The 144,179-nt window shown below is 41.7% G+C and overlaps 1 protein-coding gene across 5 annotated transcripts; it reads right to left on the bottom strand.

Moving 5' to 3' along the window:
- Nucleotides 1-54,214: 54,214 nt before the first annotated feature.
- On the bottom strand, nt 54,215-132,268 carry SMAD2 (SMAD family member 2). 5 transcript variants are annotated; one of them, XM_035719170.2, is made up of 12 exons: nt 131,968-132,267; nt 131,509-131,592; nt 108,521-108,807; nt 82,116-82,205; nt 80,893-81,086; nt 79,828-79,962; nt 76,948-77,022; nt 67,617-67,670; nt 66,082-66,246; nt 63,256-63,393; nt 62,934-63,078; nt 54,215-59,200 (listed from the first exon to the last, which is right to left on the bottom strand). In XM_035719170.2, the coding sequence occupies exons 3-12, from the start codon at nt 108,754-108,756 to the stop codon at nt 59,077-59,079; spliced, it is 1,356 nt and encodes a 451-aa protein (XP_035575063.1). In that variant the 5' UTR covers nt 108,757-108,807; nt 131,509-131,592; nt 131,968-132,267; the 3' UTR covers nt 54,215-59,076. The 5 variants fall into 5 exon arrangements, with proteins under 5 accessions (XP_035575063.1, XP_025284732.1, XP_025284736.1 ...); XM_025428947.3 differs by having other exon boundaries at nt 66,082-66,294; nt 131,968-132,264; XM_025428951.3 differs by lacking the exon at nt 82,116-82,205 and having other exon boundaries at nt 66,082-66,294; nt 131,968-132,268.
- Between the last annotated feature and the right edge of the window lie 11,911 nt (nt 132,269-144,179).

Raw genomic sequence — 144,179 nt, 5'->3', positions numbered from 1 at the left:
CTCACCCAAGGAGCCCTTCCGGGCAGCAGTCCTCCAGCCAAGCTCTTCTCCAGAAATCAGTGGAGGGGGAGGGAGGAAAGATGAGGCCTGGGGGAGGGGCTGGTTTGAGTTAATGAGCTATGTGCTTGCCTTTCCCTATAATCCACGGTATTTGATGTAGCAGCCAATTTAACTTAGCTGTGGGATAATTTGTCATGAGGTTGTTAGGATAGGGAAGCTCGGGTGGGATGAGGAAGGGTGGGCAAGGCAGGGCCAAAGAACACAAGGACTCTTCCAGCACTACCTAGAAATCCTCCTAGGGGAGGCCGACCCCATGCATCCCAGGCCCAGAAAGAGAAGAGTGGACAGGCCGAGGGTTCCCTGGGGCAGGGCGAGGATAGGACTGGGGAGGGAGGGAAGGGCCCAAACGACCACAGGACAGAGAACCAGGACCAGGTGGGAGGACCTCACCTCTCCCCTGAGGACAGGGCTGTGTCTATGTGACTCTCCAGGGCCTGGGACCCGGGCTGCTTCATACATACTTATTGGATCTATATAATCCGAGGATTGGAAGACTGATTGATTGGGTCCAGGGACTGATGAGTGAGCTCCACACAAATCTTCTCTGCATCTCAGCACATGACAGAACCAGGATGTTCTGGCCTTGTTTCTGTGTCCCTGCCTCATGCTTCCCTGATAGCCAAAAATCAGAGGATGTCAGATTTAGATGGTTCATAGAAGGTAACTCATTTTTTTTAAAGATCTTGTTTTATTTATTTATTCATGAGAGACACACCCAGAGAGAGGCAGAGACACAGGCAGAGGGAGAAGCAGACTCCCTGCAAGGAGCCTGATGTGGGACTCGATCCCAGGATCACAGGATCACAACCTGAGCCGAAGGCAGACGCTCAACCACTGAGCCTCCCAGGGACCCCAGAAGGTAACTCATATTACAGAGAATCTGGGTGACCATAGGTCCCGGTTTGCCCAGACAGCTGTCCCAGTGGAATGGTCCATAATCTTCCCTTCCACTCACAAGACTATCCTTGCTGTGTGGAAAGTCACCTGTACGCTCCCCTGCAGACAAGGAGACAGGTGGTAATGCTGAGGTCCCCTGATGTCCCATGTTCTTCCTGCTAGGCTGAACCACTACCAAGCACCAAGGCCTGGCACTCAAGTCCACAAGATTGGAGGCCCCCTTGGCCACTGGAACCCACATCCTGCAGGAAGTGCCCCCATGACCGCAGCCTGCAGGGACCTGCCCACATCTGACCCTGCCACCCCAGTCCTGGGCACAGCACTGACCTGCTTCTCCACCCAAATGTGCCAGAAGGGAGAGTGTGGGTGGAGGTGTGTGGAAGAGAAGGCTGGCCCAGTAGCAGGGGCCAACAGGCCAGGGTGTGGGATCAATCACTACACATTTTTCTCCTGGGACCTGAAACTCAACCGTGGCTAAAAGCCCCAACTGGGAGATGGGGAAGCCACCCACCTAGATAGGACTGGAATTAAAAGGTAGATTTGGGAGCCCTGGGTGGCTCAGCAGTTGAGTGTCTGCCTTCAACCCAGGGCATGATCCCAGATCCAAGGATCGAGTCCCACATCATGCTCCCCGCAGGGAGCCTGCTTCTCCCTCTGCCTGTGTCTCTGCCTCCCTCTCTGTGTCTCTCATGAATAAATAAATAAAATCTTTTTTTAAAAAATTTTTAATAGATTTGACCATTTGCATCGTGTGGTCCTGAGCAGAGGGGGGCTGCCAGGCCCTCTCTAGTGCATCCTCTAGGCTGCTTTTCCGGTAGCCTGGGGCCCTGACTTGTTTCCATCCTACCACTGCGACCCGCAGACCCGCGGGGGCACACCTGCCAGCCGGCGCACCCATTTTCCTGCCGGGCTGCTTTATGGGAGGCAGCGCCAGACACCAGCTGGAGCGCTGGCTTCTCCGTCCTCCTGCCTTCCCTTCTCGAAAGGTGTGCAGCCCCCTCCTCTACGCACCCCAGCCTCCAGCTCTGGGTAGACCAGCTCCTTTCCCAGGGTCCGCAGCAGCCTGGAGCCCGCCTCTGCACCTGTCCCGCCGGCCACGGCCACTCCCTGGAATGTAGCACCACCTAGTGGCAGCCTGCGGCCTAACCGCGCCACCACTGACATTTGGGGGAGTCCAGGAGCCTTTGGAACATCCACCACCTACAGGCATTACACCAGGCTGGCAGGGTTGCGCCGAGGAGCAAGAAGAAAGACCAAGGCAAACAAACAAAAACCTAAGACCTGCTTCCCGCACCAGCAGGTCCTACTTTGGAGCACGTGCAGGAGTCAGATCAAGGGTCTAAATCCCGGCCAGAGCACTTACTGGCTGTGTCACCCTGGGCATGTTATTATTTAACCTCTCTGTGCCCCAATCTCCTGTTTTGTCACATGGCAATAATAAAAGTGTCTCTCTCAGAGAGATGTCGTAAAGATGAACTGACTTGAAAGATTAAAGCCCTTGGCACAGAGCTTGGCAGAGAGTAAATGAGGTTTTAAATGGACGCTCTTCTTATTGAGCTGATCAAATGATTAATGGAGGCTAAATGTTGTAAGAATTCAGGGGAAGGCCCACCCAGCTATGAACTGGAACCGTGACAGAGAGCTTAACAGAAGAGGTAAGAACTGAGTAGGGCCCTGCAGCAAATGTAGGGCCTGTGAGAAAGTCAGTAAACCTCTCTAGACCTTGTCTTTAGATGAGGGTAAGACAAGTACTTGAAGGTGGAGAACTCAAGCAGATTATCCTCAGGGTAACATCGTTTGGTGATTAACATGGATTCTACACCTACCGTGTACCAGGCTTTGGGACTTCAGAGGCGAGAAGACGTAGTCACGGACCTCAAAATCACAATCTGGCTCAAGTGACAGAGAGAAGAGGTGGTGGACTCTTCCCACCCCAATTCCTACACCAAATGCTGAAGGTAAAGGTCGGGGCCATTTGTGAGGACCGTGTCCTCAGCAGGTAGTATCTCCAAGATGTCCCTCCCGCCCGCCCCCCACCCCCTGCAGCCAGAAGGGTGATCCAAGGGTCAATTGGGCTGTGATCTCATCAGATACTAGCCTGGGGAAACATCCCCTTCTGGACTCCCAGCAGGCATCAACAGAATTCGTCTTCTCACAGCTTACGACTAGGGACCCTTTGTACCTGCTGCCTCTAGGTATTTAGAGGTTTCTTTTCCTTTTTTTAAAAAGATTTTATTTATTTATTCATGAGAGACACAGAGAGAGAGGCAGAAACACAGGCAGAGGGAGAACTAGGCTCCCTGCAGGGAGCCTGATGCAGGACTTGATCTTGAGACCCCAGGATCATGACCTGAGCCAAAGGCAGATGCTCAACCGCCGAGCCACCCAGGCATCCTGAGGTTATTTTCTTTCTTTCTTTCTTTCTTTCTTTCTTTCTTTCTTTCTTTCTTTCTTTCTTTCTTTCTTTTCTTTCTTTCTTTCTTTTTTTTTTTTTTTTTTTTTTAGATTTATTTCTTTGAAAGAGAGAGAACAAGCGACCAGGGGGAGGGGCAGAGGAAAAGAGAGAATCCTGAGGCCAACTTCCCACTGAGTGCGAAGCCTGACCTGGGGCTCAATCCCAAGGCCCTGAGATCATGACCAAGAGTCTTCTACTCAGCCAACTGCCCCATCCAGGTGCCCTGGCACTTAGAAGTCTCTCCCAGCTCCCTGCCACATGGCTCTCTCCATGGACAGTTCATACACGAGTTTTTGCTTCCTCAAGACTAGCAGAGAAGTCTTTCTCTTCTGGTAGCACAGAGTCTTATATAAAATAATAATAATAATCATGGTATAGATCATGGCCTAAATCATGACTTCCCATCATCTCTGCCATAGTCTATCAATTAGAGGCAAGTCACAGGTCCAACCCACCCTCCAGGAGAGGGAACAGTGCAGGAATATGGATCACCATGTATGTCTGCCACAGTAAGCCAGATGGGTGATTGCACTTAAATCAAAGGGCCTTGAACAGGAGAGTCAAGATACTGGTTAGCTCTTGATTTGATTAGATTAAGTATGTTTATTGAAGTTTCTCGGATGACCACTAGACGGCTAGAACCAAGGTATCTAACTTCAAACTAATGGAGGGGTGCAGTGGGTGAGAGTCCTCAGTACAAAAGAAAACAAAAAACAGGGGAAAAAAGAAATGAGGAAAATTGAGAAGTAGCAAATGCAAAATAATATAAATAAATCCACATTTTAACAGTAGTCACAAGTGTAAGTGGATTAACTAACTTGCCAGTGAAAAGATAAAGTTCCCATTACTGAATTTTCAAATCATCTAACTACAAGCTATCTGCAAAAGACATTTTTAAACCCCAAAGAAGCAGAAAGTAAAAGAATGGAAAAAGTAAATATACCATCAAAATAGTATTCCAAAGAAAGGACACTGGATAAATATATCATGATTTGGTCATCGAGTGGGATATCTCGCCCCAGTGAAAATTAGTAAATCACAGCAATGTTGACCAACATGGACAAAGACTATAAAAATGTTGATTTAAAAAAAAAAAAAGCAAATAAATAAATATTTTTTAAAAGTCATAAAAGAATGTGTGCAATATGATGCCACTCAAATAAATTTCAAAAACATTCAAAACTAAATAACATATTATTTGTCATACATACCTATGTGATAAATTATAAAGAAAAAAGGAATAAACCACAATTTTCTCCAGAGATGGGAAAGGGATTTAGGAAGAGTACAAGGAGGTTGCAAAGGAATTGCAATGGAAACCCGGTAATATTTAGAATTGAATAACAATACAAGATAGTACTTGAAAACAATTTATTAAGCCTGATGCACAATAGATGTATATTCACCCTGTTTGTATTTTTATATCTTTTATAAGTTCATGTGTATAAATACTCTCTCCGATGTGTTTAAAATCCAATAACTATTTTAAATTTTTTGAAATCCTGAGAGTTTACTTCTTGACCCAGAGGACAAATACAGCAAAGGGCACCATAAGAAAAGGAATCCTGGGATCCCTGGGTGGCTCAGCGGTTTAGTGCCTGCCTTTGGCCCAGGGCGCGATCCTGGAGACCCGGGATCGAATCCCACGTCGGGCTCCCGGTGCATGGAGCCTGCTTCTCCCTCTGCCTCTCTCTCTCTCTCTCTCTCTCTCTCTCTGTGAGTATCATAAATAAATAAAAAAAAGATAAATAAAGAATAAAAAAAGGGAAAGAATCCTTCCCCTAGGATTGCTGCAAACTTCACACACACCAATTTGTAGCATCCTACAAGGTCCAGTCTCTACCCACAGAGCCCAGGAAAGACATGGGACTGTTCATGGCCATTGCAGCCAGAAGACACTCTTATGCCATGGACTTGAGGCTAGCTCGAGGGATCCTTGTTCTTTCTGTCTTTCCAGGGAACCTGACAGATCTCCACTCCATCCTGGGCATCTCAGAAGTCCTGTCCAGGCGACAAACTTCCCCACAATGCTACATGATACCTTGTGCTTGGGTCACTTTCTCCTTTCATTTACTTTTTTTTTTTTTTTTAACACCTGCCACGTGCCAGACCAAGGGCTGAGTGCCAGGGAGACCAGAATGAAACAGGGCAGACACAGTCCCACCCCCAGATGCCCAGAGCCCGAGTGCGCTGCAGACAAGGAAACGGGCAAATGCAACAGGGAGTATTCAATGCGCTAAGAGTGTGAGCTCTGTGCGTGAGGGGGGAAGATGGGGAAGGTTCCCAAACTCAGAGTGGAGATAGGGATCCTGGTTCAACAAAGCAGCACCCAAGCTGAGAAGGCAGGCAGTCTACAATGCCATCCTCCCATCATCAACCTAACTTCTTTTCAGTGACAGCAGTTCATGGAGCTGTCACCCAAGGATCATATCTTTCCGGGTTCCTACTTTATGGTTGGTCTCAAGACACCCAGTGGGGAGATGACACCCATTGTTTGACACTGTGCTTCTCATACTGGGGCCCTCCTTTGGATTGTCCCTCAGCATGGGAGCAACCCTGCTGAGAGGTGGCCACAGGTGCCCACTCTGTCCTGCCCTGGGCACTTGGCAGGGCGTCTGGCCTGTTGGCTGCTGTGTGACAAGCAGAATTGGAGGAATTAGAAGGTGAGACTCTTGCCTTCCCACCCTGGACTCCCTCCACCAGAAGCACGCTAGACTAGTCCAAACTCTTGAGCCCAGGCAGCCCAACCTGGAGGTGCCAGGAGAGGAGGCCGGGAGGCTGGGAAAGCTGGAGGTGTTCATCTGTAGTGGAGAGACCAGTCCCACAAGTGTCTAGCTGTGTGGTCTTGGGCAAGTCACATCATATCTCTGGCCTCAGTTTCCTCCTCTGTGAATTGGGCATCAACGATGCCTGCCTCTCAGGATGGAAACAGGGTGAAGGAGCTGACTCAAAGAAGCCCACTGAGAGACACAAAGCCACGTCTTTGTTCTCAAGTCTGGTAAGGGACTTGAGCCACCATAGGCCAGAGACTCCTCCCTCCCCAGCCAAAGCCACCCTTGGCACAGCCTCCAACCAGACCAGACCTAGGCTCACTAGTTCCTGTCTCTGGACTCCCATGTGGCCTAGTAGGGGGGCCAGAGGAAGCTGAGTGCAGAATAGGTGGAGAGGACGGGATTGGACCCTTTCCCTGTAACATGTCCAGACAGGAAGTTGGCCCTGGGGTTTTCCCTATTGCCCAAAGGATGCCACACACCCCAGCACCACCAGGTGGCCCCAAGGAACCAGCCACTGCTTATAACTCCACCCAAGGGGCTCCAAGACAACACATTATTTCTAAAGTTCAGAAAAAGCCTGAAGCAGAGGGACCTCAACAGAGAAAAATCCAGGCCAGCCTCCTTAACCTCTTGGAAGCCACAGACCTCTTTAAGAATCAGAGGAAAACTATTGCCCATCTTCCCAGAAAAATGCCCCAGCACATAGACTCAACTGAGGACATAGGAAAAACTTCCCCCTTCTTGGTACCCTGGGGGCCACTCTGTCTTCCAAAGAGAGGGCCCTGAGCAGAGGTAAGACTTCTCCCCCACATTACAAGGTCCAATTACAAGGTTATTTATTTATCCTGCAGTTTTTCCTAGATGACAGCCACGTATATGCCAGGCGCTATTCTAGACACTGGGGATACAACAGTGGCTGTCAAAATGGACTGGTCCCTGTCTTGGAACCTAGTGAGAAAGACACCCTAGAAGGTAATTACCCTCACAATCAATCACAGTTGGGACATGGATCACAAACTACAATGCTATGGGAATATATAAAGGGGGGTCGAAAGGAGAAGAGAGGAAAGAAGAAAGGCTTCTCTGAGGAAGTGATGTTTAAGCCGAGATGGGGGGTGAGTAGGAGGAAGTCAGGTGGAGAGGGGAAGGACAGCACTCAGGCGTAAAGAACAGCAAGAATGAAGGAGGGCGGCCAGTGGAAGCCAGTGAGGTGGTTGGAGCAGTGGCCCTGCAAACATTGTAAGGGGTCTGCCCTGTTTCAGAGGCACCCTCAAGTTTACGACAGGGGTCGGGGACCGTGCAGGAACACTGCCACCTGCTCTTGGAAGAGATGGGCAGATCTGCCCTGTCAAACCACAGAGCAACACCATCTACTTGTGGTGTGCTCTCCAGCATGGGTATTCACTACAAAACTCAGTTGGGTCCTACTATTGAGCACGGCCATGGAACCACAGAATCACAGACCTGGAAAGCCCCAAAGAGGCCCTCTAGAGCAGGGGTTATGATCCCGGCTGCACAACAAAATTACCTGAGACACCTGGGAAAATATTCATGCTCAGACCTTACCTATGCCAGACCAACTAAATCAGAATATCTGGGCATAAGACTCTGCCTTGGGTACTTTGTAAAGCTCCTAGATGATTCCAATGAGCAGCCAGGGAAGAGTATCACCTTTTTTTTTTCCTCATAGATAGCATGACTGAGGCCCAAGTATTTATCTTAGAAATGTGCCCATATTCACATTATACACAAATTGAAAGTGATGAAAGAGAAGCGGTCATAGAAATCTCACATTTAAAACATGGTTGAACTTAGGGAAAAGTGGATCTCACTTTTCCTGAACTAAGCAAGTATTTATAAGGTGGATGCACAAGGATTACGGAGAGCCGCATGCAGAGGAATGAAGTTGGACCCCTTCCTTACGCACAAAAATTAGCTCAAGATGGATCAAAGGCCTCAACATAAAAGCTAAAACAACAAAAATCATAAAGAAAAACATAGTGGTCAATCTTCCTGCCCTTGGGTTAAGCAAAATCTTCTTAGATAGGATACCAAATGCACAAGTGACCAAAGGAAAAAATAGAATAAATGGACTCCCTCACTATTACAAACTGTGATGCAAACAATACTATCAAGAAAATAGGGAGGAAAAAACCTACAAAATGGGATGGTATTTTTGCAAATGATGTATTTTATAAAGAACTTGTATCCAAACTCAACAAAAAAAAAAAAACTCTTACAACCCAACAATAAAAGAAATAATTAATAATAATAAATTAACTGAATTTTAAAAGTGGGCAAAGCGTCTAAATAGACGTTCCTTGTTCCTTGAAATAAAATTTATAAATGGTCAATAAGCATATGAAAACATTTGGAACATTGTCAGCCATCAGGGGAATGCACATCAAAGCCACAATGAAAAAAAGAAAAAAAGAAAAAAAAAAAAGGAAAAAAAAAAAAAAAGCCACAATGAAATGCCACTTCACACCCACTCAAATGGCTATCATCCAAAAGACAGAGGATGTGGCGAAGATGTGGAGAAGTTGGAGCTTTTATACAATGCTGGTGAGAATGTAAGATGGCTCAGTCACTTCGGGAAACAAATTATCACCTCCTCAAAATGTTAAACATAGAGTGATCACGTGATGCCCAGTTCCACCCCGAGGTATAGAGCCAAGAGAAGTGACAACAGGCCTCCAACCTGTACTCGAATATTCGCATCTCCATTGGTCATAATGCCAGAAAATAGGAACCACCCAAATGCCCATCAACTGAAGAAAGGAGAAGTAAACTGTGATACCCTATTCCGTGGTAAAAAGAATGAAGTATTTTTTTTAAGATGTTATTTATTTATTTTGAAAGAGAGAGACAGAGAGAGAGGAAGAAGCAGACTCCTTGTGGAGTCGGGAGCCCCAGTGGGGGCTCGGTCCCAGGACCCTGGGATCATGACCTGAGCTGAAGGCAGACCCTTAACTGATGAGCCCCCCAGGAGCCCCCAGAATGGAGTTTTGATATATGCTACACCATGAATGACTCTTGAAAGCATTCGCCAATTGAAAGAAGTCAGTCACAGAAGGCCACATATTATATCATTTTATTTATATGAAATGTCTAGAATGGGCAAATCTACAGAGTAGATGAGTGGCTGTCTGGGGCTGGAAGGGTGGAGGGGGATGGGGAGTGAGTGCCAGTGTGTACAAGATTCCTGTGGGGTGATAAAATGTTCTGAAATTGATTGTGATGATAGCTGCAAAACTCTGAATATACGAGAAACCATTGAATTGCACAATTTAAGCGAGTGAATTGTGTAGTATGTGAGTTATATTTCAATAAAGCTGGTTTTTAAAAACAGTAATATACCCACTTCCTTATTCTGGGTAGGATTGGGTCATTGCTGTCTTACATTTCACGTTTTCCATTCTTTTCCTGTTTCCATATTTTTAATCCTGCTCATCTACCTGGATTCCTTTCTGACGTCTGATCTGATGATCTCTCTTCCTCTCACTCTCTCTCTTTCTGTCGCTCGCTGTCTCTCTCTTTTCCTTTCTCTCTTTCATCTCTTATCCCTCCCCTACTTCATTTCTGTCTCTCACCAAGTAGTGCTGCCTCTGCAGATTTGCTCACATAGCGACCTGGTAAGTCATAATTTAATGAGTCGAAATCATTTGCAAGCAAGTGGCTTTCCAGTGAGTCAGTGAGCTTCAGGGCTTCACCGTGTCCCAGGGACGGGTTCCCCAAGTGTACTTGGCACATCACATCAATTGTGGCTTCAGAGGAGAACAAAGCAGGGAGCCCTCCTAATAACGAAGGAGCGTATGGCCGAGTTGATTCCTTGGCAGATGGAACCACTCAAGAAAGAGACTTTTCTGAAATCTTCTCTTACTCGGGTGCTTTGTCCTCTAAAGGGAACCAACTCGAGTAAGACACCAAGGACAGAGGGGACATCGGATGAAAGCAAAAAGAATGGGGCAGGCTGGGTGGCTCAGGGGTTTAGTGCCGCCTTCAGCCCAGGGCCTGATCCTGGAGACCCAGGATCAAGTCCCATGTCGGGCTCCCTGCATGGAGCCTGCTTCTCCCTCTGCCTGTGTCTCTGTCTCTCTGTCTCTCATGAATAAATAAATAAAATCTTTAAAAAAAAAAAAAAGAAAAGAAAAAAAAGCAGGAAGACTGAGTTGCCCCCAACGAGGCAGATTGCATTTCCCAAAGGGGGCTACACCAATATTTTTGACCCCACAGGCTCTTCTAAATTCTTGGACAAGCCTCCTAAAAAAGTAGAATCTAATTCCTCTGCCTTTGGGGCACCTGGTGGCTCAGCGGTTGAGCATCTGCCTTCGTCTCAGGGCGTGATCCTGGGGTCCTGGGATTGAGTCCTGCATCGTGCTCCCTGAGGAGCCTGCTTATCCCTCTGCTTGTGTCTCTGCCTCTCTCTGTGTGTCTCTCATGAATAAATAAATAAAATCTTTAAATAATAATAATAATAATTCCTCTCCCTTTGAATACTGCTCAGCCTTCGGGTCTTTCTTCTAATGAATAGGATGCAGGAGAAGGGATGTTGTACTCCTGACACTAGGTTAGGAAAGGGGACACAGTTTCCATCTGGAGCTCTCCCTCTCTCTCTCTCTCTCTCTCTCTCTCTCTCTCTCTCTCTCCTCTCTCTCTGTCTCCCTCTCTCTGTCCCTCTCTTCCTTTCTTATGTCTGATCTGGAGCTCTCTCTCCCTCTGTCTTTCTCGGGACCCAGCCTTCTTGTCATAAGGAAACCCAAGCCTCTTGGAGGAGCCACATGCACATGTTCCAGCCAACAACGACCTAAGGTCTCAGCCCCCAGGCGGCATTAACCTCCAGACAAGTGCAGGAAGGACGGAGGGCAGAGAAGAGGGAAGGAAAGAAGGAAGGAAGGAAGGAGAGAGCTTGTACAGGATTGTGGTTTCCAGCTTCCACATGCAAACCCAGCTGACAAGGAAAAGACGGACACGCCATCCTTGCTGAGTCCTCTCCAAACTGCAGATTCCTGAGATATTAGTTACCTTTTACCACATAAAATGACCCCATGGCTTTGTGGCTTAAAACATTTTCTCTCCCACAGCCTCTGCAGACCAGGTATCTGGACATGGCTGAGCAGGGTCCTCTGCATCAGGCCCTTTCAAGGGCTGCAGTCAAGGTGCCAGCTGGGGCCTGAACCCTCCCCAGGCACCGCCAGGGAAGGCTTCACTTCGAGCCCATGGCTGTGGCTGCTGGCAAGGACCGCCGTCCACCCTGGCAAGTGGACCTCACATCACAGGTTGCCTTACTTCCTGTGAGCCAAGGCCACAGAGCCAAAACGGTGGCGAGATGGAAGCCATCGTTGGATGACCTGATTGCAGAAGTGACATCCCATCATCTTCACCAGTCATTCATCAGGAGAAAGTCACCATGTCCCAGCCACTTGGTCCCAGGGCCAAGGGCCAGACAAGAATGAGAACACCTGGAGCCATCATCAGAGGCTGCTACAGCATCAGCCAAATCCATATCTCGTCCAGTTAGTCCAGTAGGGTCAGGCATGGTTTGTCCTCGGGTAACCCGAAAACAGCAGAACACAGGGAGACCGAAGAGCTGGGTGGGAAAACTGTATTTGCTGGATGTTTACCACATGCCAGGATCATTTTACAGATTAGAAAAATTGAGGCATAGAGTTTAGTGACTCGCCACCGCTATTCGTGGCAAAATGTGAACAAAAACCAGTTCCATCGGATTCCATGACCTTTTCGCTTTTCCTCTTTCCCGTCCTCTGAAGAGAATCAATTCACACCATTTGAGTATCAAAGACTGTTTTACCAATGGCTTTTTTTTAACCTCTAAATTTTACCCAACAGAGATTATTTCTAGCTACATCCCCACCCATACTCCTTTAATTCTCAGTGGTGAAGGTCTTTCCTCTTGATGCAAATTCCGTATTTTATAAAAGCTGGCAGCACCAGGCCACTATGCTTAGCTGGATTTTCCTCCATAAAAACAAGCTTTCTGGAATACTATTATTGCTTACCAGGATTCCAGGAAGTTGGTTTCAAAGGCTAAAAAAAAGAACATGAGGCAGATATCTGCTTGAGTAGAGAAGAATGTAGAACCTGATTTCTCCTGTTGCTGGTATGTCCAGCCCTACCCCAACCCCCGTCACTAGTCCCTCAGGAGGGGGTTCAGGATGAACACATAGCAAAACATTGTGTCTATTGATTTATAGTTCAGCATAGGAGGGAGGCTGACTTTTAACTGAAAAACTCTTTGCACAGTTTCTGAATATGTAATGTGCACGTTAATTACCTTTAAAAAAATATGTTCAAAAACTAATCTCAGGGATCCCTGGGTGGCGCAGCGGTTTGGCGCCTGCCTTTGGCCCAGGGCGCGATCCTGGAGACCCGGGATCGAATCCCACGTCGGGCTCCCGGTGCATGGAGCCTGCTTCTCCCTCTGCCTGTGTCTCTGCCTCTCTCTCTCTCTCTCTCTGTGACTATCATAAATAAAAAAATAAAAAAAAAAAAAAAAAAAAAACTAATCTCAGATGAGAGATTTCTATTAAGGGAAACTGAGACATTTGCCAGGTTGGAGTCCATGATTGCTGTGTTCTCCTGGGGACTGAATCTGGGATGACCTCATGTGGTCAAGACCAATTCCATCCTCAGGCCTGGGAAATCAGCAGGGCTTTAGAGAACAAACGGTCCCTTCAGGAGCACCCTCCCTGGTGGGGAGACAAGGAAGGTTTTTCCAGAAGCAGCAGATAATCCAAGGCCAAACCCTGGATACTCAGGGTTGAGTGATATTCTCAAAGATTAACCAGATCAGAAGGATGACTTCACTCTTCTAAAATCCAGTGACAATGATGGTGATCATAATGAGAATCACTCTGTATTAATTGGAGCACTGAGTCCACTAATTAAATTATTGACACAGTTGGAATTAGGTCTACGGTGTAATTATTTGTTATCTGTTTGTCTCCTCTGTTTTTTGTTTGTTTGTTTGTTTGTTTGTTTGTTCCCCTTCTTCTTCCTACTCTGGGCCATTTACATATATTTTAGAATTCTATTTTAATATATCTAGTGGGCTCTTCAGTATAAATATGTACATTGTTTCTTAGAGGTTGTGCTAAGGATTATAGCATACACCCTTGATTTTTCAGTTACTATTATATCATTTCATGGAAGATGTAGAAACTTTACAACTGTATAGTTGCATCATTTATCCCTTACACTAGCCCACCCCCAGCATTGTTTATGCTGTACTTGTCACATCTACATATACACTATTCTAATTTCTTTTTTTTCTAATTTCTTTTTTAAATAATCATGTGCATTTTAAAGAAATCAAAAGGAATAAATAAAATTAAAATAGTTCTTTAAATTTGCCCAGATATTTACCATTGCCAATGTTCTTTATTCCTTCCTGGAGATCCAAGTTTCCCTCTGGTATAATTTCCCTTCAGCTCGAAGATCTTGCTTTGCCTTTCTTCCTGTGAAGATCTGCTGGCAATGTAAAAGAATGTCTACTTCACTTTCTTTTGGGGGAGGATATACTTGCTGGATATAGAATTCTAGGTTGACAATTTTTCCCTTTGGTACTGTAAGGATGTCATTCCACTATTTTCTGTCCTCCATGTTGTCTCATAAAAAGTCGGTGGGTGTCAGGGTGCCTGGATGGCTCAGTAGTTGAGCATTTCCCTTTGGCTCAGGGCATGATCCTGGGGTCCTGGGATCGAGTCCTGCATCAGGCTCCCCAAGGAGCCTGCTTCTCCCTCTGCCTGTGTCTCTGCCCCTCTGTCTGTGTCTCTCATGAATAAATAAATAAATCTTTAAAAAAAAGTCGGTGGGTGTCAAAATTACTGTTTCCCACTATGTCAAGTGTTGCTTTTCTCTTGCTGTTTTCAAATATTCTTTCTCTCTCTAGTTTTCCATATTCTGACTATAATGCATCCAGGTGTGGTTTTCTTTACATTTATCCTTCTTGGGATTCCCTGAATTTCTGAATTTATAAATTTATGTCTTTCACCAGATTGAGGCAATTTTCAGTTTTTATTTCTTCAAATATTTTTCTCTGCCCCATTCTTTCTCTCCTCTTCCTCTGAGACTTCAAAAACGTGGTTGTGAGATCTTTGGATATTGTCCTATAATTTCTGGAGGTTTTGTTCATTTTTTTCAATCTTTTTTTCTCTTTCTTCTTCAGATTGGATAATTTCTATTGCTATACCTTTACATCCACTGATTCTTTTTTTCTGTTCTCTCCATTATGCTATTAGTTCTGAAAGTAAGGCTTTTCACTATTTGAGAAAAAAGTTACAAATAGGCAAGAGAGAGAAAGGAAGGCTAGAAACTCAGTTGTATTAGATTAGTGTTGGAGATATCAGTAGAAACTCATTTGTGATGATGATAATGAGAGAGAGAGAGAGAGATGGGTTCACATGAGTTAGTATATATACATATATTCCTAAATCTATTCATTGAAAAGATTTAGAAGCAGTAACACCCCAATAGCAATCAGAAACCTAGTGCTCAGATGTTGGTTTCTATATACCATTCTCCAAGGAAAGGAATCAGGGTTCCTTGGAGGAATGGTTGGTTCCAGGGCTGGCACAGGGAAAATACAAGATGAACTTTGAGCACCCTGCAGTACCTGAAAGTAAGGAGGTGCACAAAAAAGTTATGGGAGCATGTCAAAGGACACAGGCCATTCTAAAAAGGCTCCAAATATATAAGTATTGAATTATATCCTTAGATAATAAAATAAATAACTTTTGGTCCATACTGATATAAAAGAATAATTGAATAAATGAATGAAGGGGATGTGGGGATGGGCAATAAGTGAGACACCTCCTCCTTCATAAGAATTCCAACTAATAAATGTAGAATGAATTGGAGAAATGGGAAAACATCATTGGAACATCCCACTAAAAATAGCTACAGGCAAGATCCACCAATGAGTGCTCAAATCAGTGGGTGAAAGTTTAAGGAAGAAACAGGCTATAGCTTCAAAATATCTTCCTCAAAATATTTCTCTGATACTCTTCCCTTCAGGAGATGGATCTTAATTTCTCTCCCCATGAGTATGGGCTGAATTTAGGCTCTCTTCCAACAAATAGAGTATGAAGACAGAAAATTACTAACTGTATAGTGGAGAAACCTGGCAGACACCACCTTAGGCAAGTGCTCAAGATTGATAACACCAGTAATAAGACATACTGACATACACCCTTGTGATATGATGCAGCGAGAAGGACATGTCACCTCTGGGTATCTTTCCCCTAAATCTATAACACCAGCCTACTCATGAGAAAGCATTTTACTAAACCAACTTCAGGAAATTCTACCAAATTCTACCAAATACCAATAGTCCTGGAAAATGGCAAGGTCATTAAAGACAAGAACAGAATGGGGAACAGACTAGCAATAATTAAGGTAAATGTGAAGACTAATGCAGTGTGATATCCTGGATTAGAGCGGGAACAGAGAAATAATATTGGTAGAAAAATTGGGGAAACTCTTCCTTGAAGATATAAAACTTCTTGAGCGTCAGCACAGAGTTTTTCTACACCCAAGGGCTTACTATAAAGCTTTCAAGACTGACTTCTCGATGTGTTCAAGTCAGACATAACCATAGTAATAACAGCTACCATTTATTGCATACTTAATGTATGTCAGATACTCAGTTCAGTGCTTTACAGAAAGTTGGTCATTTAATCCTCTCCACAACATCAACCCTATCATAGGGGTGAGATGGTGAGCACAGAGATGTACAGTAATTTTCCCAAGGTCTCACAGCTAGTCTTTGCAGGAGCCAAGAACTGAACATAGCAAGTTTGGCCTCAGCACTCACACTTTTTAACTTCCATGCTTGGTCTGAGGGAGCATCTATCAAATTATTGCCTTAGAGACTTAGGTAGCTTGGCTCCACTGCAAGAATACTTTGAATCATCAAAAATAAGAACCACAAAATACCTAAGAAAGAAATACCTAGATAATTCTTTCCAAAGTGGCACAATCTATCCCCCTATTTCCCCGGCTGTAGTCAGCCTCCAGCCACCTCCTTGCTTCTGCCCACACTGCTGTAACCTGTACTCTTAGTCACTTACTATCTTTTAAATCAGTTCAATTGTTTTTGCTTAAATAAATTATTTTAAAAGGAAAGTGATCTCATGTTCACTATTATAAATGGAAAAGAGTATCATTTACCTTAAGTAAATTGTAACCTAAAAATAAAGACCATAGAAATAAAACAATGTCAATAAATTACAGTTAGGTGCTGTGCCTGCCAAAAATTCTGAGCCTCACTGAGTGATGTTCTCTTGGCTGAAACAGGGGATATTTAACAAGTGTTAGAGAGGTGTTCAGGACAGACCAGCACGAGAAGTAATCAGAAGAATTACAAAAAAAAAAAAAAAACTGTAAAAAAAAAATGAAACAAATTTTCTCTGTAATTTGGGATAAGGTAACAGAAACCCCAAAGATACAATGGCTACTTATTTCTGTCTCACACCGAAGTCCAGAGGTAGGTGGACCAAGACGGGGGTGACGCCCCACAGCGTCATGAAGAGGCACCTTCTATTTTGTGGTCCCATCAGACGTGACTTACAAGAGCACTTCAAGGCTAAGATTGCTGCTCTGACACTGGTCATCGCATCTGCCTTCCAGCAAGAAGGAAAGGGGAAAAAAAAGGAATACTCCTTCTCTTTGAGAAAATGTCCTCACTGTTGGTTGCATCCCAGTGGCTAGGACTTGATCACACAGTCAGAGAATCAGGGAAAAGTAGCCTTTGTGAGGGACAGCTAAGCACCTCACTGTTAAAAAAAACGGGGGGAGGTGGGGGAGAGAATTCCATCATTTGAGGAAAAGGAGGGAAGTGGATGGACAATAGCAACATCAGTGACTTCGTGGCTCTCCGTGCTGCACCAGAGGGTCTCCGGGGTCACCTTAGGTGGACCACCCAGGTCAGCCCAAACCCACACCTTAAGCAGACCTTTCCACCTGCCTCCAAAGTTGGCCTTACCCCTTGCTTCTCCCCTGGACACCTCCTGAGCTGAGGAAAGCACTTCTCCTTCCCCACGAAGGTTATATTTGGTGACTAGGCAGCTCCAAGCCAGCCCTGCCCTCCGAGTCCGTCTCTGACCAGCCCCCTGGGTGAGGTGAGTGGTGGGCACCATCCCAGAGAAGGGAGCCCTGCTTACAGAATCAGTGAGCCCCGCGTCTGCTTTCTGACCCAGCCCCTCACAACCCATGGGGACCATCCCTGATTCCCCCAGGGAGACGCTTCACTGCTGAACCTGACACCGCAGCGCCCGACTCAGAGGTCCTGACCACTGGCTGGAAGGATCTGTGGCCCCAGATCCAGTTATAGGCCCTACATGATTCCATCCTGATGCCCAAGGATTTGTGGGGAAGCTAATTCCACATACAACCCAAAGACCTATTCAGAAGCCATTCTCGATGTGAAGATATTTACAGAAATTGCCAAGGATGATCTTAGCAACCAACAACAGATTGGAGATGGAAGCACTTTTCCCAGCAGATGACCTTCAGGTGTAACCCGAAGAGGGAGGGAGGGAAGTTAGGGGGACACAGCAGGTGACAAAAGATGGGTCCCAGAGGCTAGGCTCCCACCACCTGGATCACGAGCCTCAGGACACACCAATTCCTGCAGAGGGATCACGGGCTTCTCTAGCGGGCAGCCCCTGCAGGTCCTCTAGCCCAGTTGTTCATCACCCTTTTAGAATCAAAAGATGCCTTTTAATCAGACCAAAAAGACTAAATCAGACCAATCAGACCCCAAAAGATGTCTAGTTGAAGAGTGGCTTGCCAATTGAATTGTACAAATAATCAATTCATGTTTCCTGCCTTTTTCACCTGAGAGGGTGCAGTGCACATGGGCAAAAATATTACAGGCCCACGCTGGACTGATGGATGCTTGCTGTATGGGAGTCCCGCGGAGGCTCGTGGTGGAGAAAAACCCACCATTTTATAAGGAATTATATTTTTTTAAAAAAGATTTTGTTTATTTATTTGACACACAGAGAAAGAGAGAGAACGAGAGGGCACAAGCAGAGGGAAAGGGAGAAGCAGGCTCCTCTCTCTGAGCAGAGGGCCCGATGCCATGGGGCTGGATCTCAGAACCCCGGGATCATGACCTGAGCCCAATGCAGACATTTAACCGACTGAGCCCCTCAGGTGTCCCTATATGGAAATTTTAAACACCAGACATAACTGGTGAGTCAGCCCCATTCTTGGCCTCTTTTACCTTCTTTGCAGACCTCTCACCTTCTCCCACTTTGGAAAGAGTTCATCTCCCTGGTGGGAAAACCAGGACCCAGAAGGGGAAATGGTTTGGCTGGGGTCACACAGCTCTGAACAGACAGCGGGAGCTGGGGTACATGTTGCAGTCCCCCTAACTAGTGGCTCTGTCCTTCCCACCTCTAAGCGCCCCGAAGCTCCCGCTGACAGTTTACCCAGTATAGTGTGGGAACCCGCCAGGTGGAGTCACAGGGACAAGGTGGGGTTGTTCCCAACACAAGAAGTTGAGACTCATCCACACCCAAGAATATAAAGCAGAAAGGACGCCTGGATCACAAGGTTAAGGCTGCATCAAAATGCCGAAGGTACCGTAACCTAAGCTGCCAAACATGCCAGACTCGTTCTAATTACCCAGCACGCTGCCAGCGTGTCTGAAGGCTGCAGTCTTTACGACGAGTCCCATCACATTAATTTGGCTTGTTAGGTGATCTTGTACAGGTGATAAGTGAAAGTATTGTTTTCCCCAAACACCATCTAGATCAAGCTCGGGATGACCACCCAGAAAGCAGTTGGAACCAGTCGTGCTGAATAGGAGAATAAACTGCAACATGTTTTTCCTCCCAGCCCCTGAAGAAATCCCTGAATCGCTTACGTAAAGCATGAAACATCCAGGGAAACCAATTGTTAGTTCAGTCTTCTTAGCAGCTATGTGACCTTGAGCAAGTCACAGCTCCCTGGGGTCCCTGGCGCCTCCAGCATAAAGGGGTAGTAGTCGTCCCTGGGTTAGCTGGCCACGGCTGCTGTCAAAAAGTTGCCAAGACCGGGGAGTCTCGGCAGCAGAAATGTCCTGCCTTTCAGGTGTGGTACTGGAAGCCCGAGATCCAGGTGTCGGGAAGGTTGGTTCTTCCAAGGCCCTTGAAGGCATCTGTTTCATGGCTGTGCGGTGGCTTCCAGCACAGCCGTTGGCCTTCCTTGGCTCATACACACGTCATTCCCACCCCCGACTTCTTCGCCTGGCCTTCTCTGTATGTGCCCTTGTCCCCACGTTTCCCAACTGCAGTTGTCCTGGAGAAGAGCCCACCCCTCTTAGCTGGTTCCACTGCAGTGACTCTATTCCCAAATAAGATCACGTTCTAAGGTTCTGCAGGTTAGGATTTTAACATAAGAATTGGGGGGGGGGGGGAGGGATTCAATTCAGCCCATAACAGTCCCCCTTCCCACCATCTCAGCAAGGCCTACAAGCGTGGAAGTATGTAGGGGTGGATGAAGTACACAGGATGGAAGGGACCATGTGGTGTCTTCAGGCTCTGGAGGCCACAGAGGTGTGGCCTTAGTACCTTAAGAGGCAGGAGGAGCCTGGAGATGCCCGGGGTCCGGGGCCATTCTGGTTGCTCAGCAGTCAGGTGGCAGCTTACCCACATGTCCCCTAAACTCCTGCTGCAGAAAGGGAACCCCATGGAAGTGTTTTCAGAGGCAGGGCCTGCCCATGGGTCTGCAAGTGGCTGGGGAGCCCTTGCTTTCTCTCCTGCCCCAGCCAAAGGTCTGCCACCATCTGCAGCAAACCTGCTTGAAATAGACTCTCCGGTGCCCCCTGCGTGTGCGCACATGTGAATTGGAAGGGGCTGATGCTAGAGGAGCTCAGCTCCCTATGCAGACAGAGGTTGCCATTTCCAGCCGTCACAGGTAGATCCAGTCTGGCCCATCTGGGCCAGATAGCCCCGTCCAGCAGAGGATGAAAGTCACCTGCCCATGAGCTGCCCCTGCTCACCGCTCCAGCCGCCTGGGCCACCCGGCTGCCTGAGCTCCCCACATCCCATGACACGGAGAGCAGAGTAAGTTGTCCCATGTCCCGCACGTTAGTGGCAGCACCAGCATGCTACCCGGCTGGTCTGGCTCGGGAACACCCCGTCAGCGTGCAGCAGGCTGACACTGGGCCCCTTCCCAGACCAAAGAACCAGGTGTAGACTGTGGTGTCAAGGAAAGCACTCTACGGAGAGGCTTAGCCTGGGAGAAGTGTGGCTGTTCCCGCTTTGCACTTCAGATTTTCCCAACTATGCTCCTCAAGGAAGAGGGAGCACGTCCCTGGGGAACAAACACCTAACTTGGGACAGGTGAGCCATTTGGAGAGCAACCATCCCCCATGCCTCCTCTGCTCTTGCACATGTCTAAGGAGCCGTGTCCATTACCTGATTGATCTTATCGGCAACATCAAACATACAGACAGGGATAGACAATAACAATCCTCCCACTACCTGGCTTTACCAATTTTACCATAAAACCGTATTTACTTCAGATTTCTCTTCTAGGGACTCCTGGGTGGCTCAGCAGTTGAGCACCTGCCTTCGGCTCAGGGTATGATTCCAGGGTCCTCGGATCAAGTCCTGCCTCAGGCTCCTTGCTCAGTGGAGAGCCTGCTTCTCCCTCTGCCTGTGTCTCTGCCTCTCTGTGTGTCTCTCATGAATAAATAAATTAAATCTAAAAAAAAAAAAAAAAAAAGATGTTCGCCTCTAAGACCTGGGACAATAGCTGACTTCAGGCTCCCTGTGTATTCTCCTGCCATCCTTGTCCTCCCAGAAGAAACCTCTACCCTACAGTGGCAACCATTCATACTTTTGATGCACATGTATGCATCTGGACATGTTTGTAGCATGATCTGCATGTTCTCAAGGTTTGTTCCCATGGGAGCCTGGTGGGCATTCCTTGTGGGACTTGTTTCTTCCACTCAGCCTCAGGTCTTCGTTTGTATTCACGTTGAAACATGTGACTGTGGTTCATTCTTGTGACTGTTATATAAATAGGCCACAATGTCAAAATGTTATTTTCTGGTTGTCCCCTCCCCCACCTCCGACTTTTTTGTTACAAACGATCTTAGAAGCTTCTCATACTGGCAAAGGCTCCTGTGTTTCCCTGGGTCCTCGCCTAGAAGTGAGGACGCCTGGGTCCCTGAAGCAGGGGCAGCTCTAGCTCTTCCAGCGATTGCCAAACTGTTCTTAAAAGTGTTTCTCCGATTTACACTCCCCTCTTGTAAGCGTTTGAACTCACCACCTCCTTGTCTACACTTAGCGTTATCCAATGTTTCAGTTTTTACCAAGCTTGTGGGCATGAAATGGTGACTCACCAGGATTTTAATTTGCATGTCCCCTTAGTAGCAGTGACATGAAGTGTCTTATCATGGTTTTACTTGAAGGGACTAAATCTTTAGGTAGCTCCCCCCCAAGAGGTCCAAGAGGAAGTACAGAGGAGTCTGACCTTATATCTTTGTCCTGGTTCTCAGTAACTCCAGAATCTCTCCTGGCTCCTAGGGAAGATGTTCCCCGTTGCCAGAAGACAGAGTCTGGGTTGTGGATTTTGCAGAGTCCAGTGGGGAGGGGAAGAATGAGAGAGAAGAGGCCTGTAAGGAAGGCCCCACCCATTCACAGAGGCAGGGACCCCAGCACAGCGCTCCTGGTGATGACCCATGGTTGTGGGAGGGCGGACCCCTGCAAAACTACACAGTCTGTATGTACTTTGATGGAAGAATTCACAGGACCTCGTGCTGGATTGGAGGTGGGGTGAAGTTTAATGGAGGAGGGCTGAAGGACAACGCCTGGGATGCTGGTACATTTGCCAGGACAGGGTTGCCCAGAGGAGGAGCAGAGTGAGGATAAAAATCACCAGCATTGTCTGGGACACATTATATCTGAGGTACCTCCAAGCCCAGCACAAGGAAATTTCTAAATAGAGAATTAGAAATAGGGTTTTGGACCTGAAAGAAAGATCCAGATTGAAGAGTTAAGCCTGCAAGTCATTGGTTGATGAAGGCTGCTTAAGATCAGGGATGTCAGTGAGATTCCCAAGGAGAGAGAACCCAAGGACCTAACCAGTTATTGTTAAATAGCTTTGAGGTGTGTTACTGATATTAAGGCTATTTGTTTTAGGAGTACTTGTCTTTTTTTAGATGAACATATCAAACATTTACACATAACATAATGGGTAGCATGGGATTCACCTCAAAGTAAACGGAGGGAAGAATGAAAATTATGAATATTTGGGCCTTAAGTTGATGAAGATGAGTGGTGGCCACTTAAGGGTTCATTATATTATTCTTTCTCTTTTTATCTCCGTCCGAAATTTTCTATACTGAGAAGATTTAAAGAAAAACACAGATGCAACGGAACGCCTCAAAGAGCTCCAGCATCTAGCAGTCTGACGGGGGAACAGGAAAAGCCTACAAAGGAAACAGAGGAAGAAATTCAGCCAGTAGTACAAGGTCCCCGAAGTCCATGAGAGGGAGGGGACCGAAGAAGGAACAAGGTGGCAACCGGCCTATTGGGGACTCCAGCCTCTTAGGCCACCAGTGACCCCAGCAAAGGCCATGCCAAGAAAACAGGTCAGGTTCGATGGCAAGAATCCACCTGCAGTGAACGGAGGATCAGGAGGGGTGAGAAAGGGCAGGAAGATGTGTAGAAACCTCCTCCAACAAACCTGATGGGGAAGGAGAGCAGAAGGCAGGCTGCTGGCAATAAGGTTTTCTTTTGCAACTGGAGAGACCAAGCATTTTGGTCTAGGAGCAGAGAAATCAAGATGCAGGATGGGGTCTGCAAACCAGTGGAGTGAGCCTCCAAGGGACCCGCTGCCTCTTGTTATGGGGGAAGGAAGAGCAGGAGCTGGTGTGGAGGAGCCAGGCTGAGAGGCCTGCAGGCCAGGGCCCAGCTGGTGGCCCATCTTCCCTCTTCTGGGAGCAGGACACTTGGTCCTCGGATGCCCAGAATGGAAGGGCACATAGGACAGTTGAGGACAGTAAGGTCTGATTGAAAGGGTAGTGGAGAATGAGCACTGAGCCCATTGAAGAAACCCTGTAAGACCGTCCCCTCCCAGGTCACCACTTGGCGAATACAGATTTTAATTCTTGTTTCAAACTCTGAAGCCACGACCACTCGCCAATGCTGCAGGACGACCAGGACAAGGGAGCCGTGAAGTAACGTGTCCCTGCACTCGAGTTGGGAGTCACAATGATACTGAAGAGAGGGACCCAGGTCCCCAGAGCCAGAGGCCACCTCTGAACAAAAGACAAGGCCCCAGGAGTGACGGACGTCCCTGAGCATGGCAATGTTGCATGAAGACACCACTTCAGACTGGAGAATTCCCAGAGCGATATAGCCACAAGGACAGGCTTAAGTCAATATTTCAACAACTTGCCTTCTGCTTATTTCACAAATAAACACTTTACCTTTCCTCTTTTTCTGTAAACTGAGTATTTATTTATATAACATGGCCAAAGAAAAAGAGACGAGGGACTGTTTCTGGTTAACTACTAGTGCTTAACCTCTTTGTTTTTCATTATTGCTTCAGAAAATTAATCTTGACTTAAATATTTTTCATTACCCCCCTTTTTGAAAGCTGATGCATCCCGCCATGGGCTATCTGCCTACAGATGGCCGTGCATTTATTTAACCGTAAAAGGAGCCACGAGCCTCTATGTGCATGGTGCCCTGCACTTTTTAAGCCATGTCTTCAGCCTCAGCTGGTTGGAGCTTCAAACAAGTTCATGCGCCACAAGGCTGGAAAGACCGAGTGGTGGTTCTTTTCATTTTTCTTTTTTCTTTTTTTTTTAATTTTTATTTATTTATGATAGTCACAGAGAGAGAGAGAGAGAGAGAGAGAGGCGCAGAGACACAGGCAGAGGGAGAAGCAGGCTCCATGCACCGGGAGCCCGATGTGGGATTCGATCCCTGGTCTCCAGGATCGTGCCCTGGGACAAAGGCAGGCGCCAAACCGCTGCGCCACCCAGGGATCCCCATTTTTCTTTTTAATCCCCACTTGCCAGGTAAAGACTGTGGGGGGCCGGGGAAGAGCCAGGATTTGCAAGGACTACCTGGCTTGTTAAAGACAGTTTCCACCGGAGCCCATCATTGCATCATCAGGCTCCCCAGTCAGGGCTCTGGGAGTCAAGGGTTAAGGTCAGAGGAACAGAAAGGCTGGGGGACTGGTAGGGGGTGGGTGGACTGGGTAGTGGGAAGAGACCCTAGGATGGCAGCTCTGGCCGGTCCTCGGGCGCCCTCTCCTGGTGTCGCAGGGTTAACCAGCCACAGCAGGTTTGAGCAAGAAGTCTGATCCTCCCAAGACTGTGGCCCTCCCAGGGCAGGGAGCTGTGAAAATCTCCTTCCCTGCCAGACAAAACCCAAGGCCTGCCAGGCTTGGCCCATCACTTAGACGTGCTCCAAGTTAGAACAGAAGTCTGCTTTTACTGAGCCATGAGCAGAAAGCCAAAGAAAACACTAGTGGGACCCCCCAGCCCTGGGAAGCCGGGCCCCTGCCCCCAGCCCCTCCACAGAAGTCCAGGGATGGATCTAGTGACTCACTCCTCCCCTGAGGGGAGCAGCCTGTGAAGGAAACTGACCGAGGAGTGCCTGGGAGGAGCTCTGTATGGACAGACCTCAGGAGGTCCTGGTCTCCAGGAAGGAAACACAGAAAGATTGAAATCACCATAGTTGGCAACGGTGCTCGCTCCCTCGAAGGTGTGCTGGTGAGCGGCACAGGGAAGGACCGTGAGGGGCTCAGCTGCCCTGGGAGCCAGCCTTCCTCCTCCGGCTCAGTGGCAGGGACGAGGGCAGACCCAACGGGGTCTGCCTGCTTCTACGGGTGCAAGATCGTGTGACCCCCTGGTCAGGAGTGGTTAGCTGATCACATACATGTCACTACCTGTGAGCCTAATCATTTAGATTTCACTTGCCCCAGGCTGACATTTCTAAGGACGGTCATTTCGGACTTCTTACCAAAAAGGTGACAAGTCTGAGGCCTGGTTCTCCAATGCATCAAGCCCCATCTTAGCAGAAAATGATGCATGAAGTAATAATACAAACAAGGAAAACAACACAGATGTTCAAAGTCATGCTCCTTTATGGCCAGAGCCCATGGAACCTGAGTCCCAGACTCTCAGAGTTTTACCCAGAAGCCCACCTGTGTCACTCTCAGTGTTGGCAGGGCCGGCAAGAAGAGTGCAAGGCCAGCCGGGTAGGCTCCAGGTATGCTCTGGGAGGTCCGCTTCGCATACAAGACAGGAAAGGAGCGGAGCTCCTGGGAGGGAGCACTCTGGGAGGGAGCACTCTGTCACCTTTCCTGAGGCACGGGCACACAAGTGGCTGCCTGCAGACAGACTCCGCAGTGGCCAGCACAAGTCCCAAAGTTCACTCGTCGTTACCTACGTTCGACAGCCATTCATTCCTCACCCTGTGGGCATGTGCCTTCTTGGGCCCAATGCAGGGCCAGGCTCCAGGGTGGGTCCAGAGCGGCTCCAAAGCCAGAGGAAGCGGAAGCTTGAGTAACTGCAGCTCTGGCAAGATGACGCAAAGCAGGCCCCAGAGCTGTTCCAGTCCCTGGGCTGTGCTGTGGGGACACCTGGTATCTCCCATGCTCTCCTCTTCCTTCAGGCACTGCTCAAACCCCTTGGTGTTGGAGGCCTTCCCTGGCCACACCCTACCGCTCCCCGTCCTGTCCCCAGACCCTGCTTTATGTTTCTTCAAGGCACTTAGTACCCCCTCCTGAGCTCACACTGCTTGATTATCTTGCCCAGAAAGCCAGTTCCATGAAGGAAGAGACCATGCCCTGCTCACCTTGGGATTCTCAGTTCCTGTTACAGGGCTTGGTGCAGGAGCTATTTGTTGGGAAGAAAGAAGGAAGGAGGGAAGAAGGGTGGGGAGGCACCATGACTCATCAACCCTGGCAGATCTGAGAAGGGCTTCCAGGAGGAGGTGGCCCAGGGCTGAGCCTTACAGCATCAGTAGGACTTCCCTGGGTGGAGAAGGGAGGACAGGCCATTGGGCAAAGGGAATGGCATCTACAGAGTTAAGAAGATGGGAAGGGGCCACAGCACTAGTTCTAAGAGCTTGGAGCAGCATTGCAGGAGAGGAGGCAGGAGAGGTAGACGGAACAGCTCCCGAAGGGTCCTGAGGGTCAGCAGGTCCTGGCTTGATAGGGGACTGTCTAGAGCTATTACGTAGAAGACAAGGAAGGCCTCTGTGCTCGAACAGAGCGATGAAGCCCAGGAGGGGGGCCTGTCGGCGTAGAACCACTTGACTTAGCAGGTGTCAGACGGTGCCAGCAGCATGGGGGCTACAGGGGGCCGAGGTCCCAAGCACAGAGAGGTGGCCTAGGCAAGTGGGGAGGCTCTGTGCAGGGGACACACGGTGTGCAGGCCTCAAAAGGCCCCCAGAGCACACCAGAAGGAAGGCAAGCTGTGGCTTAGGGTGCATCCTGGAGCTGCTTGCTCGGCAGGGTGAGAGAAAGGACGAAAGAGCTGGAAGGAAGGCACCGGACAAGCTCTCAGCCACTGACAGCCTCCCAGATGGGCACGCTCACCCCACACCCCCAACACCCCCTCTCCCCTCTGCCTGGGCTGGCCTTGAATACCCTCTGCCCACCCCCTTCCTGGTGCCATCTCAAGGCTGGACACTTGCCCCAGACACAACTCAGCCACCCAGCCTCCCCCAGAGACCTCATTTGGCTCTGTCCCAGGCCCGACCCTGCTCCCCCCCCACCTCCCGCCGTGTGGGCTGGGGGTCTCTGCAGATAAAGCAGGGCCCAGAGCAGAGGAGGAGGCATGGGGGCCGGCTCTCCTCTCACCTTCCGCAGCCCTCTTGGCCGAGTGGCCTTCTCCATCCTCTCCTTCCCACCCCCACACAGGAGAGGGGGGCAAGATGTGCCCAGCGCAGGCGCCTCCCCCTCAGGACCCACCCACAGCTGACATCAGGCTCTGGAGGCCTTGCGGGAGCAGCAGAAACTCTGACAATTAGCAAATGCACAGACGTCACCCCGCCCAACTTTTGGGAGTCGGGAAGACACATTATCTTATATATAGCTCTGCTCCTTATAGCTCTAAAGTCACTTTTTGGTGCAAAAAAAAAACATAAAAAAATGTATTATGTATGACTTGATATCACATTTGATATATTTAGATAATTTTTCAGAAAAGAAAACCAACAAAACCTCTCTGGGAAAAAGAAATTCCCTTTCCCCCAAATTTTCAGGTTATTTTCGGTGCCGCCCTGGCTCTCCTCTGGGGGGAGTGGAGGGGACGGCGAGGGGTCGGGATGGGGGACACCCCCCGCTGCTCCCAGCCCCAGGAGCCCAGCCCTGGGGGGAGGCGAGCGAGCAGCTCTTCCTCGGGTGCACACGCCCCACCGAGGGGTGTCAGATTGATTAACTTCTCGATGGTAGAGAGCTCCCTAATGTTTTTCTTTGCAATGTCTCGGCTCTAAACGATCGTGACCCAAGGCAATTTACAGTTACTTCCATTTTTTTTAATGAAGTCTGATTTAATAGTCGGAATGGTTAATGGCCTCGTCTGTCACACATAATAAAACAGAGCCTAATTGTATTTTAAAAAGGCCCTTTTGGTATGAACAGAAGCAACAACTTGATTGCATTCTGAGAGAGGGTTTTGGTGCGCTGAGATGGCTTCCCAAGGGCACCAGACACTTCTCCCTGGGTTGCCATTCGCCCTCCTTCCCCCACCCACCCAGAGGCCTTTCTTCTAAAGGGATTTCTCAACTCTCCCAGCCAGTTAAAACCCGGGGCCATCCCACCAGCTTCCTTGGGACGCCCGTCCTGGGCTCCCAGGGCTTCACACACCCTGCCGTAATTACAGCCCTGCGGGCCCTCCCACAGAAGCAAAATGGCCTGACACCCATTTTACACCTGGGAAAACTGAGGCTGGCTGGCCCGGAGCCCCAGGGCTTTGAGCCAGTGCCCCTTCCGCAGGCACTGCTGTCAGTTCCAACCCCCAACACCCTCCAGATGCCCGGCTTGTACTGCTCCCCCGCAGTGGCAATGGGGCCCCTATGAACTTGGGGGTCCTGTTTTCCCAGAATCGCCATGGCTGACCCCCTGAGTGCCAAACCCATGAGGAAACTGAGACCACGGGAAGCGATTGGCCCATGAGTACAGAGTTGTTCAAAGGGACCCAAGGTGAAATGTGGGGTCGTTGAGAATTAGCACACTCGTCTTCGACAAAACACAAAAGGAGGCTCCCTCTCCCCTTACAAGAGCCTGGAGCCTGGGACGCATGCACGCCCCAGCCGGGGGAGGCAGGTGGCACTGGGGAGGGCCTGAGGATACAGGGCCAAGGCGGCTGGCCAGCCCCAAGCTGGGTGCACGGTGACCCTCTCCCTGGGACAGACAGATAGTGAGGGGAGCACTGGTAGACCTGGTGTCACAAGGCCATGGGGTGCTCTGCCGCCAACCAGTCATGCGACCTTGGGCTTGTGCTCCCTCGCTGAGGGCCGGCTCTCCCCCGGAGCACGTGTCCTTCCCCACCGGCTGGCTGTGGGGTCATCCCTGCCAGGCCCCCGCCTCCAGTGGGAGCTTGGCCAAGGACGACTAAGGGTGCCGGGCAGGCTCGCAGAGTCCAGAGGGAGAGCAGATTCCTATGGGAGAAACGCCCAGCCAAGGGGGTGGTTCCGCCGAGCTGAGGCACGCACCTGCGATCCTGGGAAGTGGGACCTGTCTGGACATTCCTCCCTTTGGTCCTGTAGCCTCTCTTAAGTGCTAGAGCCCAGGTGGAGGCCGAGAAGGAACATGGAGCATGTGGCTCTCATCCAGGGTCTTTGGCCAGAAGGGTGGGTGGCAGGACGGCCGCTGTTCCCCAGGGCTGTCTGGGCACGGGGCCTGCAGGCTGGTGCCAGCACTTGCAGATCGTGTCTGCAGGCAGAGCCCAAGCCTGCAGGCTCGACTGGCTTCTCTAATTAGGGGAAGGGGGTCATGAGAAGGGGGAGCCCTCTAGCCCCTTACTGCTACTAGGCACAAGGGGAAGCGCGGGCTTGGAGTCGGCCAGAGCAAGGACCTGGGGGTCCAGCTTCCAAAGCTGTGTGATTAGATAGCCAGTGATCAGGACCTGGAGGGGGGTGAGCAGACCACACAGGGCCATCCTCACCCAAGCAGAACACCCTAGGGCTCAGGGGCAGGTAGCAAACACTGGGGGAAAAGGGGAAGGAGCATGTGCCCTCTTTCTCTCTCTCTCTGTCTTCAGTCTTCAAGCGGAAAAGGACAAAACACAAGTGAGGAGCAGGAATGGTTGTAGCAGAGGCTGTGCTGGAAAGAAAAACTAAAATGAGCCCTTGTAAAGAGAAAGCTTGGTGACTCTCAGTGTTGCCAGAAGATCCAGCTGGGCACGGGGACAATTCTCCTCAGGGACACGAGAAGGAAAGATTTCCTCGCGATTGTCTCTGGCAGCCCTCCTGCAGTGATAAGTATAGTAAGGAACCTCAGGATGAATGCAGCATCTCCCTTCCTTCCCTTCTCACCCAGCCCCAGCCTCATTAGCACACCAGGCGTGGGCCGTCCCGCCGCCTGCCCTCTGTCACAGGCCTCTCCAGCAGAGCCCCCAGCGCGGGGTAAAGCGCAGTGCGCCCTCTCCGCTCCTGCTCCAGGCAGGGACCCGAGCGGGAGAAGCACACAGCCAGGTGCGCCCGTCAGCTCCGCTCATGCTCCGGACACCATGTCATCGCAGAGGCTCATCTTTCACTCCGAGAGAACAGGTGCAGGGCAGGCGGCTCTTCCCCACCGCCCGGGGGGCCAGCATCCGGGCCGATGCAGCGGCCTCTGTCCGGGATAGAGGCCCTTGGGCGTGGGGCGGACAGAAAGGGGAACATGCTGGACACACCTGCTGTCACAGAGCTTCTGCTTCCAAAGACCACACAGCACGTCCCCTTAGGGTTCACCCACGAGAGCAAGTCTTCCAGCAGAGCCTGATGTCATCAGGGCAGAACAGAGTTCTCCTCCCAACCCCAGAGAGCACTCGTCAGTATTTTGGCAAAATAACACAGTCCACCCGATAGCGGGAGCCGGACAACGGGAGCCCAGTGTCGCTTGCCAGGCCCGCGGCTCACCTCCAGTGGGCTCCTTGGCCCCTGCACGCCTCTGCCTGCCCTGCCCACCTCTCCCCCACAGCCCTGCTCTCTACCTGACGCCTTTCCCACCCTCCTCAAATGCCCCCCCACCCCCCCACCCACAATTCTGCACTAGCTAATGCCCATCCCTAAATCACAGAAGAGGCAGAGGCACCCAGAAGAAGCCCGGCGAGGCTTTCGGCACCGAATGCACCCGCTTCAAGGCCCAAGTGCACTCCCGCCTTCTCCGGCCCCTAGGCCTGAGCTCCTCAGGTTCCCATCCAGAGACTCATCCACTTGTGCCCTAGTCCTCACCCCCTTCACCTGCTTCTGAGCACCCCTCTGTCCCCCTGACGCCCTTGGTCTTCCCTTCCCTGCTGGATCATTCTCCTTAGACTCCAGCATGCTGCTTCCTCTCCATCCAAAATCACTCCCTGGATCCCACCCTGGTCCCCAGCAACCCACCTCACATCGGCTCCTTTTTAGGGCAAAATTCCTCCAAAATGTGGCTCTGCTCTGTCTCCAATTCCTCAGTGGCCCTTCTCTCATGGCCCACTCCACCACCCACAGAAACTGGTCTTCCTGAGCACCGAGTCCACCCTGCAGGCTTAATCTGAGGTCAATCTGTCCTCACCTTCCTCAGCCACTGGCAGCGTTTGACACAGAGAGGTGCCTCCCTGAACATTGGTCTGAGGGACAACACTGTCCTTTTGTTGTCCTGTTCCACGGGTCACTTCCTCTTGACCTCCTCAGTAGTTTCAATTCATCTTTTTTACCTTTTAGCTTCAGAGAACCCAGGGCTTAGTCCTCACACCTCCTTCCCATCCACACCTGCCTCCTCGGTGGGCTCCAGACCCACGGCTTGGAGCACCACCCACCTCCGGATGATCTCTGTGCCGACATCTCTGGCCCAGTCCTCACCCCTGAACTTCAGATTCACCTATGCAGCTGTCTAATCAACAGCTCCATTTGGACACAACTTAAACCTGTTCAAAACCAAACTCTTGATTTTAACCCCAAACCCACTGTTCCCACCCCTGTTGTTGACTTAACTGCAGTCTCTGTCATTGGCAGCTCCATTCCTCAAGTTATTCAGATCAAAAACATTAAGTATTCCCTGACTCTGCATCCCATAACTGGGCTCCCCACTTCTGTCCTTGTCCTCCTCTAGGAGGGACTGTTTCTTTAAGTCCAAGTTAAAGCAAGGCATCCTCTTCTCAAAATCCCCTAAGGCTTCCAGCTCAGAGTAAAATGAAGTGCACCTGCCAAAGGCCTGTGTGATCTGGTCCATTGCTACTTATCTCTGTGTCCCTCCAGGCATACACTTCAGCCATCCTGAGGTCCCCAAACTCACCAAGCAACTCCCCCATGAGGCCTCTACACTTGCTTTTCCCTTAGCCTAGAATGTCCTTCCCCCAAATATCCACATGGCTGGCCTTCCAAGTCTGTGCTCAAATGCTTCTGTACCAGAGAGGTCATCTCCGACCATTCTATATAAAATAGGCTCCACGTAACCTCTGTTGCTTTAGATCCCCTGCCCAGCTGGATCTATTTTCATATCATTTATCACATGTGCCCTTTTTTTTGGATGGGAGGTCTCTCATCTCTCTCCCCAAAGTAGAATGTAAATGCCAAGAGAAGCAATTTTATTTGTTCTGTACATTGATGTAATTCTAACCCCTAGAGTGGTGCTTGGCATGGAGTGGGCCCCCAATAAATATTTGTTGAATATATGCATGTGTGAATGAGTCCATGGGGAAGAATGTGTGAATGAATCCATGTGTAGAGCACAGAGACAGGAAGTAACTCACTTCCTTGCCACTCGGGGCCGGGGCTATTTTGAGACTTCTATTTTGTGAGACTTTAAGCTTCTTTAGTACTTGGGCTATTTGGGGTTTTGTTTGTTTGTTTGTTTGTTTGTTTGTTTAAAGATTTTATTTATTTATTTATTTATTTATTTATTTATTCGTGAAAGACATAGAGACATAGGCAGAGGGAGAAGCAGGCTCCATGCAGGGAGCCCAATGTGGGACTCGATCTTGGTTGGGACTCCAGGATCACACCCTGGGCTGAAGGGTGTGGCACTCAACCACTGAGCCACCCAGATGTCCCAATTTGGTCTATTTTGAATGAGGTTTCTGTTCTTTTCAGCCAACAGCATCCTAACTGAATCACTGCCATACAGGCCACTGGACAGGGAGCAAGAGTTCAAGGACCCAGGTGGGAGAACCCTGCCAGCAGCCAAGCCGAGTAGAAGTCCATCCGTGGCAGCAGGGGGTCAGGGAGCTGCCACTTTGGATGTGGCTTTATGGCCCTCACACCCAGGTTCATATCCAATACGGTGGGACAGTGCCTCAGATTCCAGCACCATGCTAGCAGTGCACCACAAAAACCCACAATCACCCTGGAACCCTGGGTAAAGAGCTTGGAGAGTGAAAAAGTCACCAGAGAGTTCTGGTACTCTCCCCCTTCAACTATTTGATCCTCATCTCTCCTGACACTAGCCTTCTTTTTTCCATTGTCAAAATTCTCTTAAACTCACTCAGATCAGGCCTTCACCCCCATTGCTCCATCAAATAAACTCCTGATGCATTCATCGATGGCCTCCAGGGTGCTAAACCCAGCGATGCCTTCTCGGTCCTCATCTAACTTGATCTCATAGTCCCAGCAGTATTTGACAAGTTGACCATGCACTTCCCTTGATGCCACATTCACCTGTTCTTCCCGTTTTCTGTCAGGCTGCTCCCCACCAGTCTCCTTTGCAGGCTCCTCCTCATATTCCCAACCACTTGAGAGAAGAGTATCCAGAAGCTCAGTCTTTGTGTCTTCTCTGTATATATTCATACCACTTCCTTGGAGATCTCATCCATCCCATGACTTTATCTTTATCTACTGCTATAGACTGAATGGACATGTCCCTTCCCCACAAGCCACACTCATATGTTGAAGCTCTAATCCCCTGTGTGGTGCTATCTGGGAAGTGATCAGATAATGAGTATGGGGGCTTCTAGTGTCCTTATAAAAAGCGGAAGAGACCATGGCCCTCTCTCTCTCTACCATGTGAGGATATGACAAAAGGTGGCCATCCACAAGCCAAGAAGAGAGCTCTCACCAGAACCTAACCCTGGTGGCACCTTGATTTTGGACTTCTCAGCTTCCAGAACTAGGAGAAATAAATTTCTATTGTTTGAGCCACCCAAACTATGGTATTTTGTTAAGGCAGCCTCATACTTACCCATCCAATGTTCTTCATCCCTTTCTACATGATATCATTTCCATTCTGGTATCATTTCCTCTCAGCCTGAAGAACTTGCCTGAATATATCTTTCCTTGTGTGTGTCTGCTGTTAACAAATTTTCAGTTTTGGTTTATCAGAAAATACCAATATTCATATTTATTTTGAGATATTTTTTGCAGGATATAGAATTCTAGGTTGACAGGCTTTTTTCTTTCAGGACTTTGAAGATTCATTCATTGTCTAGTAACTTATTTTTCTGATGAGGAGTCAGTTATCATTCCTCCTGTCGTGTGCCTTTTTTTTCTCTTGCTATTTTTAAGATTTCTCCCCCCTCATCTTTGGTATGTTGGCTCAGCAGCAACATACCTCAGTTTCCCTTCTCTCAAGGGTTGAATCTTCTCCAGTAGCTGTTTGCTCAACATTAACTATGTATATCTAGTACTTTTAAAAAATATTTATCTTGCTTAGGATTCATTGATATTCATGGATTTGTGGGTTGTTGTTTCTGAGGAAACTTGGAAAATGTTGGCTACTATTTTTTCAAATATTTTTCTGTCCTATTCTCTCCTCTCCTGGAATTCTAGCTACTTGAAAGGCACACTTTTTGATACAGATCGTTGAAGCTCTATTCATTTTTTTTTTCAATATCTTTTTCCCTGAGTGCTTCATTTGAATATTGACTGGTCTTCAAGTACATGGTTAAATACAATCTTCTAAATTTTTTTATTGTATATGTTGTATAATCCAGGTCCAGGGCTTCCATTTGGTTCTTTTTTGGCATTTTCATATTTCTCCTGAAATTTTCTATCTCATTACCAATTAATCCATTATTCCTATTAGTTCTTCAAAAGACTTATCACATTTATTTTAGAGTCCTTGTCTGCTGATTCCAACATCTGTGTTATATCTGTGTCTGCATCTGTTGACTGTTTTTTCTTTGACTATGGGTTATATCTTTCTATTTTTAAAAATTCCTTGTAATTCAGGATTGTAGGTTAGACATTATGAGTGATTTATTGTAAGGCTCTAGATTCTGTTATCTTCCTCTGAAGAGTGTAGTGTGTAATTCTAACAAACTGTCAAATTACTGGCAGATCATCTTAATCCTGAGATGGCTTAATTTTATGATCTATTATTATGGGTTTATTTCAGTTTTGTCCTTAGTTGTAAAGTGAATCCCTTAGTCCTGGGATATATCTTTCTTCCTAAATTGTGGGCTTTCTGGAGTTTCCATGGAAAGTCTGAAACCAAGTACCCACTAACTTGAGTGCAATGGGAAGCTGAAATTTCTGCTCAGTTTTCAGCCTTCCCGTTAGTGCTTTCCTTGAGGTACCTTGAAGTTTTGAGCCGCACATGCGCAGTTAAGGAGTCAGACAAGAATTTGAGAAGAGTTTATATACGGATTCTAAGGTTCCCTGCCCTATGACTCCCCCTTTCCCTCACTATTCCCATCTTGTCTAGAAGCTTCAACCCAGTAAGTACTCGACTTGAGTTCTTTCACTGTGCATTGCATGGACCAGTGAGTACCCTCAGGAAAACTCTTGTATAAACGTGGATCTCATTCATTGTGTTTCCCTTCTCTCAAGAGTTGAATCTCTTCCAGTAGCTGTTTGCTTTAGGTCACTCTCCCATGCCTCCAGAGGTATCATTATCATCGGCACAAGAGATAGTTTGCTACAAGATACTCTGTGATTACCAGAGGCTGGAGGTACAATCTTTTGGCTTTAGATACTAGTTATCATCTGACAACTCTCAAATTTATATCTATATCCCAATCTCTCCTTGATATCCAGACTTGTGTATCCAACAGCTTCTATAATGTCAAATAAGAATTTCAAACTATACATGAACATGAATAATCCCTCAATCATTTCCCTCACAAAATTACTCCATCTATAGTCTTCCCCATCTCAGTAAATGGTACCTCTATCCTTCATAGCAAACTTTGGAGATGTCCATGCTCCTATTTTTTCCTCACATTCCAGAGCCAATCCATCAGCAAATTCTTAAATGCATATCCAGAATGAAATAAAACATATGAGATTTGTATAAAAATAAAATGGAAAGGGAAGGTGGGTAGGAGTCTAAATGAAACAAAATCAGCCATAAGATCGTATTTGTTGCTGCTGGGTGATGGGTATATGGTTACTTGGTATTCTATTCTATTTTATAAATCTTCAAAATATTATATATATATATATTATATATATATATTATATATATATATATATATAACCACTTCTCACCACCTCTATCATTACCACCCTGGTCCAAGTCCTCACTATCTCCTGTCTCGATTATTTCACATGGCTTCTGTCCTTGCCTCCATACAGATATGCCACTGGCTTTCAGGCATATTTACCTTAAAAAAAAAAAAAACCCACAAGGACGTTAGAATAGTCTCCAAGGCTCATTGTTATCTCTGTGTTTATCTTACTTACTCTTCTACCTTCTTGCTGATAATGAGTTTGTAGAATGTCTCCAAATTTGAGCTTTTCAACTGTTTATCATGATTAGATTTGGGTTATATATTTTGACAGAGAGATGGTGGTAGCTGAGCCTGGGTGGCAACGTGAAAAGTAGTGCGTCCTCCATGGCCATTTGAACCCGTTTTGCTCCAGAACCTCTGTGTGCTACTTTCTCTCAAGAACGTGTCTAAAGAAGAAACCATCCCAGTAAAAATGCTTTTGTCAGGCCCAGAGAGGAGAAGGGTCTTGCCTGTGTCTTTTGTCTCATTAGCTTTCCCTCTTGCCTGCTTCTCACCCCTGCTGTGAAATTCAATTATCCCACCCCTCCTTCTCTGAGATCCCCCTACACATATGCAAACACACATGCACATGCACACCCCCACACATTCACACACAACACTAAGCTCTCTCAAGGACCACCCCCACAGCGTCTCCATCCATGTGACCTCCTAGGGTGACCCATTAGATCCCTAGCCTCTCTCTCTCTCTGTCATACACCCACCTACATTCTTTTCTACCCACCAGGCTCAAGAGTTGACCATTCTATGTCTCTATTACTTTTAGTTCTTTTTGCTAAATGATCTAATTAATAACAACTGCACCTTGCATTGGTAATGGGGTGTTTGTTTCATCACTGCCCTGGGTGAGAAGCATAAGGGGCAAGCTTTTCAAGCCATTCCTTTCAGATCCACTGAGCATACATGCTAGGGCACTTCCTACTACATCACCACTGCCCTCTAAGACTCTCGGAATGGGACCCAGGTCTCTAGACCCTATGCTAGTCTGATGCTTTCTATTCTACTCATTCTTACTCTAATATTAAACTAAGAAGTCAGGGGATTAATAGCTCCTTGGGAGCTACTAACAAGAATGACTAATTATGGGAATGACAATCACTTTGCAAGCAGACAGGAGTGTTTTTTCCGGGACAGGCTTTCACCTAATTCCAGGGATATCAAATCCGTCTCTCCACTCTTTTCCTGGAATCTTGCTTGCTAGAAGATGTCTTGGGGTTTAGGTAAGATTTTGTACTCCAACCACCTTCTTATATAGACTCTGTCTTGCTCATGCATGGACAACTCTTTGATTCCATGACACCATGTACTTTGACCTCATGACACCATGAAGAAAAGTAGAATGGACAGATCTTAGGCCAAATAAGAAGCCACAGACCTCAAGGTGGAAATGACTTGCTGTGTGCTCACAGGGACTCGGGCTCTGGGCTCCACAGCCATCTTCCTTTGTTCAGTGTGTTATACAGGGTGGCCACAAAGTAACATAGGCAAATATGCATAACTAAAGGATTTATTGGTAATTCAACACATGACTCAACCAATGTGTTGTCCTTCATTAGAAATGAAGAGTTCAAAGTGCTGTGCAAAGTCACAACCAACATAGTGCTCTAATGCAACATTTCCATCGATCCTTCCCAATGTGTTCGTGATATATTGCCTCAGATCATTTGTATCTCTGGTTTCCCCGGACTGAATCTTTGTCTATAGTATATACCAAAGATATCATCTCCAGAGGGCTCAATCTGGAAAAATAGATGAATGAGTGAAAAAGTGAATAAATAACATCATCTACATTGTCAAACTTGATGGCCCTTTTCTAGTCTGTAGAGCACTTTGCAATCATTACCTGTTATTCCTGGTGTTTCCCTCCCAACAGCTATAGCCCAAGAGAAGAGATCCCAACTCACCATAGAAAGTGCCCCAAATACAACAGTCCAAAGAGCTGTTCTGTTGGAAAAGAGTAAAAAAAAACATACTGATCTTGCTTCCGTCTCCTCTGTGAAGCCATGTCCATCCTCCATCCTAAACTTGAGGCTATTCTGATCACCAACTAACCTCATCTCTCCAAGAGAGATGAAACTATAGAGCAGGGAAGGCCAGTGGAGCGATGGGCAAGATGAAGGAGGTGGGCAAGGGGTTGTACCAGGGGACAGCTGGGAAAACCCGCCTTTTGATCCTCCTTCCTTCCCGTGCAAACAGGAACCAAATACCCCAGATAGTAGTGAAGGGTAGTGAAGGGGCTGAGCAGAGCCAGAAAGCTTCTAGTTCAAATCCCAGGTCTGTCACTTAAAACCAGGTGACTTTGGGAGAGTTATTCAACCTGGCTGAGCATCTGCTTCCATAGAGATACTAATTAGAAGGCAATCTCTGCCCTCATGGAGTACAGGAAGTGTGACTTGAGTAAAAGTTCTTAAAATCAATGGCTCTATTATTTTCCAATGAGAGATGCCTTTCAAAGTAAAGAAAGGCAATGCAGTGTCAGGATTGAGAGCTCAAGCTCCAACATCGAAAAGCCCTGGATTCAAATCCTCACTCCACCACTTACCAGCTGAGTGGCCCTGGGCAAGATGCTCGATCTACATGTGACTCAGTTTCCCCTTCTGAGAAATGGGGCTATTACTAGGTGCATTGTAAGAATGAAGGGAAATAATGTGTATAAAGCCCTTGGTATAATGCCTGGCACACTTGCTACACCCAAGACTATCTACACATCTCAGTGAGCCTTGCTTTCTGGACTTCTCTTTTAAGAATTGATATTGGAATCAATTTACAAACCACAAGGAAAAACAGCTTCATTGCTTTGGTTCCACCTTGACTGCTAACACCACATAAAATCTTATGTGGTAATCAACCCAGGAATTTGTGGCTGCTTCCAACAGTCTGCCACCGACCCAGCCCGTGTAAAGAAGGACTAAAGATGTCAAAGGCTGGACTCAAGAGTTCTCCGTAATGCTCTCAACACTGGCATCGCGTCTTGGGAAAAAGCACTTTCCTCTGGCACCTCTGCGGAAGATGGTGCTCAGGGGGGTGGAGGAGCTCTGCACGATTATGGAAATAGGCAGTCTCTATCCTGTGGGCTCACAACTTATGCAGCCTCGTTTCCCTGGTCATACCTCATCCCACCCCCACCCCACCTAAAGTGTGTGGCAGATGTCAGTTGGTGGTAAAAAGAGATGTCACAGTTTTCCAGGCCAGAGGCCGGCAGGATTGGGGATAGGGGGTGCCACTGTATTACCCCTCCAGTTTGGAAACTGAACCAGGCAGAGGTTGAGGAAACCCACGGGGGATTGTAAATGAGCCTAGCAGGTCCAGATACGTGCACTCAGGAAGAACGGCCCACACCCGCCCCCCTTCCCAGGGAGCTAAAGAGGACTCAGAACCAGAAAGATAATTAAGCACTCTTGCATCCATGCCAGGCCTCCCAGACTCCTCTTTCCTCCAGGTCAGAGCTCAAGAACAGGGCAGTGACTTCAATCTTTTAAGAGCTTTGTTGGATGGCATCCAATGTTTAGCCTTGTCTGGCTGTTAATTCTCTTTAAATCTTCTGAGGGTTCCCCATTACTGAGCACTTCCCTGACCCTCTTCTTGCCTGATGATTAAGCATGGAAGATGTTATTTTTCTTCCCACCACATACCTGTTATTTGGGTGGAGATTTCTTAATTCTTCACGCCAAGAGGACAAGCTACCTACTTCCTTTTGACTCAAGGTCTGAGCTATACTTGGACGTGGAGTGGAATAGACTTGCTGCCGAAAACCTTTTAAAGAGAAGACTGGGTATAATTTAAATGCATAATAGATTTCTATCCCATTTGCCCAAAGCCATCCTAAAAGGGATGATATAGTCTGTTAAACGCTAATTATAGAGTGGAAACACGTCCCCTTGCAGACATGAAGCCACAGGGCTCCTGCCATCCTGGCCTCCTAGACAGTTCCTCCCAGCAAAGTCACAGGGGAGCCCCCGGAGGATACCACGGCCAGGTCAACAGGGCCTATGGGCTGCCTTCTCGTCCTAGAAACAAGTTACCTGACCCAGGAACACTGGGATCCAAGCTGTATACACAGGACAAGAAACGAAGTGGGCACCCTTCAAGGCCTGTCCCCATTCATTCTGGAACCTCTTGGGCTTTCTCCTTCTCCACTTCTTCCCATTCTCCACCACTCACCCCTGCACCCAGCCTCCTCCAGGCTCACACTGCCACCATGCCTCTGCTCAGGCTGTGTTCTCAGAGTCAAATGTGACACCTCTCTGCCCACCCTGGCCTGCTGTAATTGTTCCTGCTGGGGCTGTGATCTGATCCCACGCTGCTCTACAATCTCATGGGTACATCCAGGAGAGCGGATCAAGGTCCTCCCTGGCACGTAGGCCCTTCTCCCAGTACCAGAGGGCGAGCACAAAATCAGTGGTTAATAAAGACTGGTTGATGCTCCAATATATTTGATTTAGAAATGCAAATAATAAAGGCACCTAGGTGGTACTGTCAGTTGAGTGTCTGGCTCTTGGTTTTGGCTTGGGTCATGACCTCAGGGTCATGAGATCAAGCCCAGCAGCAGGCTCCGTGCTCAGCATGGAGTCTGCTTGAGATTCTCTGCCTCTCCTTTGCCCCTCCTCTTGCTCACATGCACATGCTCTCTCTCTCTGTCTCTCTCTCTCTCTCTCTCTCTGTCCCTCTCTGTCTCTCTCTCAAGTAAATAAATAAAATCTTTTAAAAAAAATGAAAATAACAGAACTCCATGCATCAGCAAGAGCAGCCGTGGCTGAACCTTGCGACTTTCACGCCATCATCCGTGTTCAGAATCTCCGTCCCTGCACATGATTTGGGGGATGTAAATCTTGGTTTTTCTCATGCCAAGATGACTTCTGTGCCTGCCTTGTTCTCTAAAGACAGTCTGGTTGACTTAGAGGTGTTCCTTTCAGAATGAGCAGTACCATCCCCCAAGGATTAGAGCGCCAAGCGGTGTGTGTTTGGTCCCCTCTGCAGTATTAAGAGCTTCAGCTGAGACAGGTCTAACCTCTCTAGTCCCTAGACCCAAATGTACAATAGAGAAGGTAAGAACTCCTTGCTGTCTGTTTGGCTTCCAGGGCAGGCTGAGAACCACAGACCTTGTAGCCTCCTGTGGCGGGAAGCCTGCCCTGCTCTGAAATCCACAGGAGCGCTCCTGCAGCCTGAAGGCGCCACTTCACTTCTATGAGCTAAATTGGGTTGGTCCCCAATCCTGCCTCTCCCCACTGCTCCCACCCCAAGCATGCATTTTTAAGGCTTGCCAAAACCTGTGATCACAAAAGAGAGGATGAGAGCAACTGATAAAGATGGAATCCTGTGGAAGGGGAAAAGGAAAAGTGGTGTGGGGGGAAGCCTACCGAACATTTCAAGGAAAACAACTTAAAAATTAATGGGTACCCGGGAAAGGAAGGCATCACAAGAAAATCAATCAGGCTAGGTTTTCTGAGCCCCTGTCAGTCGATCAAAAACATTCACCGGCTGCCTGCTGATGCATAAGGTGCTGCTGGAGATGCTGACATGCACGTGATGATGGAGCATATGTATAAAAACGTTTGGGGAAAACGGATTTTGGCTTCTGCCCTGAAGGAGCATTAATATAAGTGGTGTGATCAAATCTAAACTGCTCTTCCCAAAGGTCCCCTATCACACACTCGCTGTCTGGGGTCCCTTAGACACCGGCACCTCTGTTTCCCAGAGCCTCCAGTCTTTCAGTGCTCCCACGGGAGCACCCAAGTGTGCTGCCCTTGACTGCTCTTTGGGCAGGACACCTTCAATAGCGGTGGTTAGTGGGGAGGGGGAGGGAGGAGCAGACCCTGCTGAGCAGGGAGCCTGACTCAGGGCTCCATCCCAGAGCCCTGACATCATGACCTGAGCCGAAGGCAGACGCTTACCTGACTGAGCCATCCAGGCGTCCCTGGATCAACAGATTCTGAGAGGAGTGCTGCGAAGCGGCCTCAAAGTAAGGGAAGATGGGCAAAGGTCCATGCTGGGGGTGACACGGGAGCTGGGCTTTGAGAGCAGCCAGAGTTACAGCAAGCCATCAGGGGAAGGACATCAAGGCCCTGAGACCAGAACGGGCTAATGCAGAGGCCAGAAAGAGCAAGTCCAGGGCAAGGGTGTCTACGTGGGGCCAATACATTGACAATATTACAGACCCCAGGTTCCTAGTAGATGTCCCTCGGACCCCCGCAGTCTGCCCCCTATAGCTGGGCCATGAAGACATGAGCAGGTTCATATGCAAAGGAAAGGAGGTACCCTAGGGCAAGGAGCCACTATTCAGCTGTGCCCCTCAGAGCCCTTTATTGTTTTATTATTCTTCAGCATCTCTAGGAAGATGATAGGGAGGCCTGGAAGTCGGGTTGCATTGAGAATGAGAAGGGAGGCTTACATTTTAAGAGCCCCATTCACGTACTAAAAGCAAAGCTTGGCGGCCTGAAAGGAGCACACTGACTTGAAGCTGTAGCCAGAGGAACCGGCCTGCAGCAAAGCAGAGCTCCTCCTCTCCTAGGGAGAAAGGGGAATGGCTCCCAGGACGTGGGGAGAGACTCAGAAAGGAAGAGTGGGTTGTAATGAAGTAAGAACTCCATCCCGAGGCCAAATCTCATGCAGGCGGTGGGGGGTGGGGGCGGTAGGGGCACGCACAGGAGGGGTGGAGAGTGAGGCAGAAAGTGCAGGGTGGGGTCCTGGGCGGCTGGGAGCCGCTGGAGAAGTGCTCCCCGAGTCTCAGAGGCACACGTCGTGCGGCACGGAGGCCCCAGCTCAGCTCCGCTGGAGGGAACTGTCCACCTGCTCTGAGAAAGCACTACCGGCTTTTCCCAAAGCTGGAGCAAGATGTTCAGGACATCGCACCCTTCCGAGCTCTTTCCCCCCCACCCCACCCCCACCACGGGGCCTAACGTTGGAAAATGAAGACTGTCAAAGGCGGAGACCTTGAGACCAGAGGTGGTGGCAGAGCTGTGTCAGTGGCAGGACACGCCAACGTGCTGTGAGCAAGGGCCACGGAGCCCCTGACATCAAGCAGCAGATTCAGCACAGCCAGAGCCCAAGGGCAGGGAACGCAACAAGACCCTCCGAAGACCTGAGCCCCAGGGTTGGAGAACCCACTTCCCATAACCTCTACTCTTCCTGCCTTCTGTTAGATGTCGTCCCCAGAGGAAAAGAGGAAGAGGCTCCGAGAAGCTGGGCATTTATTCTAAAGAGGCTGTCTGGGGACTCCAGGGTGGCTCAGTGGTTGAACATCTGCCTTCCACTCAGGTCGTGATCCCAGGGATAGAGTCCCGCATCCGGCTCCACGCAGGGAACCTGCTTCTCCCTCTGCCTGTGTCTCTGCCTCTGTGTGTGTGTCTCATGAATAAATAAATAAAATCTTTAAAAAATAAAAAAATAAAGAGGCTGTCTGAAGCCCAAGACAAAGAGAATGAGTTATCTTTGATTTGCAAGTTTAAGGTCATCTACCCCTTCTCACATCCTCCGCATAGCTTGATGGCCCTCAGGAGGGATTTTCAATCAGTGGTGTGAAATGGAGAAACTGCCACTTTGCACCATCAAAGTCGTATGGTGTGGGAGGTGGGAAAAGGAGCAAGGTCTGAAAGCCCACTGGGAACATGGCCTCATGCAGTGGTTTGCTGGGTGACAATCACTTCGGGCTTTCTAAAAATGCAGACCCCAGTGTTTCAACTCCAGCCCGCCACAGAATCCTGGAGGGGAGGCCCAGGAAACTGCATTTGAACGGCTCTCCTTGTGACTCCCTCATGGAAAGCACAGGGAAGCAACTGGTGCAAATATCAGCCTGGGACAGAACATTTCTTCCAGGGAAAAAGACGAGGGCAGGGCCCAAGGGCGACTACAGCAAGCAGAGGTTGAGTGCAGTAAGGAGGGAGGACAGAAAAGAGAGGCAGCTGGGGTCAAATGGTCTCAGGCCACTGGACTACACACAGATGAGACAGGAAGTAGTCATGCAGTTTGCGGGAACTGTCTTCATGTTCCTATTGCCTTTTAAAGTGAGAGTTAAGGAGGCTGTATAGCTGCAGGGACAGGCAAGTGGCACAGAGAATGAAGATCTGAGAAGGGACGTCTGCCTGGCAGGGTTCTAGAGAAGTCTTGCAGAACCATGGCTTAGAGCACATGGTTTAGCCCTGACATAAGACACTTTTTGCTCTGCTGTCAGGCTGACAGGTGAGCAGGAAGTGCTGGTGAGGAGAATGGGTTTGGAGCGTCACCGTGGGAACAGCAGGAGGGTCACCTAGGGGATGGCAAAGACACAGCTCCCATTAGGGCTTCTCGGAACCTGGAGGCCAGTTCAGCTTCCTTTGAAACATTTAGCTCCCATTCTACATTTAGCACTAAGACAAAAATACTGAAAAGTCATTCTTCTGGGAGGGCAGTAGAGATGGGCCAGTAGAGATGGGCTGGAATGGAAGGAAATTTAATTTCTTCTTTAACCTGTACCTATGGACAGTTCAGAAGTTTCCATTTTTACAAAAAAAAAAAAAAATGTCCCTTGTATAACCATGTAGTTTAAAAAAAAAAATCTAAGGATCTCATCACATTTTGGATTATTCGATTATATGTGAAATGTGTAATACTTAATGTGTAAGACATTTTATACGTTGGAAAAAAGAAAAGACAGATCTTGACTCAATAGGTGCCTAACAATTTATCAACATTAACAAGGAAGTAATCACAAATGTTTTAATGTAATATTACTAACTGATCAACTTGGCATCTTTAATACTCCAAATGTCCATCAGACTTTCTCTATACTCATTATATCTGAACACTTAATGCTAGCTGATCAATAAAATTCTTTGGATCCACTGCACACTTCTATTTTAGGATCCTTAGAAAGACAAGGCGAAGGAATGTTTGCTTCCAAATACACTAATCAAAGTATATACTCAATTTAGGTTCATAAAAGAAATCATGCATGAAAAGGATGCCTAAAACTTTTTATTTAATTCAAACTCCTAATTTTTTCTCAGGGCACCTGGATGGCTCAATTGGTTAGGCCTCTGACTCTTGATTTTGGCTCAGGTCACGATCTCAGGGTCGTGGGATCCAGCCCCAAGTCGAGGAGTGGGGAATCTGCTTAAGATTCTCTCTCCCTCTCCTTCTGCCCCTCTCTGCATGATCTCCCTCTCAAATGGATAAATAAATCTTTAAAAAAAAATACCCTCCAAATTAAAAAAAAAAAAAAAAAGCTTTATTCATTTGAGAGAGAGAGAGAAAGTGTGTATTTATGCGGAAAGTGGAGAGAATCTTCAAGGGGACTCCTCACTGAGCACAGAGCCCAATGAAGGGCTTGATCTCACAACCCATGAGATCACAACCTGAGCCAAAACCAAGAGTCAGATGCTTAATCGACTGAGCCACCCAGGAGCGCCACAAACTCCAAATTTTAAGTAGAACATCACAGATCTTTTGTGTTCCTCAAAAGCAGTAAAAATAAATTATATTACATGTCCATTATGGCTTGCTGAGTGGATTAATGCATTTTAGAGACTTTTTAAATGATTTCTAAGAGCTTTCTCTAACTGAATGTGCTGTTAGAGAAGGTTCAAACATTTCCTATTAAATGTACATACACACAAAGTAAAAAGTGGGAAAAATATACACCAGTGTTTTTCTCTGATTGTTATCATTGGGATTTTGGGAGGGAGTGTTTTTGTATTTCACAAAAATAATGGGTATATTAAAAAAAAAAAAAAGATTGCAAAAAGCCCCATTCCCTGGGTTGCCAGTAAGACTATGAAATACTTTTATTTACACAAATGTGATAATCAAAAAGAGTTGTGTGACCTTAAAAGGGAGGTGTGGGGGAGGGGAACTCATTTAAGCAAATATTCAGTGCTCTGAAAAATGTGGTAAATAATTGTGGGGCAAACCAATGCTGAAGGCTGAGGTCAACTCCACCTTCTAGGGCGACCAGGGATAGCTGTGCCACCAAAGACTTCCTCCAGAGCAGACTCAGACTCTTTACTCAGACAATTTTTGATGTGTAATATAGAAACATGACACAGATAATTGCCGAGTTTTTCTTAAAAATTTGTGTCAGGGTCACCACACACCGTGATCATTGCTAAAACATTCGTACTGGCGAAGCTTCCCCTACCATTCCATGCTTCTAAGAATGGCCACCATGGAGTACAGCAGGTGTACAGACCCATCTTTGCATTTAAGAGGTCCCAGGTGTGTTTTGGAGGTGGTACTAATGCACGTAAATGCTCATCACTAGTCTCCTCTGAATGCTTCCTTTCACACCCTCTATGACGGGGCCTCCTCTAGGCCTGTCCAAGGCTCAGAGTCTAGTGGGTGTTAATTCCAGTCACGTGACAGTGGCACGAGCAAGCCCAATGAGGAGCCTGAAGAGCAGAAAGAAATCACACTCATTTGGGTTTAACCTGACTTCCTGGGGTACATTAAAAAAGGGCTTCTACTGAACACTCCAGGAATTTAAAAAAAAAAAAAAAAAAAAAAAAAGGAACAAACAGACCCAGCTTGGGATCGCGTCAGCTTGTCTACATCTCCCACTTTGCACTGGCAGATGAGCATGACTGTCGACTGTCGGGCAGCGCAGAGCATGGGGGTGGCGGACACAGCGCCCTCAGCCCCCATGCTCCATGGCCCCTTGTCGCCTGCCCCTTGGCCATCTCACTCCCAGGCGTTCTCCACTCTGTGCTTAGCCTGTGGCTTGCTCCTGGGGGACACTGTCAGCAGGAAGCACGTGGCCTCGGAAGGGGCCCTGGGCTTGGGTTCTGGGCCCCCGCTGCTGCCACCCCCACCAAAACTGGCGTGGGCTAGTGGATGGCGGGGAGAGGGGTGTGGAAGGGGGCTGGGTCACCGCAGGCAAGGCAAGGACTAGAAGGTCTGCCCAGAGACGTCCAGCCTAGGGCACCAATCATGTTTACTGTTGTGGTTGTTACCCACTGCTTTGGGGGCAACAGATCAACGTGACAATAGGTCCTCATTCATTTGACACCTCAAACAGTGACCTCTGTGGCGCCTGGCCTGCGACAGTGGTAAAGACCTCCCCGTAACTCGCTCCTCTGTCTGGTGGGCCACAAAGATTCAGTCGTCTGCTCCGGGCGCCTGCTTTGGGCCAAGGGCTCCCATCTAATCCTCCCAGGCGGCCTGAAAAGTCACTTCCTCATTTCGGGGGATCTGGGGAAATGAGGAACTGGAGGCGGCCCGAAGGCTTGGCTTATCCGAAGCCACCATCCACTGGCACAATCAGGGCCCAAGCCCTGGATCTCAGATCCTGAGTCTAGTTGCATTTTCCGTTACATCAGAAAAAAACGAGGCTTCAAAGCAGCAGAATGTTATTCTGTCCGAAGTCTAGTTAAAGACAAAAAGATTGTTTAAAGAACGCAACTGAGTTTTTATTCCACCATCTGAGATAACTCAAGTATTTGACCGTGACAGGGCTGTTCCTTAGCACTCTTGAGGCTCGAGTGGCCCTTGCATACTGCTACTTCAGCTGAGAAGCACCTAGCTAACCTGAAGCATATAGACCTTCCGTTTTCCACGGTTATCTTAAAGGACTTAACATTCAACACCCGTCCTCTGCCCATTGCCAAATCAGCAAATTGTGAATCTGCAGATCCGTCATCCCTTGGCAGTTGTATGGATCAGGGGGCAAAGTGCACCCAACGCAAACATAAATCAGGGAATCGTGGACACACAAAACATGTGCCAATTTTCAAAGGTGATACTTTAAAACACGTAGTAACCACCCAGGTTCTTAGGGTGTTTGTGATTTCAGTTCTTTAAAAATTAAGAAATAAATCGGTGAGATATTCTAAGATAACGGCAGTTTTCTAAGGGTTTCTAGGGGTAGAGCAGAAAAACAGCAAACAGGACACAGAGAGAAGGAAGCTGACGTCTGGCAGATGAACAATCGCACCATGAGAGAGGTTATAAAAAGACATTGCTAGAAACTCCAAATTTAGTTTGCCAAATCTCACTCGATTTTATTAACATATTTGATTTTATATTTATGTAAAACATAAGCACCTATTGGATACTGAAAGAAGATAAGAAAATAATGCTTTAGTTCATAAAATAGTTCAGTTTTTAGAGTATAACTGTTTGTCAGCGGCCGTCATTTGAGAGTTTAAAAACTGAATTTAAGTTTTTAAACTGAGTTTAAAAACTGCCTGGTACTTCCTTTATACAAGTAACTTGCAGTGGAAAATCCCCTTTGACAACTTCAGAGCCTAGGAAGAAACCACAGCGGTTTGCAGGCCACTAATTCTGTTACAGATGAAAGCATTCAATTATCTCTATAAAATTCAATTCCTTAGAAAATGTGTTTGTGATGGACTAAGTACGTTTTTAAAATGTGGTGCTACCACATGCTATTATTCAAGATCTTGATTTAAAAGTTGGAACGATGTAGTTTGTGGTTCTTGGGTAAAATAAAGACAACAAATCTGGTTGTTGGTTTTTCGAGAGAAATATTTTCAACATAAAAAGGACCTAGAATACTTTTATCCCAGATGTTAAGTGAGAGTTGTTTAATTCTTCATTTCTGCCACTGCAGCAAACACACTGAAAAACTTCAAACATTTTGAAGTGGGTCACCATTTGCATTAAAATCTTATTTACATGGCATTTTTATTTAAAAGTGGGATCAAGTATAGTTTAGAGATAAGGTATCTCAGGAGTAAAACCTGAACAAGATTTAAAATCAGAGTAAATTCTAGCTAAGGTTCAACATAGGTAGTCTCAACGGAGAATCGCTGTTGGGCAGTGGTTAAGGCCTCTGATGATGGCTATTTTTCATCAGAAAAATCTACATATACACAGAATTCTACATATACACAGAATTCTGCATAAAATTCCATGTTAATCATTTCCAGCTGTAAGGGAGCAGAAAGTTGTTTCAGTTAATACACACACCAATGTGTTTCAACTTCCCACACCCAAACAAGCCTCGGCTAGGGCTCAGAATTCTCCCAGACTGCCTGCAGGGTAGCACACGAGCTCACTGTCCATGAAGAAACTCCAGGTGTTACACAGCTATCCCTGGCTTCTACCCCCTGGAGACCCAGGCTCTCCCATGGGATGTGGGCTAGCATCCACCTAGCTGGTGGCAGTCAGTTTTCTGCTCACCATACATAGCAGTAGCCCAGTGATGTCGCCCAGCTTTCACACACATTCAAAGCCACGAGCGAGTCTGGCTCCAAGATCTCATTTTGAGCAGCTTCTCAAGTCCTCTCCATCCAACCACATTCCATGCGTTTTTGGATACCATGCTTTGATGGGATTTTGTCCACCCTCTTACTGCACATTATTCAGAAGCACCTTCCCCTTCCTCTGTGATCATTTTTCCTAAACTACATTCGACACTTCCCGAGCTATCTTATTGCCTCTTGGGATTAAGGTAGGTGCAGAGGCAAGCTAACAAAACTACTGAAGCCAGAATGTAAGAGCAGTGACCAACCCCTACTTCAAGCTCCACTTATCCCATAACCAAGCACAAAGTCATGTGGCTTGCCCTGGTGAGCACAGGCACTCATTCTGGGACTTGCAGCTTCCCAAAGGCAGGCTTAGTCTGTTGTGGCTTATCATTGACCTTGTTACCCACACAGGTGGGATTCAGTATTCTTGCCTTCTAATAATGTGACCAACTTGAAAAATGTAAATTGTCTTCCTATGTGCAAACCGGCATGGCATTTGCTTTTTTTTTTTAGAAAATAACCATCACTTAAACCAATTCTACCAAACATTCCCAAACCTAGTCATCGTAGCAGAAAGTAGCTTTTATGTATGTCTTTGATTTCTTTTGGATTCCTACATTTGTCAACTTTTAATTTTCACACTGGGCTCATCTTTACATTTTGATGAAAAGGGTGAGTCTGTTAGGAAGGAAGCAGGACAATTGCATGGTGCAGGTATGTTCCTGAGTAGCAAATGAACACGGTCTTCACCTTGGACACACTAGGCACTTAAAATATCCCCACTAGAACAGACCAGTTTGATGGTAATACGCCTGCTTCCCAAATTAAGGGGCTTTCAATCTATTTTGAAGTGAGGGGGAAAAAAGGATTTGCCAATGGGGATAAAACCCAAACATACCACATATGACTCCCCTACTCTTTAGCCTCTTGATGAGTATGTGCAATTACGGACATTGGTTCTAATGAGAATCTCCCCATGCTGATAACCAGTATCACTAACAGGTTAATGAGCAGGAATGTTCCCAGGGTGAGGTGACAGTGGAAAAGCATCTCCTCTAGCCGTCTAAAGGGTGCACCAGCTCCTCTAGAGCCAAGCGCAGTGAGGTGCTGGTCAGAGGAAGGCTCCCTATGGATTGTTTATAGAGTTATATACTTTTTAGAGTAATTGGAGTAGGATTTGCTCACATAGGTTTCTACCAATGCACCATCGCTGATGAAGCCTTGCCAGTGCCTGGGCCCTTCAATGCCAAGCAAGAGGAGCAGACTTCGGCTTCTGAGACCCCTTGTGTTACATCCTAAAGTGTGTCTGTTTTCAGTGATTAGAAGAGAGCAGTCGGCTAACCAGAGAAGTACTGATTCCTCTCCTGCAAGGCACAAGGGAACTAGCTGGTCTAATAGTTTTTTTAGTGTTTTCAATGACTTCATGACAATGTAACTACTTATGAGTAAGCTGCCTCTTACCTAAGATTTTTTCAATGGAATCTTACAAAAGTTTGTTTTGCTAAGAGTGCATTAGAGACTAAATGTGAATTTCACTTTCTAGTCTATTTTTTGTCTGTAGCACAGATGTGTATCAGAGACCATTAATTTGACACAAGCAGGCTCCAGAATAAACTATAATGTGTAACTTCCCAGCACTGTGGGGTAGGCCTTATGTGTGTTGGAGGATGTGGTAGTATTAAGCAGTGCTGTCTGCGGGGTGGGGGTCGGGGAGCAGTAAACTTTTTATATAGCACAAAACTTAAAAAAAAGATGAGCTCTTAATATCATACTGCACCAGTATGTGAAATACATACAAATTTCTGTTTCCATATAACTTAGGGCATGGACAGCAAAATATAAACCCCCTCTAAAAAAGACCAGTTTAAAAGAAAATCAATTAAAACAATTAAAAATTAGTCCCATAATAACATGGTAAACAACTCAAATGGCTTTTTTTTTTTTTAATGCTAGGAAAAATGTTCACCTTTCAATGGTGAAAGTACTGTTAACACAGGTAGAGAGCAAACAAGGTAAAAAGTGAAAGCACATACAGACACACACAAATATATATAAAAATTGACCAGAAATCACAGGACATTTAAGCAATGTTTTCTTAAGTAGAACTATTTTTTTTTTTTGTACTTTAAATAGACTAAAATATTTGGTGTGGGCGGGGAGGGAGGTGGGGAAGGAAACCAGTATTTCACAATTTTAACTTGAAAACCAGCTGCAATAAAGCCTCAGCTCATCGTTTAAAAAAACAAAACAAAACAGTGGAACCACATGGTACTCTTGACAACCATAGGATTAAAGCTTACAAAGAACACATCTACCATCTACATCACAGTGCACGGAGGATGCAGTCTCTGAGGACCACAGGCAAACAACAACAGACTCTGCATCCAGCATATTGCATTACAAAATTAATGCTATACTAGAAAAATCTCAGCTCCTGGGGTTGCTGTTCTGGTTGGTAAGCACCTGAAGGGCAGGGGGCTACGGGTACTGAGGCCACTGCTCAGTCTGGATCAGGACATCCAATTCCTTCACCTGCCGTTGGCTGATACATGCAGTAATCTCAATACAACAATCACTGAGAATGGACACTGCGTTCAGCTTCCTGAGCAGGACAGTCTGGGGAGTGTAGAGGAGGGTAGAGCATCAAAGGCCAGATTCTCCCTCAAGCAAGAAGGAATCCACAATCCCACTTGGTTTTCTCTTACTGCGATGTGAAAAAGGTCAACTTCCTATTAGACTTAACCCCATCAACAAATGATTTGTACTTACATACACACACAGGTTCTGAGGAACTTCACTCTCTTGCCTCTTCTGTGTTTCATTAAGCCCCCGCTTACCTTCCCTGAATTACTAAGGGTTAGTCTCACCATCATGCTGGTGCCTTAGCAGTTGTTGGTTGTGAATCTCACAATTCACCCACAGTAAATAATTGGAGGACACACATCCAGGTATCAGCAATGTTGACAGCCCTAAGACAGCTGAACGTTAACTGCAACATCACAACGTTTAAGGGAGTGAGGGTCAATCACAAGAACACCTAGGGTGACCGTTCCTGCTGTGCCCAGGACTTCCCCGGGTCTGAAAGTCAAAGTCCTGCGTCCAGGAAATGGCCCAGACCCAAGCACCCTGGGGCCGTCGGTCACCCTGAGCACAGCACTCACTCTTCCCTTCGGATCACTAAGAAAATGGTAAAAATTTTCAAGAGCGTAAAGCTACCTACGAGGGCATCAGCTCAAAAAATTTTTTGAGGACACTTGCTAATGGCTAGCTCCTGGGAAGTCCACACACACCTTATTTAACGGTGTCAATTCTAAGAACAGTCAGTGGTACCTAAGCAAATGAGTGATTGGTGTATATAAAAGTTCATTCTTGAAACCTGTTTTCAGACAAATGCTCTAAAGGTTCTCCTGGTTTTGTCCAGTTATATAGTATTTCACTGAATCTTTATGAGATTTTCAGAGCCAAATAAATAATTCAATTTTATATGTCTTTTCATTTTCTTTTTTTAGGTGAAAACACTCATTGCCAACTATTTCCCACATTCTTGCTTCATCTATTGAAAAGATTGCCAACTGGAGATATTCTCCTCAGATTACAAAGGCCCTGAATTGTTACTTATAACAGCCTTCTGCCAGAAGAGATGGCCTTGGGAAGAGACGGCAAGGAGTATTCTCAGATGTGCACATTTTTATTTTGCCTACAATGCTGGGATCTAGTTCAACAACTGAAGAACTGCTTTCATCTTACTCTAGTTTTCCTTGTTTTGCCCTCTTGTATAAAAATGGTTAGTGTCACAGCTTCACTATCACTAATAAAAAGATACAAATATTTATGCCTTAAAGGTCAGGGTCAGAAAAGCAAAAAGGAAACCTGAGGTAAAGTTGGTCTAAAAAGTGACCAATTTGGGTTCTGCATTTTGCCAACAAATAGGATTTAAAAAAAAAAAAAAAAAAAAAAAACCCTAAATCCATGCAGGTTTACCTACTTGCTACATATGTGATTATTTTCCCCAATTTTAATTAATCTGTATGTATAGTTACATAAACCAACAAATGACTACATTCTTAAAGCAGGTACATACATTCACCAGAAAAGCACCCCATCCTTTCTCACTAATGTATGTTTTTTGTTTGAACAATCCAAAACTGTAAATAAGATGGACAAATGTAGTTCTTAAGGGACTTATTGAAAAAGGTAAAATCTCTTTGGGAGAAGAGACTTTAGTAAGATTTCTATCCCTACAGACAGATGCTGAGAATCAACTTTCTGCTATGGCATTGTAAAGGGTAGAACTTAATATAGAACCAGAAATATGGCAAGTTATCTAGTGACTAAGTGTAAAATAGCCAAAAGCTTTAAAGCCACAGAAAGAAGAAAAGTGGAGTGTGAAATGGGAAGTACATAATGAAGTATTTTTAGAATTCTAAAACTTCACTTTCATCATTTTATCAACATATTATGAATTTCCTGGCTCAATAAACCACCATCTTTAAGTAGAAATAGGAAGTAAATCCCTAATCGCCCCCCACCCACCCAAAAGAGCAAAGTGAAAATTCTAAAGAAGACTAAGAGCTTTTTTCTTCTTTCTGGAGGGTAGGAGAGAACATCATCTTCCAGGAATTGTTTTGAAGAAAAATCTAAAAGTCCTTTGTGTGGTATTCATGAATCCTCATTCCCATCAGCAGCAGCATTTTTCTTCCAAGGGCCCTTACATCGCAACCAGTGGCTGAAATTTGGGATCTGTTATGGATCTCATGGCAGCAAACCAATCAACACTGAAGTTAACTAAGTAAGGCTAACACACTCTGGACAGATCCTCTATGAACCGGAGATGACCCAAAGAACTTGGGAAAATCCATTTCTGTTGAGCACAGCTAAAAAAAAAAATTAGGTCTCAGCCACCTTAGGCTGCCCATGACTACAGGAGAACTTGACTCAGTGGTGCTACTTGCCACAGTATCTTAAGCAGCTTAGCAATCTTAAAGCAAGAGGGAAAAGTGGGGGGGGGGGGCAATCTAATAACAAAAAAGTTAACCCTCAACTAGTACCTTTCAGAGACCACTGGATATATAATAATTTAATGAATGAGTGTCTACTGCAGCTCTTTTTGATGTTAATGAATTCCAGTTATCATTCTTAATTATCAAGCTGCCTTAAAAATGGCATACTAACTGAACCACCAAATCACAACTCTGGCAGAATAAATAAATAACTCTGAAGATCTGAAAGGAAAATGTCCACAAGCAAATTAGGGAACTTTTACTGAGGTTAGAGATTTTAAACAACAGAATCATTCAACGGTGTTAAAACGTAAGCAGATAAATGACCCCTACGCTGTGTTCAGGTTTTTCTAGGAGTGCGTAGGTATACATAATGCATACACACACTTTATATAATTTATTTCCTACTAAAAAGATTTAAGGCAGTTTTGCTATATATAAAGTTACCTATAATATCCAAGATAAAACGGTTCTTCTCAAGAAATTATATGAACACATTAGACAAGTTCTTATTACAAAGGTTATTATGAAGCTGTCTATATCTAGTATAGCTGACATTTCCTGGTTGAGGCTCCAAACACAGGAATTCCACTCCAAGAGATGATCTGCCCCTCAATCTCCATACATAAAAGGTAGTCTGAACAGATAGAATATTCATGAAAACTTGAAAAGGAAGAAATAAAAGGAACTCATTAGTAGGATTCTGACTACCTAGAGACCACTCACTACCATCGTTACTCTTGCCTGTACTAAATACAACAATCCAATATGCTCCAAGGTGGAAATGGGCTAGTATTACAGGAAACCATTGGCTGCAACTGCTGGAAAAGTTCCTAATCCTAAACGTAATTTAAAATAGAATCTGTAATTCATGCTATTTGCTAGTCACAAAGACATTTAACTGAAGAGCCATTTTTAAGATTTAGGTGACTGACCAATGGGAACAAAATCAACCTTCATGGTGAAGAAATTAGGACCCTGGGTATGAAAAGCACCATCTTTTTCATCTTTAGTAGAGTTCAATGGAGAGAAAACATTCTGATGTCTGCAGATAAAACATGGCTGGCACGGAGGAGGGCAACCAGTAAGACCACAAGGGATACATTCTGTGATGAGGAGAGGAAAAATACAATTCAGTTGATAAATATTAAGAATTTAGCAGAGAAACGCTCATGAAGCAAAGAAACTGGGCAATAATTTGTCATGTCTGAACATCGATGAGTTGGATCAGAGTAAGAGAAAAGATCCTGTGCTGCTTATGTCCACAGACTATCTAGTTATCAATGGTGTGGAAGGAGGCAGTCTATGAAATCATCATGTGCAGCTACAAAAGATGAACACAAAGACAAATTTTAAATAAGGTGAACATTCTCTTACTTTATAACTCACCATCAACCAGACCAGGAGAGTAGTGAGTACTGAATAAATGCTCCAAGTGTAGAAAGAAAGGGAGAAGAGAAGAGGAGAGGAGAGAGGAGACAGGAGACAGGAGAGAAGAGAGAAGAGAAACAACAAAACACAAAAAGATCTTAAAGGTGTATTTGGACAGCTTTTGGAAGAGGTAGAGAAACCATCTGGGCACATATAGTCTTTTACTTGATTTCAATTAGCGAGAGACCAGACTGATTGTTTTTCACCTTCAAAGTCTTGGTCTTGATTGAAACCGACCTAAAAGGCACAAATAAACTGGAATTAAAATAATTTTGACAAAGGAGAAAATATGACAAGTGTAAAGGCAGATGAATCAAGCAAAACCGATACAGTTTAAGATTAAAAAAAAAAAACCCTAGATATTAAACAATTCGCAATTATGTACTTGGAATACAGACTAGGAGTACTGAATAAGAATATTTAGCTTTCAAGAAAAATTAGGGAAGATTCCTTCTGGCAAAGTGGCAGGTCCTGAGTGAGGAATAACCCCACAGCTTGAGGGCCAGACTAAATCCTAGCCATCTCTTCATTACTCAGCACCTACCACCGTGGCCGGATAAAGGGATACATCAATAAATGTTTACTGAGTGAATGGATGACATAATGTGTAATTAGTATAACTGGTGTAGTTCAAATATAATCAGGAAGTTTCTCTGAAATAGAAGGAAAGAACACAAGCAGGGTTGTTCCAAAGGGGGGGCCGAAGTCCACTCATATGTTCTAATCCTAAACAGTACTTACACAGACTTTTCAAACTTTTTTTTTTCTAAAAAAGCAGTAAAACTCTTAAAAAAAAAAAAAAAAGGAAGAAAGAAATCTCTATATAACTCCATTACAGGGTAAAAACGAAGCTGCCACTAGTTAAACCAAAGTCAATGGGAACATGGGAACACCACCAGCCTCCCGATTCCCCACGGCATCTATAGATTTGACTGTGCAGACCACCATCCAGTTTAGAAATGGGACTGAAACATGTTTATCAGTTCTCATGTGAAACAAAGAAAGTGACCACTGTGGGAGGGGAATTCTAAATAATGTTGCTAATTTAAATAGAAGCAAAATTCAACATCAAAGAGAACTCATCATTTAGAAGAATGAAAGCCCCAATAAAGAGGGGGGAAAATCAACAAAATGTAGGCCACAGTAGACAGGACAGAATGTAAGAAATAGCATCTCCAAAAAAACACGTAAGATCGTTAAACACCAGGGCAACTGCTCGACAGGTCTAAGTGCTCAGTACAACAGGTATTTCTAAAGAGTTGAGTCCCAGTTCAATACTGTAGGGAAGAACCTCAACACAGTTATGGAGATGTAATCACTACTGGAATGCTGTCGTTGGCACTGCTTCACCTACCACCTCAATCCAAGAGTGAGTGACTGCCAGGCCCTTCTGCCACTTTCAAAGTTGTTTTCTGCACCCACAACCGTTCCCAGCATCACCACCAGTTCTCACAGAAGTTCAAGCCTTCCAAAGGGCAGAGGCTGCTGGTCTGACAGTCATACCTAGGACATATGAACCGACAAAGTAAGGCCACCCTCAACTATTAGAAATTATAGAATGCTTTTGGTCCTCGAGTTTGGATCTCTGTAGAGACTTCGGGGTAAGCATTAATAACTAATAATGAGTTTCTTTCACAATGAGCCTTGGCATTTGGTGCCTTTCTCCATGCCAGGAACACCAATCTCCTGGGGGTCTCCCCGTGGCTTGCTCCCTTCTCACATCAGATGTCCGCTCAAGCATCGCTTCTTTAGAGAAGCCTTTCTTGCTGTGCTCTACCATAAGCTCTACCTGCTTATCTCCCTCATAGACAAATGAACTAACTAAGGGTTACAACAGTAACTGAAGTCTTGGCCAGGGCTGGGACTGGATCTGTCTTGTTCACTTTTACCCAACGTCAAGAAAGTTCCTGGTGCACATAACAGGTGAACAGTAAATATTTGCTGAAAGAATTAAAAATGACTACCAAGTCTGCATGAACACTAACATGTACTCACAAATATAGGAAAACGGGGCAGTATCTAGTAGAAAACATTCAAATGCTGTGAATATTGAAAATGATACCTGTAGAGACAGCTGAACATGGTTTCAAAAAGTAAGTACCAAAAGTGTCTATCTCCAAAAACCTGAAAATTTACTAGAAGGGGGTTGGGAGTGGCTATCCCCATTTCTAAAGAGATGCAAACAAGAAGCATTTAAACTGCAGAGTCAACATCAAACAAGGATTGTCTGCCACCAAATGGACTACCAACAGAGCTTCTGGAATCTTCTCTCACCACAGAGCATAAAATGTCATTGGTTATAATAGTCAACCACACATTCAGGATTAGTTAAGAACAGCTCAGACTGTAGGTAATTAGAAGCTAAAAAACTTGCTAAACTGCTTCTCCCCAATTTTTAAAATTCTGAATTCATAATTAGGTAAAATAACATAGATTTTTTATAAATTTAATACAACATACTTTAAAAACAGATGACCCTTATCTGCTGATCATACCTCAGCATCACTCTTGTAGGTATTTTGCAGACACAATTACAATTACAAAAGGTCCATTTCATAATACAATCTGGTAATTAAATCAAATGAAACTCAGAGAGCACTAGGTCTGCTATTGAAATATTTTAAAATAGCTTTTAAAAAAGAGTGTTTATATCTATAGATTGGCTTTAAAAAAAGGATAAATATACTGAAGCAATTGTAGCATATCCCTGAAAATAATTATACTGCCATTTGTGTTTTTATGAGGTGTAAGGATAAATCAACAGACTGCTTGGTTACACAAGTCTATTACTATCCATTGAAATCTGTTGTTAAGACAAAGGGACTTACTCCATAGGAACTTGCACTGTGCCCCAGAATTAACTGGTGCTGGCAGTATCAGTGCCACCATTACTAGTGATGGATATCATGCTACACAGTTTTGGTATCAGGGCAAAAGTGGAAGGAGAAGAGGTCTGGAAAGATTTTCTGCAAAGTTTCCATACAGTGAGATGTAGCAGTAAATAACACAAGATGAATGTTTATAAGACCCATTGAACACATTAAGGTCAAGGATTTCAAAAGTTAATCCACTTTTCTTCCCCCAAGGGTTTATTTTTGGTAAAAGGCAAAAAAATTAGTTTTTCTACAAGGGAACTCTGCTTCTAAATGATAATTTGAAAATCTTGATATATATTATATATTAAAAAAGACACACAAAAATAACGGAGAGGTGGGAATAACAGATTAGGTACTGTAACTTTATAAAGGCTTGCCTAAATCAAGAAGCAGCACACACACACACACCTAATTTATGCAAACTAAAAATGTATATAAACAGCACAATACTGTGATACTGGATCATGATACGTTACCTGTACACATAACTACTACTGTTATTAATAGACCTTTGGGACATTCAGTTTTATGCCCACCAAGACATCAGTTAAGTCTTTAAAATCTTCTTTTTCTCCTGTATGGGAGGGTATTTCTAGACACTAATTTTCCCATCTAATATTTGAATATAGGAAACCGATTCCACAAGGTGCTTCAATTGATGAGACCTCAAGTGCTGTTTTTCTTTCTTGAATTTTTGGACAGTAACCAGTCCATGGGGACCACACACAAATACTATGACAGAAGAGTTGTTACATTAAGTCTTTTGATGGGATCTGAGTGGTGACGAAGCTTTATGACATGCTTGAGCAACGCACTGAAGGGGATCCCATCTGAGTTAATACTTTGTCCAACCACTGTAGAGGTCCATTCAGATGAAGTTCAATCCAGCAAGGAGTGCTCGTTACCGTCTGCCTTCTATTTAAAAGAATACAAGAAAATAATTATGAAATTAAAAGAATATGGCGATGTTCAACAACATGCATTAAGAATTTAGTTAAATTAAAAGGCTGTATATACTAAAGCCTACATTCTTTAGGACAAGTATGAAGTCTGAATAGCTATTACTCTGAAAATTATTTAATCCTCCAAGTCTAACAAAATACTTCTAGTGACTTTTATTTTTTTTTTGCTTTTAAAGAAATTAACAAAAACATTCATTTCTCTTCAAATTAAAATTAGGAGGGTGACCTGACTACTTACCAACTAAAACGAGACACCTTTCAGAGTGAATGAATAGTCACTATTAATAATCAGGCCAGGAACAAGGGACTCAAACCAGGACTGTCCCAAGCAAACCAAAAAACACAGTCACCCTACTGATTAATCAATCGCAGAGCAGAGGATCCTCAAATACCAAGTCAAGTCTAAATAGAACAGGGTTCAAATTTCAAGTGTACCAAAACAAAACAGAATTCTGACCAAAGCTTATCACAGAATGTTCAGAGCTAGAGGTCGGCCTTCCCTGACAAGGCCAATGAAACATCTCTGTTAGAAACATGGGTGCAAGCTTTTAATAGAAACACCTCCAGCATTTCGACATAATGGGACTCTGGGAACTACAAACTGTTTAGTGACGTCCCGTCACTTGCTCACATACTGATCTGAGTTCTGTCTTATTTATTATCTACAGTAAGTCAGCGAGTCTGCTTGCTGCTTCACTGTGACCGCCCTACAAACACAAGAAAAGGCCATTATCAAACCTTCAGCTCCAAGTGACACATGCTCACTATAACTTAAAACTGCATCTCAAAGGTTGTGGTTTTCTATAGCAGATGGTGTCAGTGCCGCACTGTACCCTCTGGAGTTTTCAGCATTCTCTTGCCGACTAACAATCGCGTATCTCTGAATTCCTGTGCCTAACAACTTCTCTGCTCGGGCCACATGTGCAGACCACAAATGCTAGGAAATTACCTCCCCAGGAGCAGCTCTTACCCAATGACATGGGAACTGGCATTTAAACACCCGGTTTCCTTTCCTTCTGGGTGGGATAATTCTGTACGTTCATTACAGTTTCCCATGTTTTCCTAGGGGAATAAGCTCTAATGACCCACCCAACACAGCAGCAGGCTTAATAATGGTTTTGGCTGCCTTCCCTCCCCTACCTCACTTCTCTATTTCCTCCTTCCTTACCAGTGCGTCCTCCATTTCCTGAACCAACTCCTAGCATTTGAATCCTTGTCTCGGGGTCTGAGACATACACTAAGATGTTGATATGGGATCATTCCTAAAACATGACAGATTTGAGGAACAGTCTCAAATCTGACCTGTACAAACCCATGGTCGTATTTTGATTCGGACAGTACATTTTGGCTTATGCAGCTTAGCATTGCACTGGCACACTGTACAAGTTAGCTCATGTAATCCAGGAGGCAGAGGCCAGACTGACCCTTCTCCATCTGCCACCCTCTGTTCTTCCTGTTGTTTCTCAAAGAAGTTTCTCCTGCTTTCTAGCTCTCCCTCAGATCAGGCCTTCTGCAGGCTTTTGCCAAGATCTCTTTGAATTTTGATTCTGTCATTTGCTGAATTCTGGGTACTTCTCAGTTTGTTTTCGGTCAGATCATTTCAGTCAGAAGGTTCATCAGATGAACCTTTGGGAATCATTCCTAATCCAGTCACTGAATGGGGAGTAGGTTTCAGAATACTGTCAGTGGTCTTGTTTGGGCACAGAAATGCACCCAAAACATTATTTATCCCCTACCTATTTATTCACTTCAGTAACAATTCACTTAACTCAGACATATTTCTTCAGTTAAATATATAAACTCTTTGCACATCTATATTGCTTACTACATTTCCTGATTTTTATGCTGGCAAATATGCTGGTAATAAAGAAACTGAAAAACAGTTTGAGAAATCTTGCCCTGAGATCTACCCCCACAGCTCCAGCATCATTAAGGATAAAAGGTTCCTGGTAACCACCAACAGTTCACAGAGAGCAGGTACCTGACATTATTCTGATCTATAGATGTTAAAGGAAACTAGTTTACTACCCAAAGTAGATCTATCTGACTATATACCAATAAAAACATACTGTATGTTACCGCTTCTCATCATTACAGTTTTTAAATTCTCCCCAGGTTTAAGAATGGCAGAGTGCACAGTGCACCCAGGGCAGCACCTCTCTTCCACCAAGTAAAACTGCCCTTGGCAGGAGAGCTATAAACACACGTGTAAGTCTCCCCGCTCTCGGCAGTTCATGTTTAATGGCACTAAATTTCTACTATCGTGTTCTGTAATTCTCATCTTTTGAAGAAAAAAAACCTGTGACCTAAAAGCCTGGTATCAGATGGTGCCACCTCAATCTAATTTTTAATATCAACTCAGGCCAATTCAAGCCCAAAGCAAAAAGGAGCTCTGTGCTCTTTTAAAGCATCACACCTTAAAAGGGAAATGATTAAATGAATTTTTCTACAATTATAACCTGGCCAAAATAAAGACAAGTCTTTATTCTAGGATACAAATATACGAAACAGTATTGATTTTTATAAAAGTATTCACCCAGCAGACCTCAGGTTTCACCATCTCAAGAGACACACACCTCCCCAAATTTGTTGAAGGTAGAGAATCAAGTCCAAATGAAATGAAACACATTCTGAAGAAGAGGCTCAAACTGCCAGGTAAGAAACAGGAATATGATGACTACTGTACATGAATACCTTTGCATGCGAGTGCTCACAGTGAGCAAAACTAGCTGGAGGAGGACTAAGTACTTTACTCATGGTTCCAGCCTTAAATATGCTAAGGGAGTCTTCTGTTCCTCTCATGTGGAATCCAGTCCATGCTTTAATTTGGTAATAACCTAACTTGCTTTATCCTCCGCTGACAACCTAACTTCTGTAGAACTCAGTTTTGTAATGTTACTACCACCCTTGGAGAGGGCGTTAAGAGGCAAGGAAAGCTCTCCTCAAGTCCATCTCCATGGACTCCTCTCCACCATGTAGAGAGTGCCCCTAGGCAAATTCTCAAATCTTTTCTACGCCTATTTCCAACTAAGTATTAGTCTGAACTACTTTTTGCAACCATATAAAAAGAGACAATAGAAATAGTGATTCTTAGCCAGGCCGCAATGTGTGATGTCCTGCACTGAAAACACGGCACAGCACCTGACATCTGCCAAGTATGCCCTTCTATTACTGAATGAAGCTCTACCTCTTAACCTTACATTCCACTGGTCTCTAATGATCTGTCCAGATATATTCTTACTTTCTGTACTCCAGCTGAACTGAACTGTATGCTAGTGTCAGCATCATAGTTTCGCAACCCCTCATACCAACCTGAAATCCTAGGCATCTTTCACAACCTAGATCATGTGCCATCTCTACTGGAAGCCTTCCCTGAGCCCCCGGGAAAATGTCTCTCCTTCTACAAACTGACATTAGCCTTCAAATATACCTCTTTTATGGTATTTAATACTCTGCACTACATTACAGTGCATGTCTGAACAGGGTTTAATTCTGTCCTCTACAATGCCAGCACAGGCATTTGCAGGGGTTTCAAAGGCAGAGACCTCCAAGTTCCTCATGTTACTTTGCATATGCTCTTCTGACTCCATAAGCTTAGGGATACGTGGAAACTCCACGAGAACCAAAGGATAGAAGAAAAAAGAATTACATTGTGGAAATTGAAGAACTGAGTATGTTTTTCATACCGGTATTCTGCTCCCCATCCTTTCACAAAACTCATTCTTATGGTGCACATTCTAGTTAGCTGATACACGGCTTCAAAACCCTGATTAACAGACTGAGCCAGGAGAGCAGCAAATTCCTGATTGTTGAAGATCTTCAGATTACAGCCTAGGATTGAAAAAAGTAAAAACTGTGTAAAAAAAGAGTATCATTATAAGACAAGAATTTTTAAAGGGCTACTTGTCTTAAAATACAAGTATGCAAATCATCTCCTGATTCCTAAAATTAACAGCAACCAGAAAAATTCGGCACATTGAGGGTTTATTAACACTGGTGGATCCATACCTGGTGGAATTTTACACACTGTCGCAGGGTGCCAGCCGTATCTCTGGTTACAGTTGGGGCTCTGCACAAAGATTGCACTATCACTTAGGCACTCAGCAAAAACCTCTCCACCTATGTAATATAAGCGTACTCCTCTTCCTAAAACAAAATACATATGGGATCAGTTTTATAACATTTCCTGTTTCAGCATCGCTTTGGAAGAGTCTCTCTTGGACGAGTCTTAAAGTGATAGAAGGTATTTTGATAACCTTTTCCACAGTAATGGTTTTCTGAAGTCTAACTTTGAAATATACCACTCTATATCGTTCTAAGTATTTTTTAACAATGATTTTATTGATTTCAAAAAATAATAAATGCTTGCCCAAGGTATTGAGAAAATGCAGAAAAACACATGGCTAGTAAAACAAAGAATTTCATACAAATTATATATTCTAAAATAAGTAAAAGAAATTATGTTTGAAGGAATTAAAACTCTTTGGATAAACATGCATTCACTGTAATAAACTGTATTTCCTTAACAATCCCACCAACGTTAAGAAAAAAGCAAATATAAATCAAGAGGTTAGAGTCATTTGCCCTTTTTAAAATTACGTTATAAAATAAATAAAATAAAAAATAAAATAAAATTACATGTTAAGGTGATGACCAAATCCCTATATAGATAAGCAGAATTAGGTGAGAAAAAATTATGCTGGGAGATTTTAATAGACTTCTTTCAGAATCTAACAAATCAAACACACACAAAATTAATTAGAGACATAAGAATTTTAAAAAGCCAACTGTGAAAGGCAGAGATCTGAGACAGCACCTAAGATTCTCACCCTTGGTGTATATGCATCTCTATTATTCAGTCAAGCATGAATCTGCTGTTAATAAGGAGTTTTCCAGATGTAATTAAGGTCTCAAATCAGCTGACCTCAAGTAAAGGGCCTGACTTAATCAGGTGATGTATCTTAGAACAGAGTGGATTGTCCCTGGTGAAAGTGGATTCAAAATGTGAGAGGGAGGGTTCAACAGCAGAGATTCTCTGCGGCTTGTGGCAAGGAATGCCAATGGCCTCTAGCTACTCAGAGAAGCTTTCAATGAACAGTGCAAGAAATGAGGACCTTGGGGCTACAACTTCAGAGAAGCGGACTCTGCAACAATCATGTGAGCTTGGAGAGGACTTAAAGCTCCAGACAAGAACACAGCTCAGTCAACACCATGGTCTCCCCTCATGAGACCCAGAGGAGATTTCTAACCCATGCCTAGACTCCTGACCTGCAGTAACTGTGACATCACAAATTTTTGTTGTTTCAGGCTGGTAGGTGTGTATTAACGTGTTATCCAGCACAAGAAAACTAACAGAATCACCTACAGGCCAGATTTAATAATACATCAACACAGAACCTGACACCCTGATCTCATGACCCTAGAATACTGTAAGACCATCAAATATGTACCTGACCATCAGGAAAAGATTAAATCCAGAAAGTAGAGATTTTCCAGGCTCTAATTGAAACCACCCAATAAGTTAGAAATCAAAGGAAAAAGACAATCCAATAATTACAGCAATCTAAAATTGTGCAGAGAAGTATATATGGTAGAGGAAATCCTCCATTAAACCTGCATGTAGCACCCCAATTAAAACACAGGCAAAAAGAGAAGTATTTTAGTTAAGGGTCGGGTGGGTATTCAGAAGCCTTCCTGACCCACAAGACACCTAAGATTATCCAAACTTTACACATCAAGCAAGACTTCAGAAATTCCACCCAGAGCAAAGTCACAGCATTGTGCAGAATTGCACTCACTCTTTAGTGACCAGTTTTACTTCTCACGAGAAGTGATGGTTTAATTCATCAGAAACAGAAGCAAACTATTGTTACAAAGGGTTACTTTAAGGTAATGAGAACTATGTCCAATTAGATTAGTGGCACTCAAACTTTTTTTTACCCCACTGCCAACAAAAATACAGGAGACCCCAAAGAGTCGTTGTTTGTGTGGATTACATCTATGGAAACTTACCACATTTGATACTAAAACTGAGATTTAAAAATGCATTAATTCATTTAGAAATCTAAATAATAGACCTATTACATATTAACAAAAATAACAAGGTTATGAAAAATAACTATTTCCCTTCCCCCTCAAATTAGTGGGAACAGCAATGCTTCATATTTTATAACTCTCTCTAATGTCTGGCTTTAACAGAAGAGAGTTGGATTCTTGTCAGACTCTACATGTAGTTGCTTGTAAAATCACATGCCTTGTAGCTTCTGGAATATTTCACTGTACATTCATAAGTGAACCAGAGTGAAAAAGGAAAACAGGATCTTAGTAACATTATGAAAATCGTTTGACCTCACAAAATTGCTAAAAGGGTACTGAGACTACGATGTCTGGAGATCCTCTGAATTATTTTTTGAGCTATGTGCTAAATAGCTGTTCTTGTTTAAAATCTCTTGCTTCAGATTAATGGTGAGTAGATTTAACTCTTTAATATATGAACTCATTGAAAGGGGAAAAACTAGGAGATGCCAACAAACTGAAAAAAAGTCATGATTTGCTAAAATTATAATTCTGAAATCTGAACATGATAATCTTATGACTGGTAGAGACTCAGCAAAGTAATTTTAACACATTTACTGAAGGACTTCCCAGTATCAAGGGTGCCAAATAAAGAGAGGCTGAAGATCCTGCAGATCTATTAAAGCAGCAAAGCCATGCACTTCACCTGCCAAAGATGAGGCAGGGGACATTGCACACCCTCTCTTGATGTGGTAAACCACACAGCGCTCACATTATGAGTATATATGGCACTGGTTCTTCACAAAGGGAAAAACATACCTATATGTCTTCTTGTCATTTCTACAGTCGCATTTCGGTTGACGTTGGAGAGCAACCCTAGGCAGAACCTCTCTGAGTTGGATGGATCTGTGAAACCGTCTACAGTGAGTGAGGGCTGTGATGCGTGGAAGGTCTCGCCAACCCTCTGGTTTAATTCATAATATGCTATTGAACACCAAAATGCAGGTTCTGAGTAAGTAACTGGCTGCAAATCTGGGGAAAAAAACCAAACCCATAAAAGCAAGAAATGTTGTGTGAACAGTTCAAGCCAAAAAGAGATTGAATATCATCATATATCTGTACATGTTCTATGCCAGCCTACACTGGCTACTGCTCAGGAAGCTGACTACAGCACAAACGCCAGTTTCCATTAGATCATACCAGATTTTCAATGTTTCAAATATCCCCCATCTCATTAAGTCATCTAATCTTCAAGCCATCTTTTTTACTTTATGGTGGGTCATGTTCTACTAGTAGTTTTATCCAAGTTCCTGTTCAAATATAAAACCATGGTAGGCAAAGTCAATCAACTTGCATAATAAAACTAATTTTGGGATAGGATGGGAGTGGAATAAAGCTAGAGCAAGGATTGAGTCAAAAGCCACAAGAAGCAAAATTCTATATAATAGGATACAAAATACGACATATTTTTGACATTGTCTATTTTAACAGGAGATTTTCCGTGAGTTACCCTAGTTACAAAAATAGAAAACCCACGCATACACAAAGAACAGAAAGTAATAAAACACAAAAAGCATGCAAGTGGAGACAGAATATGGAATCAAAAGAATCTACATATTTCATGGGAAAACTAGGACCACATAAATTTAACTTCTATCATTGATTAAAAGACACAAGGGGGGTTGCCTAGGTGGCTTAGTTGGTTAAGAGTCTGCCTTCAGCTCAGGTCATGATCCTGGAGACTTGGGATCAAGCCCTATGATGTCCTGCTCTCTGCAAAGTGGGGAGTCTGTTTCTCCCTCTGCCCCTCCCACTGCTTGTATTCTCTCTCTCTCTCTGTGCTCTCAAATAAAATTAAAGACACAAGGAATATCATGAAAAAAATGATAATTTTTAGAATAAATTCCTAATGTGTAGAAACTGAAGTGACATTCTGAAATACTGAGGTAAAATGAAGTCCAGGAATGGACTACACAATGTACACACACACACACACACACACCCCTCTCCCATACCTCATACATGTGTGTATATGTATGGATATATACCTCTTAAAATAATTGTGATTACAAAATATATCCTAAAATAAACATGTCCATATAAATCTAGCCATAATAGGTCATAAAACTTTCCAGAAAGAATGATTTCCATGAATAGAAAGATTAGGTTTTTATGCTCATATATGCCAGTTGAAAACAGTTTTAGTAGTATCAAGACAAATTATTATTTTTAAGAAGCACGAATTTAAACAATCATTTGACTATTCACTGGAATCTGTTTATCATATACATGAAATATAACCTCAGAGTAACAGAGTAAAACGGTGGGGAGTGGGAGGAGTATTTGCAACTTACCCAAACTATGATTAACCGGGGAAAGAGTAGTAGGAGATAGTTCTGCTGGAGATCCTGAAACAAAAGGATTCAATCTTGTAATAGATGTGCAAGAATTTCCAGAACTTCTGACCAAATAATATAATTGGGGGGGAGGAGTTACATCTGGTTGTAATTAACTAAAACAAATAATACAGATAAGTTTACATCCTAAGAATTCTAAATATGCAACTGCTATATGAGAATTTAATTTTGAAATATAAAGACTTTGATATATAAAAGGTACAAGAGTATAAACGGTCCTAGCTTCCCCTTCCCAAAGGCTGCCTATGTTACCAGTTTCTTGTATATCCTTCCAGAAATATTCGAACCACATAAACAAATATGTTTTCTGTGCTCCCCACCTTGCTTTTTATATACAAATGTAACAGTTCTAACTTAGCATAATTTTATGTTCCTTACTCTATCAAGAATGTTGATGTGTCCCTATTTCTCTCTCTTCACACATTAGCCACGTAACCTCACATTATGGCGTATTATGATCCTATACTGATGGATACTCAGACTATTTTCAATCTTCTGCTTTATGAACCAAGACTGCAGTGACTAATCTTGTACATTTTACATACTTTTTCAATCAAGTATTGACCATTTAAAAGAGAAACTGCCAAGTCAAAAAGCTATAAACATCTATGATTTTGAAAGATTTTGCCTAAACTGTCACCTATAGAGGTTGTACCAGTTTACATTCCCTGTGGCAACATAAATGTGAGGGGATGCTTATGTTTTATCATTAACAGGTAAAAACATGGTTTTAACAAGCAGTTTTAATTCGTTTTTCACTTATAAATGACATGGAGCAAGCAGCTTTATACCTCTTGATATTTTATTTCCTTTCTGTGAATAGTCTTTTTGCTCGTTTCTACAGTGATGCAGGTCACTCTTCTCACCGATTTACAGGAGGCTCTTTATGTACTGGAGCTATTAGTCCTTTTATGTTATTGGTTGTAAATATTTGGTCATCTGTCTTACGACTCCTCATAATTTTGATTAAGCAGAATTTTAAAAATCTTTCATGTGTTTTATCCATTTTTGGGGTGTGTCACACTTTGATAAAACGATCATGACAGTTGGATATTCTTGACTTAGTCTTAAATTAAGGGGATATTTCTAGTATTTACCCATTAAATATGATGTGGATTTGGGGATGAGAGATAAAATTCCCTATGTAGCATTTTTGCATCAATAATCTCAAACGATGCTGGTCTGTAGACTTACATTGTAAGTGCAATGTTACACCGCCCCAAGAAGACAATCTAAAAGCTTTATCTTTTTTATATTCTATAAAAAGTATAAATAGCTCTGTAATAAAATATTTCTTAATAGTTTGGTAGAATTCCTGTGCAAAATTGTTTGCAGTTAGTAATTTTCTAGGGTTTACCCTAAGACATTTCTCTGTTTCTTCAATGAACATTTATTGTTAAGATAGCTCTATTTTCTAAAGTCAGTTTTGGTGAATTCTATTTTCTTAGAAAATTATCCATTTGTTCCAGTTTTAGGTAAACAGGTCAAACCTAGTCAAGAAAATAAAGAGAGGGGACAGAAATATATAAAAATAAGAAAAAAAAACACACAGAGAAAAAACAATTACTCGGAGAATATTCCACTGAATTCCATAATTTTCAAAACACATTTGTTGCAAATGTTGTTAATTAATGCTGTAATTACAGAGTACATTTCGTTTTCTGATCTTTTTTACATGTTTTAGGAAAGTTATGTAAAAAAAAACATGATAGCAATAGTGTAGATGTAGCATGACAGATCAGACCCCAGCCTCCCCACATCATGATAACCATGACATAAAATACCAGGTGACACACATGGAATGGCAACCCTCAGTACACAGATGACCCAAAAATACAGAACAGGTGATAATTATTTTTTAGAAGACAGAACAATCTTCCATAATAAAATTAAGTTCTTAAGTTCTTTTTTTGTTCCTCAGTTTGAAAAATCTGTTGGCAAGTCATAACAGATCCAACTAAGAAAGGTCAAAATATATTTAGAACAATGAAATAAAACTCACCATTTCCTGAAGCTGATATAGAATAAACAAAGCTACTGTGAGAAATGGAGGAAACTGCCCAATTATTCACATCTCTTAACTACTGATCCCTCTATTAAATACTTATCACTTAATAGAAATGATCAGTTAGAATTACAGATTTAGAAGAATGTTTCATTATAATCATACATAAAATTTTACAAAGTTAAATAAAGCTAACAATTTATTTGAAACTTTTTTGTAGAGAGGCAGGTTAATTGATAATTAAACTATTAGTTACTCATATATTCATGCTACTACTGAAGTCTGAAACTTCTGGTAATGAGAAGTAATAAATATCCTCAGTATTTAGGCAGTGGTTACTAGTAGTACTGGCAGCTAAAACATCTAGAGGAATCCTCGTATATCATAGCATACAAATTTGCATTTAGTTGGAGGATTCATTTTTCAACAAGGAAGCTTTAGATCAAAAGGAATGTGTATTAAATTTTTTATAAGTGCCAAAGTACTTCCCACCTCCCAAAATGTTTAGTCCCACCAACAACTGATGAGCTCCTGTTTCTTCACACTGTGCACTACCTCTACCTTTTGACATTTGCTTACTCTATTTTTTAATTTTAATTTTTGTTATAGTGCATTCATACACGTTTTGTCTATTTTTCTATTATCTATTATCTTTTTCTTCCTGATTTATAATTGGTTTTAAATTTTGAAATCAATTAGACTGGTCATTCCTTTGCAAATATTTCTCTGAGTTTTTGTTTCTTTTGATATAGCCTTCAAGGTGACATTAATTTTTTTTTAGTTTTAAAGATGTTTTTATTTTATTTATTTATTCATAAGAGACACACAGGGAGAGGCAGAGACACAGCAGAGGTAAAGACATAGCAGAGGAGAGGCAGGCTCCCTGTGGGGAGCCCGATGCAGGACTTGATCCCAGGACCCCGGAACAAGACCTGAGCCAAAGGCAGATGCTCAACCACTGAGCCACCTGGATGCCCCAACATTAATTTTTTAAATGAGACAATACTTTTAGCAGTTCTAGGTCCACAGCAAAAAGTTAGCAGAAAGTACCAAGAAATGCCATATACCCATGTATTTATACATGTACAATGTCCCCAGCAATGAGTATTTAACACCACAATGTTTCATTTGTTGCTATCAAGAAACTGACGTGGACACATTATTATCATTCAGAGCCCATAGTTTACATCAGAGTTCATTCTTGGTGTTGTACATTCTATGGATTTTGACAAACACATAATAACATATATTCACAATGTAGTATCATACAAAATAGCTTCACTACTCTAAAAATCCCCTGTGCTCTCTTTATTTCTTCCTCCCCTTTGGCCCCTGGAAATCACAGATATTTTAATTATGTCTATAGTCTCCCCCTTTCCAAAATGTCATACAGTTGGAATCATACAGTATGTAGCCTTTACAAAGACTGGCTTCTTTCACTTGCAATATGTATTTAAGGTTCCTCCATGTCTTTTCATGACGTGGTAGCTCATCTCTTTTTAGTGCTGAGTAGTAGTCCATTCTCTGGATGTACTGTTTATCTGTCCACTCACCTGGGTGCTTCCAAGTTTTGGCATTTATGAAAAAGCTGCTATATATACACAACCATTTCATGCTTCTGTGTGTCCATAAATTTTCAGCTCTTTTGGGTAAACACTATGGAGTATGACTGTTGGATCATATAGTGAGAGAATGTTTAGTTTTGTAAGAAGTTGCCAATGTGTCTTCCAGAGGAGCTGTACACCAGCAGTGAATGAGAGTTCCTGTCATTCTACATCCTCACAAGCATTAGGCCTTGCCAGTGTTTGGACTGTGGCCATTTTAATAGGTGTGGTGGTAACATTTCAAATCTTATTTATTCAAATTTGTCAATATTTTCTCTGATGGTTTTATATTTTACTTATTTCTTGCTCGGGTTATTTTAAAAACTCCTCATTGTCAAAGACTAAAAATTACAGGGTTTCATTTTTTATATTTAAATGTTTGCTCCAAGTGGAATTCATTTAGTATGAGATGAATTACATGTTTAGTATTTAATGTTAGGACTTTTTCAAGGAGTATTAAAATTAGTTTGAATTTCTTGAGCAAAATTAATGGCTAAAAATATATTAATAAGTTTGAGTAAATCAGCCAACCATAGATTAATAGCATGCAAATGAAAGCAATAAAAAGAGAATTATTCTTTTGTAAGGTATATACAAAAGGACAGTTCCAGGTCTTAAATGTATACCTTTGCTTTCGTATTAGAGAAAATCCTGAAGAACTGAAATCATCTACTATTTCGTTTTTAGACCAAAAAAAAAGCTTTAAAAAGCAAGCTTTAAAAAATCTAATTTACTGAATACAGACCGTGCTTTTACAAACCTTTCAAAAAAAACTTGGAATCATGCTGGGGTACTCCTTCAGCTTTGGCCCTACCTAATCACCAAGCAAGTCCTACCTCAGCAATGTATCTTAAAAGCATGCATTTCTCCCTATGTTCTGAAATCAGCCAGAGGAAGTCTACTGCAGTAGTCACGAAAAGAATGTATAGGGACACCTGGGTAGCTCAGCAGTTGAACACCTCCCTTCGGCCCAGGGCATGATCCTGGGGTCCCAGGATTGAGTCCCACATCAGGCTCCCTGCACAGAGTCTGCTTCTCCCTCTGCCTGTGTCTCTGCCTCTGTGTGTGTCTCTCATGAATAAATAAATAAAATCTTTAAAAAAAAGGATGTACAGAATCTGACATCCTAAGTCCAAATTTGTCACTTTTTAGCTCTTTTTCTATGATGTCTATTTCAGTGTTGTGTTTTATTTTTATTTTTTGTAAACACTGAGTCTTTTAAAATTAAGAGTATAATTACTGCTAGATAATGGAAATTAATGGAATCTTATATTTTCTTGTTTTACCTTATTTTTTATAATGAATATTCACTTAGAGTAGAATTCAAAATGTTTCAGCATAATTTCATCTGCAAAAAATCCCTTTTGACACAGAATGGTAGAAATACTAGATAAAGCAAAAAATAAATAAATAAAAGACAAATTATATGTAATTTGTCAATTCCAGCTCAAAAAATATTTTTTTCTTGTGTTTCTTACTATGTCCCCTGCATTTTCAAATTTGCAATGAGCATGAATTCTGTTTATAATGAGAATAAAGGTGCTTTTCTTCTCTTTTTATTAACAATTTCTACAGAGTTCCCTTGTAACTAGAATGTAGAAGACAGAGAAAAACCCTGGCTCCTAAAATAATCATAAGAAAATATCAGAAACACTAAAACAATTTTGTTTTTCTTTAGAGTTACCGAAAAGCTATAGATCTATTTAAGTCTAAGTGAACTAGTTTGCAGAAGAGGGTGAAGTCTTCCTATAGAAGCAGAAAGTGGGGACCATCTTCATCCCTGTGAGCACCTGCCAAATTAGGACACAGATACACACAGGACTGGGCTTGCCAAAGAAAAAAATCAACTAACATTTTAATGGCCAAGTGCAGGTAAATGGAATCTGAGAAGCCCAAGCATGGAGGCAGTCCTGCTCTTCATCAGCTAATTCCAACCCACATGTTTTTAGCTGAGTACAAGGTGGCACAGAAAGTTTTAGGAGATCCTGCAGTCTTGCCATACTTGTATCCGAAAACCTGCTGAGGTAGGAGGTTGCCCCTATCTTCAAGCCTGTAGTGATCTGACATTAATTAAAACATCAAATCATCACCCCTAACCAACTCAACTCCTAATCATGTGGAACAGATCAGCTCTTCAACTTAGCAACTAGAAAGAGAAAAGGGGAAGGCTTTCCACGGGAGAATATTATCTATATTACTCTCTAGTATTATATTAGACACAATACCCAGCATCCAATTCAAACAAAAACAAAAACAAAAAACGATATGAAACATGCAAAGTAGTAGGAAAAACTGACCCTTAATGGAAAAATAAGTGAACAGAAGCAAACTACATATGAAGCTAATACTGCAATTAACAGATAAAGACTTTAAAATGGAAATTGTAAAACTGAAAAATAGATAATCTGAAATGAATTCACTGAACTGGTTTAAAAGGGACCAAAAGTTAGACCCACTTATATCACTTGATTTTTCAACAAAGGAGCCAAGGTAAGTCAATGGAGAAAGAAAGGGCTCTTCAACAAGTGGTCCCAAGACAACTGGACAAATGTCTAGAGGAATGGAAGGAAGAGCAGAAAAGTAAATATGCAGGTCAATACAAAAAGTTACTTGTTAATCCATTAAAAATTAAAAACAAAACAAAACAAAACAAAACAAAAACACCTCTCAGAGTCTAAGGCAAAAATAAGATACTGTGGGGTTTACAGACACGTGTAGGTAAGACAAATGACAAGGGCAGCACAGACAACAGGCAGGGGATGAAGCTGGTGTTAGCTGTGCATGAAGTTGTAAAATATTACAACTTAATAATGTAAGCAGAAGGCAACAAACCTGGAACATACCTTGTAATAACGAGATCACCCACCGAGAGAAAACTACTAAGTGGTACTGTTGAAAAGTCAAGAGAGTGAACAGAATGGATTCAAATATAAATATATTTGATTAATCTGAAGGAATTCCAGAAAATTAGGAACAGAGGAACAAAAATTAGATGGGACAAACAGAAGAGAAACAGTAAAATAGTAACCCAAACCCAATGATATCAATAATGACATTACATAAAAATAGACAAAATATTCCAATTAAAAGACAGAGATTGATAAAGACATGCATGATAAAGACATGCAATGCTGTCTACAAGGGACACACTTTCCATATAAAGCTACAGACAGCAAAAGTAAAAGGATGAGAACTCTACCACACAACCATTGAAATAAGTAAGATATGGTGATGTGAACAGGAGACACACTTTATACCATCAGAAGGACATAAGTATTCTGAGTGTGTGCCAGCTAATGACAGACTCAAAATACGTGAAGCCAAAGCTGATAGGGCCAACACCAGAGCTGGAGACATTAACACTGCTCTCCATTACAGACGGGGAAAGTAGAAAAAAATGAGATTAGAAGATCTAAAACCTCTGTTCAACATGCCCTAAATGACATAGAGAACCCTGTAAACACAGAACATTCTTTTAGATCTTACATGGGACTCTTCTCAACACAAATAAGCCATGCTATGGCATAAAATGATTTTTAGAGTTTTAGTAAATCGCCAGACTGAAATCATGCATAGTATATTTTGGAGCATAATAGAATTCAGTTAGAAATCAATAAAGTATCTAGAAAATCCCTACAATTCTAAAAAACCAGAGTTTAAAGTTTAAAATTTAATTCTAAATTGTGGTCCTACATCAGAACTTTGCCATGGCACTGAGAGAGGAATGGATAGCAGGTAGAAGACTGGTAGTTAAACCAACTTTTAGCCTCTCATGAATCAAATATGCACACTGTCATTACAGGAAATAATTTACATGTATTCTTTCAAAAAAGTAACATTTCCCCACTGAAACAGAATAAGAAATATGTTAGGTTCAAAGCAAGCCCCAGAACACTGAATCCATTTTAGTTGATTCCATTTAGTTTCCCCTTCTCAAATTTGACCCTTTAGCATAACCACTGATTATCTCAACCTTATTGCTCCTCCCCTGCATCACAGTTCTATGATCAAACAGGGATTTATGCACTAACTGGAATCCTTGTGGCCTTCTGTGACTCGCTTCTTTCACTTAATATAATGCTTTCAGGGTTCATCTATGTTGTACCATGTATCAGTACATCGTTCTTTTATCTGGTTAAATAATATTTTGACATAGAAATATACTTCATTTTCCATTCATCATTTGATGCACAACTGGGTTCCTTTTACTTTTGGACTAGAAGGGTAAAACTTCAGTGAACATTTATGTACAAGTTCAGTGTGAACATATTTTCAATTTTCATGGTATATAGCTAGGAGTGAAACTGCTAGGTCACACAGTTATTCTAGATTTATCTTTTTAAAGAACAACAAACTTTTCCAAAGCAACCCAACCATTTTGCATTCCCAACAGCAACAAATGAAACTCCAAGTTGTCCACATCCTCACCAACACCTGCCACTGTCCTTTTCTGATCATAGCCATTGTTGTGGGTATGAAGTGGTATGGCACTGTGGTTTTGATTTGCATTTCCCTGATGGCTAATGATGTTGAGCATCTTTTTCTGGCATTCACTTTTGAATGTCACAATGGCAGTGGTCCAAAAAGGAACATGGCTGGTTCAGGAATACTGATCTATGCGATACAGGTGTGTTAGGAAGATATATTTGGAAAGTCAAATATCATCTGCAGTTAGGACATCTGCATTAATATGTACATGTTATTTCTAATGATCATTAGATTATTTGCATTTCTTGGTTATCTACTACTCTGAACAGTTACAAGTATGATAAGCTACAGCAGAAGTTTATCTGGAAGTCTAATAGCAGAAAGATTTAAACAACAGAATTATTGTAAAAGTTGGTGCCCAGCCCCCCCACTCCTGTCAATGTTAATTCATTTAAGAATAACTTAGATTATCATAATTATAGAATGTTCTAGTATAAACTGTGTAGGAAAGCTGATGGTGTAATGACAGGCTGTGATATTAAAATATCCAATCCTTAAGATTACAGACAGGTGGTACAGAGCAAACCAGACAATTACAATGACACCACAGCTACTTCCCTGGTAACCTAATTAGTTCTGGCAGATTATACATTTTATTACATAATAACTGTTTGAAAGCTTTGACATGCTGCTAAAAACTTTTTCTCCACTGTGTCTGGAGCCCATAGCTAAAAATTAGAAATTAATTGAATTAGGTCAGGTACAAGGTATTTTGTGTAAACAATTTCCTACCCTTGAGAACTCACTCTTAAGTTAAAAGAGCACTGAAAATCTGATCCCTATCTCCCACCTCCGTATTTCTCAGAAAATCTGTTACTGGGCTCATTATGGTTTTTCATCACAAAGACATTTATTCATTGGGTAACTAAAACTTTGAACAGAAGCACAGAATACTTAAACAGAAAAGTACTGGAGTGCTCTCAAATTTTCATATAATCTAATGAGAGAAAACTGTAACAATTATTCTGCAGAGTAGCATGTGTTACTTTTTCATTGACAACAGGTCCCTCCCTTAGATGGTTCAAATATAATTACATCAATATAGAAGGTTCTTTTTGTAATATATGTCCCAACTTTTCTACATTAAAGAGTCACAGGTAATTCTTGGGGGTCTCAAACTGGGCATAAATGTGTATCTCATTATGGTGGAATTTGGAAAGATAGGTTTTACCTGTATCCATACTTTGGTTCAACTGTTGATCACTTGTTTCTCCATCCTCACTGATATATCCAGGAGGGGGCGTTTCTACAAAAGTTTAGAACAAATCAAGCAGAGTTGCAAATGAATCAATAGCACCACCTTTTTCCTAGCTATCAAAGATAACCAAAGAATCAATATGAATAATAAATATGAATATTATATATCATTATTATAAAATGCAATTATTTGGTTCTGAGGGCTTAGGATTCAGGTTCTGATCCAAATCTTACAGGTGAATCCATAAAGCCTACTTGTAATATAATCAAGCTCTCTAGGCATATTTTCTTAGCTAGTATTTACATATCTGGCTCATTCCCATATGTATATTTTCTGGGGCAAGAGCCAAAAATAGAACTTCCAAGATGCCTCAGTTCTGAATCAGTATGCTTCAAAGGAATTAGTACCTACATTTTTTTTTTTTTATTTTAAATAATGGCCATCATGGATGCATACACCTAGGAGATGACTGAAGGACACACAACATTCATGAGATTTCGGGTCACAAAGTAATATGGGCTTACATTGGGTTCTCAGAGCAAAATACAGTAATATATTTCAGGACAAGTCTAGCTTGAATTCCTCCTAAAAAGTATATTTCTCCAGGGATTTCTAACCAGTAAATCCTGAGTGTTTGAAACAGAAATTTAAATTCAAACACAAACTACTGCACAAACCTGAGGCAAAATACTCCCTGAAAAGAAGATTCCAGTGTGCCACTTCCAACATGCTTAATGAATAAAATGTTTATATTCAGGAGGCGTCTGAATAGCTGAATGAACTTCATGTAAAATAAATACATGCGTATATAATTTTACCAATTATAATTTTAAGGAAGAAAAATAAGTTTAAGTGATTATCAACAGTTTAACATTTACATGGCTGGGCAGTTGTAAGAAAATTCAAGGTAAGTAATTATCAAAACAGAGAGGGAGAAATGTGGGTGAGAGGGCTCCTTCCCCAAAGCCTTCACATTCTCCCTTCAATACACTGAGTGCAAATCTGAACTTTAAGTAGAGAAGTCTTCATTTAGTGTCAGTACCCTAAATCCTTATGAAATTCTAAGAATAAGATAAAATACCTTCATATGCTCAAACAATAAAGAACACAAAAACAAGATGAATACATATCAATATGAATGATCTTAAAGGTTAGAGCTAACAAAATTAAACAGGGCTAGGTTTTGTCAGTTTAACCACCCATATCTCAAAGATCTAAACAGGAAGAAATACTGAATTTTTAAATGCTTTATCCTGTTTTACTTTTCTCCATTATTATCTACAAAATAATAAATAATAAAGCTATTAAGCATTTTGGAGAAAATACTAAAATTTCTTTGAAAGTGGAACAAAAAGTGTCCGTTTTTTAGCTTTTACTGTCATTCGGCACCAAGTAAAGCCCCATTGCCCAGAAAAGCAAATAGTTGTGACCCACTTTTGATTTCCAACTTTGTAAAATAAACCAAATCTAAACAAAGAAAGAAAGGAAAATAAATCCAAACATCTCCACCACAAGTAAAAGCCATTAATCACTTTAACATCCTTCCAAATAATTACTGGGGAGGTGTCTTACAAGACTATATGCATACACCATGGTTTCTGAGTATTGTTGAATAATACAAATTCCCACACCAAAGACTTAATTTGCACCACCTACACCACACACACATAGCTACCTCCACCCAAGTCTTCTCCCAAGCAAGTGGCCTGGTCCAGTCCTGCCCTCCCCTGCTAGTCCACACTCCACTCCACTCTATGCCTTTCTCTCCTGACTTCTCAAAAAGTTTGCTTCCTGTCAACTTAAAAGGAAGTCTTAAACTCTCTTTTGGAGTAAAATAATAGTTGGAAAAAATGCACATTAAAACAATCAGGAAATGCTTTCTACCTTTAAAATGAGCTATTTTTAAAAATCCTTTTTTTTGGTTATGTTTTTAAAATGGTCTTCAATGAACAAGCACTATTTCTATGAGACACATTGATCTTTTTTAAATGTATCTGAAACTAAGTTCCTTACAGCAAGTAAGAGTAGAATGGAGAAATATTACAATAGAATAAAAAAACTGAGACACTATAAACTATCCAATGTATAACTTAATCCTCATCCTACTATTATTCATTTAGTTTCTGCTAGGAAAAACAAAAAACAACAAAAAAAAAACAGAAAAGGAAAACACAAAGAAAGTAAGAAAATGTTAGCTGTTCTTCTAAAAAAAAATAGTGAAAACTAAAACTGCCTCATGGCATACTACTAGATCACATAAAATAGTAATTAGAGTGGGATTTGAGAACCATGTGGTTAAATTCATCTATTTTTCAGCAGAGGTTACTGAAGCCCAGATGAAAAAGAACTAAATTAGAGGATTTATGATTTTCAGTACAGCAGTGCTGCTGTATCTTAGAAATCAAATATTCCATCTCCTACAGAAATGTTCCATTTCTCTTGACCATTATCAAACTATCTATGAAAATGATTATTTGGTCGATTTTTAGTGATACTTGTTCCAGGAACATGGCTTTCATGTTCAACTTATTTTGCTTACATTCTGCATCTCTCTTAGCTTCAACAACTAAGACGAACTTACTAAGATCTTTGCTTTTCTGCTTCTCACAGTACTTTGATTAAAGCCACTGCAAAAGAAAATGAAATATAAAGTATAACTTCTCCAGGCCTATCTGTTTCAGATATGAGGCTTATACAGGTCACATCATCATCAACCAACAAAGTAGACTGTTCTATTCAAAATCAAGAAACATTTTTTTAAAAAGTCAAACCACAATTTATGAATACTTGAAAGTTTATGAATAAAATTTGTATCCATCCCAATTTTTAGGAGACTCGGGAAGGCAAAAATACCTGGAATGTAATTACTCTGTGGCTCGATTCCCGCTGGGAAATTAGTGTTTTCTGGAATGGAGTGGGTATAATCATCCAGAGGAGGCAGTTCTGTTAGGATCTCAGTGTGCCGTGGCACTAATACCGGAGGCAAAACTAAAAGAATAAAAGGGATCCAAGTTAACAGCAAAGAACAAAGGATGGGCACCAGGGGAGAGGGGGCCACACCAGACCTTTACTGAAAAATTTCACACACATTTAAAAAAAAGAAGAAAGTGGCCTGTTTAATTTTTTTAAAATTTAGGGTTTACCAACTTGGCATTATACCAGTTACTGAGAAATTGACAAATCTGATTTAACTCGCCATGTAGTTCAGCATCTAAATTTCCAAGTTCCCATTTATCCTGTACTTTGAGGAGCAAGGTCATTCTGGGAGGTGTGGACAGACCCTCCTTCACAGGAAGTCAGATTTAGGACATTTCTAAAAATATAGCTGTGTGCTCTTTAAAAGTTTCAAGTACACAGCTAACTAAACTAAAAGTCTTGCCATGAGCTTCACTCATTTGCTTTCATGCAAACAATGACATTAAAATACTTCAAAAAGAGGCTCAAAGAACAAAACGAGTGAATGCAGCCTGGGCAGCACATAGGTAAAGCAGTCCATCGGTTTAGTTCCGAGCAGACTGTGAATCTAGGGATTAGAACTTCCTAGATATGTAACTCTGAGGTCAAATGGTGTGTTCTCCCAAGAAACGGACATACCTGACCTAAGGTTGAATGAACCTAAGGTTCATTTTTCATAATTAAAACATTTAAAAAGTACTTTAAACTACTAGTGAATGAGACACTGAATTTCAGGTAATTTATTAGAATTTTACACCAAAGTTTCCCAGGGGCAATTACATATGAGCATCTAATATACTTAAGTTTAAGCATTTAATTTAAAACAAGGGAAAAGCCCCAATTTTTCTACCTGGTGTCTCAACTCTCTGGTAGTGGTAAGGGTTTACACATACTTCATCCTTTTTAAGATTAAAAGCATATTCGCACTTTTCAAAAAAAGGGAAAAAGCCCCAATTTTTCTACCTGGTGTCTCAACTCTCTGGTAGTGGTAAGGGTTTACACATACTTCATCCTTTTTAAGATTAAAAGCATATTCGCAGTTTTCAATTGCTTTGAGTTCATGGTGACTGTGAAGGTCAGGCCAGCGCCACAATCGGCAATATATCACGTGTGGTAGTCCTTTCCGATGAGACACTTGCAGACGGCCATCCAGAGACCTGTTGAGAAGCAAGGGGAAAGAAAGGTGGGAGGTTTAGAAACAAAGTAGATGCAGTTGATTGGGCTACATTAATACAATAAGAGCATAAAGAAAGGAATGACAGACATTTAGTTAGTTTTAGTGAGTACAAAGGAAGAAAAATGTACTATTTGATGGGTCTGCTACAAAGTAAGCAGCACTAGCAGAGGTTTCTCATAAATATGCTACATAAATGACTCGAATGTCAATGAATGGCTAACCACTTGGGAAGAAATTGATTTTTTAAAAAAGGACCATATAGCATACTTGAAAAACTTTTTGTCAATTTCTATTCTTGAGTAAATCAAACTTTATCTAGGGATGCTTTGAAGGGCATTAATACTCTAGGTGACTGAATTATCAAAAAAAGGAACTAGTGTGAAGAATGGTGAGTACCAACAATGATGTAAAGTAACTTACTCAAACTAATGTAGCTCACTACCCAGTTGTGATTGTTTTGAGTACCAAGGTGTAGTTCTAGAGCTCACACAGTAATGCAGATGGTGATGAATACAATGAGATGAAATGGACAATACCAGTATGTTCCAAAAGAGAATAAGGTGATTTTTAAAATAAAAGAGAACATAAAATGAGTTAGCCTAGCGTTAACTGTGATAAAAGGGGTTTGGTAAATAACTATGCATTTATTAGTATAAAGAAGATGAGATTTAGATGATAGCAAGAAATTTAGCAAAAACTGGTTATAGCTCTACTTGAAAATTAGGCCAACAACAGATTATAACCTAATCTCAAACTCAAATGAGAATATAGTTATCAAAGTTCCTATTCTTCAGGGGATGCAATAATTTAAAGAAGATTCAAAGCTAGAATTTCATTGATCAAAACATCAGCTGACACATTTCATATATCGTTAATACTGGCAGGCAGGTATTTTAAATGCATGCCTTATTTACATTAAGGAAACATCCTAGGCAACCCGTTAACAGGTCTTCCAAAACAGCCCCCCGCCCCAAGATGGCTAGGATTCCATAGAGGGCAGAATATTCACCTGGTTTGTTCAGAGAAGCTGTAAAGGCCTGTTGTATCCCACTGATCTATCGTATTTGGTGTACTCAGTCCCCAAATTTCAGAGCAAGTGCTGTGCATAAATTGAAAAACAAAAAATTGATGTGAACATGGAAGCATGGTTATTCAAAATACCATGATGTAAAACATGGAAAATGTACAGAATACTTCCTTCACCCAGAAAATATATATATTGCTTCACTTTTTCACGGGCTTTTAGTGCTGGTTTCTATATTTTCCACATGAAGGAAGCCAATAAAATGGAACATGTGACTCCAGATAAGTTATGATTATGTTTTAAAAATGTGAACACCAATGCTCTCTAGCTTCATGAAATCATATTTATAATGCCCCTTCCAATTTCCTCTACTCGTAACAAAAGACTAATACCTATGCCATTAGCCTTACTAAGACTGCTTCATTTTATAATCTAGTTTTTTTAAAAAACTTATCTAAAAATGGATGTCAACTGGTCTTTTTAATACAGGAAAATTTTCACTTAAATTAGATACATATCCACAGTTAAGATTTTCACACTATTTGTCTGAGAAACTTACATATTCAGTTTTATTAAAGTTATTATTGCTCTCCTATTACTACATAGGAGAAGGAAGTGCATTCTGAAGTCATTCAAACATAACATATCACCTTAAAAGCTTTAAGAAATTGCTGGAGGACAAAAGATATGTGAAAGCACCAAATTCTTAAAAGACAGTATGAATATGAAAAATCTGCTACATCTAGTTTTCAAAAATCAATACATCTGAAGGCAACAGACCAGGAAGACCTCAAACTTTTTCTTCTACATTTCTTTCCAGAACATGGGCAGCCTAAAGATAATTCTCCCTATTTCCTTGCCATGACTTTATTTCACAGTAACTTCTCATCGGTGGGCAAACTTTTGCCTGTCAACGCGTCTCAGGTCACAAGCTGTGCCTTTACAATCAGAGTCAAAAGGTAATTCTGAAAACAAATTCAAACTCCATTTCTCACATATTCCAAAACCATCAAAATTTCAAAGAGGAGGAAGAACCGTTTCAAAACAATTTTTTAAAATAAAATCAAGCAACTGATTAAACTCCAGATGTATATATTACTAATGAGCTAACTTAATCAACATCTCAAAGGATACTAGTGACAAGTGCTGTCTTCCTGTGGCCTGGCAACACACCTAGAAGGGGCTAGTGGGCCTCTTGCAGAGGCACCTGGCTGCAGACATAACTCCCCATGCCATGCCCTGGGGGCTACAGCAACTATACTTGGTGGTTTTTACAAATGCATTTTCAGACACTATCCAGTACCCTTTTAAGGTATTTACAGTCTCTTGCTTTTTAGGCTGTAGAAATCTTTCATTTCCTAAACAACCCAAGAAAGAAACAGTCAGGAAACTGGGGGATAATTTAAATCTCTTTTCTCCAAAGATATACTAATACACCCATGGCATACATGGTTCTTTTAAAGATATTTATCGAATATCTACCAAAAACACAGAGCACCAAGTAGTTTAAATTGTGATAAAATCAACTACATTCTGGAATGTGATGAATCCGCAGCATTGAAACCTCAGAAAGAAAAGTATACAGCTTACTCTTCATCTTGCAAAAATAATTAACAAAATATTAGATCAAGAGGCTATTCTGCTATTATGAGAGCTTAATGAAGATTTCACTCAATTAATTCTGACATGGACACAGAACCAGAATCTAAAAGAGAGCACAAAGAGCTTAAGTTCAGCTTGAATCAAGCCTTGAAATAAATCAGAAAACAATAAACAGTTGTTGTTCAGAACATGCAATCAATCTAGGCAAGTGGACCTAGATCCCCATGCTAACTCAGCCACTTTCCAACTTCCATCACAGGCTATGTTTAAGCAGGAGTCCTACTGTTTACTGTAACATCACTCTCCAAAATTAGAAGGTTTACTTAGAAATATTAAATTTGCTTCTAATTAGTAAAATTTTTGCCTGTTTATATTAGAAAAAATATTTATTTTAAGGAATCAATTTATAATAAAATACACAAAGCACCTGGAATAAATGTAAGGATAAATGTGTCAAAACTACAAAAAGAAACATTTTAATTGTTACTAAAGAATATAAAAGCAAAGTCAGCACAGAGAAAAGTATCTATCTTCCTATTCAGGAAGACATCATAGTGACATGAATTCTGCCAAAGTTATGCTTTTGATTCAACCTCAATAAAAATTTCAGACAAAATTACTCCAAGTATAACATACCAAAATAAATAAGAACGACCAGGAAAACTTGAACAAAGAGGAGAGAACGGCTCTATCAAATTCTGAAATGCATTATAAATTCTCAATAGAAACAGTTTGCAATTAGCAAGAGGACACAAACAGAAGTCCTGTAGAGTACCCTCAATTATGCAAACATTCCTTCAGATAAAAATGACAGCCTCTGAACAAGATATAAAATCAATTATTTGAGAACAATGGAGAGAGACCAACAGGACAAAAATCAAAAGGAATACAACCACTGTAAGGGAGGAACTAGACTAGATGAGCCACAGTTAGGTGGCTTTGTATCTAAGGACAGCCCACAGTCTAAGCTAGGCAGGACACCTAGACCTGAAGCAGAAAATTGCAGTTTTACTGACTGGCACAACCAATCAGAGAATGGATATGGGGCTGGCAGAGGGGCTGGAAAAAGAAAGGGGAAGATCTTGTAAAGAAGGAGCCACGAGGGGGAAAAATATCAAAATATGAGTGAGAACTCTGCTCAAATCATGACCTCTCAATGATATATGTGGGAGAGACTACACAACCTGCTGAAAATGAGCATTTGGAAGTCTAAAAGAACAAAAGAACAAAGTCCTGAAATCTCAGCTGTTGTTTATATCAGAGGCAAGCAATTTGGACTTTGAGGCTGACCAAAAGTATCTGCTAGAACAAAAATCAACTCTTTAGAGGAAGGTAACAGAATTTAAACTCTTAAAAAAGCACAAATTACTAAACCTATAAAAAAAGAGGAATATGTTACCCCCTAGTCAACAGAAAGAATAGCCAGTAGAAACAGATCCCCAAAATGAACTGACAAGGATTTTAAAGTAACTACTGTGAATATGTTGATGGACTTAATGAACAGATGGAATCTCAGCTGATTAATCTAAACTATAAAAATCAATCAAATGGAAATTCTAGAACTGAAAATTATAAAATCAGAAATAAAAAATTAAGCTGATGGTTGGAGAAGACAGAGGAGTCCATTTGAATATGAGTCAAGAGAAATTTCTAAGCAGAAGAAGGAAAAATGAAAAAGAACAGTCTCAATAACATATGCAATCTGACAAGCAGCAAGAACCAACCAGAAGAAATATTTGAAATAGTAATGGCTGAAACATTTTCAACTTCAGTTGAAACTAAATTTATACTTCTAAGAAACTCATTTAATACCAAGCAGTTTAAAAACACAGAAAATCACACTTGGGCACATCATTTACAAAATACGAAAAACAAAAGATGAAAAGAAAATCTTCAAAGTGGTGAGAACTACAAAAACTCTTGGCACAAAGGACTCCATCTAAACCCCTGCACTAAGAGACATGATCAAGCTCTAGCATGGCTTCTAGGAGCCTAAGGCCAAGAGTCCTGGTAGGACCCAGACTCTTTTGAGTTCCTGTCTGGAAAAGATCAAGGCGGCCAAAAGAATTTTCCATTTGTTCCTGCCAATACTTTTCTGTAGACCCTTGACCTCCTTTACTTAGAGGAGGTCAGCTTGCACTTATAAATCCTTCCCCAGTCTGAGATGTACCATGTGCCTCCTACAACTCAGGAGTCTTTCTCAAGGACTTGAAATCTATTCCTTTGAAACTCAGGAGTCTTTCTCAAGGACTTGAAATCCATTCCTTTGACCAATTCCTAATTGGTCATCAGAAAGGACAGAATCTCCCAGACTACCCTCAGAGGAATGGTCTAGAAGCCTAACCTCAAGAAATAGCATTTAGTAGCCACAGATGGCTCAAACATATTGATACTGACTAACCCTCTTACCCATTTTTTGGGCAATTTTCACTTCCTTGACTCTCTGCAAGCCTCTACTCATTCTCCCAGCTCCACTCCTACATTCTCCCAACTTTGTGCAAACCGAAATTGAGCTCGGTTCTACCCCCGTGATTATTTAATACAGTCTGTTTTTACCACCTTTAAACAATGTCTGGCTTTAACTTTAACAGTAGCCAGAGTAGAACAACCCATGTATGTACAGGCATGGGGAACACATGAGTAACAATTTCTCATCATAAACAATAGAAGCCAGAAGACAACAGAACATCTTTAAAGAGCTGACAGAAAAAAAAACAAACTCAACCTAAAATCGACATCCAACAAAAATATCTTTCATCTAAGAAGTCAAAACAAAAACATGTTCAGGTAAACAAAAATTGAGAATTCATTTGTAGCAGACTTTGCTCAAAGAAAAGCTAAAAGAAAGTTCTTTAAGAACTTTAAGCTAAAGGAAAGTAAAGAGAAATGGCAACAAATGTAAATTCTTAAGTCATTGAGAAAAATTAAGAGAACTAGAAAGCATTAAGTATGCAGGTAAATGTTAAAGACAATATTTTTCTCTTTCTACAAAAAGGAGATGACCAGTTACAGCAAAAACTGTAACTCTAAAAGTATGTGGATGCAATTTGTGTTAAAAACAGCTGCACTGTTGCAAAGCTAAGGATTAATATTATCATTGGGAAAGCAACCGCTGCCTAAAAAGAGGAGAAGAGACAAAGCAAAAAAGCATACAAAAAATTAAAATGAAACACTAAAAAATAACCCCAAAGGAAGGATAGAAAAGGAAGAAATATCAGATGATACTAGAAAACAGAGAATAAAGTGTAAAGAGTAAAGCAAGGGTAAATCCAACCATATCAATAACAACTTTACACTAAATATACCACATATTCCAGTAAGTGGCAGAGACTTGTCAGAATGAATACAACATGTAAAATATCTACAAAACAAATACTTCAAATATAACACACTGATAAGATGAATATTTAAGAATGGAAATGCACAGTTCATGCAAGCAATAAACTTAGTAAAACATAAAATCAGAAATAATAAGGCCTTAAGACTAAAAATATTACCAAGGATAAAAGTAAACATTTCCTAAAAACATTAACATTCCTGAAAAAGTAACATTAACAAACACTAACAATCCTGAATGCATTTAAAAATAGTTTTAAAAGATATTAAACAAAAACTAACAGATCTAAAGGAAGAAATGAACTTACCAACAATCAGAAGCTCCAGTAACTCTCTGGATAGTTACACTGCTCCCCCCCCCCCATCCCATGTATCAAAGAAGAGCTGCACGATACTATCAACCACTTGATTAGACATATCAGAATCCTTTTCAGTGTACAGGAAACATTAAGAAAAAGAGACCACATACTAGGACCATAAATAAGGGTCAATTAATTTTAAAACATTGAACTCTTATAGATGAAGTTCTTTGGTCACAAGAGAATTAAATTAGAAACAACTGAAAGATTCTTAGAAATGTCTTAAATATTTGGAAATTAACAACGCATTTCTAAATAACCCATGAGTCAAAGAAGAAATCACAAAATAAATTAGGGAAATACATGATAATGAATCTACTATAGGAGAAACTGGGGAGGGTGTGCTAAATATAAACTAGTGCTTAAAGGGAAATCTATTGCTTAACAATTATGCTAGAAGAAATACTTTAATGACCTAATAAACAATGGTATCATTCTAATAATGTTGTAATGGGGGTCCTAGCCATTGCAATATGGCAAGAAAAAGTAAAAAGAAAATATTGGAAAGGGAAGAAATGTAATTACTTTTTTTGAAAAAAGCCGAACTCAAAGAAATAGAGAGTAGAATTTTGTTTACCAGAGGCTAGAGAATGGGGAAAAATGGGCAAATATACTGGTCAAAGGATACAAACTTCCAGCTATAAGATGAATAAATTCTGGGGATCTGATGTACAACATGGTGACTATAATTAACAATACTGTACTATATACTGGAAAATTGTTAAGATAATAGATCTTAAAAAGTTATCACTACTCATACAAAAAAGGGTATGTGAGGGGATGGAGATGTTAACTTTATTGTGTTAATCATTTTGCAGTATATATATATCAAATCATCACACTATACACGTTAAACTTATATGTTAAAAAAAAACTTATATGTTATATTGGTAATAACCTCAAGAAAGCTGAAACAAAAACCTTGCATTTTTTGGATAATGATATAATTGCTTACATAAAAAACTCTCTGAAACAACTTCATTAGTACATTTAGCAATGCGGCAGGATGCAGGGACAACTTATAAAAATCCACTATATTTCTATATAATAGCAATAAACAATTTGAAGATTAAAATTTTAAATTCCATTACAATAGTACCAAAACCCAAAATATTTAGGCAAAATGTTTAAACCAAGATGTGTAAGGCCTATATACACAAACATCTAAAAACTTTGCTGAAAGATACTAAATAAACTTAAAGATATGAACTGTATCTAAAAATTAAATGACTCAATATTTAATATTTCCATCTTCCCTAGTTACCTAATAGCTGGTCTTTTTTAATCCAAATCCTTAGTAATCATGATTTCAGCAAGGTAATTTTTATAACAATTGACAAGCTGATTAGAAATGCACAGGATCTTGAATAGCAAAACAATCCTGAAAAAGAAGAATTACTGACACAACACAGATGAGATGTATTTATCTCAAAAATATTTTGTTGGCTGAAAGAAGCTGAATATAGAAGATTAGATACTGAATGATTCCATTCACATGAAGTTCTAGAAGGGGTAAAAAAACAAACTGAAAACTAAACTAAACAAAAGAAATTCAACCAGTGTTTGCCTCAAAAACCACTGGGAAAGATAGAAAAGAAACTTCCAGATGATGAAAAAGTTCTACTGTCTTGATACACTGTATATGCATTTGTCAAATATCATCTTACTAGGCATTTATGATTCGTGTACTTCACCATTTGAAAACTGTACCTAAAAAAATTAACATCAAAAACAAAAACCCCCAAGAAAAAAACAAAAGAACTCAACCAATGAAACAAAACTCAGAATGGAAATCAGCAACAAGGAACGCCTGAGTGGCTCAGTAGTTGAGCACCTCCCTTTGGCCCAGGGTGTGATCCTGGAGTCTCAGGATGGAGTCCCACATCGGGCTCCCTGCATCAAGCCTGCTTCTCCCTCTGCCTGTGTCACTGCCCCCCTCTCTCTCTCATGAATAAATAAATCTTTAAAAATTAAAAAAAAAAATCCATATAGTTAATTTAGTATATGATAAAGCTCCCTATGAACTATCATATTAAGGGGCACCTGGGTGGCTCAGTCAGTTGAGTGTCAGCCTTCAGCTCAGGTCATGAGCCTGGAGTCCCGGGTTCGAGCTCCACATCGGACTCCCCGCTCAGCAGGAGTCTGCTTCTCCCTCTGCCCCTTGCCTCATTCGTGCTCTCTCACTCTCAAATAAATAAAACCTTCAAAAAATAAATATATTGTGAAAAAAAAAAATCAATCACAATATGTATAGTAAACTCTCTTAGAAAAAAGAATAGAAACATCTATATACGTGTGTATGCATCAAGAAACACACACACAGCATGAGCAGAGGTTATCTGAGGTAAAGAGAAGGAAGATTTTCTAACGTTTGTTCTCTTTGTGTGTATGCATGCACATCTGCATGTATACATATACAGTTTTGTTTTTTTTTTAAGATTTCTTTATTTCTTTATGAGAGACACAGAATGAGAGAGGCAGAGACACAGGCAGAGGAAGAAGCAGGCTTCTCGCAGGGACCCCAATGCGGTACTCAATCCTGGATCTCAGGATCATGACCTGAGCCGAAGGTAGGCGCCCAACCGCTGAGCCACCCAGGTATCCCTAGATACAGATTTTTAAGCCATGTGACTATATTGCCTTTTTCCAAAATCAAATAAATGAAACAAAAGAAAATATTGCCACAGAATTAAATGCAGGTCAAGTTATCTTGCCATTTCTATAAAAAGATAGGCTTCTAACCTTAGATAACTAAGCATAAGAAGTACAGACTGTTATTTCCTATTCTGCGTCATTTCAGCTCACTTCAGGCATTACTGTAGGAGACAATAAAGTGCCAGCCAGAGCCCTGTTCCTTCTCCCCTGGCACAATGTCTTCTCTCTCTTAACATAGGACTTTGGGACCCATTTTCTTCCACGAGCATTTATGTCAACAGCCCCCTTCCTATCCACCTTTTGACTTAACTACTAATTCTTTAGATAGGTCTACCAATTCAGGTCAATTTTTAAGACCTAACAGTCCAGGGGATTTAAACCAGGCAATTTTAATCACCCCTTCCTTCCTTAAACATTGATTTCCTATAACCACATTTTATTTTGCCCATAAGACCCTGAGTTCCCAAAGATTTCTATATACATACACATACCAACCAGCAACAAGGTACTGGTGACTAAATTAGTATTTTTACAGCATTAAAAACTGGATCATAGGGATCCCTGGGTGGCGCAGCGGTTTGGCGCCTGCCTTTGGCCCAGGGCGCGATCCTGGAGACCCGGGATCGAATCCCACATCAGGCTCCCAGTGCATGGAGGCTGCTTCTCCCTCTACCTATGTCTCTGCCTCTCTCTCTCTCTCACTGTGTGCTTATCATAAATAAAAAAAACAAAAACAAAAAAACAAAAAACTGGATCATAATACTCCTAGTCACGCTAATAAATATATTTTAAATAACAATGCAGAAAAATGGATCTCTCAGGTTTTCAGTTTGTTAATAAGGATTGGCAAGTTATAATTTCAAGTATGGACAGTTCCTTAAAAAAATTTAAATATATAATTTTAGCTTTTAACAATTTAAACATTTATCCTAAATGACCAAAAAAAAAAAAATCCTAACAGAAAATGTGAGTACATTACCATTCCAATCTTTTAAATTAAATGGCTAGGGGCGCCTGGATGGCTCAGTCAGTTATGTGTCTGCCTAGGCTCAGGTCATGATCCCACATCGGGCTCCCAGGTCAGCAAAGAGTCTCCTTCTCCCTCTCCCTCTGCACCTCACCTCACTCTTGCTTTCTTTCTCTCAAATAAATAAATAAAATCTTTTTAAAAACATTTAAAATGAAATAGTAATCCACAATTTGCAGGTTATTATAAAGGTCTATGATGTCTTACATATAAATAAAGGCCTATGAAAAGTCTTACAGGGTACCTGACATATAGTAGCTAACTCATAAAGATAACTGTTACTATGTATTTTCACAGATTCTAAGATGAACTTATTTCCACTTTGGGATGCATCTTGAAAAAAAAATTCTTTTACGTGTAACACAAAATAACGGATTTTAAATAGGTAGCTTTCTAGATCTATTGACATTGGAGATGTATAAAAGATTATAGTCACAATTAGTGCTATTTAACATTTTTCCTGCATTTCTTTCTTTTAATATTTTTTGGGAACTGTCCATACTTGAAATTATAACTTGTCACTCCTTATTAACAATTACATATACATGCAAGGGTATTTTATACATTTTACATTTTCAAGCAGTTATTAAGTTTGTTAATTAACATACTGTCTGCATTAAGGACATGTATATTTATGCTTATATTTGTTATCAACAGACAAAAGGGATGAAAATTAAGTTCAAGACTTTGAAGGCTCATACCATAGAATGCTAAAAACTATTAAATGAGTTTTACTGTTCTTGCCATATTTGCATGATTTACTGCAGCAGTCCAACTACCCATGTCAAAAGTAATACACCTTACATTGTTTTACAAATTTAGTTTTTTCATTACCTTCTTGCCTAAAGAGTCTACTTCTACAAATCAAAAGGAGTAAGAATCCAGCTTGTCACAGTTAGAAAGATTATAAAGCATGTTCAACACAGAGTAAAATTAAAGGGGTTAAACAAATGAGCAGAATGGTATCAACAAAGGAAACTTCACTCCAGCTCTTGATTACAGATGTACTCATGAAATACAGACTTCCATGGAACAATCTGTAACTACCCATCTGTAATTATTTCTCCTTACAACAAAACACCCCTTTCATTTCATATATGACTAACAAGGACTAACGTTCGTATTTTAAATAGCCCAGGAATCAAGAACTGATCACTGTAATAAAAAAAAAGATCATATCTCTATAATTACACATTCTGTATATCTGTCTGTGTACTTCATCACCACTTTACAGCTAAGGGGGGGGAAACGAAACGAAACGAAAAAGGAAAGGAAAGAGGAAAGAAAGAGGAAAGACGAAAGAGGAAAGAGGAAAGGGGAAAGGAAAAGAAAGGAAAAGAGAGAAGAGAAGAGAAGAGAAGAGAAAGAAGGAGAGGAGGAGGAGAGGAGAGGAGAGGAGAGGAGAGGAGAGGAGAGGAGAGGAGAGGAGAGGAGAGGAGAGGAGAGGAGAGGAGAGGAGAGGAAAGAAGAGAAGAGAAGAGAGAAGAAGAGAAGAGAGAGAAGGGAAGAAAAAGAAAGAAAAAATACTTATCTCCAGAGAGTTGTTTTCTGTGTGTTTAGTTTTTTGTTTTGCCTTCCTTCTTTAGGAACAACCTTGTCCTTAACAAGCAAAGGGTCTAAGTGAACAATTGAAGAATTAAATTTTCATTGGCTATAGAAAACTTTAAAAATTGCCAACACTCAGGGGCACCTTAATTAAACAATCTGACTCTTGATTTAAGCTCAGGTCATGTTCTCAGGGTGGAAAGACCGAGCCCCACATCTGGGTCTGTGCTCATTTCGGAGTCGGCTTAAACATATTTTCTCTCCCTGTGCCCTTTCCCACCACACGTATGGATAATGCACGCTCTCTGTCATATAAATAAATCTTTAAAAAAGAAAATTTGCCAATACTTATTTTAAGCATTTGCTATGTTCCTGGCATATTCAAACTGCTTTACACATACTACTGATTTATACTCGTATCAACTCTATAAAGTGAATTAACATTACCATTATTTTCATATAAAGAAATAAACATTGAGCAGTTAAATTAACTTAAAAAGGTCACAGAGCTACTGAAGTAAGAGCCAGGACTTATATCCATTTCTGACTGGCTTAAGGGCCTAAATTTTTCAAGATACACACTTCTGCAGAATGATGGTGTAAATGAATGGTTTCAAACTTTTATAGAGGTATGCACTGACTAGATTTTCTTATGTTCTGTATTCTTAATACTCTGGCTTTGGGGCCTTGATAGGGAGGTTGTCCCTCCTACGGCTAATTCCTAGAGCTAGAAAGAGACTCCCTGGAGACTGTATCTTTCTCACATAAAAACCAACCACTCCACAGCCCACACCCCTAACTAATAAATTCTCACACATCATGCCAATGTTCTTCCTGCTGTAAGTCACCCTAGAGCTAGGTAATGGACAACCAGGAAGGACTCCTAGTCCAGAGCTTGCTGAAATTACAAACTACCCAGTCCTAATCCCACTCAGCAGATCTACCTGACATTGCCCATTCCTTCCCTGCAAAACTTCAACAAAGGTTCTCAGCTGTGCTTGGTCCTTACCCCTCATATCAACCCATCATATTTTTTGATACATTAAAATTTAAGTTGCAGATTCTTCAAATCTAGACAAACATGCATATATTAGCCAGAATTCACTACTCACTTTTGGTTTGTTTGTTTGTTTGTTTTAGGTAAAATTTACATAACATGAAACAAATCTCAATGGTGCCACCTTGTTTTATCCATCACATTAATGTGTTAATCCTCAATCCCGTCAAGAATATCCACCCAGAAAACCCCTTGTGCTCTTTTATGAGTCAGTCCCTGTCATACCTTCTTCCACCCTCAGAGGCAATCATGGATCTTTCTCACCATATGTTTAACCATACAGTATATTCTGCTTTGGATCTGGCTTCTTTGACTCAGCATAATGATTTTAAGAGTCACTCATGTGACAGTAGTCCATTCTTTTTAGTGCTGTATTTTCCATTACATCAACAGACCACAATCTGTTTAGTCATTTTTTACCCAGGGACACCTGACCTGTTGCCAGATCTGGGACATCATGAACAAAACTGCCAAGAGCATTCAGGTAAGTGCATGCCTTTTTGTGGACACATGCTGTCTTGGGTAAGTAACTAGAAGTGAAATTCTTAGAAGTTATTGGGTAAATACAGGTTTAGGTTTAGAGGAAACTGCCAGACCTTTTCTCCCAAGTGGGAAGTACCATTTTATACTCCCTCCTTCAATACAGGAGAGTTTTTGGTTGTTCCACAGCCACCCCAATGTTTGGTGTGGTCAGTTTACTTGATTATAGTCATTCTGGTGGTTGTGGGGTGGTTATTTCACAGTGGTTTCAATTTGCATTTTACTGATGACTAACAATACTGAACACTTTCCATTTGTTTACTGGCCCTTGGTATAGCTTCTCTTGTGAAGTATCTGTCTTTTCCACATTTTTAAAATTAGCTTCTTTTTACTAATGAGTTCCAGAAATTCTTTATAAATTCTAGATACAGTACTCTGCTCAGAAATGTTTTGCAAATATTTTCTTCTACTTTGTGATTTGCTTATTCATTTAACAATGTTTTCTGAGAAGATCCTTTTATTATTAATGAAGTCTAACTTACCTAATTCCTCTTATTGCTCTCTATATCCTTAAACAAGAAAAGAAAAAGAAACTTTGGCTGATCTTCAACTCACAAATATATTCTCCTATACAGGCTTTTTAGATGAGAACTATGATCTATCTGGAATTGATTTCTTTGAATGGCATAAGGTGGGGTTAAATTTCATTCTTCCAACATTGTATGTTGAAAAGACTTTCCTGTTCCTACTGAATTACTTAGGCATCTCTGTCAAAAATCAAATAACTCTATCTCTTTGGGGTTATCTATTCTATCCCATTTATCTGTTTGTTTTTATGCCAGAACCACACTGTACTGATTACTATGGCTTCATGGAAAGTCTTAAAGTCAAATAATTTAAGTCCTCTAACTTTGCTTTTCTTTCTCAAGTTTACTCTGGATACTCTAGGCCCTGTGCACTTCCATGTAAATTTTTGGGGTAAGTCTGTATTTCCATTTAAAAAAGAACTTTTTTTTTTTTAGGAGACTGATTTGGATCAGACTAAATTAGAAGAAACTGACTATTATTGAGTGTTCCAACTCATAAATATATCTGTCAATTTATTGCATGGTAGTTCCAACATGTAGGTCATCTCAGGGTTGGTCTCCATTGATCTCTCACTGAGAGAGGATCACATTTTCTTTGTTTTTCGTTTGTTGAGTAATTTGGGACTGTATACTAGACACTGTAACTGGTATCTGATAGAGATGCTAGATTCTGTTATATTTCTCCAATAAGTGTTAACTGTTTTTGTCTTGGCAGGCAATTAATTTGTCTCAAACTGCAAATTCTTTGAACAATTCAAAAACATTTTTACTTTTACCTAGGCTGCACTAAGTCTACCCCACAAATGTATGGGTTTAGGGGTCAGCCTAGCAATTTTGGTGAAGTTCTTAAACAGAATCTGGGGCTCTTATTCTGTTCTGTAGCTCTTTCCCTGCTAGGATTCTCCCCTTGCTCTTCAGGCATTTAACCTTGCATTTTTGGAATAAATCTCACCTATGATGGATCCTTTTATATATTGCTACTGCAGTATATTTTATTAACAATTTCTTTCATCTATGTTCATGACAAATACTAATCTATCAATTTTCTTCTTTGGGCACCATCTTTGCCAGGTTTTGGCATTGGGGTTACGTTGGCCTCATAACTTTTTCTCTGAGTTTCTGTTAAAATTGATGTTATTTCTTGCTTAAATATTTGAAATTACCAGGAAAGCCAGGAGTTTTCTTTGTGGTAAAGATTTTAATTATGAATTCAGTTTCTTTTATTGATCTAAAGCTACCAAATTTTCCATTTCTTCTTGTATGACCTAGGGTAACATATTTTTAAAGAAAAGTTGACCATTTCAAACTTAATAGCATAACGTTATTTAAAATAAATGCATATTATACTTTTAATGTCTGGAGGATCTAAGCAGGAAGATCCCTCTTTCATTTCTAACGGAAGCCATTTATGCTTAAGGTCTCTATCATGTTCTCATCATCAGTCTAAGAGGGGTTTACCAACTTTTTATCTTCCTAAATAACCAGTTTTTGGCATTGATAATTATCTCTACAGTCTCTCTTCTAGTCATTGATTTCTTATATTTATTATTTTTCCCTTCTACTTACTTTCCATTTTCTTTGACCTTTTTTCCTACTTTCTTACATGAAGTCTTAGGTAAGTTTTCTAATATAGTTATTTAAAGCTATAAATTTCCCTTTAAGCACTGTTTCAGCTGCATCCCACATATCTAATATGCTGTAATTTCATTACCACTTAGTTTGAATTATATTCTAATTTCTCTCATGGTTTTCTTCTAAATAACCCATTGAAGAATTGTGTTGTTTAATCTCCACTTTTTAATAGATGTTTTATTGGTATTGATTTCTAATTTCATTCTGTTGTTGGGAGAGAATGTACTGTTGATTTCAATCTTTTAAAATTTATTGAGATTTGTGCCTTACAAATAGTCTTCCTTGGTGTAGTTACCATGTGCACTCGAAAAGACTGTGTATTATACTAATATTAGATTTAGCAGTCTGTAAATATCAAGTCAGTGGTTAATAGTATAATCTAGATCTTCTATGTCTTTACTGATTTTTTTTGGCCTAACTGAACTCTCCAACTATAACTATGGATTTGTTATTTTGACCCATTAATTCTACCAAGTTTTACATGGATTTTGAAGCTTTTTTATTAGGCAGGTACACATTTCACATTTAATGGCTTCTCGATGTCAGTACTTCAGATGTCATTTTACAATGTACGTATCAGCACTAACCCCTTACACATATTAAATCACTTAACCCTCCAACAACCCATGAATCAGGCACTGTTATCTCCACTGGACAAATGAGGTAGTAGAAGCACAGAGATAAGTAACATATTCATCATACAGCAAGTGACCAGGAAAGGTTGCATTCTTAATTACCTATGCTATTCTCTTACATAGTTATTAAAAACAATAAAAACAAAGCAAGACAAAACTAAAACAATAAGTTGGGTATAGTATCCCAGCTAAGTAAAATCTTCACAGAATGTGCTTAATTATAAAAACTAGAGATTTCACTATAAGAATTATTTTTCCAGGGAAAAAACTTCTTTAGACAAATTAAGTTGGCATAGCCACTTCCAAATCAAAATAGGAGACAACAGAATCCCTATGGTCAGAGTCCCATAAGGATAAAATTGATACTTATTCTTCTTTGGTTTGTTAGAGCTCCTCTTAGAAGGATCAAGTAAGGATTGAAAAAATATTTCAACTTTACCTCTAAATGTTATATTGAAAGCACTACTTTGGGACCCTGCTAGATGTTTCAACTATCTTTGAAAAATATCTCCCACACAAATAAAATAGTACCTACCACTGAAGTCCCTACAATTGACTAAATATCAATTCTAGGGGCACCTGAGGCGCTCAGTCAGTTAAGGGTTGGATTCTTGATTTTGGCTCAGGTTATGATCTCAGCGTTGTGACACTGAGTCCCAACGTTGACACGGAGTCCTGCGTCTGGGTCTGTATTCGGCAGGGAGTCTGCATGAGATTCTCTCTCTCCTTCTGCATCCCCGCCATCCCAGCTCACATCTTTTTTTTTTTAATATTTTATTTATTTATTCATGAGAGACACAGAGATAGAGAGGCAGAGAGAGAAGCAGAGAGAGAAGCAGGCTCCACACAGGGAGCCCAATGTAGGACTCGATCCCGAGACTCCAGGATCATGCCCTGGGCCAAGGCAGGTGCTCAACCACTGAGCCACCCAGGCATCCCTCTGCTCACACTCGTAATCTCTCTGAAATAAATAAATCTTTTAAAAAAAATGTTTTTAAATAAATATAAATTCTAAAAATAGTTGTTCAAAACATTTCAAGTCCATCCAAAAACAAACGTTTTACTTTAAAAAAAAAAAAAAGCTAACAAGAAGATGAGCTCAGGAATATTTATTTTAATAATGTAGCTAATGGATTTTCTAATTTAATATATAACTTGCTTTTAACAATTTAAACATTTATCCTAAATGACAAAAAAAAATCCTAATGGGAAATATAAGTACATATCATTCTAATCTTTTAAATTAAATGCCTAGGGGCACCTGGGTGGCTCGGTTGGTTAAGCATCTGCCTTTGGCTCAGGTCATGATCCCAGGATCCTGGATAGAGCCCCATATAGGGCTTCCTGCTCAGTGGAGAGCCTGCTTCACCCTCTCCCTCTGCCTGCCACTCCATCTGCTTGCATTCTTTCTCCGTCAAATAAAGTCTTTTCAAAAAAATTTAAGAAAATAAATTAAATGCTTAAAACAAGGATTGCAATACAGAATAGAACTCTATAAAATCTCAACTTTCTAAGTCATAGATTTTTGTGGTGCTTGTATCTGGCTGTATAGAAAGGTTTTTAATCTGACAATGTTAATTAGCATCCCAGAAAATAAAAATGAACTCACATTTGTACAAAACTTTAAAGTTGACAATGCGCTTTTACATGTAGAAGTTATAACGTGCAGGTAACATACATAGATGAACGTATTAGTTATAACTGTTAATGCAAACTATATAAGCCATCACATAAAAACTGAGGAAAAAGTTCTCTAGAGTTCTTATTTTTCATTATAAAATTTTGTTCAGTATCGAACTCTGAACTTTCACATTGTCCTTAACATAAATATAGCCTCCCTTTACCCAGTCTCCCACAATGGCTTAGGAAACTTGGAAGTAAACCAAGTAAGGAGAAATGATATCCTCTTACAAACATATAAAATCATACAAATAAGCAAAGTTCATGAAAGAAAAAAGCATAAGAGGAGAGGGCTAAAAATCTTACATATTTCAGTTCTAATGTAAGCATTATTCATGATCACAGTTCCTAAGAGCCTGAAGACCACCATTCCGCAGTTTTTCCCACAATTAATCAAAAGCAGAGCTACAGGTGGATTCTGAAACACTAACTGTTCAAGGGGCGGGGGGAAGACGGTAAAAGACAACTCCAATAAAATAGTCTCTTGGGAAATAAAGCCTCATTGAATCATCTGACAGGTATCATGGTCAATACTGTGTTTAGAAGAGAAGTTTCATGTGTTGTGAAAATGGTACGCACCATCCCTCCATCCTCATATATTCTACCCCTTGCCAGCACCACTAACCTCAGACTCTCAAGCCTTCAGAACAAGAACAAACATGGGGCAGCCTGGTGGATTTGATGAGCCCCACCCTCACTCACGGCCTTCCACCCTCCAACAAGTGCTCTTCCAACTGCTCTCCTCCCTCCTGCGTCACATTTCCAAAGGCTCCCGGGGCTGCTCTAGTCCTACCCAGACCTGCGGATGAACGATAGATCTCGCTGCAGGAATTAACAGGTTAGCTGGCTCTCAGTGGAAACTGTCATCTCTCAATTTGGCTAGCTCCCCCATCCCCAAGACTATGCAGCTGTTACTTTTAAGGGCCCCTGAGGTTCTGGAGCAACTGGAAAGGGAGGTTTTAGAGGCAAGGGAAGCAGCCTTATGGGGCCGAGCAGGTAGAGATTTGATGTGACAGTAATGTGGTGGTGAGGTCCAGTGAGGCTCAGAAGGCCAGTGCTGCCTTTCTTTCCTGCCTACAGTTAGCTCCTGCTGCAGGGACTTCCCTGCCTAGTCTGCCTGGGTCACTGTGACACTCCAGGTTGGGCCTCTCGATCATTTCAAGACAACTTCACCTACCTTAGTGAAGTCTGGACCATGAGAAAACTCGTGCATCTTTGATCCACCAAACTCAAAACCGTTCTCACCATGCCTGCTCTCCACTCTACCAATGTAGGGGCAGCTCCACCTGGCGTCTCACTTGTTAGCCATTTTCAGGTGGAGGGCAGGTACCTATTTACTTCCCAAACCTCAGCAAGTCAAATGGATAAGTTCCCCCAAAAGCCCCTCAACATGGATGAAGGAAAGTGGAAATGCCACAGGATATACTATTCTCTGCAAAGTTGTTCTCATACAGGATCCCTCTTACAAGCTCCTGCATTTTTTTATATAGCCTAGAAGTGAGTGACGGGTTAACCACAGCCATACCGTCTCGTGGAATCCTGTCTGCAAGTCCTGCATCTGAATGGTCGGCTGCACCTCAGTTTTGAATGTGAGTTACCTGCAATCTACTGATCTCAGATTTGGGGGGTCTCTGAATAAATACCAGAAGAGCTCTCACTTGAGCAATCTGTTACAATTCTACTTCCAGGTAAGATACAAGCAGGTCATAGCAGGCTAATGTGACTGCTGCAACAACTAGAGGAAGAAAGATAACAAAAAAAAAAAAAAAAAAAAGTGCGGAGACAGGAGAGCTGCTGAGGTAACAAGGCCAGGACAGGTTGAAGTTGTAAGGAAAACATTCTAGGTGAACTGAAGACTGCCTGTCATTCCTTTCCCAGGGCTCGTATGCAGATTCTAGGAATATCGTGAGGGTCAGGCTTGGTCTGGGAAGAGAATCTCTACTGAAGAAAATAACAGAACCCTAGACAATCACAGGATTCTCCTCCCTCAAAGATTTTTGCCAGACTAGGGATCCCTGGGTGGCGCAGCGGTTTAGCGCCTGCCTTTGGCCCAGGGCGCGATCCTGGAGACCCGGGATCGAGTCCCACATCGGGCTCCCGGTGCATGGAGCCTGCTTCTCCCTCTGCCTGTGTCTCTGCCTCTCTCGCTCTCTCTGTGTGACTATCATAAAAAAAAAAAAAAAAAAAAAAGATTTTTGCCAGACTAAAGCTGCCATCCATAGGAGGCTCAAGAGCCAAGCTCAAACCATGGAAATAACGATAAAAATGAAACTCCCATGGTGTTTGGGGAGTAGGAGACAGAGGCCTGCCTGCTAAGGCTTTAAATCACAATCCCAGGAGAGCCCTATTCAAGGAAAAGGTATGAGCCAGTGGTAGACTGAATTGCAATAAATGGCAACCAAGCCTCAACCCTGCTCAATCCCCACTTAGATTAAGGCAATCAGCCCCTCTATCCATCTGACACATGAAAGGTCAAATACATTTTGGGAAAAGATTTGCAGCAACTGTAATTTCCTTATACAAAATATCTGGCATAGCATCAAAATGTGATAATCAAAAGAATGAACAGACCATGACGGAAGCAGGCTGACAGATGATCCAGCTTTAGAGTCAGCAGAGGACTTTAAAATATTATAAATATATTAAAGAAAATTCAAGAAAATAGAAATGTTTGATGAATTTCAAATGAAAGTTGAAACCTACAATATCAAAAGAACATAGTAGAACAAAAAAAACTACATTATCTTAAATTAAGAACTTACTGAATGTGTTTAACAACAGACTAAACATAGCATAAAACAGGATCAGTGAACGCAAAGTTAGGCAGAAAATATCCAAATTGAAAAAGGGCGGGGAAAAAAAATGAAAAGAAACATGTGATATCCAGTCATTTTAGCCCAAGTATCAGACAGGTTTTGAAACAAGATTGCAGGTTATCCTAAACTGATGTTTTACTATTATTTTCCATCTCCATGGTCTCTGGTGTGTTCTATTTCAGGTTCTTTAGATAGTGGTACATTTACTCGTGTATCACTAGTGGGGACCCCATAGGCCTGGAAACACAAGACAGGAAAGAGGAGTAAACAGTATGGTTAAATGTTGTCCCCAATAATTCTAATCTTCCCAGAATGTTGTTAGCAACACAGAAACGGTCTGGGCAAGCTGGAACAGCTCCAGATATAACTGGAAACAGACCAAGGATGCTGGCAAAACAAAAGATGGTTGTAATTTCTTAAATGCCTATTATTTTAGCTAGGTTGATGAATGTGTTCTTTAAAGCCAAGACATTATGCTAATGGGACAAAAAAAAAGTGGAGAGGATGCTTAGTGCATCAGGTGCACTTATACACCTATTTTCACTATTAGGTGTTAAATGTTACATTTACAGACGTTAATTAATCTGGGTACAATTCAGTAATTTTATGAAGAGACAGAAATCCAAGAGCAGGATGTTTTCCCTGATAAGATAAATGATAAAAATGTCCTCTGTAAGAATATGTCCCCTACACAAAAGACCTCTGAACACCAGTATCCTACAGCAAGACCACCCTCAAAACACCTAACTCTAAGTGTAGATACCAGATAAAGGTTAAGGGTCTGGCAAAGCATCTTGCAAACTTGTTTCACGTGGCCCTACACCTCATCAGAAGCGCTCTCAAAACTTCTGCACAGAACACAGAGAAAATGACAAATGGGAGGCTGGGGCTGAGAGAAGGTATCCATAACCCACAATTTGCATCTATAGTAAGTTTCACTGTTCTGATTTTATGAATAAATGTTATATATTTAAATAAACTAAATTATACATAATGCAATGTCACCTGGCAGAAATTTTTTCTAAGCAGAGACAATACAATTTAATGTCTAAATTTAAGTACTCTTGGAGAAACTGGAAGGAAAATGAAGGCATGGAATATCTGTGAATATCTCAAATATATCACATTCATGAGTAGAGTTCTTCACAAGTCACAAACTAAACTTACATTATTGCAAAAGACCCAACAGTAGTAGAGGACAGACTTAGGGTAGTACCTACCACCCCTTTTCATAGTTATAGAAATAGTGGGAAAAAAAATTAAAAAATTAAAAAATTAAAAAAAAAGAAATAGTGAAAAATATAGTCATGTGCCTCAGGTTCCACATTCATCCAGTACTGAAGCGGATTCAAAACAGGTTACCAAACTTCAAACTCAGAATTCTCTCACATGTATTGTCTCTCTCACATACACACACATACACACAGAGATACCAACAAGTTGTATGTATCTATGAATGAGGGAGAAAGGATTCTTCTTACTTTCTTTTGACAAATTAAAAGGAACTAGTTTAAGAAGAATAGAAGGATACCATTGCTTGGGTTTAAAAAGATTTCTCTTTCATTTTTCCTGGATTATACAGAGAAGTAAAAGGATAGGAATATGAAGTTAGAAATAAAAGTTGAAAATCCATATTTACTTTAAGTATTCTGATGTTTAAAACTTCAGAAGATGGAAAACAAAACCATAAATCAGTAACAGCATTCAAAAAGAAACATATTATCCTGGAAGGATACATAAGAAGCTTGTAGTACAATGATTTCTAAAGAGGGAAAGTGGGCGAGGAGATGGGGGAACACTAGAGTAGGCAAAACATTCCCACTGTATCATATGGAGGTGAATTCTAGATCATGCATATATACTATTTTTTGTTTTTAAGGAACATACTTTTCAAAGGAAAATACAGCTATAAATGTATATATTTCTAAAAGAATGTTAACAAAATGAAAATATAATTGTCCCCTTTAACAGAAAAATTGATTTCAAAGGGCAAAAAAAAAAAAGTACAGACAAGAACAGTTTAAGTACTGGGGGGGAAAAAAAAGTTTTAAGTATTGCCCAAAAGTTCTATTTAAACATTTAATTGTGCTGGCTGTATAAGTAAAACACACTTTTATATATATACACATATTAGGAAAAAATTATAAGACATTCCCCTTTTCAGATTACCCGTAAAGAACAACTATTAATTCGGTGTATTCTGTCTAAAGATTTATGGTTAAGTGTTAATATCTTTAGAAGTATGCTTTATCAAGTTAAGAAAATCCCTATCTCTAATTTGTTAACATGAAAAAATATGGAATTTTATAAATATCTCTTTCTAGAGGGCACGTGGGTGGCTTAGCTGGTTAAGCATCCAACACTTGGTTTCAGCTCAGGTCAAGATCTCAGGGTCCTGAGATTCGAGCCCAGCATTGGGCTCTGTGTTCACTGCAGTCTGCTGGAGATTCTCTCCGGCTGCCTCTGTTCCTCCCCCACATCGCCCATGTACAAGCTTTCCATCTCTCTCAAATAAACAAATATAATCTTAAAAAAAAAAAAAATGCTTGGGACGCCTGCGTAGCTCAGCAGTTGAGCGTCTGCCTTCAGCTCAGGGTGTGATCCTGGGGTCCTGGGATCAAGTCCCGCATCGGGCTCCCCACAGGGTGCCTGCTTCTCCCTGTGTCTCTGCCTGTCTCTGTGTCTCTCATGAATAAATAAATAAACCTTTAAAAAAACAATTCTTTCTAGATCCATCAAGATGATCAGAGTTGTTCTTAAATAGGACTATGGGGTATCTCATATTAATATTTTTTCTGTAATTAAATCATACTTGCATTCCTGCAATAAACCTTTCCTAATCATGATTTTGTCACTTTAATAACTCAAGTTACTGATATTTACTTATAATTTTTGCAACTGGTGTTATAAGTAACACTAGTATAAACTTTTACTATTCATGTTCAGTTCTGGTTTAAGAGGAGTTGGTTACTTTCCTCTATTACTAGAGTTAAGAAAACTAAGAGTCAGGACTGGGAGTTTTCTATTTCTTTGCTATTACAAACAAAACTGAAATAAAGACCAGCAATCTTTGACCATATTCCTAACAGTTTCCTTAGGATGAAACATCAAAAATGTGATTTTAAGGTGAAAGCTTTACCAGAGGAAAGGCCTTATAATTTATGTTTATGAAAATGAATTCTTCATTTCTACACATTTATATATAATGGGCACTATAAAATTGCCATATTAGACCTCACAGCCCCTTACTTTTAACTTTGGAGTCTCCAACCCTACAGCAGTTTAGATTTTGCTTTATAGTAGCTAATATGCATTGAAAGCCTTTTATCTTCTTCTGATCAATTCATTATCCAAATACCAAATTGCATTCTCATTTTACGACTGAGCTATCTTCCATTCCTTAGTATCAAAAATGGTTGAGATATAAAAGCCTCATGAAACTTTATTAATACTATTCAGCTCATTGCAGCTTGACAGGTTAAATTCTACCAATGAATCACTTCATGTCACCACATTCAACAACGGAGAAAAAGTAGTGACATGTGTACCTAGAGCTTCTATCTCTTCAGAGACAAAGCTATGAAGGCTGAGTAATTATATGAAGGGTGGAAGGGACATGGAGCTGGGACTCTTTCTGCCCCCAATTTAGTCCCACTCTAAGAATAAAAGAAAGAGGGTCAAGGAGGCAGAAACTGTTAATAATACAACAGATGTTTTAACAGAAAATATTTGCCATTTCTAAAAATTAAGTAATTTACGTGTCATGTTCTTCATTGGATGAACTTATTTGTATTTTTAGGTTTGTAAAACCTAAGACTTTTTATTAACAAATTCCTTGCAATTTTAAGTACATAAACTTATACAGTAAATCCATTTTGTATCATACATTAAATAATTTTGCCTAAACTACCATTTGAATTTATCCATAATGGACCTTTCCTGCCCCCATTCCTAAACCATTATAGCAGACATAATTAGTTGATTGAATGTTTAAGAACATTTAATAGTTAAGAAATAACTAATAATCAACACATTAACTCTTCTACTACTAAAAACAAAGCAAACTCTAGAAAATATATGGGGCCAAACTATAGTGGAAAAAGAAGCTTAAACTCCTTGACAGACAACAACCAATATTAACAAATCTACATTTCTTAGCCAAAAAAACCTCACCAAATTAGACAAGCCAAGTTTCTAAGCTTCAAAGAACTTCTAACAGTTAAAAAAAATATAATGGTCTATCACCACCACACTTTCACAGCAGGAAGAGGTTTAAAAAAAAAAATTTAATGATCAAAAAGCCCTAGTATATGGAAAAAAAATTTTTAAATAGGCCATAAAAAGGATAGGAAAAAAATGTTGGCCAAAGTGACCTGCACACATTTTAATCATCAGGTTGCTACCTACTGTAGTATTGTCTCTCTAAAGGAAGCGATGGGATGCCTGGCTGGCTCAGTAGTGAAGCGTCTGCCTTCGGCTCAGGGCATGACCCCAGGATCCTGGGATCGAGTCCCACATCGGGCTCCCCGCAGGGAGCCTGCTTCTCCCTCTGCCTGTGTTCTGCCTCTCTCTGTGTCTCTCATGAGTAAATAAATAAAAATAAAATCTTAAAAAAAAAAAAAAAAGGGGGGGCTCGCACAGCTCCCCTTTCAGCTCTGCTCTGCAATGTAATAAGCCTTAGAGGAAGCTCTGTGAGCCCCGCGGCTCCCTGTCCCCTGGCACCCAAAGCTCCGGGGAGGAGGAAGAGCACCTACTAACCGGTCTTCTTGCCTCCACTCTGGACAGTCTCCTAATCATTCTCACTGCAGCCAGACGCTGTGCTGAGACTGTTCAGGGACGCCACCCTCACCCACGCTCAGGTTCAAGCTCATGTTGTGGCTCCTTACTATCTGCACAGCCTCAGCCCAGCCTCAGCCAGCCTCCGTTTTACAGCCTCCCTGGACACTAGTTGACTCAGAACCCTTCACTAGCACTCCCAACACTGCAGGGCTGCTCAGAAGGATCCGGCCTCTTCTCACTTAAATCCCTCCTCTATACTCATCAAGATTCAGCTCTGGTACCAATCCTTTTCTGGAAGGAAACTTTTCACAAGTTGCAGGGTAGGCAAGATTCTCCTTTGCACATAACTCCCTGAGCTCCCTTAACACCTCTGGTACTTCATAAATCTTATTTTGTAAAGTTTATCTCCCTTGCTAGAAAGCAACTCCAGAACAAAGACTGTATTTTAACTCCAGCGAGGAAGAGTGTATCATACGTATAGTGGGTGTTTAATAAATGTTTACCGAACTGAAATACCAGGCACTATACAATGAAAACTTAGCAAATGTAGCTTGACTTATTCTTATCCAATTCGTTACCAAGCCCTTTCAGTTCCACTCACTCCACCCAAGTGTGTCCACTTCGTGTATTAGCACAGCCACCGTGCCGGCCAGCCTCCTGCATCTCTCATTTAGACTACCCTACGAGCTTCCCAATCTCCCTCCTTCCAGACACACGATCCAGTCTCTCTCTCTCTCTCTCTCTCTCTCTCTCTCTCTCTCTCCCCCTCACACACACACACACATCCCACTACTTAAATAAAAATACCTGTTTAAAAATTCTTGTTAAAAAAAATAAAAAATAAAAAAATAAAAATTCTTGTTTTCTATTATATTTAGACTAAAACTCAAACCCCCACTGTGCCTTACACAATGCTGTATTATCTGATTCCTTCCAAGTTTTATATTCATTTTGTATTCCTTCATCTCTACTGAGTGCCTTTTAAAATCCTCCAAAAGAAGCTATTTCTCACCTGTCTTTACACTGGCTCCTTCCTCTCCTAGAAGACTCTTCCTTCAGCTAGCTGCTATTTCTCAAAGCTCAGTTTAAGTGCCACAATCCAATCCAAAGCAGCTTTTTTATCTCTCAGGCATGGTCTTCTTTGCACTCATTACTATATCAAATTATATCAATTTGTTCACTTGCTTACTGTGTAAATCAATGCATCAGAAAAGGAGGAACTTTGTTTTGATCAGATTGTATCCTCAAGAGCCTAGAAAGAGTTCCCTGGATTCAGCAGGCCCTCATAAACTTTTGGAAAACAAAAGCATAAGCCAAAGAAGTCAATCTTGTTTAAGACTTAAGTGAATCAAGTAAAAGAAACAGATTATTAATCTACCAAATAAGGCAGGAACATTCTACTGAGTGTTTGCAAGTAGATAGGCTGGTGTTCCTGGGATCTATTATCAACAAGCATCTAGACTGTATTCCCCAAAGCTCACTGGAAACTCATCAATCAAGTAGCATGGTTTCATGTACTATATGCTAACACACGAATCTGACACAGTCAGAGGTCATTTCAGAAAATGCTATATGCTGCCGCTCCCCCCAAACCCCAGAAGGTCTACAAATAGTAGTGAAACACTTAAAAACCACTTGCTACTTTGTTAAAGAAACAGCATTTCTGACAGTGGTATTTATCTGCAAATAAGCTGCCCCCCAGACTGTTCTTTCTAAGGAGTCATGTTGCAACTCAAGACAAAAATTACATAAATAAAATTCATTTGTGTTAGCTGCCTGTTAACTCTTTATTGGCCAGACTTTTGATCAAGGTGGGAGAGAACTGTCAGCCACCACTGCACTTACCAGAGGAAAAGCTTTGACTCTTTATTCAAATGTTGTTCAGTCACAGAAATCAGAATCAGCTACAGTGAAGCATTTCGGCAATGAAGGTAAATGAACGCGGTGAAGATAATACAACTAAGTATTTTATTTTGCTTGATTAAACCTCATTGTTTGAGAGAAAATGACTTGTAAAACAAACAAGCCTGAACTAGGCAAGCGAAATTGAAACGCCAGGTTAAAGAGAGCTATTCTGTTTTAATAATGACTATGTACAGGTAACGTGACAATAACAAAATTTCAGTCACTTTCCCTTTGGCTTCCTTTAAGCAATTTTCAACAGTAGGACCATCAGGAGTTCTGCTCTAGTGACACTTACCTTGGTATGGTGACACATTTAGTATTACAATTTTGAGTGGTGATGGCTTTCTCAAGCTCATCTAATCGTCCTGTTTTCTTTAGCTTCTTCACCAAACTTTTAACCGCTTTCTCACACCACTTTTCTTCTTGTCCGTTCTGCTCTCCGCCGCCTGCTCCTCCGGACCCACCGGCTGATTTCTTCCATCCCAGCAGCCTCTTCACAACAGGCGGAGTGAACGGCAGGATAGATGACATGCTCTTGCCAGGGGCCACGACCCGCAATGAGAGGCCGCGCTGCTACCTGACCTGGAAAAGACAGGAGGGACGTGAGGCTCACTCGCAGACCCAGGCATACCTTCAACGTACATGTGAAGATCAGACAGAAATTCACATCATCCCAGCAGACTTCCAGAGGTCATCTCCTCCCCCGACTATGCCTTTACTACTTTAAAGGAATTGTGGAAAAAAATTCTAAAAAACAGAAAACTGTGGCATGAGTGGAAAAAGGTAATAATTTTGCAAATAAAATCTTTACTGGCACTGGGCAAACTTATCACCACCAATACAATTTCATTTCTAACTTTTACTAGTGTCAACAATTAAAACATTTTCACCAAATAATGAAAACCAATTTGCCAATAATTAAAACTTTCACTAGAAAGTTCTTCTCGCTTTTTAGGACTTCAGTCTAGTCTCCAAACACCTAGCAAAAATATTTTTAAAATGCATTAAGTCCATTCTCCCTGAAGTTTTAAATTTTCATAAATAAGAATCATAAAGTAAAATCTAAACTCGTAAAAAGGGAAGAGGCATCACATGTGAAATAAACAGCAAGAATTTTAAAAAACAAAGGCAAATAGAGTCTGTGAAGAAAAGGTTTGGTTCACTTTTCCAATCCCTTGAGAAGACTTTATTGGGCCTCTTTTCAAGAATATTTTTTCATTTTTCTCTAAGTAACATAACAAACAATATGTGTCATAACTAAAGTCATAACTATTTCCTCTTCGCACACTGAGGTACAATTCCTCAAAATCTTTTAACTGTGATTCTTGCTATTTATCCTCTAAGTAAGAGGCTCATGATGGTATCCCTTAAAATATTAAGTTGAGATATTATCTACTGATTTCAGAAAATGAGGATTTACACTCAACCACTCACTTTCCTCCAACATTCATAATTATCTCCCAGAAGTAGTTCTGTGTCTGATGAGGTCAGTAGTAAACTACTATATAATGTTCCCCTTTTTGTACAACTCTTTCTTTTCCCCCAGTTAATGATCTCAGTTTGTCATGTGCTTAGTTTTCTGTGCATCTACCATAAATTTTTCACACACTCTTCACAAGCCCCATAACTAAATTTTAACGTGGATGACTTTAATCTCAAAATAAGAGACAAAATCAGTTACCACTTGAGGACGGAACTGGAGAGTGGAGACTTGAGAAGAATGAAGATTTAGAAATGTAGCTCTAAGATCTACAGAAAATAGCTAGAATGAAGCAGCAAACATGATCATGTATTTCCAGGCTACACGGGAGGAGCCCCACTTCTAATCAGGAATGTAGAAATGACGACAGATCCTCATTTTCACTATAACAATCAAAACAAGCCAGAGAAAGCTACAAAACCATGGGTTTTTCTGAACCCATCAGAGTTCAGGAGGATGCCAAGTAACCTAAGTGGAACTAAATTCCAGAAAGTGCCAAGCTATGAAGGAAGAGAGGCCCAAGAATGGTTTCTTTCCTGGTGGAATGGCTAAGGAGAAACCAATCTACTCTTTAATAAATTTTAACAGCAACATGTACACTAACAAGACAAAAATTCCAAGGGTTTCACAGAACAAACCTGTACCATCCAGCCACTCATTCCCACAGGGCTCTGCTGCATGCTTGCCTAATGTAGGGAGACCAGCCTGGAAAGCTGAGAAATGCCTTAAGAAGCCTATGGTCTCCCTCAAATTCAAGTAATCTGTCCTCTGACAAGGAGGAGAAAGAATGGGCAGGACAAGTGTGAGATATCAACCCAAGAGATCTCAGACATTCAACTGCCAAAGGCTGAGGTGGAACAGGAGAGCCGAGAGAGAAACTTCCACCCAGATACTCTGACACTGAACTACCAAGGCTGGATTAAGGAAGGGTTGCTGCAAGAAACCCCTGGAAGGTGTTACTGCAGAGGGAGATCTCACTCTGCACAGAAGCCAGGGGCAGGTCCAGAGCCAAAAGAACTCCAGAATGACCAAGGGAATGACAACTGGGCTGTCAAGCAGAGAAATCACGTCAGGTCAAGAAAGCTGAAGGCTCAGATGTACAGCACAAAGAGGTAATGGGAATTACACTCAGACAACAAATCTTCTGAAAGCAGAGTCTCAATTTTGCTCTCAAAACACTTGAACTAAATCAATCTAAAGTGCAACAAAAACCATGAACTAGCCCAACAACACAGCTTATTGATTTAACCCCACCATCTACTAAGCTAACACAGGAAATGATGGGCAGTTTTCTTGGAAGTAAATACTATTTGCTTCAATCTGTACAGTTCTTATACAAATATTCAGCATTCAATCAAAAATTACAAGATACAGGGAATAGCAAGACATGGGCAAAAGATGAAATTACGAATATAATCAGATTAGAGAGGGCTCAGATGTCAAAATTATTAAACTGACTAAAATGGCTGGGACAGAAACATTTAAAGGACCTGACGGAAGACAGAGACAACAAGCATGAAGAAATGGAGAATTTCATTATAGACACCGAAGCTAGAAAAAACGATCACAGGGAAATGTTAGAAATGAAAAATACGACATCAGAAATTAAAGATTTCTTTTGATAGATTTAATAACAGACAGTAATGAACAGTGAACTTGAAAACAGGTCAAATTAAACCACAAATTGAAACACAAAGAGGAAAAAAAAGCATGGGGGAAAAAAATTCACCCTGAATATCCAAGATCAAATGTCTACTGGGTTTAACTGGAGTCCCAGAAGAGGAGGAAAGAGAGACCACAGCAGAAAAAAAATATATGAAGAGATACTGGGCAAAAACTTATCAGAAATGATGACAGATATCAACCCACAAATACAAAGGGAACAGAGTCTTAGTCAATGGGCTCAATGTTGAAGACAGAAGTAAAGATAAAGGTAGAGTATCAGCTAGGATGATAGTAAAGAATTTGTGGAAGATCCAGACAGGAGGAACCTACACTCATTCATAAGCTCTTCTCCAAGGCCCCAACGGAGATCTCTTGAAAAAGACTGGCATGGGGTAAGAGATGGGAGACAGCTCTTCCCCCTTAAGGGCATGTTCTATGAAACAAGAGCCTTCAACTAGGAGGGGAGGATCAGCAGAGCCTCCCACACCCAGGGCCCAAGGAAAAGAGTAGGGCAAAAGCTATGGTACTGTTGGGCAGGGCAGAACCTACTTGCCCACCTACCCACACACAAATAAGCCTTTCACCACATAAGTGTAACCACAGTTTACTCTGCTGGAGGAAGGCAGGAGACACTGCCACCACCAGTCTCAGGCAAGGATGCACTGATGCTGAGGAATGAGTAGAAGAAAAAGCTATCTGATCCTGGAACAGGAGCAAAAAAGTGGCTTGGACCCAAGATCCTGCACTAACACAAAGCAAAGATCTGCTCCTCCTAGGTGGAAAAATCTGTAACAAGTATCAGCAAGTCACAATCAGTAACATATATATAAAAGGTAATATATCATGGCCAAGTGGGGCTTATCCCTGGGAGCAAAACTAATATGACATTTAAAAAAATCAAGCACCTCATTTACAGTATAAAGGAGAAAATCCTTATGATTTCTCTTAACCAAAGCAGAAAAAAAGAAAGCATTTGACAATGTTAATTTAATACCCATCTATGATTTAAAAGTCTCAGCAAACTGGAAATAGAAAAGAGGAAGTTCTTTACTCTGAAAAAGGACATCTATGAAAAACCTAGAGCTAGCAAACATATGTAATGATGAAACATTAAATCCCCTTCCCTTATAACTGGAAATAAGACAAGGATGTCCACTGTTGCCACTTCTATTTAATAATGCATTGGATGTTCTAACCAGCACAGGAAGGCAAGAAAGAGAAAAAACAAAGGCATAAAGACTGGAAAGAAAGAGGCACATTCTCTGGTGATATGATGGTCTCCATGGAAAATTGCATGGAATCTGCATGGTGGTAAGGTTGTTGTAATAAAGCTATATTTACTGAGAAAAAGAAACAGAAGTATAATTCTCGAAAAAGAACTTCGGATTCTCAAAAAAAAAAAAAAAAAGAACTTTGGATTCTCAAAAGACCATTCTCAAAATGGTCTCAACTAAAGATACTTAGGCCCTGGTATAGTTTGCTAGAAAAAAAAAAGGGGGGGGGAAGTCACAACCTAATAAATAATCTTACCCATTCCGTCAAAAGGGAAGAACAGATATGAGGTTACAGTCCCCAGCCTCAATTCAGGACTGTTCCAAGGGTCTCCCAGAAGAGGCAATATAGTACGCCAAATTTCATCAATATATTTTGGCCACAGATACACTTCTGAAGAGACATCTCCTGGAGCTCTATCTCACAATGTTGCCCTGGCATTCTTGATAGCCCAGCTGTGCTTTAGACACTAAAAATCTGAAAGGAGCCAATAAGCAGGATTATGTGCCTTTCTTTAGCAATACAGCAGAACTGGTGAGAAAGTGAGGTTCGCTCAGAGCTGGAGATGTGCAGGGTAAGTAAAGAACAAGGGGGAACTTGGGAGTAGCACTGTCAAGCTGTCTACAGCGCAGACTCTGTAATAATGCAAATAAATAAGCACTCTAGTACATAAACTACAACTTGAAAAATAAAGCAAACACACAAAATTCCATCCCACACATGTAAGAATCCAGCAAAGTCGATGTTTGGGACTACCAGGCAGCAAAAGGTGTAGCTGGCTACCTTGGGCTTCTGCTCAATCCCACTCTGCCACAAAGCATGCTGAAGGGGAGCCAGCTGTAGAAACCCCAGTACCACATGACACCGTCTTACCCGAGCACAGAGAACATGCACATTAATTCAATCTTTAGAAGGGAGAGGTGTCACAAAAGGGACACCAGAGCAGAAGCCTGAAAAGAGAGAGGGAGGAAAGCTCAGCATGTCTTCTAGAAGGTAACATTTCAGGAGTTACAAAAAAAAAAAAAAAAAAAAAAACCTAGGTATTGCTACCATATGGGGTAAAAGGAAGCAATGTGGTAGGGCCAAAGCTCAGATTACAGAGCTAAAGACAGAAGTCAGAGCAAATGACCATAGTATTCCTTCAGTTATTTTTGAGACCATTCACCTGTTATTGACCAACTGGATATAGACATTTTAGAGAAGAGGAGGATTCAAACACAACTGTCACTAAGGAACATGACTGAACAGCATGTAGTCGTATACCAATCACTATCTGGAAAAGAGAAAGAGAAGCAAATCCGAAGGCTGTTACAGTGTCAGCATTATACAGGCCTTTATGTAAGTCACCGTGTTCATCACATGAGCAGAAGACCACAGAGGCTTGGGTGAGGGTAGTCAGCACACAAGTAACAATGTGCCCGAGCAAGGCACCCAGTCCTGCTGAAAAGCAGAGGCAGACCGTCTCCAGGCTTGGTTTCTGAGGACGCTCCAGGTCCAGTTCCAGCACCACACCCATTTCAGCCTTAGAACAAAAACCCTCTGTGGGTCCCATCAGGATCCCTGTTCCTTGTGAAAAACTGATAGAACAAGCAAAATATAACAAGTATTTCTCCAAAAGTGCCTACCCCTTTGGTTCAATTAATCCATGTATGAGAACTTGACCTAAGAAAATGAGTAAAAATTAAACTTCCATATAATCAGCAACACTGAAAGGGATTTTCAGTCGTAGGAACAATCTGAGTTATTAGGTTCTCTGTGATACCTGTTAGGAGAAATGTTTCTTAGGAGTTCAGAGGTATTCTTGGGGATCTGGAAGTTTTCTATGAAACCTTTAATTTTTTTTCTTCGTGGAAATAAACACATGAAAACTTTAAGCCTACTTTGGGTCATCTGAGTGACCTCATGGCCTCGTACCACATGATCTCAGTGTCCCATGTCTTAGAACAGCACTTATGACCACTCTGGAACGATGTAATCACTGAAAGTTACCAGTCTCAACTTGTCATGTCTCTGTAGCTACGGCTGGCTGACACCTAGCTAATTATCTTCTGGAGAATTTCTAAATTATTCAGTAAAATATTTTTCAGTAATGCTGATAATACATTTCAACCAGTTGAGCGTTTTAAATAGCTAAGACATATTTAACCAACAGTCTTGAAATGTTAATAGACTGAATTTAGACTTTTACAAGGAATCCATGTCAATATACTCCAAAGTAAAGATAAAATGGAATAAGAAAACTAAAAAAAAAAAAAAAAAAGGAATAAGAAAACTAGATTGATGATCAAGTTATTGAAATATGAATGAGTCATTTACAGAATATACAGATTTCCTTCCACAGTGTGGCAGTAAGGGCTGTACCGAAGTTAGAATTTTTTTTTCAACATCTGCAAGAACTGAAAAACAAGTTCAAATACTAATTCTGTTCATAATTTCAGCAATAAGTGAGACATACAAGGTAGGATTCATTAGAATAGGAAGACTTTATCTGTACAGCTCAATAAGAAAGCTTATCAAGTGACAGATCAGTAAAATTGGGATTCAAAAATTACTCACTGGAAAGTTTCAGTTAAGTAAGAGGTCGGATTATCCTGAACTCACAAATAAAGCCTGCAAGTTATTAATCACTGTATAACATAGTTCTACAAATTGGATTCTCTACATATTTTCTTAACCTACAATTCATGTTGTCTTCAGCCCTGTTCTTTGTTTCTTGTTCTTATTCTAACACAGACCCTATCACTGAATATGTATTGAGAAATCTCCCAAAGCTTTAGAATAGTTTCTCATTTTCTTATACCTTTAGAGTACACAGATTTATACTTTACATAATCTTTTCTGATGCACTTCGCTTCTTTCTAAAGAAATCCCTGTCTGCCCCCAAACACAGGAGAAAACACTGCTTGAGTGCTTACTCTGTGACAGAGCAGGTTAGCCTCGGAGTCCAGGTAAACATCAACTCAATCCTCACAAGCATCCACTGGGGGGTAGGTTCCCGTATGTACACATGAGTAATCTGAGGCTTGAAGGAGGATCCAGATGTTATAGATACTCCTCCCTAGGTATTCTTGTGGATGTTTTAGTTCTGCTTTTCACATTTAGGTTTCTAAAATATGAGGATTTGTTTTTGGTTAAGGGGTGGAATAGTGACCTAAACACCTCCTAGAAGGATGGCCTACTTTGTCCACACCAAGTACTAAATATAGTTCATCTCCTCACTAGTAATTTATGCAGCTCCTGTCACATATCTAATCCCTATAAACCAATGTCAGATTGTGGGCTTTGTATTCTGTTCATTGTACTTATTCAGACCTATACCAGTATCACAGGATTTTACTTACTCCTGCTTTCTAGTAAGCTGATTAACTGCAGGGTGAGTCTCCCTCTCCTTATTTCTCAAATTGATGTTAGATCTTAAGTTTAGTTTATTAAGTTCCACCAAAACTCCATAGGATTTTGATTACAAGTGCAATGAATTTACATTAATTTCTGGAGAACCAACATATTTATAATACTGAGCATCCCTATTTACGAAAGTGAGATGTTTCTACTTATTTTGAATATCCATCTTTAAGTTGTATCATTTTCTCTGGAAAGGTCTCACACATCTTGCTGAACTTATTCTTCCAAGTATCTTGGGGGGTTTACTTACTCATCTTACATAGTTAAATATTTCAGTCATACCAAAGAAATACGGAAGCAACCTTGGGCCTCCCACTCAGCTCTGTCAATTCTTAGCATTCTATGGTATTTGATCAGATATAAGAAATAAGACATGATAAGTGGATCTAGCTCACGTCCCCTACATATACCCTTTCCACTCCCATTCACTTCCTCCTTGCTTCTCCTTGCTTCTCAGAGATAATCACTGATTCTCCCGTCATTTAATGGGTTTGCTACATATTGTATTCATAAATCTTAGCACATTTTATAAATTTCTGTGAAACTTTTAATACTGCTCATGTTGCTTTTTTATCATAACTATCCACGCTGATACAATATAGAATCTTGAACTCTAGTTCATGCATTTCTGTTGTCCATACAGCATTCCACTGTGTGACTATTACGGCTCACTGCCCATTCTCCTTTTGATTCCTATTTAGATTGTTTCCAGGGGTGCCTGGGTGGTTCAGTCAGTTAAGTTCAGGTCTGCCTTTAGCTCAGGTCATGATATCATGATCCTAGGGTCCTGGGATTGACCCTGCATTGGGCTCCCTGCTCAGCAGGGAATCTGCAACTCCCTCCCCTTCTGCCACCTCCCTTCCCCCTGACTCGTGCTCTCTCTCTCTCAATAAAATCTTTAAAAAAAAGATTGTTTACAATTCTCTACTCTTACAAGCTGCCATAAGTAGTCTGAAGTGTATCTTCTTATATGTATATGAGAGTTGTTTAAGGGCAGAAACTTTCAAACTTCTTGATCAAAAGAGTATCTGCAGTAAGAAATACATTGTACACTGCAACCTAATTCTCAATTAAAACAGACGTGTACTGTAGGTTATTCTCTGCTATTTCTCTAAATTCAGGGTTGTGAACCATTGGTGAACATGAAACCAACTTAGTCGATTCTGAAAAACACCTTTCAAAGAGCAAAAGAAAAAAATAGACAAAAATTAAGAACAGAAAATAAGCCAGAATACAGCAGAAAACAAAAGTGCATTTATTTTAAAAATTTTAATTCAGTGTTTGTTTGTCACATGTAAACTGTATTTTTCCACCGGGGTCATAAAAAACATATGAAAGCCACTGCCTGAGGAAATCTGCCCAGGAAGAGAAATGCTGCATAGTAGAACAGGCACAGGTACTTTACCAAATACTGTCAACCTGGCTGTAGCAATGGTCATTCATTCCCACTAGGGCAGTAGGAGTTCCTACTTTGTCCAACATCGCCAATATTTGACATTATTTGGTCCCTCAAGCTTTTGCCAAAAGGATGGATGTGACACAAAGAGGGTTGCTGATGTTTTGCACTTCCCTGACTACTAAGTTTGAGAATATTTTCATGTTCATTGACTTTTCAGGATTCTATTCCTTTGAATCATCTGTTCATATTCACCATCTTTTCCGTAATTCACAGTGTTCATTTACATATCCTGGATAAGTCTGGTTAATTACACATATCTTCACCGTCAAGTGACTTTTGGTGGCTTTTTATACTTAAGATTTCACTTTAATAAGCTCATACTTAACCAATATTTTAAATATTATGTGTACATTGAGATCTTCTTAAAAATCCATGTTGTCAGGCAGCCCAGATGGCCCAGCGGTTTGGCACCACCTTCAGTCCAGGGTGTGATCCTGGAGACCCAGGATCGAGTCCCATGTCAGGTTCCCTGCATGGAGCCTGCTTCTCCCTCTGCCTGTGTCTCTGCCTCTCTCTCTCTGTCTCTCATGAATAAATAAATAAAATCTTTAAAAAAAAAAATCCATGCTGTCATCTTTTAAAAGTCATAAAGTCTAAAGTTTTACTTTTCATCCTTGTAACTTATTTTTGTATATAATGTGTGAGACAGGGATCTTTCCCTCCCTAACAAAGATAAACAAATATACCAGTACCATATATTACAACTTCCCTAATAATTACAATGCTGTATGTTTCCCCAGGCTCTTTTTTTCTTCCATTAATCTGAATCTGAGGCAAATACTAGCACATCTTAACTACTAAACAAGAGTAGATCTTGATATCTGATCAAGTGAATTCTCTTTCACTTCCTGGGATTCTAACTGGAATGACACCAGATACATAAATAAGTGGAAGAAAACTGACATATTTATGATAGTGTCTTCCATTTCTAAACATGTGTATCTTCTTATAATTTGAATTATACAAGTGTTAAAATTTTCTCCATTAAGGTCTCACATATGTTTCTACTTTATTTTTGCCTAGGCATTTTAAAGTTTGAGTCGCCATTTTAAATGGTAACTTTTTTAAATTTAAATTTTCTTGCTGGCATACAGAAATGCATGGTTTTTACATAGTGACTGTTTAAAAAACTCCACTTTATTGAGGCATAGGTTACATACAAAACGCACAGCTGTTAAATGTATAGCTTGATAAATTCTGACAAATGTATACATCCACATAACCATCATCCCAGAAAGTTTCTTTGTGTCCTTTTTCAATCTACCTTCCACACCCCAGGCAGTTACTGATAGGATTTCTAGCAAAGTAATTTTACCATTTCTAGAAATTAATATAATTGGAATCATGCCATATGTACACTTCTGTGTCTTGTTTTTTTAACCAGCACCCTTTACTCAAATTAAGCAAGTTCTCTTATACTCCTAGTTTTCTAAGAATGAGTACAGAATTTAATCATATGCTTTTTTCCTCCTTCAACCATCAAGATAATCATACGGCTTTTCTCCTTTGATTTCATTTACAGGTTTTCTAATGTTTAATCATCTTTACATTCCTGAGACACACCCTTATTAGTCATGGTATTTTTTAAGCAAATACTAACATTGTACCTAAAATTTCTATTGCCACGTTCATTAGTGAGCTGTGACCTATTCATCTCCCTTTGCATACTACACTTGTTCCACCCAGACTATCTAGATTACAGTAGCCTAACAATTTTTTTGTTATTTCCTATAACATTTTGTATAAGACTGGAATTAATGATTCTTCATATGTTTGTTTTTGGGGGTTTTTTGTTTTTTATTCTTCATATGTTTTATACAACTTGCCCACCTAGAGTTTTCACTTGGGATTTGGATTTTTGGTTTTATTTAATTTTATTTTGTAGGAGGTAGGTGCCTAAGTCTTTAAATTATAACCTTGTCAGGTTTCTTTATTCTTTTTTTTTTTTTTTTTTTTTAGATTTTATTCATTTATTCATGAGAGAGACAGAGAGAGAGGCAGAGATAGGCAGAGGGAGAATCAGGCTCCATGCTGGGAGCCCGACGTGGGACTCGATCCCGGGACCCCAGGATCATGCTCTAAGCCAAAGGCAGATGCTCAACTGCTGAGCCACCCAGGGATCCCCAGTTTTCTTTATTCTTAAGCCAATTTTGGTCATTTATTTTGCAAGAATTTGTGTACTGTTTTCAAATTTATAAGGCAAAAAGATGATGTTCACACTGTTCTCAGTTGTTTTAATATCTCAATTTGTCTGTAGTCATATCCTTTGGTGATTTCTAATATATTTGTGTCCTTTTTTCTTCCTTTATCAATCTTGGCAAACGTAGTCTTTTCAACTTAGCACTTTTCATTTAGTTGATCCGATTAGAACACTCTTTTTCATTACCGTTTCTCAACTTTAGTTCCTTCCTTTTTCTAACTCATTACATTGTACAGTTAGCTCATTAATTTTTAGCTCTTTACTAATAAACATTCCCTCATGAGTGGGATTAGTGCCCTTATAAAAGAGACCCTAGGGAATCCCCTGCCCCCTTCCACATGAGGTGACAGCAAAAAGACAGCTATCTATGAAGTAGGAAGCAGGTCCTCACCAGACACCAAATCTGCTGGTGCCCTGAACTTGGATTTCGCAGGTTCTAGAACTGTGTGAAACAAATTTCTGTTGTTTTTAAGTCCCCCAAGTCTATGGAATTTTGTTATGGCAGCCCAAGATGGATTAAGACACAGATTATGCCTACTGTGTATTTATTTCTTTATTTTGAAACTATGTCATCATACTTTTAGGTGTGTCTACTACTAAAAGCATTTAATTGAGTTTTTGTTTAAGTTTCATTCTCCTTTAACCAGCAAGCTTTACCTGAAATTATGTATTGGGCTTATGAAAATACTTTAGCTAATTTTCTATCATCTTATTTTGTGGTTTTTGGGGCTTTTTTTTTTTTAAGATTTATTTGTTTATTCATGAGAGACACAGAGAGAGAGAGAAAGAGAGAGAGAGAAAGAGAGAGAGAGAGAGGCAGAGACACAGGCAGAGGGAGAAGCAGGCTCCATGCAGGGAGCCCGACGTGGGACTTGATCCCGGGACTCCAGGATCATGCCCTGAGCCGAAGGCAGGCGCTGAACCGCTGAGCCACCCGGGCTGCCCTGTGTTTTCTAATTCCTAAGCATCTCTGCTCTTTTGTCTCTTTTCTGCCTTCTGTTGGAATGATCACATTTCTTCATTTCCACTCCCTCATCCCACTTTGAAGTTATACACACTATTCCAATTCTTTCAGAGGGTGATCCTTAAAAAAATTTTTAATGGAAAACTTTAGTCAGTAGTCTGCAGGTGAAAACAACACCCTATTAAAAACTATAATAAATGAAATAGAAAAAAGACAATCTCATAAGGATAGAGAAGAATAAAAAAGAAAACAAGCAAAATTTTGATAACTGGGAAATGAATGGAGCAGTCACTGTGAACAGATTAGAGAACCACTAACTCTAAGTGAGGTGTGGGGAAACATCCTGATTTCACAGCAAAATCCTCAAAGGGTCAAGTAAAAGACAGCACCAGTTACAGCAAAAACTGAAGGCTGAGAGAGGAAGAGATGAAAACAGGCAAGATTGAGTGAAAGATATTTGAGAAGCAATAACATCCTCAGATCTGCTTCCCAACTCTATGTCCCTGGGTACCTGTTCCTCTCCCTCTCCAAAAGACTAAATGTTTATTCTCAGCAGAGAGTAAAACAGGCTCACCAGACTAGGAGATGGTCTGGGAACCACTAGGAAAAGAGACGGAGTAAAAGAATGAGTAAATGGTATGCTACATGCGGACTCCCAACCCCTTCCTCCACTGAGTTCTAGCTCCCAAACACTAGCAGCCAGACCTTTACCCATTTAGTCAGATCAAGACTCTTCTAAGGGGTACCTGACCCAACCCAGGAGGGAAGACACACAGATACTAATACTGAGAGTTTACCAACAAACAGCCCACACAGATCACAGATCACTCTACACTGAAACTGAAAGGAGACAAGACTCACCCACATACTCAGTTTCCAAGCAGCTTTCTGGACCCTTACTTTTGTAATCAAGGATGACTCTCATTACCTGAGAGAAAAAATGGCCAAAAACAAAAATGCAACTCAAGAAGTTTGAGACCCTACAGAGAAAAGAAAACATCGTAAGAATCATCACCATAGCTAGAGAAAACAGGAGAAGGGAGAGCAACCCTGAAGCAAGAGCAGCTTGCTCTACAAAAGAAACATTCAAAGAATAAAAGAAGAGTTCTTGGATAGCTGGGCAGTTTTTGATAGCAGAAGAAGGGGGAGGAGAACCAACAGAAAGGTTGGGAAGTAAGGTAGAGGAAATCTTCCAGAAGGTAAAAAAAGAGTAGGATGGAAAATAGAAAAAAAAAAAAAAAAAAAAGGTGAAGAAAACTGGAGGACCAATTCAGGAGGTCCAATGTCCAAACAGGACTTCAAAAAATCATCAGAGATTGGGGTGAGGGAGGGAGAGTGTCAAAGAATTCAAAAAATAACCCCTGAACTGAAAGATGGAAGTTTCCAGATCTAAAGGGCCATTAAGGCTCAAGACCTCAGGACAACAGAAGAAAACATACCCACATCCAGGCTGGTGGGGGTAAAACTTCAGAATGCTGAAGACAAAGGAAAAGCCTAAGTCTCTTTGGAGAAAGAGCAGGTCACTTGGAGAAGAATCAGAAGAGCTTTGGTTTTCTCACGAGCAACATTGTAAGTGAAGTTCAAAAGATCAATGCCTTCATAATTCTGGAGGGGGAAAAAATTACTTCCAAACTATAATTCTATTACCCAACCAGGGTAGAATAAAGGTATTTTCAGGAATATAACATCTCCAGATATTTACCCAAAAGAGAGAGAGAGCCAAAAGAATACGAGATCTAACAAAGGAGAAAGTGAAGGAACTCGGTAAGATGACCATGAAGGGGAATGCCAGGATGACTGCTGTGTCCTAGGTGTAGAGGCAATTAGTGCAAACTGGAGCAGGTTCAAGAACACAGAGCCAAGAATAATGCCAGGCTTCTCTCCGAAGTGTACAAACACCATAAAAGTCAATGGAAACACGACTTTCATTGATGAGACCCACAATTATTGTGGCAAATGGTTAGGAGTAAACAAGACAGTGAAGAACCGCCTGACACATTTCTTTTAACCATCATCTGAGCAAGACATTTCTGCTCCCACAGACTACAGTGCAAAAGGGGAAAAAAAAAAGTGCCTGAGAAGAGAAATTCTCATATATTCCTACGTTTGTATACACATGGAATTTGTTAGGCCAGTGCTGCCCAACAGAAATAGGATGCTATCCACACATGTAACTGTACATTTTCTACTAGCCATATTAAAAAACTAAAGTAAAAATGTGAGGTTAATCATTTAAATAATTTAATTTACCCCACTATATCCAAAATATTATTTCAACGTGCAATCAGCATTAAAAATCAAAACACATTCTATTTTTTGTTCTGTTATAAATCTCCTGTGCATTTTACACTTGCAGGCCATCTCAGTTCTGACTAGCTACATTTCAAGTATTCAATGGCCACAAGCGGCTAGTGGCCACATGTTGGACGAGCTCTAGAAGAATACACAGGAAAGCAGCTCACTAACAGTGGTTCCATTTCTGGACTATGAAGCAGGAGGCAGATCTAAGAGAGACTTACTTTTCATTACGTTCATTACATTTCATACTATTTTGTTCCTTTTGAATTTTGCACCATGTATGTACTACCTACTTAAAAAAAAAAAAAAAAAAAAAAAAAAAAGGAACAAAGTACATTCCCAAAACATACAAATGTGGATATCCTTTAACCTGCTTCTAGAAATCTACCTCATGCACGTGCAGAATTATGAATAAACAAAGCTTACTTGTTGTGACAACTGTTTTTAATATCACAAACTGGAAATAACCCACATGTCCGTCAATGAATGACTGGTCAAATACATTCTAGGGGGACACCTGGGTGGCTCAGTGGCTGAGCCCTGCCTTTGAATCAGGTCGTGATCCTGGAGTCTGGGATCGAGTCCCGCATCGGGCTTCCTGCAGGGAGCCTGCTTCTCCCTCTGCCTCTGTCTCCACCTCTCTTTCTATGAATAAATGAATAAAATCTTAAAAAAAAAAAATACACTATAGGCCCATACAACAGAATACTATAAAACCAGAATAAAAGAATACTTACTATGTACTGACATGCTATAATCTACAAATGCACTGTTATGTAAAATATGACTGTACTAAAAGGTAACATATGCACAAAGTTGCTCATATATGCACAGAACTTCTGCAGCATTACACAAAAACCTAGTAATGCTACTAGCCTTTGGAAAGGCAACTGGGTTCTAAGGAACATGCCAGCAAAGACTTTTCCCCATATATCCTTTTGTGCCTTTTGAATGACAATAATCGATTACCTATTTTAAAAGCCCATCATTCTACATCTAGCTGGTGTCTCCTTTTATTCACCATGCTTGGCCTTCATGTGAAATTAAGTCCATCTATAAAGACTAGTGTTTTTCTAGTTCCTTCATAGGGAGGTCTGAGTCGTGTTTTTCCCAGAGGCCACAGATGTTTCAATGATATTGGAATAGTTTTTATTCACACACACACACATTTAGCATACAGTTCCGAGAGTCCTATCATTACAACTCCATCCCTAGCTACTGGGCTGTTATCTATTAAATTCCCCAAAGCCAGTTTTTCCTTAACACAGACTGATTTCCAAGTTTTTCATATGTAGGAACATTTTTCTACCTCTCCTTCTCCCTTCCTCTTCCCCTTCCCTCTCTGGATCAACCAAATACATAAGAGGGAAAAAAAAAAAAAGAGTCCTACATTTTATTCAATACGTGTAGCAGGTGGAATGGGCCTAATCTATGTCTATTTTAACATGTCTGTGAGATTTTAAGAAACCTAGGTTAAGAAGAGTATAGTCAATAATGGCAAACACTGAAAACAGTAGTATGATAACTGAAAAAAGACTGCTAAACTGGGCTATTCAGAATTCACTGGTGACTTCGGAAACAGAGGTAGTAAATGGAATATGAAAGGGTGGCAAAAAACATTTCATGATGTTCAAGTCTAGAACAAAGGAAGTGATTAAATATAGAAAGCAATGTAGGTTTCAAATATCTTCAAACTGCAAATACAAAATATTTCCCAAATACCTATATGATTTTTTTTATTTCAAATGAAAATCAAGTCAGATACTTCAACATAAAACACTTGAAGTGTGATGGTACTATCTCAAAGAACACCTCAGGTCCTTCTAGAAATAGCAATAAAATCACTATTGGATTTTTGGCAATACATGTTCAAACATATACTACACAGGTATAGAAAAAAGCAAATCACTAATGATCTGGATTTTCACAATGGTTTTAGTCAAAAAAATGAGGATAACAGAAAGCATTAAAAAAGAATAAAGATACATGGAAACTAATTGAAAAACAGATTTCTCAATTCTATTGTTACTATGCTTTTTTCCAAAGTTTTAAGCGAGAGAGCAAAGACACTGCCATTGGAAACCTAAGGTGGCCCCACTGGATGGAGAATGATGGGTGCCTTTAAAACTAAAGCAAATAGAAAACATTCGTGTGTTCAATTTTATGGACTGTTAAAACCTAATGTGAGAGCTTGAATTTAACCCTGAAAGTAGGTCATTAGTTCAGTGAAAGTCCACATTTATAGGGACTGCTGTGTCAAGAGACTACCTGGTTTTGGTACCCTTTACCTTGAATGAGTTGTGTGGAATCTCTGTGTCTATAATCAGCTTGTAAACATAAAACTGCATGCTGGTTTATCATTCCCAGATCATTAAAAAAAAAAAAAGAAAGAAAAGAAGAAAAGCATCTAATTATTAGGAGATCGCACAGGCCCAGGCCTGCCTCAACTCAGCATGAATACTCAGTATTCCAACTGCCCTCCAATCCAAAATCCCAGAGGCTGTGCTGACCTTCTGCTCAGGCGGCCACTTCCAGCCATGTCAAGTGGGTACAGTCCTTAGGCCGTGAAAGTGCAATCAAAGCCAAGTCCAGGGTAGTGGTTGTTCCATAGAACTTTCTATTAAAATTAAATTTAACATTTATTTCCTCAGTTACTGTAGTGACAGTTCAAGTGCTAAACCACATGTAGCTAGCTAGTATCTACCGTGTTAGTTCAGGCCTACAACCAAGGTTTTTCTCCACTATCTAATATTCAGCAGAGCTTCAAGAGGTTTCCAGGGGAAGAGGAGAAGCAAGCAGGCAACGGCCCTTTCCCCTTATGCTTTGAGACTCTACATCATGTTTTATTTTTTATTTATTTTATTTTTTGCAAAAGCCTTCTGGTTGTCGTTGTGTGCACAGGTGTGTGTGCCGTGCTTTCAGTCTGAAAACTAAGGGTTTAGAGCAGAAATGATCAATGTACAAATCTCAGGCCAAAGCTGGACCTTCCTGATACTTAAAACATTTTATAAATAAAAGTTTAATTGGCCAGTTTACATGAACTACACCCTAACCACCTGTCTAGGAAGTAAAAGGTTGGTCTAAACATGGAAAATTTGCATTCACTGCCACAGATAGAACATCTCTGGTCAACAAAAAAGTTTCCATAGTTCATTCAAATCAAGGGAGAAAGCTCATAGGCCCAGCTCCCATTGTAGCCTTTATCAGTTTAGTCTGTGAACTTTGCAAATCAGATCCACCACCCCATATTCTGTAATGAAGGATGGGATTAAGATAGAGCCATTTCCTTAATATTTAAAAAAGCTTAACCATTATCTTATTATAGAATTTTTGGAAGAGCCGAAGCAGTGTATGAAAATGTACTTTACCTTAAGCACAGGAGAATTACAAGATCACAGATTTCCCGTGTTACTTCCTCAGATCTAGTCTTTTTTGAATTGGAAGACTCAAGGTAATGAACTTGATGGACTTCCAGTGGCTTCCCCGATGATTATTCTTCCTTACTAACTGAATACATTAAGCCTGAAACTATGCCCTTCCCCTAAAAAGTTAGTAGGACACTAGTTTGGAGGAAATGAAGGTTTTCAGATGCAAACTGAAAAGTTAGCAACAAACGTCTACACTCACTTTCTACTGCTTTTGTCTCGAGGCCAAAGTAATTCCAGATTTTGAACCTAGAAGAATTAGTGGCCATTTCACAATCAACTCACAACTTTTAACAGGATTAAAATCACTGACTTTAGGATTTCTGTTTTCCTACAAACACAAACTAAAGATATGTCTACTGGCCAGGCACTGGTTCCACTACTGTGGCTCAGTGACACTAAGAGGAACCTCTACACTGTAGAATGTAAGGGCAAGTATGTAAATCACAGAATTACCCTAATATTTCTGGCTATCTGGCCAAATCAGAAGCAGTCTAAATCCAACCAGCCTGGCAAAATTATATTCTCCCCACATGAAATTACTGAAATTGAAACTGAAATAGAGCTATCCTTGATATGACTATCTAGAATCAGCACTGAAATATGTCCTAATTGAATATATTACAATTATAACAATTTGGAGTAACAATCAAAATTGATCAGAGACAACCAATAAGCCTCAAACTGCATTTTTAAGACTGAAGTACTTTTGTACTACTAGTTGGAAAAAAAAAAAAAACTTTAAAAAATTACAATGTCACCAATAAGCATTTAATAGAGTAGATGATTTAGAAAGTAACTCAGAGATAGGAGGGAGAATAACCCAAAAACATTATTAAGGCCAATACCGGGTCAAAGTCACACATAAGAGGCAAGAAGTCCTCAACAGACAAGCCAACTATCCACACTTGTTTGGTCCTTGAAATCTCTAGCACACTCAGTCTTAAAGCTGGAGTGAAATGTTTTACATGACACCCCTGCAGACTGACAAAGAATGACTTACTCTGAAGAAAAGGGGTGGCATGGGGTTCTACACCACTTAGATCACCTTTACTACTGGCCTAACATGATAGGCTTCTCAGTCTGAAATCGTGGTGCTGCTCTAAATGGCAAAACAAATGAATACCATCTTGGTCATAGCAGGTACTATGCATCTTTCATAAAATAAGTCATCTGATAAAGCACAATGTTCTACCCCTTTAGGAACATTTGTTAATCATCCCGAATGACAATCTAAAGTATATTATGTAGATTACTGCACTCTTAAAAAGATTTTCCCAAACATGGTTTAAGCTAATTGATGAACATTCATTACTATGCTTTCAGGTCTGGTCCTGCACTGAATGGTCCCAGACATGCTAGTTAGGCTTTGAATATTTGGTTTGTGTCTTGTAGATTATCTCTATTATCCTCACCAGGCTGTTATCTGTTTTTTCTTACAACAGACAGTAGGCTAACAGTTCCCCATCCTCCTACCCAACCCCCCACTATATTCCCCTTAACCTCCCACATTACCCACAACCTACTTCTTTCTAATCTACTGTGGCTTAGAAGCTAGATAACTTTGTTAGAAACATCTGGGGCATTAAAAAAAAAAAATCTAAAATATATATATGCCAATAGGTTTTGATGAAGGGTCTCGATGGCTCTCCTAATGACTGTAACTTTAGGTGTGGACTTAAGACAGTCTGGCTGCCCCAGGCATTTTTTGCTTGGTGTCTAGTTCTCAAATGCATTTTATAATAGGTCAAGAATCAGAGTGTAGGGAAATCATCTGGGATTAGAAAGAAAACAACTGAAAGCCACAAGAAGACAGGAAGAGATCATCCAGGAGGACCCTGGATATCTGAGGCAATGTGCTAGGTATTCAATCACAACACTTAATCCTTGCAATAAGGGGAAGAGGCAGGTGTCACTACCTCTGTTTTCAGTCAGAAAACCGAGGCTCATGAGTTAAGCAATTTGCCAAACATAGTAACTGGGAAACCAACCATTACCTAGGTTTCTCTGACTCCACAACCCACGGCTGCTCCACTACGTGAGACTGAAGCCAAATCCTTAATCTCGATGCAGTTGAGTGTCTTTGCATTTTATTTCCAATTCTTTCAGTAGGACCCGTCTGATGCGGATTTGCTTTCTTTCTCCAGCCAGTTTCTACAACTAAAGGGCAATGGATAATCAAACTAAGGCCTGATTAAGCTTACAAGCTACAAGTGTTCATCTGTTCAGCAACAAGTATGTTTCTGAAACACTGGCCATGTCCTCAGTTTGTATGGATTATACAAAAACAGTGACAAGTTCCCCTCTTCCCCTCCCCCACCCCAATACAGACTGTTCCCAGTGATGCTATAAATTAACACTTGACATCTTCCCTCCTGAAGCCCTCCACATTTGACAGAAAGCAATGCAAGCATACTTTAGGAACTGGCCAGTAATGCATCACAAGCTCCCTCAATTTGTACAATAACATGATTTTCTTACTCCAAAGACTGAAGGACAGGCAGGAGATAGGAGGAGTTTCCACTTTTCCAATTCTATTAGGGAACAGGGGTATACTTGTTCCCTGTTAGATCCTTCATTGCTGAGTCCAGGGCCTGACACAGAGCAAAGACTATTTTATTTGTTGAATAAATGAATAAATGCTACTTGTTCAATATATACAAGTTATTTTGTTGAATAAATGTAGAACCTCGCCTGAATTGCTTTTGAAATCTTTGGACTTCTCATTTCTGACATACCCTTGCAATACTTAGTGGAAAACAGCTTTCATCTTACAAAAACTAAAAGCTTAAAAATGGTTCCTCTCCTCCCATCAGAAGACAAGGGATCTAAAAGACATGCCCCTCTCCATCCTTTAAAAGGGACTTGTCCCAAGAACATGAATAAGCCCCCATCTGCCAGACTGCACTAAATACAGCTTTTATATGCATTACAAAAACACCTGTATAAAAAGCTGCTACAAAACAAGGCCTTTGGAGCCCTAAAGCACAAAACCAACAGAATAAAAACCAAACAAGAATAAGGGGAGCTTTCAGACATTTATAAAAGCCCAAACTGAAAATATTTGCTAAATATAAAAATGGGTCTTTGATCAGTGGATGATGCAGCTCAACTGTTTTTCACTCACATATCTCCCCCCAACGTGAAGTAACAAGATTATGGCAATATGATTCTAATATTTACAGTAGGAAAATGAAAAGGGGACCTTTTGCCATCTTGAAGTAGAAACCAGCTTTGTTCCTATTAAAGAGAAAGGACTGCTGAAATACACAAAACCATCCCCAAATCCCTACTTAGTTAAAACACATACCGGGCCTGACAAGCCACAAACAACAGGAAATTACCCTGCATGGTTTCTTACAAGACTATTATTACATGAACCTTACAGACTGTGTAGAGATTTGATCACTTATGCCTAGGCACAGGTAAGAAGTTACAGCCACGAAAACCTAACTCTTGCTGAACACCTACAATGTGAAAGCACTATAGAAGGCATAGCTACAAAGTACAAAAGCGAAGCCCAAAGAGCGATTTCTTACTAAACAAGCCCAGAAATGGATGTTTCCTATCACATTTATAAAAACTAGCCACTGAACTACCTTAAACTCAACTTTAAGAGAACTAAGTGAGCACCTGGACTCAAAATATTCTTATTTACTACCGTAACTAGTTTTATGGCAAAAACTAAGGAACCTTAAAAATAAAGTCAGCGTTACTTTCTAAATTTAATGTAAATGTTTGGTAAATGACCGTCTGATTCAGAAAAATTCCACCAATATCCTGTATGGTTTTTTTCAAAGCAAATGAAAAAATAAAATCTTCAAACTAGGACACATTTATGAAATCCGTTTCACGTTATCTCTCCCAACTGTTACATTTGCTTCCCTTATCTCTTTATTTACATTAAAACTCCTCAAACTTCATTTAACTATTTAACTTACACTTCTACCTAAGAAAAACTTTTTAAAGGGAGTCAAAATCAAAAGTAGAACAATAGCAAATGTATTTTCAGAGTGGTAGCAAATTTGTTTTCTTATTCTGCTCAAGGAAAAACTTCCTTACAATCAGTGGTACAGGTTCAATTCACACAAAATTCAGAAGGAAAATGGAAAGGAACTAAGACTGCAGAATCATTAAAAATTCTGTAAATTAACTCAGATTTTGGGGGGGGGCACTTTCGAAAAATGGAATAACTCCAAGCAGGTCTGCAGTGACCATTTATTTATTCATTAATAGTTACTTTACATGTGTTACTTTAGAAGTTCAAGACAGCAAAATTGAGGACACTTAAAAGTGTAACAAACAAGACACGGTTTTCACGGAAAATGCTACTTCCAGAATCGTTCCACCCGGAGATGGTTTTTAAAATAATGGTTTAATGAACAACCAGCCGGTAGTATTTAGCTTTTAAGGGGTCAAGAGGAAGGAACACCAAAACCAACCTAGGTATTGTTTTTTCTTTTGTTTAGGATCAAAAGGAAACCATAACCACAGAAAGGTTAAGTAAGTAAAAGGCAAAAGTACCCAACCCCAAGGACAGTATCCCCCAAGAGAGAACAAAACCATTAAGGTTGCAAATGTGTAAACCAAGTTTGAAATACGTGAAATCAATTAGCGTGCTTTCTAAAAGGCGTGTGATAAAAACCAACAGGCTCCACTCCCAGGGCAACTTTCACAAGTGAGTGCAGGATCTCCACGGAGGATCAGCCGTGTGCCTGCTTGTGCAGAGTACACGCGAGCAGTTCCGAACCCCGGGTTTAGAATGGTTAACAAAGGTTACAGGACCAAAAAAAAAAAAAAAAAAGTGGAAGCGAAGTATCGCACGCTCCTACCAGGGCTTGCCAACAACTCCCGAAACAAGAAGAGCTCGGTCCCTCCGGCTTTGAAAATCAGAACCACAAAGTACGAAGCGTGTTCGCGGCAGGGGAGACGGGCCACGGCCGGGCAGCTCCGGCGCCGACCCAGGCCCCGCGCCCCCCCGCGCCCCCCCGCGCCCCCGGCCCCGACCCCGCCACACCCCGGCCCCCAGGGCCGTGCGACGCGCCGAGCCTCGCCGAGACCCGAGCCCGACGCAAACACACCCCTACCCCGAGGGCCCGCCGGGCGCCGCCGCTTTACCTGCACCGGGGCTCCGGGTCCCGCCCCGTCAGAGCCGGGGGTCCGGGACCTTTTGTTCCTTCCTCTTCCGAATGGGATGAGGGGCTGGGAGGGGAGAGGGGAAGGGGCGACTGGAGGCGGAACTGAAAACACTCCCGCGGCCGCCCGGCCCGGCCCGGCCCGCCCCGCCCCCCAGCCAGTGCCCGGCCCGCGGCCCCGCGCGCGGGGAGGGGACGCGGGCTCGGCCACCGCCCGCGGGAGGGAGGGGGTGGGGACGCGCGTCCCGCCGCCGCCGCCGCCGCCGCCGCCGCCGCGCCGCCGCCCCTCCTCCCCTCGGGCGCGAGCCCGCCCGCATCCCCCGCCCCCCGCCCCGGGCCGCCCGGACGGCCGAGCCCTCCCCCGCCGCGCCCGCCGGCCCACCTCCGCTTCCGCCCTGCGCCCTCCGCCGCCGGCCGCAGCGGCGCGGCGCGGCGCACCCACCTTCGGGCGGCTGGCTCGGCGCTCGCTGGCTGCTGGCTGGGAGCTGCTCCGCCGCCGCCGCGGCCGCGCGGTAGACCCGCCTCCCACCCCGGGCCGCGAGCCCCGCCGATTCGCCGGCGCAGCCCCGGGGCTGGCACCCTGCCGCCCGCTGATTGGCGCCCCCGGCCGCCCGTTAGGGCGCGAGGCACGCCGGCCGAGCGCAGCGCCCGGCGCGCACGGAAGACGGGGCGAGCGGAGGAGGGAAGGAGGGAGGCCGAGCGCCCGGGAAGGGCCGGGGCGCGAGCGGGGCTCGGAGACTCGCGGGCCACTACCTCCCCACCTCCGCTCCCTTCGGCCGCCCCGCCCTCCCGGCCGGACCGGCGGCGCGCGCAGCCAATGAGCGCGCGCGGTGCTCGGGGTGTGAGCCGCGCGTCGGGGGCCTCGAATCGGAAGGGAGACGTCGCTCGCTGATTGGTCCCGCCTCCCCCGTAGAGCGTGAGGCGAGGCGCGGCCGCCGGGCGGGCTGGCGGGCGGGCGGGCGGCCGGGGCCGAGGCGGGGTGGCACGCCCGCGGCCTCGGCTGGCGACGTCTGGGGCGCGCTGCCGCGGGCGGCTCCGCGGCGGGAAGGCGCGGGACCTGCCGCGCTGCCGGCCCCGGCCCGGCCCCGCCGTCCTGCCCGCGCCATTGGGTGGGGCCCGTGGGCCGCCGCCGAGCCCACCGCCCGGACCCCGCCGCGAGCGGACACGTGCTCGTCCCGGGGGAGGCCCGAGGGCCGCCTCGAGGACGCGCCGAGCCGGGGCCGGGCCGACCGCGCCGAGTGAGTGGGCGGGGCCCTCGTGCAGCCGAACGGGGCGGGGGCCGAGCCGCAAACCGGCGCTGGCGGGGCTCTTCTCCGGGCCCCCGCGGCGGGCGGGGGGATGCCAGGTGTTTCTGAAGAGCCGGGACGTGGTTCCGCCTTCGCGGAAGGTGGTGCGACTGCCGCATGCTCCGAGAGGCCCTCGCCAGGTCTAGACGCTAGGAGCCTAACACGATGCTCCTCACCGCTCTCTGGCCCTCCCTTCCTCCTCGTTTCTCCGGCGTCCAGGCGGTGTTCGCAGGCCCCGACCCGGAGGCCCTAAGCTGCCGGCCGCCCAGGCCGTCCAGGCCGCCCAAAGCCGGGGGGGCGGCTGGGCATCCGCACTGCCGTAACCTTGTCGCTTTGACCCTGCAGACACCAAGCCTCGGCCGGAAGCATGGACCCCGACTAATCACGTTCAAGTATTTACTTACTAAGCATCTACTATGTTCGGCGGCGAGCACCGTAGGACTACAGATGAAGAGAGACCTAGGTCTTAGGGCAGGCTGTCGGTGCCAGAGCCAGCACTACAAACACCATTTTCTTGGCTCCCTGGCCAGCACGCATCGTCATCAGTCCTTAGGAACAGGTAATACCGGATGACCGTTTCAAACAGCAAGAGGCCTTGAAGCTTACTCTCTCTTTTCAGAAACGAAAGCCTCCCGGAAGACAGCACCTTCAGATGGACCTGGGTAGATACTTGGCCATTCTCGGTGTCTTACAGCTTTTCCAGACTTACTCTCAAAAATCGCCTTCATTTCTGCCATCTCTCTCCTCAAATATGGAAGCCCTGGGGTTAGGCAGATTGTAGTTTTGAATGCCGCTCCGTTCCACATCTGTGAGCTTTGACCAGTGGAACTCGCCTGCAATAACGCTGTTTAAATGTAGTCCTGTGGTGATTAAATAATAATACATGAACACCAACAGCATAGGGCTTTCAAGTGAAAGTCAATAATCATTATCATCTCTTCCCTTCTGTTGCTTTCATGGGTTTGTGCCAAGATGAACCTACTCGGCAAAAATCCTTCAGAAGTTCACCTGGTCCAGGGCGCTTTCTTCCAGTGTCAGTTTACAGCCCGCTATATTCACCCCCTTTGAAAAAAAATACCTTCTAGGGACGCCTGGGTGGCTCAGCGGTTGAGCATCTGCCTTCAGTGCAGGGCATGATCCCAGGATCTGGGATCAAGTCCTACACCCGCTTCTTCCTCTGCCTATGTCTCTGCCTCTCTCTGTGTGTCTCTCATGAATAAATAAATAAATAAATCTTAAAAAAAAAAAAAAAAAAAAAAAAACTTCTGGAGGAGAACCAGGAAGCCAATTGGTGGAGCTGTTCCACCTCCTAAGATTTCTGTTTCTGCTTCCCAGAGACACCAGGGAGAATAGTCTAGGGCAAAGGTGGTTCAATTTAGAAATAGCAAGGCTGTTTTTGGTTTTTAGCCCTTCTTCCTGCTGACATAAGCCAACAGATTTAATATGAAATAGCTTATAAAAAGCTACCGTGGATCCCACAAATATTTCCTCCTTTGTGACCACGATGTGCATTTGGGTGTCCATGTTGGGTGGGTGAGTAGGAATAGAAACAAAAGCAGGACTAGCTGGAATTCCAGAAGAATTTGCTCCCAATATGGGTGTTAGGTGCTTTGGGTTAATTCAGTAGATAATATGTTTCCCGTCTACATTAGAGCATCTCTCCAAGGTGTCAGAATTTGGTTTCCTAACTCTTCCATTTAGGAAGCTTTCCAGGATCTCTAGGATTGAGGAAAGGGGAAGAGGGACAACCTGCTCCTCAACGATGTCCCCAACGGGCTTAGAAATGGGAGCATGCCTACTGCGTCCCTCTGCTAGAAATGCATCTAAACCAAAGTGGGTCAAGACAGAAACTAAAGACAGGTGGAGCAGAGATTGCTGTGGGGACAATCAACTTGGAAGTCCACTAGGGTACCTCAAGATAGACCTAGACAGACAGGTCCCTATTGCATAAATCCTATCAAGCGGGTCTTATTTTTATGTGGATAGACAACAGGTTTAACTCTTGACATTTCCAAATCATTTAAAACAAAATTAATTCAGGGGGCAGCCTGGGTGGCTCAGCGGTTTAGCACCACCTTTGGCCCAGGGTGTGATCCTGGAAACCCAGGATCGAGTCCCACGTCGGGCTCCCTGCATGGAGCCTGCTTCTCCCTCTGCCTGTGTCTCTGCCCCCCCCCCCTCTCTCTCTCTGTGTCTCTCATGAATAAATAAATAAAGCAAAATTAATTCAGAATCAATTTATGGGAGAGATATATAGGAAAGATAGTAATGCTGGTTGTTCTAGGAAGTTTTGGAGCTATGAGTAGAAAACTTAAATTTCATCATTAATTCTTCTGCAGTTTGAATCTGTAGAAAATATATTCTTGTACCGATTTTTCTAAAGATTTAACTCCTATCTCTTCTCCGAAAAATCTATAAAGCCCTTCCTGGTTACCCGAGCCCAAAGGGTATACCACTCACCTATGAATTTTCTCTCATGGTCACAATGATTTACATACCATGACTTCACTTTAATGTCTTGAACTGTTAGTTTAGTCTTGAGCAGTTTAACTTCTTATGTGTATGTTTTGTCTCCCCATTTAGATTGTAAAGTCCTGAAGGACGAGGACAGCATCTTGTTCTCAGTTGTCTTCCCACACTCTAAGATAAAAAATACTAAGTAATCAAAGAAAGGGGTTATACAGCATTTGTACAGCAGAAACGAGCTCTATGTGTTTCGGGTCTGCAGGTGTTCTACACAGGTTTGCCCCACCCATTCAGTTGCCCTCCATACAAGTGTCAGGTATCTTGTTTGTCAGCATCCAGTCTCTATATTTGCTCATCCCAATGGAACCAAATTGCAATGAGCATTACTGCATCTTAAAGAAAGACCCAGTTATTTGCAACTAAAAGGACACTGATTCAATGAGAAAACCTAAGTAAAAATCGTAAAGGATAAATGTGTGGGGTTATTTTTGTTGCAAATGATAATGAAGAAATCCAATAGCTGGATTTTTATCTCAATATAATGAAATTTCATGTTTTAAACTTATGTTGAAGATCTGTACACCTGCCTCTGGGCACACAGTCTGTATTCACCCATAGTTTTTATTAAAAATTACAGTATGGGGCAGCGCCAGTGGTGCAGCGGTTTAGCGCTGCCTGCAGCCCAGGGCGTGATCCTGGAGACCCAGGATTGAATCTCCTGTCAGGCTCTCTGCATGGAGCCTGCTTCTCCCTCTGCCTGTGTCTCTGCCTGTGTCTCTGCCTGTGTGTGTGTGTGTGTATGTGTGTCTCTATGAATAAATGAATAAAAAATCTTTTTAAAAAAATTACAATATGTTTAACATCAGATGGGAAATGCTGGAGACAAGAATAAAGTATGTATAAGAACAAAGAATTAAATTTGGGATTTAGCTGGTATCTGTGATAGGTCTACCATTAAAAGCAGGGTGGGAAATTCTCATTTTATGGCCAAAACCTCTCAAGAAAAGAAGATATGCACTAGGGTTTTTTAGATTTAAAGAGAGAAAGGAATTGAGAAGTTGGTTGAGAAAAACATATTTAGTGAAAACTAAAGTTATAGTGTTACTATTGTCCAGGCATCTGATAATTAGTATTATATGTATCTATACATTTAATAGCATAAATACTCATTGGATCAACTGATTATCAGGAGAGCTAATGCAATGATTGCTCAAATATTGCTTGGTAAATTACAATATAATTTTAATGCAATGAGCACACCCATAAAGGCACTTAAATATTATTTTGAGATCTACGTATTTGGGGAAAAATAGACAAAGGCCCATGTTTAAACGCTGAAAGAACAATGTACAAATTATTTAAAGTTCTATTGTAAAGAGGGACAATCTGGTAGTCATATGTCAACAACAGGGCCTTATGCCTTGATTATAATTGCCTCTGTGACAATATTGACTAAGCCAGACTGCTGCTAGGCAGGATTAGTGTATAAAGGTATAATGCTCTTGGAAAATTTCAAGCATGTTAGCATAATTACTCTGATGAAGAATGAAGAGCTTACTTAACATAACTGACTAGAGTAGACAATAGATGCATAATCAGTGTCCTAATGATTGAATTAATGAGCCCCAGTTGTTTTTCCTTACTGTAAACAGTCCTCAGCTATGAAAAAGACATTTTGCTGAAGGAGTCTGACAATTGAGTTTGCTGATGAGTAGCTAGAATATCTTTAATGGTGGGAAAGAGCCAACTGCTATTGGTTCCTAAAGGCGTCAATGGCGGATTTCAAGGAATCAATTATATAGCTACATTGAAGTTTCCTATCAGCTCTTCCTTGCCTTCATACAATCATGGAGCCTAATCAGTGCCTTATTCTTGGATCGAGTAACCAAGTCCCAGGCTTCTCCAAAGTCCTATGGCCACTTAGTGCCAGAAATTATACATGGCATCTACCTTTCCTGCTCTGACACTGCCCACTAATACTCTTCCCTGTCCCTGATCTGCACTCTCACCCAGGCTTTTGCTACTCTTTCATTCCCATCACCCTCTGTGCACTGACCAACTATTTCACAGTGAAAATCAGGGCAAATTTCCTGTCCACACCAAACCCCTAGGACAAGAGGGGGTCTGTCTCCCGATTTATCCTTCCTACAACTTCCTGCCCTTCATTCTGGAAAAGGCTTTCCCTTCCACCTATTCTCTGTTCCCTTGACTACCTACTCTAGGTTAGCACACACCCCCCACCTCAAACACGCACACCTGCCACACCATCATATCACTGTGTTAAATTTCTCTTCAAAACTCTTCTCAATATGTGGAATTACATCCATTTATTTCTGTACTGATTTATCATTTTGTCACTTCTTCCCACTAAATGCAAGGTCTATAAGAGCAGGACACGTCTGTTTTGTTCACCACAGTATCCCTATTCAGGCATGTCTGTTTTGTTCACCATCTTATCCCTAATGTAAGCATACATGGAGGCACTCAATAAATATTTTTGAATAGATGGATAATTTTCACTCAAGTTCACTCAAACTCAGCACATGAAAACAGAAGCCATCATCTCCTTCTGTTTTCCTCTCGCAGTGTGTTTTAGCCCAGTTTCCTGGAAAATAGAGTTTGATGCAAAGATGCTGATGTTTTATTTAGGAGATATTATTCCAGGGCAGTGACCAGGAGAGAAAAAGCAAGGCACGATGGATTCCTCCATGCATTCCTCTGCTAAACACTGCTTCATGCTAAGCCTCAAAAAGATACAGCCAGTCTCCTGACAGGTGCAACCACTTGACCACACAGGACAGCTCCAGACAGACAATAAAGGAAAAGTCATGTCTTGGAGCAATCTGAGAAAGGAAAGAATTTTATCTTCATGTCTCCTGTCTCCTATTGGTCAAAGTTTAACCCATAGCGAGCTCACTTTTTCCCATACTTCCCACTGTGTTGTCCATATTCCTTGATAGCCACTCGGAAACCCAGGTGCCCTGCCCTAGAGTCCAAGAGTGGGGTGAAGAGTCTGTGGGTATGTGGCTGGTTGGCCTCAGTCAAATCACAAGAGACTTAACTTAGTCACTCATGGCAGCTGAGACAGAGAAGAGGCCTAGAAAATCTGTGAAGACACATAAGCAGAACCTGATAAAAAGCAAAGGGAGGACTACAGTAAAGGTAGGACCAGGACTGTTTTATTCACTGCATTGTACCCTATGATTACTGCTAATCAAATTTTAGTTGAATAAGTGGATATATGTATAAATGACATCACCATCTGCTGACTTATTTAAAACTGAAGACTTGGTGCCACTGTGATCATCCTTCTTGCTTAATTCTTATATATCGAAATGGGGGCAAAATTCCTCTTGGCTCTACTTCCTTAATATATCTCAGATCAGTGCCTCCATTCCACGCTCACTGCCTTGATTCTGACTTCATCATCTTTCTTTGGAATTATTGTTATAGCTCCTTAACTGGTCTTCCTGTCTCTAGCCTCATTCCCTTCCAATTCATTCTCCTCCCTGCTGCCAAAATTTGCTTTCTTTATAGCATATTTTCCAAATGCAAATCTGATAATGTCACTATCTTGATTAAATTGGTAGTTTTCTTTTCTTCTTTTCTTTCTTTTTTTTTTTCAGGATAGAATCAAGACTCCTTAGCATAGCCTGAAAGGTCCTTCATGATCTGTGCCAGGCTAGTCTCTTTAGCTTTACACCTCACCCCTCCCCCACCTTGCTCCTCATACCTCAGCCATACTGAACTCCCAGCAGGACACCAGGCTGGCTCCCTCCTCTGTGCCTATACTGTGCTTGCTCTGGGTTCTGCCTGGAGTACAACTGTACCTGATGAGCCTCTACTCATATACTTCAGCACTATTTCCATGAAGCACCATTCAGCTGTTGCAGCTTCTGTCCATCCACCGACACCCCCTCCCCCCCCCCACCGGTATTCATTGTACCAAACTTAAGAGAAAGGGCACTTGTGAAAGGATATTGGCGGGCTGACACAGTAGTTGAGAAGGCTGCAGAAGCAGACCAGATGATAAGCAAGAACAAGGAAGTCTGGGCAGCAGCTAGGGTCACAGCCAAGATTATGGCACAACATGTCAAGGGGCATTGCTGCCACCACCATTCAGCACAGGATCCCTCAGCTCACGCTTCCAGCTCAATGGCAATGGACTCTGGTACCACCTCCCACTGGCATTACCAGCTCTGTGACTCCTGGAACCAGATGTCACTGCAGTGCCATTTATTGCCATCAGAATGGATTCTGCACCAACCCTGCTTTGCATTACTACAGCTCCCTCTTTGAAGCCTGGGTCAAATCTATTAGGCTTATTAAGCTTAGCATATGTTTCTTGTTCTAGTTGCAGGCAGGGCTGGGGAAGCAAGGAGCTGAGTTTTTTTTTTTTTTTCTAACTTCTATATTGTAATTGGGATCTGTTTCTCTCCAATAATCATTAGATTACCCCAAAGAAAAGTGGGTCAGATGCTAGGGAGCCCCCAAATGGCATATATTCACCATGTTCTCAAATTCACTCAACAGATAAATTATGCATCTGCCTATGCCAGGTTCTCTCCAAGGCACTAGGGATACAAAAATGAATAAGGTGACCACTTCATACCCACAAGGATGCCAGTGGTCCAAAAGAAAAAAAAAAAAAAACCCACCAAGCATTGGCCAAGATGTAGAGAAATTGATGGGAAGAATATAAAATGGGGCAGTCACTGTGGAGAACAATCTAGTAGGTTTTCAAAAGATTAAACTGTAAGCATATGACCCAGCAATTCCACTCCTAGATATACAACATATGTGAGGAATGGCAACATATGTCCCCTCAAAAACTTGTACACAAGTGTTTACAGTGGCATTTTTCATCAGAGCCAAAAAAGTGGAAACCACTCAAATGCCCCTCAACTGATGAATGGACAAACGGTGGCACGTCCATACAATGGGATATTATTCAGCCATGAAAAGGAATGAAGTTCTAGGGGTGCCTGGCTGGCTCAGTTGGTAGAGCATGGGACTCTTGATCTTGGGGTTGTGAGTTTGAGCCCTATGTTGGGTGTAGAGATAAAAAGTTAAGTTTAAAAAGTTCCTTTTTCAAAATAAATAAATAAATAAATAAATAAATAAATAAATAAATAAAAAGTTCCTTTTTAAAAAGAAAGGAATGAAGTTCTCAGGCTACCACATAGATGACTCCTGAAAACATTGTGCAAAGCGAAAAGAGTCTGTCACAGAGAGCCCATACTGCATGATTCCTTTTATGTGAAACACCCAGAATAGACAAACCTATAAAATGTAGACTAGAGGGGCTATCTAGGTCTGGGATTGGAGGAGGGCAGGATGGGGAGTGATTGCTAATGGGTATGGGGTTTCTTTCTGGGAGAGCAAAAATGTTCTCAAATTAGATTGGATGATGAATGTATAAATCTAAATATACTAAAAACTATTGAATTGTGTACTCTAATGGATGCCTTGTGCAGTGTGTTAATTATGTCTCAATAAAGCTGGCTTCAAAAACAAGACAAAGTCTCCCCTTTCCTCGAGATGCTGACGTGCTCGTCCAACAGCAATTAACTAAGAAACAACTTCAATTAATGACAAGCCTATTCCTCATCCCATCTCTTCTTCTTTACTCGAGAGGGAATAGGTCCCTTCCTTCCTGTTACAACACTTATTATACTTTTGAATTGTCTTTCTCTGAAAAATGAGATGCTTGAGGTAGAGCCTGTGTCTTTGAACTTCGGGTCAATGAAGCTAAATTACAATGCCTGGCATACAGAAGAAGGCTTATAATAGCTGTTTGTTGAATGGTGAATAAATGACAAAGCCAAAACCAGAATAGGGTGTCCTAAGTCCCAGATTAGCACTCCTTCCAATTAAACCAAGCACATCAGTGTCTGAAATGAAGACTCCTCAGAGGTGACAGCTAGCCAGGAAGAAGTCCACATGAAAGCAATCATAATTTCTACAGCTGTCAGTTTCCAGGTATGTGTTTATGCTTTACATTATACACACAATTTTGCTATTTCCTTCTTAATTATGCTGTGTCCTTTGAATAATCTTTTTTTTTTTTTTTTTGAGAGACAGAGAGAGAGAGAAAGAAAGAAAACATAAGGTGAGGAAGTGGGGCAGAGGGAGAGGGAAGGAGAAAGAGTCTCAAGCAGACTCCACATCACCATGGAGCCCCACGCAGGGCTCAGTCTCCCCACCGTTAGATCATGACCTGAGCCAAAACCAGAGTTGGACGGTTAACTGACGCCCCTTGAATAATCTTTTCACTTATTTCCTGTGCAGCTGTGTCCCTTGAGCTCATTATACAGCACCTGCTTCACTGGCATCTTCAGCATCTTGTGATTGTGACTTCTGACCCATTGCCTGGTCAACAATGAGCGGGATTCCTGGCTTATGAGCATAGGGTTTCAAAGGCCTCAGTTGTAGAGATTTGGTTTTTCACTTACCAAGAGGCCTCAAGTAGAAATTATACTATTTATAATAGTATAAATACAGAAAAAAATTAGTCATAGCCTACTGAGATATAACTTTGCAACAAATATTCTCTACTAATGTGTAAAAACAGTGTCATTGGGATATAATTCATACGCCATGTAACTCACCCATTTAAGCTACATGATGCAGTGGTTTTTAGTTTATTCACAGAGCTACATAACCACCATCACAATCTAGCTTTATTTATTTATTTATTTATTTATTTATTTATTTATTTTTTACAATCTAGCTTTAGAATACTCATATCCTAGCATACCATTAGCACTCAATCCTCATCCTTCCCCTTACTTCAGCCCTAGGCAACCACCAATCTACCTTCTTGCCTTTATAGACTTGCCTATTCTGGACATCTCATGTAAATGGACTTGTATAGTACGTGGCCTTTCGTGATTCTCTTCTTTCACTTTGCTTGTTTTCAAAGTTCATCCACACAGTAGTATGTCTCAGGATTCCATTCCTTTTCACAGCCAAATAATATTCCCTGTGTCCATATGCCCCACTTTGTTTATCCACACATTGTTGATGGGCATTTGAGTTGTTTTCACTTTTTGGCTCTTATGAATAATGCTGTCATGACCATTCATGTGGAAGTGTCTCTGCCACTTTCTAGGTCACAATAACTGTTCTAAAATGCCCTCCCCTATTCTGATGCTCTAAGTACGCTGCCTATCAGTTTACAAGATCCTGCCAGACTTTTTTTTCTTTTTTTTGACAAAGGGTTATTAATGAATATTGAAGGGCTGGCAAACGTAAGACTTTGCTGCTGTTGGAATTGGCTGCCAATATATAAAATATTTTAATGAAATAATAAAATGATTATCTCTCCAGTGACATTTTCTGACTTCTGTTCAAAGGTGCCAGGGAGTCGGGTTTTCCATTCATTCGAAATAGTTATATGTTCTGAGGAATCTCTCTACTGTGTATTAGGGAATGTGCACTGTGCAGGAAGAGAATTCTTTGCCCTGCAAAATCTTCTACTGTGTTAGAAGAGAGAGCTTTTGGAGAGGCACTCACCTGGTCCTTGTGGTCAGGGCAGACTTTCCAGAAGAAGAAGCAACTGTAGCTAAGATGGTACAGCTAGGAGTTAGCCATCTGGAAAATACAGAAAGCAAAGGAAAACGCAATTGCAAAGGCTCGGATATGAAAAGAGGAGGTGTGGATGGGAGAGAGGGAAGGGAGGGTGTGGGGAGGGGGGAGACGAAGGAGATGAAACTGAGCCAGGCAGAAAAGCCATACCATTCAAGGCATTGAATGCCAGGTAAAAAAAAAGATCCATAGCCTGAAGGGGAAGGGTTCAAAATTCACCAAAATTAAACATTCACTGAGTATTTGACCCTCTAAAAAAAACAGACACAAGAGTTTATTGAAAAATGTGCAGTGTGAAAAAGGACTCATGGATTGCTACTTTTTAATTTTCTTGTTAGAAGCAAATAGGTTTCTCTTTTAACAAAACTTTTCGGATTTGGTACTGATCTGTCATAACAGTGATGTCTAAAATTATTTTATTTTATTCTTTAATAAATGTGTTTAGGCCCTCCTGTGTACAGGAGATCACACTGATATCTGAGGCTATAAAATGGCTCATAATGCTGGCTTCTTCCAGGCATGAAGTGGCCAGTCAAGTGATATATAAGAAAATATATAATATATATATATTATATAATTAAGGAACAATTTCTTTAGAGGAATAAGCATTACACAATAATTCAAACGGTATCAGCACTAACCTCTCCCATTAGCACAATTATAATTCATACAATTTTTTTTGAAGAGTTCTCTACCAAGAGACCTTCAACTGAGTCTCTGAAATATTTTTTCTTTGGAAATCTTTGTATCCTCTACTCCAATTCAGGATGGAACACTGGGGGTATAATAACTAAGCATTTATTAAACGTTATGTCCGAAGTACTGTTCTGTGGGCTGTGGAGAACATAAAGTGGCAGGTGTGGTTCCTTCTCTCCATGAACTTCCGCTCACCTGAGAATATGGGAGGTGGTGTGAGAGGGGAGGGAAAGGAGTGAACCTTTATTATTAGTGCCATCACCATGCAAGGCTCCTACAGTTCATATCTCACTTCATCTTCAAATGACCCCCAAAAGAAGGAATCTTTCATATAAACAACAAAGTCTCCAGGAAGGGGAAATAACCTGCCTAAAATCAATAAGCTACAGTAGACATTTCCAATTGAGATAATAACCCAGGAAATACCCACCAAGTGCAGATATTCAGGCAACCTCCTAGTTCAGTGGGGCAAGAATCTCATTTGCATCTCCACTCCTTAGCTCTGGGGAAGGTTATGAAAGAACCTGAGGCTGGGCTAGTGGACCACCAGGGAAATGAGGGTGTTTCTGTAAGGCCTTGGTTCTACTGCTGCACCTGGGAGGAGCACAAGGGCAGG

Source organism: Canis lupus, chromosome 7 (genome assembly GCF_003254725.2).
Source record: "Canis lupus dingo isolate Sandy chromosome 7, ASM325472v2, whole genome shotgun sequence".
Classification (NCBI taxonomy): domain Eukaryota; kingdom Metazoa; phylum Chordata; class Mammalia; order Carnivora; family Canidae; genus Canis; species Canis lupus.
This window is presented reverse-complemented; position numbering and strand designations above follow the sequence as displayed.

What these genes read in the sequence shown, in the direction of transcription:
- SMAD2 (XM_025428947.3), bottom strand. Translation starts at nt 108,756, where the DNA reads ATGTCATCTATCCTGCCGTTCACTCCGCCTGTTGTGAAGAGGCTGCTG. An exon ending in AGCTTCTCTGAACAAACCAG is followed by an intron (nt 81,087 to 82,115) that starts GTGAATATTCTG and finishes GCTTCTCAACAG; the next exon opens with GTCTCTGGATGGCCGTCTGC. An exon ending in CCAGAGAGTTGAGACACCAG is followed by an intron (nt 79,963 to 80,892) that starts GTAGAAAAATTG and finishes TTATTCTTTTAG; the next exon opens with TTTTGCCTCCGGTATTAGTG.